The sequence below is a fragment of the Homarus americanus genome, unplaced genomic scaffold, assembly GCF_018991925.1.
Source record: "Homarus americanus isolate GMGI-L3 unplaced genomic scaffold, GMGI_Hamer_2.0 scaffold19518, whole genome shotgun sequence".
NCBI lineage: Eukaryota > Metazoa > Arthropoda > Malacostraca > Decapoda > Nephropidae > Homarus > Homarus americanus.
In genome coordinates, this window is record NW_024723340.1 from 283209 (window position 1) to 427387 (window position 144179).

The following is a 144179-nucleotide window of genomic DNA, read 5'->3' on the forward strand; positions in this document are numbered from 1 at the left end:
AGTATTGTACTGTAATACGTGTAAATTCGTGGTGGTGAAGAAGAGAAGTAAGGAAAATAATAAAGGAAGAGTGGAAGGTTTAAGATGCCCCTTTGCGGGGAAAATTTTATAAAAAAATGTTGCTTAACATACGCTGATCGGAACACTGGTCTTCTTGCCCCTTCCTTCCACTCTTATTAAATCAAAAGATACGTTGCTCAGCCAGCTCCACAAGAACCTGGCTAGAGATCGTCACCCCTTCCTTGGAATAATGGCTACTGCAAAAATAAACATATTTTTAACTAAATGAAAAAGGCTTGAGAACTAGAACCTAATCACGCAAGATGTAAGTTAAAATACAATTATTATAACCTCAGCATATCTGGTTGAGCCCGGATACTGTCAATCTCTTACTTTCCTTCAATTTTCCTCCCTCTTTTTCCTTGATCCGAAACCAATCCCTCCTCCCCCAAATTGCCACCAAAGTACTGTGGGGTATGGGATGTTTGTGTTCACACTCAGGATGGGATGGAGAAAGGAAACTCACAATGTGCTCTCTGTATACATGTTGTATTGGATGTGCAATGCAGCTTGGTGCTGGGAAGGCAGCATGGTTACAAGCGTTGAGTAGAGAGAGCTGGTTGGTGAGGGTGCTCAGAGGAGGACAGCTTGTGGGTCGCCATGCTCGCCGGCGGGAGCGAGGGCCGCCAGGCAGCGGCGGAGGTGGTGGTGTAGCTTGAGGCTGTAGCTAGAAGAGCGAGGTAGTTGGTGAGGATGCTCAGAGGAGGACCAGCTTGTGGGTCGCCATGCTCTCCGGCGGGAGCGAGGACCACCAGGCAGGCGGAGGAGGAGGAGGTGTTGCTGGCTGGTTGGTGAAGGTAGAAAGACAGAGATCACCACGAGGTCAGGTCTTAAATAGCGGGGGTTGGCGTGGCTTAGTAGTTGACCCCCGCTCCGTGATGCATGGCGGCGCTGGTTGACCTAGACCACTGTGGAATTCGCGGGGTCGGCTATGCAGCGACAAACAGCGTTTGTAGGGCAGAAATCCACTACAGTACTTCCAATCCTAATCCCTGTCCTCCCACTCAGCATTACAAGCAATAGCCCTCTACCTTATCTACATACGTCAAGTCAAATCAAGTTAAGTCTGTAGTATAAGCTAGGCAAGTTCAGGCGCTCTAATCTCTCGGGGTAGTTGAGGTGCCGTAGTGCAGGTACCAGTCTGGTGGCCCTCCTTTGAACATTTTCAATCAACTGACAGTCCCTAGTATATCTCGGGGACCAGACGGGGTGACAGTACTCCTGAAGGGGAAGCACTTCACCCTTGAAGATAGTTACGAGGGTCTTAGTGGCGTCGGACCGTCTAGATATCTGAACGACCTTCTTATAAGACCTAATAATTTATTTGCCTGATTTACCTCCTTTTCGCAATGGCCCGAGAACTTCAGCTCATTGTCAATATACATTTAATGCAGTATCTTCTTCCCGTTGGGACATATGATATTCTTGATAGGCCTCCTTACTGTTGGTACGCCCCAGGTGCATCCTCTTACACTTCGTGACATTGAATAGAGATCCTTCTGCAGCTCTTCATAATCCGCTTGGTTCTTGATTTACCGAAATAACTTGGCGTCATCGGCAAACATTTGTATGGAGGAGCGTACAAACAAACAACAGCGGACCCAATACACCGCCCTGTGGTGCCCCGCTTGTGACAGGTACAGATGATGATTTCGTGCCATTAACCACCACACAATGCTCATAACAAATTGCTTCTCTTAGTAACAGATGTAACAGTATGTCGCAGTAATGCCTTTGCCAACTGTGTATCTGGTGAGGTGACTGTTACCGTGAATATAATAGCCACTTGTGAAACTGTCGTATATGCAGCAACCTTCCTGTGTTGTCACCACTTGTAACAGCCACTTGAGAAGCACGCTACCTTGTATTTTAGGCATACTAAAATATAGATCTAAGTTTATTGGATCTTCTGTAGTGAAATCCAATATGTTCCCTTGTTTGTATTTATTATAAAAGGTTTCTATGTACTTTTAAAAAGGATTATCGCCGTAATTTAACCACTGTAGCTATGAGTGTTAAATGAGGACGGATGCTATCTTATATAGCTCTGCTAAGCACGTCCTGTCGATGATGAGATAGTCGAGTGAGAATGAGTAGGAACCGGTTGATGGAAGAACGGAATATCCAACGTCCTCCCTCGAGGGAATACGGAACCATCCACGATGACTCTCAATAACGTCTTCCTCTATTGATTGATATCAAATTACTGGTGGCCGGAGAGCCGGTTACTTAATGCTTAACTCAGCACTAAATGACGCGACTTCCCGTGGGCACACCTTAACACGTGCTCTGAACATGCTACCTCATAGCTAGTGGAAAGTTACAGGGGATGATAGGGTATATAAGTCTAATGTAATTAACCCATTTATATAAATAATTTTGCCTATAAGACAGGGGCTAATACATGCTTGTTCATATAAATAGCACCGTAGCTTCGATGCGCTAGAAAGGCAACTGCATGCTTATGGAAACAGTGGTGTCCGTTTTTCAGGGCAATTTAACGCAAATGCATACTGCAAACGTATACCACAAACGCATACTGCAAACGTATACCACAAACGCATACTGCAAACGCATACTGCAAACGTATACCACAAACGTATAACGCAAATGCATACTGCAAACGTATACCACAAATGCATACTGCAAACGTATACCACAAACGCATACTGCAAACGTATGCCGCAAACGCATATATGGAATCCTAGCATAAGACTGACACGTCCCTACGCCTAAGAGAATAAGTACACCTATAGGATTTAACCTAAGTGAGCTGGCAGTGATGAGACTCGAGAATGCGCTGGAGAAGAGACCACCACAGGTTGACATACTTTTATCCTCTTCGCCACTGATCGGCTTGTTAGCCGCTTGGGCGATCGGTCACGTCTCTTTTCATTTATCTTCTTCACCAAAAGACGCGGCTCGCTAGCCGCCCGGGCGATCGGTCAGGTCTCTGTCACGCACTGTTGGCAAATACTGGGCATGCACCGACCAGTGTTGGTCAAGTCTTCTCTTGAAAGAGCTCACACTCAGTGCCGCCACAACACTCTCTGGTAGATTGTTCCAAGAGTTTACAACCCTCACTCCGAAAAAGTTTGCCCTCACGGTTTTCTGGACTTGCGGCTTCTTCAATCTTGAGCTGTTGTAACGACCACGGTCTTACACGTCAGTTAGCGCCAAAATCAAATGATTCATATTACGCTCAATAGCCCACAAAACATGTAACTCGGCTTTCGTTTGAGTCCTCCATCTGAGGAGTCCGTTTTCTCATCACTTCAAGACACCTCAGTCCTCCGTTATCCCATTTTCTCTGACTTACTGAAACCAACCTCTCTATAAAACGAATTTGAGTGTGAGAGAGAACACCCTTGTTTTGAGTCAACTTAGATATGTCTGTTTACAGTGGGAACAGTCAAGATCCATTGTGAGTGGGGTAGAACGCTTCAACTGTCCTTATTGTTCGTAAAACGTGTCAAGTAAGTGAGTGTCGAGTTTGCCAGCTAGAGTGGCGTATTTTATGTCGTCCGTGGGGATATCCATGAGTTTCTGATCGCGCCTGAAGTTATATCATTTTGTCGCCCCGACATCAGAGAATCTGATGTTTATAGTTTAGTTAGTGTCAGTTGTCTATTTAAGAAAGTCATTAATCTCCTGAACTATTCTGTCAACTGGTATAATCTCCAAGATCTAGCGCCTCCCCGTGAATAGCTCCTTGTTCGCCTCAGGCCTTAGCTTGCAGAATTAATGTTATCGACGTGTATATTCCACCTTTTCCTGGCAAACTCAACCTCTGATTAGATTATATGAATAGACATAGGAAATTACCCTGGTCAAGAACACCGGAGTTCATAACTAAGTATACAGTGATCCAAAATGGTAGAGAAGTTACGTTGTTTTGTTGGTAAGATCGACCCTTCTGGTATGAATAAGGAGGCCCAAGCTGCCCCGCGGGTGCACGTATATACCTCTACACGAGGGAGAATCATGCATTCGTGACTCTTCCTCAACATCTCTCCAGGTATGTTAACGTGTGTTCCCCGCTGCCTATTAATTCAGTTTAACTTAGTCAATTTTGGTGAATATCAGTGTTCATGTGTTAACATAGTGAATTCTGTGCCAATTAAGTCGAGTAACGTAGAGATTTAGATGTCGTCTGAACCGTTGCCAGACGTATGTTTTGTATAGTTGAAGTTAGACATTTACGCATTTGTGACTCTTCCTCAACGTCTCTCCAGTGTGTTGAGCTGAATACTCATCGGCTAACGTGGGTCGGTAACCGGGTTGGGCGATGCCGTTCATTCGACAGGATTAAACTGGGAAGTCCGTTTCCTGCAAATCAAGCGCCAGCTCCCTGGGCGTGTGTCGGTCTACAACCGACCCCTAACAGCGATCTTCATTTGTTGTAGAGACCAGCGTTACCCAGGGGCACTCCTCACAGTTACTTTTACTTTTATCCTCTTCGCCACTGATCGGCTTGTTAGCCGCTTGGGCGATCGGTCACGTCTCTTCATTTATATTCTTCACCAAAAGATCGGCTCGCTAGCCGCCCGGGCGATCGGCCACGTCTCTGTCACGCACTGTTGGCAAATACTGGGCATGCACCGGCTCCTGAATGTACCTGAACCCGCTCCAGTGTTGGTCAAGTCTTCTTGAAAGAGCTCACACTCGGTGCCGTCACAACACTCTCTGGTAGATTGTTCCAAGAGTTTACAACCCTCACTCCGAAAAAGTTTGCCCTCACGGTTTTCTGGACTTGCGGCTTCTTCAATCTTGAGCTGTGACCCCTCAGGGGCGAGCGTCCGCCAGCTCCAAGTAAGGACACTCAACTGAGTAGTGCCCCCTGAGATGCTTATACACCTCAACTAGGTCCCCCTTGCCCGTCTGTAGTATAAGCCAGGCAAGTTCAGGCGCTCCAATCTCTCAGGGTAGCTGAGGTGCCGAAGTGCAGGCACCAGTCTGGTGGCCCTCCTTTGAACATTTTCAACCAACTGACAGTCCCTAGCATATCTCCGGGACCAGATGGGGTGACAGTACTCCAGATGGGGAAGCACTTCACTCCTGAAGATCGTTACGAGGGACGGACCGTCTAGATATCTGAACGACCTTCTTATAAGACCTAATAATTTATTTGCCTGATTTACCTTCTTCTCACAATGGCCCGAGAACTTCAGCTCATTGTCAACATACACACCTAGGTCCTTCTCACACACAGTCTCAACTAGTGCAGTTTCTTCATCCCGTTAGGACATATGATACGCCTCCTTACCGTTGGTACGCCCTAGGTGCATCCTCTTACACTTCGTGACATTGAATCTCAGCAGCCATTTCTTCGACCAATCCTGGAGCCCACAGAGGTCCTTCTGCAGCTCTTCACAGTCCGCTTCGTTCTTAATTTCCCGAAATAACTTGGCGTCATCGGCAAACATTTGTATGGAGGAGTGTACAACGTCAGGCATGTCATTTATGAAACAAACAAACAACAGCGGGCCCAATACACTGCCCTGTGGTACCCCACTTGTTACAGGTACAGATGACGATTTCGTGCCATTAATCACCACACACTGCTTGCGGTCATGTAGAAAGTCTTCTATCCACGCTAGGACATTTCCCCGAATTCCGTACCCTTCCAGTTGATTTTCAGCCTTTCGTGGGGTACACTGTCGAAAGCCTTGGCAAAATCTAGGTAAATATTGTCGATATTACCACCCCGTTCTAGAATATGGGTCCAAATATCCAATACCTTGAGCAATTGTGTTAAGCAAGAGCGCCCCGGCATAAAGCCGTGTTGGCAATCTTTTACAAGGTTGTTTCGTAGTAGATGTTCCATCGCGGCATCTCTGATAATACTCTCAAGTACTTTACATATTATGCTGGTCAGGATGTTCAAGAGAGTCGAGCTAACTGAAAATTTGTAGAAGTCTGAGCTCCTGAGTTGTGCAACGGTTTCGTATTGGGCGGAGCTTGTGGAGGCGGGACTTACGATTCTAAAATGTGATTGGTTGCTAACTTCCTGCCGTTGAAGCAGGAGCACAGGGAAGGAGGCGGTGGGAGATGCTGATTGATGACTGCCGTCGCTCTGTTGCGCCGTGACTTTTCGATATTTCTACCAAGCGGCTAAAGAGCCGATCTTTTGGTGAAGAGGATAAAAGAAAAGGAAAAGTAATCAGAGATGTGACCGATCGCCCAAGCGGCTAACGAGCCGATCAGTGAAGAGGATAAAAGTTATACTGGCAGACTGCGAGCAAGTGGATGCGTTACGGTAGGCTTAGTATTTAAGTGCACCCCACCCCCCCTCCCCTTAGCTTATAGCAGATTAATTACTTTAAGGTAACTGCATAATGAGCTTGATAAATCAAGTTTATGTGAATTAATTAAAACTTGGTTACTTTACTTTTACTTTTTATTTTTATCCTCTTCACCAATTAGCCGCTTGAGCGGTTGGTCACATCTCTGTTATGCACTGTTGGCAAGTACTGGGACATGTACTGGCGCCTGAAAATATCTGAACCTTCTCCAGTGCTAGTCAAGTCTGGTCTTGAAACAGCTCACACTCGGTGCCATCACAGCACTGGCGGGTTGTTCCAAGAATTCACAATTCTTACTCCGATAAAGTTTGCCCTTATAGTTTTCTGGACTTGCAGCTTCTTCAACCTTGAGCTGTGACCCCTAGTGGGGCTGGCGTTCGCCAGCTCGTGTACAGATCTCAATAATACGTGTTACTTAACACCCGTCACATGATTCATATCACGCTCCATAGTCACTAAAACGTGTAGCTATGATCTTTCTTAAGTTACCCATTCGAAATGATACGTTTTCTCGGGTAAGGAAACTGTCTATTTTCTATAATACTACCTGATGGGCAACTATGATAATTTATGTACTGAAGTGTTTGTAAATTTGAATTTACGATGCAACGTGATGTGTAGCCACAAGATGTACATACGTGTTTTGAAATGAAGCATTCAAGACCCACTGTGAGTGATGCTGAAAGCTTCAATTGTATTTACTTTAGTAAAATTGTTAAGTAATTCCTTGTTAGAGATTGCAATAGAGGCAAAATTCCTATTCCCTCAAGGTAAGACAGACAAAGTATCTGATTGCCACTGAAATCAGGTTGTTTTAATTCACTATCATCAGAGAATTTGGTGACTATATTGAATTATTGTCAGTTTTATATTTTAGAAAGCCATTATTCATTGAAGGATACCTATCAGCCTCTCACTGGCCTGAAGTTTTAACTTTTTACTTTTATTTTTATCCTCTTCACCAGTGATCGGCTCGTTAGCCGCTTGGGCGATCGGTCACGTCTGTTACGCACTGTTGACAAGTACTGGACATGCACTGGCACCTGCATGTATCTGAACCTGCTCCAGTACTTGTCAATTCTGATCTTGAAGGAGCTCATACTCGGTGCCGTCACAACACTCTCTGGCAGGTTGTTGCAAGAGTTCACAACTCTCACTCCGAAAAAGTTACCTGTCAGAGTTCAATGAACTTGCGGTTTCTTCAACCTTGAGCTGTGATGTAATGACCACGGTCGTACACGTCAGTTAACGCAAAATCAGACGATTCGTATTACGCTCAATAGCCCACAAAACATGTAGCTATGCTTTCTTTATTTGAGTCCCCCCATCTGAGTAGTACGTTTTCTCATCGCTTCAGGACGCCTGAGTCTTCCGTTTTCTCTTAATCTTAGAGTGCACCCGAGACGTCGTTATTCCTCAGTATAATGACACAGAATTTGAAATTGCAACTGTGGTTGCAATGTTGAGGCAACTTAGATATGTCTGATTACAGTTGGAATATTCAAAATCCATTGTGAGTGATGTTGAAAGCTTCAACTGTCCTTATTGTTAGTAAAACGTGTCAAGTAAGTGAGTGTAGCGTCCGTTAGTATGAGTGGCATATCCTTATATTGTCCTTGGGGATAGCCACGAGTTTCCAAGTGCTACTGAAGTTAGATTATTTTGACGCCCAGACATCAGAGGAGCTGATGTTTGTAGTTTAGTTAGTGTCAGTTGTCTATTCAAGAAAGTAATTAATCTCCTGAAAAGATTCTGTCAAACTCAAAATCTCCAAAACCTAACGGCTCTCTCCCTTCTACCCATTGGTTCTCAGAAAATAACTATTGTAACTCACGTGCCTAGAAGCTCACTAGCACGCTACCTAACAGTTCACTAAGATATGTTATATTCTAATAAAAGTCTGTGTGGTGGAGGCTACCGTTGTAAGTATACTAAGTGTAATACTAAGATTGACATGGTTTCTCAGACTAATCCATGGTTTAGAATATAACTACAACACGATATAATTGAGAGAAAGTAAGGACATAAAATTCAGAAAAATACAATAATATATATGAAACAAGAAATGAAGTAAAGAAAAGAATATTGAAGAATAAAGAGAATAATTATATGAGTAAATTGAATAAATCTGAAATAAGGAAACGGACCCTTAATGACACCTTTGGGGCGAGCGTCCGCCAGCTCCAGGTAAGGGCACTCGACTGAGTAGTGCCCTTTAAGATGCTTATACACCTCAATTAGGTCCCCCCTTGCCAATCTGTAGTATAAGCACAGGCGATTTCAGGCGCTCTAATCTCTCAGGGTAGATGAGGTGCCGTAGTGCAAGTACCAGTCTGGTGGCCCTCCTTTGGACGGTCGTACTCTACTGACCACGGTCGTACATGTTTGTTAACGTAAGATCAGACGATTCATATTACGCTCAATAGCCCATAAAACATGTAGCTATAACTTTTTTATTAAGTTCCCCATACCTCCATACAATTGTTTGCGGATGACGCTGTATGTATATTACGTATGTTGTATGTATATTATGTATGTCGTATGTATATTATGTATGTACTCCATTTATATACATTACTTATTTAGCCAGCAGCGTGTGGTAATGCCTTTTATCATGTCACCACACGCTTAGATAATGTGCCTGGCGACATCTGGAAGCTGCTAATGTATCACTTGGTATATGTCGCCTGAGAGGTCAGTTGACCCATAGAGAGTGTAGGGAGACGTCGTCTTTGCTCGCACCTCTGTACATCCAGCAAATAGAACCTACAAAAACTCTATAGGTGTTTGTGTTGTGTTCACTCCTGTAGTTAGAACTGAGTACCCAGAACATGTACAAACGCAAAGTTATTTCGGGAAATTAAGAACCAAGCGGACTGTAAAGAGCTGCAGATGGATATCTGTGAGCTTCAAGAATGGTCGAAAAAATGGCTGCTAAGATTCAATGTCACGAAGTGTAAGAGGATACACCTGGAACGCACCAACGGTAAGGAGGCGTATCATCTGCCCCAACGGGACGAAGAAACTGCATTAACTGAGACAATGTGAAAAGGAACTAGGTGTGTATGTTGACAATGAGATGAAGTTCTCGGGCCATTGCGAGAAGAAGGTGAATCAGACAACTAAATTATTAGGTCTTACAAGAAGGTCGTTCAGATGTCTAGACCTTGTAACGATTTTCAAGAGCGAAGTGCTTCCCCGTCTGGAGTACTGTACTGTCACCCCGTCTGGTCGCCGAGATATGCTAGGGACTGTCAGTTGGTTGAAAATGTCCAAAGGAGGGACACCAGACTGGTGCCTGCACTACGGCACCTCAGCTACCCTGAGAGATTAGAGAGCCTAAAATTGCCTAGCTTATACTACAGACGGGCAAGGGGTAACCTAATTGAGGTGTATAAACATCTCAAAAGGCACTACTCGGTCGAGTGCCCTTACTTAGAGCTGGCAGACGCTCGCTCCACAAGGGGAGCAAGCCCAGAAAAATGTGAGGAGTAACTTTTTCGGAGTGAGAGTTGTGAACTCTTGGAACAACCTGCCAGAGTGTTGTGACGGCACCGAGTGAAAGCTGTTTCAAGACCAAACTTGACCAACACTGGAGGAGGTTTAGATACATTCAGGAAACAGTGCTTACCCGGTACTTGCCAACAGTGTGTAACAGAGACATGACCGACCGCCCAAGCGGCTAATGAGTCGATGAGTGGCGAAGAGGATAAAAGTAATAAATTTTATGCTTCTTGGAATGAAAACTGCAATCGTCTCGGATCTTGTTCGAACTGATCAATTACTTTTGAAGTTCTTATTTATTCTCACAAACCTTTGTTCTATGAACGCCCATCATACAAAGTCCAGATAAACTTTCTCCTACCATAATTGATCTTGAAGGTTTTTACCCTTGTGTTGAATGATCTTCCCACTGTGTATGTTGTCACGGGTAATGTCAGAGCAACAATGATTAATTAACAGAAGGAAACAGATCAGTGTGTGTTCGAGCCGATCCTCAAGTCCATCCTATTGGTTCTTCTTTAGAGACCAAATTTCAAGTCAGTTGGCTGCTTCATCTCTTAAGTTTTCAATTTGATCATCTCTCCAATCAGAATACGGGCCAAAATTTTACTAAGTTTCAGCAGCAAATTGACCTTCCAATGAAAATAATGATGGAACCAAATATGGTACTGTGTATAGACTGATCTACGAAAATATTCTTCTATAGTTGAGCCATTGACATTTGAACAGTGTTTCTGCTAACCACACTGTTTGGGAAGGGTCAGCTGTCCAGCTCTGCTGCTAATTGTAACGATCTATTATCACAGTACCATGACACTGACAACATTGTATATCTAAAATCACAGTAAAGTAAAAATGACAACCGAGACAAAATCATGGTACCGAGGCATTAGTGCACTGTCATGGTATAAAATCTGAGAGTTGCGGAACAGAAAGTTTTATATAAAATCATGGTATCATGGCATTATATTTTAAAGAAATGCCCAACTTTTCTTACCTTATAACCTCCTGTGTTCCAAATTTCCAATGGGGTAAATAACTTAATCCAAAACAGAAGTGTTGAATGTTACGACGGCTTCTTGTATAAAAATGAAGTAGCTGGGCGAATGGTGTCCACTACATGAATCTGATCTAATATTACAGGTGTTGTTAAACCTCAGAACATAGGGTCTGGAGAACCTTAACTTCAGTTACCAAACCGAACCTACCCAGACTACAGAGATTACAGATTGCCCCGGAGGGGGCTAGTTTATTGGGCACCCCCTTACATCCTGTGCAAGGTGAAGCGCAGAAGCGTTTACAGTGCCCAACTGGGAAGCATGCGGAGTTCATGCTTGCCTTTATGACTCATGCATTAAGGGCGTGGAAGCCTGAAGGGTCATGGGTTTTGTCAGCAAGTTACATAAAGTGACAGAATGATGAGTGTGTGGGGGGAGGGGAAATTCCCGGTACATTTCATCTGTTTATAGCAAAGCGTGGCAGGTCCCTAATAATGTCAAGTGCCAGGCCAGTGACTAGGAGGAGGGATATCTGGTCAGGGAGGGAAGAGGTGTTGGTAACGGCTGGGGACCTGTAGGAGGAGGTCATAGGGCAAGTGAGGATGTAGTGACGGAGGGTGTGAGAGTCGGGTTGGCCACAAAGTTTACAAACAGTGCGGCCAGGCTCAGGGTTGCCAATGTACTCCCATAGGTACCTGTACCCTAGGCGCAGTCTCATGTATATAATCTGTTGAGATCGAGTCAGAGATTGATACTCTTTGTAGTGGCGGTTGGAGTCACCGGTTACAGCATCATAGTGGTATAGTGTGACGCTGCCCCGTTGATTCAGGGAGAGGCCGAGGGTGGCTTCAATATCTTCTTCTTGTGTCGCTTCTTTGGCAAGTCGATCAACAGTGTCACAGGCAGTTATTCCTATATGTGACGGGATCCAAATAAACTTGACACGGATGTCATCAGTTTGTTCTAGCCTGGCAACGGCGGCTAGGGTGTGTTGGACGGCAGGGGAGGAGGGGGAGGGTAATTTGAGCCTCGCTAGCACAGAAGTGCTGTCACTGATTATCAGGAGGTTCCGGCGTTCAGTGTGAGCATAGGTCGCCCCCTCATGAATGCCCGCGAGGATGGCTATGCTTTTAGTGTCAGTGGAGGAGGCCCAGTCATGGACCCTGATTTTCTTGCGGGCCTGGCGCTCAGGAATCCATACAGCTGCCCCAGCGCAGCCCAGCGTGGTGACAGACCCATCACAGTAGACGAGGATAGGAGGGAGGGAGGGAGGTCGTAAGAGAAGAGGCGACATCATCAATCTGCTCAAGGCAGTTAAGTTTGAGCATATACCGCAGTTTACCGCCCCTGCTTATCTGACCTCAGAAAAATGACCGCGTTAATCGCCTGACCCAACCAAACACTGTTTTCCCTTGACGTAACCTTAATTGATCTTGGGGAGTGTTCTCCCCGCCTCCCAAAGTACATCCATTGTATCTCACGAAATGCTTAAAATTACAACAATTTTGGACGACCCGCCATCTATGTTATTGTTTTGGTCCTAGCAATGGTGATACACGTACAGTGAGTAAAAAAGTTAGTTTTTTGACCAAGAATGGAGAAATGAGAACCAAGAGCGGCGGAAATTTTGCCCAATGAGATACTCGTTACGAACCCCTTTCGCCGCTTATCAGCGTCCACCGCTGGTTACCAACGGCCAGGTCGTATATAGAGAAGCAGTAGATATATCACAAGTGTCGTCGAATTACCACTAACTGTCCAGCCAGTCTCCCGCAATTTCCAGACGATCGGTATCAGTGTATCGGCAAACAACAGGCAGGTAGATTTCCACCAGGTCACAGAAACACATTTGTGAACTGTCGTCTCCTTTAATAATCATTAATTCTTCACAACACTGTTCACAGGGTATGTCTTCACAACTGGGCTTCGCACTTCCAAATAGATATAGTCAACACACTAACAGGGTACAATTCCTTAGTCTTTTCACTTTATATCGCTCACAACAATTCCATTATACTTGAACACCAATTATCTTCAGCTGTCACTAGGCTTGTACTTCATACTCTGAGCAGAAACGGGCGACTATTCCCCAGCATACATACATAAATCCCAAGTGACATTGTGTAGAAGGTTTATTTCGATGTGTTTCGAATGAATTTCACATTCATTTCCATGGGCGGGTCCAGGGGGGTGGAGGGGTGGGGGTTCTTGGGTATCCGGCCCCCAACTTTCCATCGTAAAATTCCAATACTTTTTCTTTAATGCAATAGTCTACTCAGACGTTTTTGTATAGTAAAAAATAATGACAATTGACATCAGAATATCTCCTAATATCAAGTGCACATGGTTTCAAAATGGCCTCAATATGATATTGGCTAGATTCCAAAAAATAATCGGGGGTGGGGAGGGGAGGGCAACCCCCCAGCTGGGAGGGCTCGCCGTGCTTGCCATGTCCCCCCCACCCAAAATTTATTGGACCCCCTTTTGATATTCGTGGATCTGCCCCTGATTTCTTGGGCAAATTCATGAAAACTTTACCAACCCAACCCAAATTGTATGGTAAAAACACAAAAAAGACGAACCAGAGCAAACCTAACCCAATCTAACTTTACCTTTGTCTTGGCAAATTTTGTGTAGTTTCGCGAGAAAAAAATATATAAATAAGATTCGGTGAAGTACAACCACTGGAAATTTTGTAGCCTAAACAAGGGACCCTATATTTATGCTGAACTATATACCTGTATTTAGTACCTGCACAGTTTATATACATGACAATTTTACCGAATAAATAGGTAATTACTCAGGACTAACCCACGGCCGAAATTGATCGAAAACGATTATAAAAAAGCCGGATTTTCACTATTTTTTTTATAGTGGACACGTCATGCTTAAAATGAAACTGCCGCGAGCCCGGGGAAAAGCACAGCAGCAGAGCTCGGCCTCATTACCAAGACAAATTAATGCGCACCTAGGCGCCTAATTATCTATGAAACGAAGAATTTGCACAAGAAATGATTATCATATCAGAATTCACTGATGAAAATAATGTAAGAAAATAAACAGTAATAAAAATAACTCGTCCGCAGGTTAGTCGTATATATTAACCAATAAATATTTTTATTATTACTATTATTCCAACTTGGAATAATGTAACCTGATCTTCAAACTTTTTTCACTGTAGGAGCCTTATCTTAAAACTTACAGTATTAAACTTCCAGCAATACATTGGTAGTTGTGTAGTTTTGAAGCTGTACTGTACTTTAAAAAAAATGGTACTGTAATCAATAAGCTTGCGAGCACAATATAAACTGTGAAAAAAGTTGTCTATCCATTCTGTTATTAAAATGTAAATAAATACCGTCATGTTCTTTATCACTACTGAAATGGAAGTCTTAATAAATACTGTACATTATAGTGGAGTGGTTAACTGTCTGCGATATTTTTTTTTCATATTAAATGGTGTAAAGTTGCAGCTACCACCATCGCTCTTACTGAAGAACCAAAGGGAGCATATTCCCTTAAATGGGCAAATAATTATCTTTTACTGCAAGATAATAAATGTCTTGCGTTGAGAAATTATCCTTAGACATCTAAAGTTGGGTTTTAATAACCTACTGACTATATATGAATTGTTTTTATTGAATAATCTGGTGTTATCGCATAATATCATGCAAGACGCAACGGGCTTACGTTAATTTTTTACTTTCCGGCCGCTTGGCGAAGGCCACAGTCGCAGGAGAATAAAAACATTAACATTGAGTAAGCTATCCTCATATAGTCTCAGAATCCTTGATGTAGATCATCAAAATACATACCGGGTATAAATTAATACGTTCACACAAAATCTAACTTAACCTAACTTATTTTAGGTATAATTTTAAAATCTTATGATGGTAACCGAATCTTAAATGAAACAGGAACAAATTTTACTATAAACATATTCATTTTCATTATGTTGAAACAATAAAAGAAAAAGTATTCCCTATTTGGCAAAAATGTCAGTTGCTTTTTAAGGCTTAATCGGAGATTATCCCTATTTAGCGTCACACACACACACACACACACACACACACACACACACACACACACACACACACACACACACACACACACACACACGAGTAAATGCAAACTTAATTATGAACTGTAGTAAACTGGTACTGACACTGGTGATGCTGGACATTCTAACTCCTACCAAGGAGAGAGCATCTGCGCGTCTACCGCTCTTGTCTTAATTGTAACTGGAGTTGGCGAACTATTACCACACTGTTCACTTACCGTCCCATCATTATTATATTGTTTTGGTGCTCTTTAGCTGTTACTTCATATTTCAGACTCAAGGATTCACCTGCTTAAACTATAAGAATAAAACACTATACTTGATCCGTGTAAAACTCCCTCCAGAGACCACCCTAAGATAACCGCCGACTGATCGATGGTAACCATGATAATCAATACAAGTTTTGGTATCAACATCTTATAACATGTTCTATTACAGCCAATTGTTATTTCACAATCAAATACTCTCTTGCATATAAATTGTTTGTTATCCCTTCACCCTCAATTTCCCATCTCTTACCGTATTCTATACAAATCCTTCATTCTCTCTAAACATTGTTTCACATAATTAAAATATAAAAATTACTTCTCTTGAGTATAACTGTCTCATATATTCACTTGACACCCTCGTGTGACCTATGTCTTATACATGTACCTGGTCCCTCAGTTCACGGATCCTGCACAACTTATATACTAGTCTAGATGTGCACCTTGTTGAGGGGATCTCCTGACTGATGCTGGGGTCACCAACCATTTTGTCTAAGTCACAAAGGAACACGGATGATATTCTATATTATTAAACAAGTGTTGCAATAATGGTAGCTTTACTACCCCATGGATGGAGGGGTAATATGTTTGTAGCTATTGGGTGTCAGAATCATGTCTCACCGCTGACTCCGACTTTTAAAAAGTAGCTTCCACTTTTGAGGATCTTTTTTATTGACAAACGCACAAATTACAAAAAGTAGTTCTCGTAAACTCGATTTTCGTTATTTGAAGTTTAGTGCTAATGTTTAGCAACCAACGTCTGGTTATGAATTTTACTAGAAGGTAGCGGGTCAGCTGAGGATGTCGTACAGTAGTACGGGTGTAACGGCCGCCATTCTCAGCCTCGTCTCTTCCCACCCTATCATCAACGACTAACAAATTAATACAGGTTGTCATTGGGTGGCCGGGACGTGGCTGGCCGCACGAGGAGCGTCCGGGCACTGGCAAAGGCTATTTCAGGTGGTAGAGGAAGTGACGTGGTGTGGGCAGCGGTCCCAAAATAGGTGTTGTGGTGTGGAGGGCCCGAAGAAGACGGGTGAGCAGTGGGCGCTAGGAGCGGGGCCGCGAGGTGTGTTGTCAGTCCACAGTGTCGCCTGCACCAGCAACATGATGCGAGGACCAAGTTACGACGATTCCTACATCACTCGAAAGATGTCGCATATGAGTGGACCCACCTTCAGCATGCCTGGGCCCGCTTCCTATGGACGCCCACCCATGGGTGGCTACATGCAGGTAGGTCCATAAACGCGCTATTCTGCTTGTACTCTGCTGACCCACTTTGGATAGTAAAATATCTTCAGCTCTAGTGTATAGCGGTTCCCTTCTTTACAATATGAAAATCCGTTTGGTGAACTAACGAGGGCGGCAAACTAGGTGGTGCCCGCCGGCGATACATTATGACCAGTATTACAAATGTGGCCGCCACGCCTCGGCCGCTAGAAGCTGGGAAGTTGTCAGTTTAAGGCCAAAGTCTCCATCTTGTGTTTCCTTACTCCAAAACCCGCATCAGTGACTCACCACCAACAAACCCAAGCTCTCTTACCCATGCAACCGAAAATTTTCTCCCATAAAACCAGCTCCTTGCATCTTTTCAATCTTCATTCCTATTCTCCTTACACCCCGGCCTCCACGCCCACGACAAACTATCCCAACACCCACTCCCCACCTTGGCCTGCTCAGGCTCTCCCCTACCCACAGCATGAACGCCACTCCAAATATGGAAATATTGAACAACTTTCTCATCGCTGTTACAATACCGTCCACTGAGTCAATATAGTAAGGGACGGCCTGGCTATATAATCGTATTATAATATTCTAGCAACACAGATCACAGTCGTCATCCATAAATGGGAAGAAGGAATGTGTGTGTGGTGAAGTACTGTACTGTACATACTAATAGATAAAAAAAAGTGCAACGAAAACCGAAGAGTGCTTGGAGGAGTTGTGTATACATAAAATGAACGAACACAGCAAAACAGAAGTCACAAAATTTTGAAGAGGAAAAAAATGGTAGTGAGATTGGTAACCATTACAGGAGCCACTCCACAGAAAATGGAGATTCATAGAAGACGGACATCAGGAGCAATACAATACAGTGAAGCAGAGAACGAGAAAGTTTAATCTACCTGTTACTGAAGCGCTATCACAAATGTAATACACTACAGAGATAAGACTAATGTATAAACAAGTAAAAAATATTCTTAAAGGATACGAAATCACACACACACACACATATATATATATATATATATATATATATATATATATATATATATATATATATATATATATATATATATATATATATATATATATAGTGGCATTCTCAGGAACTGGTACCCAGTTGGCTAATATAAGCTACAATACTATTTCTCAAAGGCGTCAAGGCTGGCAAAAGTTGTGGCGCGCCTGTACCTAACAGACATTCAACTTACTTGTGACTCCTTTGATAGTTGTGCTATGAAAACAGCTTTTCTCAAAGCCACCCAAGATTACTGGAATTAAAATGTAATTTTCATGTTTACTTAAATTTTAATACACATACAGGTACTATCAAATTTTAAAGCTTATTTTCACCAATGGCGTCTGTTTCGGAGCAAGGTCGTGTTAAAGGCTTTATATATGTTTGGAGCCGATTCCCTTGTAGATGAATGCCTAAGTAGCCAGCCTGGCTGATACCCTGAAGCCTACATTATCAACATTATCCTTTGCTTTGGGCCACATACAGTACCTGTATACTGTGTCTGTATTCTCCCCTTGGCATGTTTGAATACGCATGATGGCTTCGCTCACTCGCTATCTTAACACCACGTAACATATACTAGGGTTAAAGTATTAACTGGTATACAGATGCATTCTCAAAATAGCCATTATCGTATGCCGGGCGCGAACAACTCATCCACGTATACGTAACAACAAAAACAGCGGTCTCCCTGTCTCTTAAAAGTGTATGCTATCAACCATTTCTCTTGGTAACATTCGTGTTTAAAGGGAATGTAACTTACTGCCTACTAAAATTTAACCTTTAGTTATAGCCATGTTTATTTAGGTGATACCGAGGGTTATATTAACCGAAACACATAAAAGTCAGCTTCAATCAGCAATATAAACAATTAATTAACACAATAATTATGATCACATACGATATATTTTTTTAACAGAAGTAAGATTTGTACTGTAAATATAACAGGCATTAATTGTCTCCTCTTGAACTTAAAATATATATGTAAATTTTCATCGTACACAAGTTATTATCAATATTTCCGAAACGTGAACTAAATCATAATGCAAATATTCGTCTGGTTCTCAATACAGACGACAATTAAGTTTCTCAGGTCAAAGCGACAATAAATAAAATAAGCTTTACTCAAGGAAAAAACACAACTGCAAATATCTAAAGACGTAAAAAAAAAGGCCACTAAACTTTTGAATAATTTTTTACATGTTTACAAAAAAACGTTAATTTCTATTTTACGTACATTTTCTCAACCGTCACACTGTTCTCCCGATGTTCGTATTTGTCAACTCGCTCTGCTTCATCCCACATGTTTTGTCCTAACCTGTATTATAGTAACAGACTAACAGACACCATTTTATTCTCTTGCACTGATATCCGGTTATCAATGGCTGCACTGTTTATGGTTAAAGTTGTCTCGTATTTATGCCACACACACACACACACGGCTACAGGCTGGCAACATGTTTTACAGCACCTACAGTCGACGCTTCCCATAATAAACCGTCTCGGTACATATTAAATTATTGATCCAAGGGCAAGTGGCGCCCTGAACCATGAGGAAGCTTTGAAGATTAAAAGCTCGAGTCCAATAGATGAATCCATACAGACAACGGTAATCTATTACACTGAGCTGACATACACTGAACCTTATATCATGACACAACCTAAAGTTATCGTCCGTCCCCATAGGTTATAATTCAGTCCTGTAATACCTCCTTTACACACTACAGCTGTTAACACAGTACAGTGCAATAATAGTGTATCTCTACACACACACACACACCACACACACGAGTTATCAGATACTGCTTAAGTATTAAACACAAATAGAGTTTTAAATCCTATTCACTTGGACTACTAGGTTAAGGTGCAGTCGGGGTCAAAAGTTCGCTCCCTCCCAAAATGAAGCAGCATCGACCCCAAATTAGATGCAAGTCATGGTAAGTCAGTTCGGAGACTCGTTCCCGTGACTCAGTTTCACCACGGGGAGCAAATTTTTTGTCTGCGACTGTACACACACAACCACAACAATATTAATGTACACGTTTATGGCAAACTTACCGTACTTACTGCTTGCTACGAATATCGTAGACATGGGGAGTAACAATTAATGTGAACATGGACTGGATATTACGATACACACCACCAGGGTATAGTGATTGATTATATAAACTTCACACCTTAAGTTAACCTTCCACCAGTACTCGTGAGTTACACTTGTCACTAAGTTTATTCAGTACCAACATTTTTTTTACGGGGATTAGCCCACACGGGCACAAGTCACGGACCCACATCAGGGCCTGGGGGCGAAAATGTAATAATTATTAATAGTAAATAAATTTTATAATAAAAAGTAAAATAAAATAATAATGATAATAATAATAATAATAATAATAATAATAATAATAATAATAATAATAATAATAATAATAATAATAATAATAATAATAATAATAATAATAATAATAAAGAACTATAAAGAACTAAAAAAAAGTGAGAAACAATATATGTATGTTGTGTTGTCAAGTAAGAGAAATAATTGAGACCCTGCAATCGTGTGTAATTGAGGCAGAAAGACAGATCAGCAACCTGGGACTTGGTCACAATTTTCGTGATGCCATATGGCAGCAGGGTCTACCATTAGACAACACATTATGCTTCCAATATCTTCCCAGGCGGTAGTACCTCCCTGTTTGGTAGCTGCCTACTACCTAGTACTCTACACGCTACCTAATATTACCGTACAATCCTAGATCCAAAAACCATTGCATTTACCTTAAGGAGTTTCTGTTTCTACTAATTTCAATCCTGAACCATAGATAAATCCTTCACAGCACATCTCATGAAAGCCTGATTTACTGAATGTTTTGAAACAAGGGTTATAGCGTCATATTTCCAGTCATGTTGAACGACTCTTTATAAAGCTGGTAATTATGTATCTTGAAGGTATAATTTAAGATGAAGTAACACGTTCAACGCAACTGGGCGAGTAATGCTTTCTTCCAAATAATCAAGTTATTTCGAACTTTCACACAGACACAGGAAACTACACCTGAAGCATAAATCAAAGTAAACACCAGCTATTAAATAGAACTTTACTATTTATTCTTCCCATACTACATATGACTGATGTCCACAGAAAAGGAAGTTGTTTACCATTTCGTCCTAACATGTTGAACAGTCTATTCATCCCACACACACACTATAATAGTATCAGGTCACAATCCAGAAACAAAAGGCTCATGAAGTTCAGCTGTCGTGGAGAAACTTGAATATGATCTCTTGTCGTTTGCCGTCGACAATACTTCCACCATTGTCACCTGTCGCCCACCCTCCTACCTCTTGCAACAACACCTGTCGACAATCCTTCAAGACCTCTATTATACGTCCTCCAATATCTTCAGTCGTTCGCCCTCCCTCTGCTCCTCTTCCCCCCACGAACACGTGTGGCTGAGCCGACCGACACAGCTCGGCCTTACTGAACCCTCCAAATATATCCTCCCCCAGCAGCCTCACCACTCAGAATACCCACAGTGTTTGGGTGAGGGATTTCACTTCGTTCTATCAATTCAGAAATAAGAGTACCTATGCATGTACAGGGTAGAGCTGCAGACACAAGCACCAGTACAAGTAAAGGTACAGTACAGATACATGCATAAGAAGATGTACACTTATTACTTGAGGTACAAGAACCGATACAAGGACAGGTACACAATACAGTACAAGTCTAGTTTTTAGTACAGGAACAGATACATGAAAGGGTACTGATACAATTGAAAATACATATACACATATTGTATGGGTACAGTTAGAGGTACAGTTTCAAGTTCATGTGTAGGTCCAAATACAAATACGTACACAGATAACAATACAAGCTAACAACATCCAGACAAAGATACAAGTACAGGTACACACACAGATAAAGATACACGTACAGGTACACACACAGATAAAGATACACGTACAGGTACACACACACAAAGATACACGTACAGGTACACACACACAAAGATACACGTACAGGTACACACACACAAGGTACACACACACACAGGTGCACACACAAGATACACGTACAGGTACACACACAAAGATACACGTACAGGTGCACACACACAAAGATACACGTACAGGTACACACACACAAGATACGTACAGGTGCACACGTACAGGTACACACACACAATATACACATATACAGGTACACACACACAAGATACACGTACAGGTACACACACACAAAGATACACGTACAGGTGCACACACACAAAGATACACGTACAGGTACACACACACAAGATACACGTACAGGTGCACACACAAAAGATACACGTACAGGTACACACACACAAGATACAGACACACACACACACAAAGATACACGTACAGGTGCACACACACAGATACACGTACAGGTACACACACACAAGATACACGTACAGGTGCACACACACAAAGATACACGTACAGGTACACACACACAAGATACACGTACAGGTGCACACACACACAGATACACAGGTACACACACACAAGATACACGTACAGGTACACACACACAAAGATACACGTACAGGTACACACACAGAAAAGATACAAGTACAGGCACACACACACAGAGATACAGGTACACACACACACACACACACACACACACACACACACACACACACACACACACACACACACACCTCACTACACCAGCCATCAGTACCACTACCCTCGGTCTTTCTATAACCAATAACGTTCCTTGGAACCCCCCCCCATCATGCCAGGCGACCTGTCACCTCACTCTCTCTCTTCTACCACTATTTCCATGGGTATTACGCCACTGAAATTCATGCCATCACACCACTTCCCTTTTCAATTCGTATCAACATATTTCATGCTTCATTCGTCACCGGTACTTGATGGAAATATATGTTCAGGTACAGACTAGTACTGTACAGGCATACACAATTATAGGTGAACAAAGATGCAGGTAAGGCTAAGAGTACAGGTGTGTGTGTGTGTATATATATATATATATATATATATATATATATATATATATATATATATGAAAATTTTAACACTAACAAACACAACTCACGACCAATGTACTATGGTGAACAAAACTCCCTTCCCTTAGCCCTCCCTCTCTTTCCCCCTTTGGTCAGGTGCGGACAATTATAAGACTATACAAAACACTACTTTGGACCAAAGTACAATTTTGTCACATAATTACGGATACAGGTACAGTAACAAGAAGTTTCAAAATAACAGCAGTGCACAAAAACCGTGCTAACACGCCTACACTGTCCCTCGGCTGACAGCAATGTGAGAGTTCACCTTTAAACCAATTCCTCTTCCATTTTCACTGTTAAAACATCACTTCGGGTCCATGATTAAAACAAGTACATATGTTAGGCTCAAAAATCGATTTCGCTCACTAAGCGAAAAATAAGCAGAAAGCGAAATTTTGTGAAGAGGGTTTGTTCCCAAGCCACAACGTGTTTTGGGCGGTTTCAAGATTCCTCTAACCTAAGCTAACCTAATCAAATCAAATCTAACTAAACCTTATCTAATTTCACTTAGCCTAATCTAACCCAACTCAAGCTAACCAATACAAAACTAACCTAAACTAAGCTACTCTAACCAAATCTAATCTAACCCAAACTAACTTAAACACACCTATTTTTATCTAACCTATAACGAAATTTCGCTTTATGGTTATTGTAAAACATCCACGACGCGTTGTGATCGTTTTTTTCTTCGCTCAATAAGGGAATTCATTCTCTGAGCCTAACAAATACACTGTTCCTTACTTTATTCTAACCTTCTGCACATGTGACTTTAACCTGAAGAAAAATAAATTATTAACAGCTTAAGTTTGATACCTTTCCATTTGTTAGTATTCACCTATAATGTTACGCCTATATAACATTAATAATATATAATACACGTGTCTATACACCTTTTTATAGTACAGGATCTTATTAGCCACTGCACAATCTTACTCCTGTACAGTCAAACACATACACCATTATTATTCTAACATTCTTCCTACATAATATTGCTCAGATTTAATATTCTTATCTAATGTCATTCCTATATAACTTAACTCATTTATAATATTAAGACTATATTCTGTTACCCTTATAACATGTTACTCCTGTATATAATGTTACCCCTTATACTATATTTTACACCTATGTAATGCTACTCCTATATAATCACTGGTATAATATTCCTCTTGCATTATATCTTTATTTTCTGGTAAAACAATTTGATAACCCCCTATGTTCTCTCACGCCTTTATAACGTAACTCCCATTAACGTTAACCTGTATTAATGGAGAGCCAAGCCTCACCCTTCCCCCCAGACAAACTCAAATGACTTTTCATCTTGTGTTAGAACGTAAATAAAACTAAGATGTCTCCCCTGCAGGAACCTTACGGCTACGACTACATACCAAGGGTTAGTTCTCTCTCATACGTGTAACTCTTCAGTCCCAGAACACAACTTGGTCTTGTTGAAGCTCGCTGGTGGTGTGTGTGTGTGTGTTGAGCCTTAGTGGAATGACTCTTGGCCACAGTGTATGACTTTGTGGCCATGTTGGTGATATGTGGTCCGAGTGGAATGGTCATCTTTTTTTTTTTTTAAGGGGCCATGGTGATCGTATGTGGCCTTAGTGGAATGCTTTTTTGCTAGCCACAGTGTACGACTTTGTGGCGGAGATGATGTTATGTGGCCCAATGGAATGACTTCTGGTCACCTTACAGTGTACGAATATATAGCCTTAGTGGTTCCTTGCCTCGTGTGGCCCTGATATACCCTGATCTGCGTGGCCCTGGTGGTATGACCTGTCCTGTGTGGCCCTGGTGGTATGTCCTGTCCCGTGGTATGCTACGCCTAACACTTGGTTCTACAGGTGTCCGTAAAGTCTCTACTCAGAAGGAATTACAACAACCGATGTATACTTCTAAATGTACTGTTAGAAATAAGATATCCACAACACACAAAGCACAGGTAACTTAATGGTTCATGTTTCTAACGACAGATTTAGATGTATATTCTAGTTTTAAATACCTTCGGAGCAGAGACTTGCCGGACACGTGCAGTGTTCAGTGTGTGGTAGTGAACCCGGCGTCAAGTGTGTGTGGGTGTAGTGAACGTTTAGCTTCTAGTGTATTCTTGAGTCTTTTAAACGTCCCATAGTGCCTTCTAGTCTCTCTTAGATTCTAGAACCTTATCTGAATTGTCTCGTATAGTCAGTAACACAGTCCGGATATATTAGACTTTTATCCTTAGCGAAATACTTAGACGTGTCGCGGCGCAACATATCACCGGTATGTATACAAGAACAAATTTATTTACTGTTATCAGCATCCCTCAGTGAGTTGGCGTAGAGGCACAGTATTAGTCGTGCCTTAAGTGACGTGTAATGTATATAGTGTCTGGTCGGCTGTAAATGGAGTGGTTTGGTGTATTAGAAATATTTTTACTAGATTTGTATTGCTTTTGAGTGATCTACTGTAGATAGTTAGTGATATTAAACTTCTTCGTCTCAACAGCGTGATAAAAGATGACATCAAGTGTATACAAATATTAAACGTTATGTAACATTGCATCTAAAAAAAACCCTACTGTATAACAATAAAATTACTGGGGCTTTAAAACTTAACACTACGCTTAACAAACGCAGTTAAATGTCCACATCCGTAGGAGGATTTACGCACACATGTCAACCTATTTGCAGCCTGTACTAAGGATTCATATGCACAAGCACACAATTATCATCATCCTTAAACTGGTATATCAAAAGCTACAAAGTTCATAGTATAATCACCAATAATGTATATAACCTGAGTTCATCACTTCGGGCCTTGGCTGGTGGTCCCGCGCTCTTAACGAAGGTTTGGTCTGGCTACAACAGTACTTGTGAAAAACCAGAACTCACCAACATGTGAGCAATCATCTTGCGGGGATAAAATACAAGATTAGTTCATTGCTGAAACTTCTGAAATTCAAGTTGTTCGAACACAATACTGTGAGACTGAACGGTCATCACATACTAACACCTTGACAATAACAACTTCAGCCACCTCAGGACACACACACACACACACACTGGTGGAATGAGGAAGGTTCGGTCTGTGTCTCCCAAGTCCTCACACACTGTACACAGTTATTAATGTTATTCAAGTTCACTCTGGACGAGGACCACAGCTCTGGGACACGCCATGGCTCTCCCTGTTGCCGCGGGCCTTTATGGAGCTTTGACACTTGGTGTTTCATCCACTACAAGTCATTTTATAGCAGTAACTGTCAAGGTGTACTGTAGTTCCCCACACAACCTTACCCAACTATATTTGTGTATTTTCGTCCGTCATAATCATTCTCGCATTGGTATACATAGTGTGAATATCTTTACATTAAGTTCTTGGACAAAATATTTTAGAGAATGTCTGCAAGGTATCATGCTAACCTAGTATATGTAGTTGATGACCGGAATGAAGGGCTCGATTCATTTTTTTCTTCCTAATTTATGTTTATGACTCCTCAGAGAGTGTACACGAAAATATTCATGCATGATAGTAGTGAACAAATCTAATAAAACTCGCCAAGATGCTGCTGCCGACACTCACAACTGTACTGTACGTTATGACCACTTGAGGCATCTTCACACCCCGGCCACCTGTGGAAGACTCTCTTGTACAATCCGATGAGACAAATGACATAAGACTTAAAAAATATAAATACAAACTTTTCATCGGTGTTGGCGAAAGAAAATTTCACCGTTGTAAAATCTTCCAAGCATCTGTCATGATAAGGATATAATGCATACAAGGTGACTTCAACATTATGAGGCGAGGTGACGGTCACTGTGTATTTTCTCATCTCTCAACCAGGGACCATTATGTGCCTCACAAGTGTCAGTATCGGAAGAGACAAGGCCAATGTCTCCAGCACTGTGTCATAAATGCGCAGTGTTAACGGCCTTGTAATACGTTCCAATCAATAAGTATATACAGCATTCCCGTCAAGTCTCATTCACGGAGCATAATGCCTCCGTATGTTTCATATATGGAACATGTAGTGTATGCCCTTGCATGTATCAGTCATGAGGCGTGTATGTCTCAACCACACGCCCTGCCAAGTTTCATCCCACACACAAGCTCGACAGCCTCACTGATAGTAGCAGCCTCCCTCTCGCTCATCTATTAATAAGGCACGAAAACTGCCAAGTCATTTTTACTAATTATGTTAAGAATAAATCTTTTCATAAAAAAACAGTATACAGTTTAGTCCTGATAAAATGTCAAGATAGTTCATAATTGTGTTCGAGAGCTACAGTACAATATAAGGGTTAAAGTACCGCATTGTAAAAAGTTTGATAAAACGCAATTTTGGAAATATGTCTTGATACAAGTTATTTATTTTCATACTACCTCTAACGGTTAATAGTTTCAAGTATCAAAAAAAATTATATATATATATATATATATATATATATATATATATATATATATATATATATATATATATATATATATATATATATGTATATATATCAACTCGTCCCCTTCGCGGTGAGTGGAGCCACCAGTGTGCGTTGCCTCCATTGCTGCCGAGCTCATTATTTGTGACGATAAACAAAAAGTTAGATAAATTAAACTTCACTCAACTAGGCATATAATTAGTTTATTTTCGGTTATGCAAATTACTATTGTCGACGAATTAATAACAGCTATCCTGAGGTAATGTGGGATTACTGTGGGTGTAATTTTTTGACTTGTTCCTGTTAACGTGCTCATTTATTTACAAAGTAAAATAAAATTAAAAGTTGCTTCGAATTTCTAAAGTCAAGAATTTAAATACTGAATACAATAATCACTGTACACACACCCACACCTACTCGCCATTAAACAATTTTTCAGCTCACCATCAGAACAAAATACTTAAATTTCTACAACGCCTTACTTTTAACAGCTGCTTTACGTGCAGGTCACCTTCACAATCCACATTTCCTCACCGCTATTGTTTACAACCACCTAACAGACATTTAATAAACCTTGGGAATAAAAAATTCTGTTGGTGTACTGTTTACTGGTACTGTAGCTTGTGTCACCATCCCCGTGTGATGTACAGTACAACAGGAGTCCAACCAAAGGCAACAATTCTCTCATCCTTCTTGATTAACCATTTAACGGTCGAGCATCAGAGTGGGCGGCTGTTGCTGTTTCTATTATAAAAATATATCAACAAATTATGCATTTTCACGTGAAAGAAGGGCGCATTAACCACCAGAGTTTCTTTACTGCTTTATATTTACAGTATCATGTCTCGTGTTTACGGTTTTCATGAGATAATCCTCATTTTTTTCATCTTGTTATTTTTTCGATTTTTTTTTACTCGTATGCACAAAACCACATCTCATTTTTTATCATATAACTTCCTCGTATGTTTTTAGCCTATGCTTTTTTACTATTCATCACTGTCTAAATTTATATCTCTGAGGTTCTCGGTGAGGTCGTTTACTTAAGATATTTCAAGTCAGTTCAGTCACCCATAAATCCACGAGGTTACTGACGCAACTGCATCTCACTCAAACCTATTATTGTCTCCGTGTTATGAGGGTGCTTCATGCCGTCAACAGCATCTACCTCACACATGCCATCATTCTGCACGTCTCATACCAAGGCTTTACCTGTTATACACCGATTATCATATAATTTTGTTTTTCTTTGAGAGAAATGTGTACTCAGTTTGACCATCTATAACATCTACATTAAAGGGATATTTATCGTGTAAAATAAAGCTTTTAATTACACACCGTAGTCTTTCTGTGGCTATAATACCCTGTATATGAGATGTAGACGGTTGTTAGTATAGCGCTTACCAAGTTTCTGCACGTACTGTACAGTATAGCAGTGAGATGTTTACTGGCAGGCAAAACCTCAGCGTTATGCTCACCACGGCAAACCATTAAGAAACAAAAGAAGAAATAGAATTTTGAAGAAAAATTATGAAACACTTCCGAAGGAGACCTTAATACTGTATCTGTATTTTTACGAAATAGTAAATTATCATTTTAGCTGCCTGAGCAACAGCGCGGCACTATATACGCTGAAATATCACGGTAGAATGCTAGCGAGCACAACAGAAGCCATGTTGACCACGACCCATGGGTCTTTTGGGGTTTCCTGACTTATTCCCATGGCCGTTTTTCTATCCTACGTATAGTAAGTCAACAAGGTCTCTCTTATTTTAGACTCCCAGAGAGAGAAGGTCTGACAGATTCAGCAGACAACTGTGGATTATAAGCCTAAACCGTGTTGTGTTCACGTGTTGAATATCTACTGTATGTGATAAACCACATGTTTGACAGAAACTTTCTTCATACTCTCGCCACCAACCTCACTTAACCAAAGTTCACATTTTAACCATGGCCAAAAGTCCATGATCTTAACTACCTTTCCGTGACAAATGACGTCATTAAGTCTACAAGCACACTGAAGACTGCTGACTTAGGCATCCGTTTCCTGGAGGAAGTAGGGCGTGTGACAAGTAGCCTAAACTAACGAGGATGAAGTAGCGTGTGGAAAGTAAACAAAAACACCATTTATGTAAGTACCGCTAAACTTCTCAAGATATAACTTAATAATACAACACACACACACACACACACACACACACACACACACACACACATATATATATATATGCAAGTAAATCACTGTAGGTGCGCGTGATCTAGGTATATGCTGATAACCACAAGGAAAGAAGAAAACACGAAGTTCCCAAGCGCTTTCGTGTGAATTACACGAAAGCACTTGGGAACTTCGTGTTTTCTTCTTTCCTTGTATCATATATATATATATATATATATATATATATATATATATATATATATATATATATATATATATATATATATATATATATATATATATATATATATATATATATATATATATATATATATATATCAGTTTTTTCTGTCAGGGGGAAACAGTTTGTGGCATCCCTTACAAAGTTTAAATATCCCTAATTTGTCACTAGAGGGGTGCGGCGGCCGGGTGGAGACATCGCTCAACACCTATCCTAAAGGTCGCTGGTTTGATTGTAAACAATAGGGTTAAAATTTTTGCTTTGTTCCTCGTTGCCACACCCTAACAAGTTTGCTTTAGTGTAAATTTATGCTGTATGTATATTTTGCTTGTTCTCATCTCGGCTAGATGTTTGCCCCGAGGTACGAGGAGACAAAAAAGGGTGTTACTATAGTGTGCGGTCTACATAGATATCTTTAGTCAATCAACCTTGTTCACCCGGCAGTCGCCCGTTGAAGATGATTATTAGCTTGACAGTTATGTATTCAGTTGCACATCTACTATTTTCTGACCCAGTCACTTCATCTGGGGGATTCTTTATGTTGGTTATATTATGATAATGGCTTAGCTGACAGATTTATTGTGGGCGGACTACCGTTTGTGTCTCCAGTAGCAATTTAATGAGGGAGTTTTGCGTATGGCCGGCCTTATTGTTACACGATCCAGGGACACTCCCAATCCACCCAGCTATAAATGGGTGCCTAACTTTACAAGTTAGGGAAGTGAAGACGGACGAGTGCAGTGGCGGCCAGGCTGCCTTGTGTACCGATGGTTTAGTATTGACAATCTTGTCTTTAATAAGTAGTCATGTCTGCGGGGCCCATTTTCACGTTATGGCCAACTGATTATTTACGCAATGAATAATAATAATATTAAGAATAATTAAAAAAAATCGTATAAAGGGATGTTGAAGCTGTGTGTACCAGTACAATACTGTATTATGTTAATCATACCGTCATGAAGAGAGTAGCTGTTCATTAAAACTGTGTAAACACTAATTCAAGGAGTAAGGAGACACAAACGGCTGCAAAAAGTATTACTGTTAATGTATTTAAAGACTGGAATCACATGATATACTGGATAAAAATATATTAATTAATCTAAATATCTGTAACGACAATAATAAAAATTCACTACTGAACAGAGGCAATAACTAATAGTAAATATAATTATATTTGGAAAACGGATTTTTTTCTGCAATAAAATCTTGATGGACTAATAAATAATTAATAAGCCATCTCTTATATACCAGCAGTACGACCACAGTTCTGTTGTAACCTTGATCTTGGTGCAGCTGTAACGGGAACAGATTAGTTTTATCTCAGGCGCCAAAAATTTAATAATCAAAGTTGCTCTTAAATTTGTCCTTTACAGGTTGTCAGTATTATGAAGCGATATGTATATATTTACATACATCAAGACCGAACCAAACTATCGCAAGAGCTGAGAGGAGTTGGTAGGCCGCTGGGGGCGGCAGCTGTTGGTAGTAGCTCCGACAGCTGGCGTTTATTCATTCACTCTTACTGTTTCGTATGTCCCTACCTCAACACACACGCGCATATAATAATACTTATATCAAATGGTGTGTGGCGGAAAAGAGAGAGAGAGAATGTGTGTGCTCTATCTTGTCCTTAAGCATCCAGGTGTGAATGGATACCTACATTTACACATGAGAAAGTGATGGTGGTCGAGTATAGTGCCTCCTTGTGTACCGAAAAAACAGCATAGTTTACTGATTGGGCAGTTAAATACACTCTTTCTAATTACAGTGGTGAGATTAGGTCACAATATCGAATTTAGTCTGAAAAAAGTAATATTTCGACTTTAGAAGAACAGTATTAAAACCTTCATTACGGTGTCAACCCCTAAGTAGAACCCTTTACCCCTTTAGTACGACGGCTACACCCCTTTAGTACGACGGCTACACCCCTTTAGTACGACGGCTACACCCCTTTAGTATGACGGCTACACCCCTTTAGTACGACGGCTACACCCCTTTCAGTACAATGATTTAATTCTTTAGTATACGATATCTGAAGCCTGTGAGTGAATATGATGAACTTGTCTTTCCATTATACTCAGTGTGTGAAGTCGTCGGACTCAATGCGTAGTCACATTGCACTGTACTCATCGAATATAGTCCTTGTACTCAAAGCTCTAAGTCTACCACAAGAAAATAAGTCGAGTAGGTGGTGTTCTGTGAACTATGTCTACTGCGGTTAAAGTATAACAATTTAGGTCGAACAACTGCTACGTTTTGTATAGCAAAAGCTAAGTATAGCATGGGAAGTACAGCTAAAGCTAAGACTAGTATGTCATATACTTACAACAACTCTGTATATTCAGCAAACAAAACCAAAATAAATCCGGTGTACAAAAACTGATAAAGTAAAGTCGGTCCATTGTGACGAAGATGGAAAAAGTGAGACGATCTGTCAACGCTTGGAAGTCGACTCAGAAATATCATTACCAGGAAAGTTTCGGCAATAATTTTCAGGTGGTGACCGTTTTAAAAAGGTGGTGCCTTAATCCAGGTATGAAGAGAAATGTAACTAAGAAGTATTAAGCTGTGAGTGAACAACAATGGGTCATAGGGTAAAGATTAATTCGAACCATCTCTCCTTCATTCCAGGTTACGCTACAGGGTTCCAATAATACATTATCTCATAAAGTACATACCACAGGATACAGAAAACTCTCCTATTTGTTTTTTAATATTTTTTTAAACGAGTAATATTGTTCTGGTAATACTGAGATACAGCTGATATACATTAACTCGAATAACCACTGAAACATGGAGTGATGTGGTGGTGCTGTCCCCTGCAAATGATACAGTATAAGGGCCACGGCCAGTGTGAGGGCTCAGGGCAGACCTCATCACTGATAGCCAACTCGTGGGGGAAGTTAGGAACCTGTAATAAGGAGAGTCTCTTGCTCCCAGAGCTACATTCCAGTATCGGTTTAATCTAATGATCTGTGAACTATTCTTCAAAACTATAATTTCTACGTACTTCAATTTAGACACTGGTAGATTAATTAATCTTTTTTTACTTGACACAAATCAGAAGTGACTGATAAAATCACAAACTGTATATTTTTCATACCAACAGTGTAGTACAGTAGGCCTAACTTACAAAGTGAAAAGTATCGAGGAAAAACTTCATGTTAATTAGAGTCATCATGTTAGGTCAGTACCTGGGTGGACATGTTCAAGAGTAGAAATAATGACGGGGAGGGAGGTAAGAGAGAGGGGTGCGGAGAGGGCGAGGCTGGCCAAGGTAACCTGACACTAGGTTGGACAGAAATATCGGGAGTGTCTCTCGCTGGTCCCCAACATCCCCGCCAACCCAGCCAGCGCGCGCACCCCGTCTTACCACTCGTCCCCACACACCAACACACGAGCTCATACACACCATTCCACACAGTAAAATAAACATAGTATTAGTTAAACAGAGAAAGTAACTAAATGCAGGTAAATGAGGCACAGAGCTTCAGGCTCATCACACTACGTTGCGTGGGGAAGGTGGCCACACTGGCCCCTGGTGGTGGTGCTCTAACACAAGATTTTCACCACACTGAGAAGAGCTCAGCCACTATAGTGTGATACAGGGTACTTGGGATGTGTTGATGATGAATAAGTAAATGAACAAATGAAACCAAGACCAAAACAGCGGTAGAGAGGTGGAGGCAGTACAAGAAAGAAGCTGGAGGAGGAGCGGAGGGGAAATTACTGGATTAAATGAATTTCATCGTTTAAGCTTAATAAATTCAAAACTGGATTCAGATCATTTGGAATAACAACACTGCGACCGTTCGTCACCCGCCGTGAGCAGGAGCAACAACTTTGTAAACAAACTTTTCGCTTTCTAAAGTTTTGAGGGAAAATCTTGGTCGCTTTCTTTAATTTACTGTACCATCGGGGGTTCAAGGGACAGACTTAATTTTGTGGTCGTCTTTATTATTTATTTCATCGCTAATGCAAATGAATGACTAAAACTATACTGTATTTTGTAACTTAGAAAATAAAAATAAATAAAAACAATGGGATGACGCTTAGTCTCCATATATCTGGCATCACTCATCATAACAACTGACAGATTTCAAAGTGAATTTACTCTTGTTTTTCATCACTATTCTGACTCATCGTTCAAAACTATTCAGCAGTGCAACATTATGTTGAGAACTGATCATCTATCAATAACAGCTTTGCTCTTCTTTGCTATTCACCGCAGTTCTTGGTAGAATAATTAAGTTTTTAAGAACTCAGTTCCTCATAGGTGTCTCGAGTCAGTAGCTCATTATTATGGAGCAGTGAACTTATGAGGCAATTTACCAGTGAATATTTATGACAGCTTCAAGTGTGAACTCGTAAGTTCTGACCAGACCAGCACTGGTGCATGTTGCTGTACATTAGAGAACTTGTACAGCGCCAATACCTGCCAACAGCGAAAACCCGAGAAGTGATCAACCGTCCAACTGGCCTGTAGGTGGCAGGTGACGACGAGTTACAAATTATGTCACATGATGTAATGCGAAAAAGAAAAAGTAAATATATATTTTGTGGAGGTGCGCGTCGACCGACTTAAACACATATAATAATTGCCACATAATTACTAAACACCAATGCCTAGCCCGCCCCTATGTTCCACCTCCCTTTGATGTGAGTTATGACCCTGACCTAATCTGTGCGTCCTGACAGCCACCCCCCTCCCCCCCCCACACACACAACCAGTTCAATACACCGACAAGAGTGCGGGGGGGGGGGGGGCTGATGCTCTTGGGTAGTCTGAAATACATATACCCAAATCTCCTAATACTGGAGCATGCTGTACTCACAATCGGTCTCCATTTACACGATAATTCGAGGAATATATGAACGAGAAGTAAAAAATAACTAAAAATAGGTTGTATTTTCCTATGAACAAAACCAATCGAAAAGAAAATAGCCATTTCACGAAAAAATCAACAGTGACTCACCTAAAGATTAGACACCCGGCTTAGTGCACCATAAGAATTACAACCTTACTTAACCTAACCCCTCAGGTAGCGTTAGGGTGGTTAGTTTTCAGAGGAAATAAGCTTGGGTGTCTAATCTTCAGGTGATTCCCTAAAGCTGACACACAAAACGCTCGAAAATGTTGCCCTCTATACCACGATGAGACGGTACAATGTTGTAGATATAAAAGGAAAAAAAAATCTATCACAAAATTACGAAACAAATGCAAGAACTGAGAGGACAAATCAGTTTTGGCAGCCAGTCTGGGTGGATGAAGGGAGGGGTGGAGGATGGGGTGAAGGGAGGGTTGGTGGGGAGGGTGAGGGAAGGGGTGGGGTAGGAGTGGAGGGCGGGGTGGTGGGAGAGGTGAAGAAAGTGAGGTGTGGAGGATGGAGGGGTGGAGGCCGGATGGAGGGAAAGGGAGTTAGTGGATAACAAAGGTCAAGGCGAGTGTGAGTGAGGTACAACATGAGTCAATTGCGCTAAACAGTTCTAGGACGACATTATGTTTTTCCTGAACCAGAAAGTTTGCAGTGATTTTTTTTAGTGTCATTACAAAACTGAGGTCAGGTCTGATTGTTGTTGATGTTGGTTAGTTACTTTAGCCACAAAGGTTATTTTTACCGTTCAATTTATCTAGTAGGTCCGTTTGGGTTTCTAGTTAGTTAGATAGGTTGGTTAGTTGGATACGTTAGGGTTAGGTCACTATAATGAATGTGTGTGTGTGTGTGTGTGTGTGTGTGTGTGTGTGTGTGTGTGTGTGTGTGAGTGTGTGTGAGTGTGTGTGTAAATAAAGATACACCTATGACTGATGGTGGTAGTACAGGAGAGACAAATATAAAGAACAAGTACTCATACTGTATGGTCTCACGTACACCAGTGACTGACGCTAGCACAGGTCTCGCTACCTTAGCTGGGAAGAGCATTATAACTTCTAATCTTTATATCGAGACACTGAACCATTATGCCTCAACTGAAGTACAGTATAACCATTATGACCTCTTAAACTAGTCTCCGCATCTTACATTATGAGAAACAAAAATATAAGTTAGGGATTGAAGAACGTGTCCACATTACTTTTCCTAGATATTGTTGGTAATCGTATATAGACCCGTAAATATTAAACTGAAATTCAAAAAATAATAATTAAGTGGAATAATCCGCTGGCTAAATGATTATCACAATAGTATGTGAGATCAATTCCCCACATACTGTACTGCATATAAAGACTCGCTGTATGCACTCTGACAGCCTCCATATACTGTACCCTCATATCAATGCGGCACTGAACTTCCTTAGTTTGTCGGCAACGTTAGCAGTCATTCCAGACAAATGTCAGAGAAACATGAAGCTATCAATTAAATTATCGTGAACAGATGAACTGTGGATTGTATAATAACGCGTAATGGTTGCCAATAATGTTGTTATGAAGACGGCGTTGTCAAAGAGGGTGTGATGTGTTCAAGTAACTCTTCTGTGAAGAATGATAAATATTGCTAACTAAAATGTTTACTGCGAGAGGAGACGAGAGTAGCTCATGGTTAATATCCCCCCCCTCCCCGGCTCAAGTGTCCCCCGGGTTAAATAATCTTGGTCGTGGCAACACATGTTTACGTTGCAGGTCCGGGAGAGCACGACGAAAAACCACCAGAAGCAAGTCTCGTTAGGGGATCACACGATACAATTTAGGTGTAATGTAGGGGACGGGAGACGGACGAGCTGATGGTCTGGGACGGTAAGTCCAGGTAAATAACAAACAATTCGGTAAGCCGACTTTTACTGTAGCAGTTTCTTGTTTGTGTAAGAGAGGAAGACACTCGTCTCTATGTCCTGCCGGAAGTTGTGTCTGTATAAAGATTAATGGTCAAAGTTGGATTATAGCGGTTGGTGCGGCCGGTGATCCTCGTCACCATACTATACATTCAGGTAACTGTCTTGCCAAGACTCGACAACAGTACACCCGGACTAGCATTCCTATGTCGGTGCCAGATTACTGAATATAACATATCACCACACTACTACATCTTGGTCTGCTGGCATTGTTGGTCCTTCACCTTATGGTTTCGTTTACTTACTTCAATGTGCTCTTGGCTTGCCACCACTGCCATGATGTCAGTGAATCAAGTTTTGTATAATTCATTTGCCATGTTAGTAGATACATTTACGAAAAGTGATTAGTGGAACACACGTCGTCTGTGATCAGGACCTGTGAGCACCTGTACCTGATACTCTATACGGGAGGCTGGTCCAGTGAGTGCCGTATAATGTATCACACACAAGTGAGGAGATCTTATTGTAAATTTCTTATTTTGCCATCTCTTATTTCTTACAAATCCCCAGTCACACACTGCCGGACACTGGGGGGGGGGGGGGTAACATGAAGTGAAATCGGATCCCACACCTTGGAGAGATTTGGTTTCGTGTTAGAGCGATGACCTTAGTTTCCAAGGCCGTGAGATCCGGCTAATAAAATGTTTTAATGGACAAGAAACTTTAGTATGAGCGACCTGTCCGACTCAGACGTGTGTAGATACAATACTGAGTCGATGGAATAGGAAAATCAGCCCTTACTATATCACGTCGCAATAGTTCCGTAATCAGGGAACGTGGACGAACAAAGTTTTCATAATGGATATTAACGCCTTACAGTACAGTACCTTCAACACTAAGAATTAGAGTGTAAGACATCTATGTTACTTTCAAGGGAACTTGTGCTCTCAAACCTGGGATTCTTTATAAAGTCGTTGGGAAATTCATTCAGCCTGTTAACATATACAGTACCTGTAGCACCTTAAGGACAAGATACCCCCCCATAACAGAGAAGTAGCGAGTCACACCAAGGACGGCAATTAGGGAGTTTGTTCTGTGTTGTAGACCACCCAGCCGTGTACTACAGAACGATCTGTTGATTATTTTTCCGTGTATTTCCCTCAGAGGCAGGAAATATATCCGACGTGCTAGCGTAGAAGAATTAGTTAAAGATACCGGTGTCTAGGTCTACAGCCTGGATTAGCATGATCACTCCCTCATATGTCTGTATGTTGAGTGATTCTTTGTACTGTAAGGAGAGACAGGCAAGTGGAAGGGGACAGTGGGAGGCCTGTGCTGGTGCCAAGTAGTGCCAAGTAGTGCCAAGCTAATCGTTACACTTCACCTCGCTTGATACCCAGATACTTTCTACAATTTATCTTATATGTCAAGATTACTTCTACATTTTTATGAAGCTTTATAATGTGTTGTAGGGGGAGGTGTGTGTGAGTGGTGGAGGTAAGAGTGTGGTAGAGGATGGTGGTGAAGCTTAAAGAGTGGTTTGGGGACGGTGGTAGAATTAAGAGAGAGGTGGTGGTAGCCATGGTGCTGCGGCCACAGGAAACATGAGACCCAGTCAGTGCCAAAAGTTGGACAGATCAACATTCCCGGGAGAGAGAGAGAGAGACAGAGAGCGGGGCCGCTACCTCTGATGGTTTACAAGAGATCAGCTGATCCGTGGGCCAGGCACTCACCGCACCTCACTGTAACATGACGTACACAGTCACGCCCCTCACACACACACACACACACGTTACCACTCCGCTATAAATAAACTTGTAAATCCATAAAACCTGACGGTCACTTCCCGAGCCGGAGTCATGAAGAGCACCTGAGGTTATATATACAGTAAGTTCCTTTCGGTGATCTGGCGTCATTTTGTGCGAGGATTGTTAGTAACCGTGAAACACTGTAGGCGGCGTCTTAACACACTCAGACACCTGAGTCACGGAAAACCTTCATCAAAAACCCTTCACGAGGTCAATGGTCAAGGAACGAGTACGAGCGAACGAATGAGCAGGGAAAGCCCTCGCCATAAACAAATGAAACAATTATACAGTCACGGGATAATCGCCAATTACGTATTAAAAAACAATTGACGTTTTTACCAAATAGGGAAACTTTTCCAATTTATTTTCCATCTACTCTTACAACTTAACGGAAATTAATCCGAATAAGGTTAAATTTTCCATTTCGTTAACGGCGCTTTCACTGTCATAATGTAACCAAATTATACTGTAACTACGAGTAAAGTAGATCAAGACATACGGCAGCACAGGAGACACGGACTCACACAGGTAACTTTACTTCAAACGTTTCGTCACGAAGGACTTTATCAAAGGATTAAGTCCTTCGTGACGAAACGTTAGGAGTAAAGTTGGGTCTTTGATTCTCTTTCCTTTGCTGCCAATGACCATTTGTCCAAGGGAATCATATTCATAAAGTAGGTTAGGTTAAGTTATGTTAGGTTAGGTTAAGTTATGTTAGGTTAGGTTAAGTCATGTTAAGTTAGGTGAAGTTAGTTTATTGTGAACTATGCATTTATGTATATTATGATGATCTATTTGATCACTTTTGGCCAGTAAAAAATTTTCAAAACAATGCAATGCAAGGAAATTATCGCTAAAAGGCAATTTTCATATCTAGCGTAATATATATAATATATATATATATATATATATATATATATATATATATATATATATATATATATATATATATATATATATATATATATATATATATATATATATATATATATATATATATATAACTTCGAAAAGCCAGGAAAGCATAACAGGAGGGAAACCAGCCAGGAGGTCCTTTTGGATTTGAATTCCGGCATCAGCAAAAAACCCAAAAAACTACCAGCATTTTTTGGACGGACTTGAGCTTTTTTTATACGTAAATGCGCAAACTGTTACGGTACCTTATCCAAATTAATGTGAGAGGCCATATCACAAAGCGATGGCTTTTCTTTGTAATGGTGTAATGTCCTCCCTAATCAAGATGATGGAAAAGGATTATTTCCGAAACGTAAGCAATTAAAAGAAGCCCTACTTCAAGATGTTTGTGTTTACCCTGGTTCTCCTCTTCATTATAAAACTACGCTTTCCACGTAACAAGTCCATTGCTGAAGTTATATATATATATATATATATATATATATATATATATATATATATATATATATATATATATATATATATATATATATATATACAGTATATATATATACTACATGACTGTTTTCAGGATTCCGTTTAATTAGTTAAAGTGGAAAGAAAAATTTACTGTATTAATAATACGTGTGACGTCATTAGAGCACAACCAGCTATACTCTACTGTATAGTAACATCCTCGTGGAGGCCGCCACGGTACCCAACTTCCACATAATGTATGTAGCATTTGTCTACACCGCATCACAGCTATACTATAAGAGGAGTGTCACAGGTGTAATGTTATTATTATTATTATTATTATGGATGAGGGCCAAGTACGGCGGAGGTCCACAGTCCACACCCAGCAACCTGCCTTTTCGGAGACGTCATTTATGACCTCAGTAGGAGGCAGATGGTCTGCGGCGATGTATATGGAGCAGGAGCCACGGGACATGGGGTAGGGAAACGGAGCAAGAAGCCTTGGGCACAGGACACTGGATAGACGGTACAGGACAAGGGCAGAGGTCACACCGTAACACGCATTTCCTCTAACAAGCGATGTGTCAGGCCTGCTCATTAACAGCAACACCTCCCCATTCGCTCTCAGTACATCACCGTAAATGAACTAAACAACGTCAATTACAGTTTCGTGAATAAGCAATTTACCAACGTCATCAGCCTAGTGAGTAGTGTAAGTTTGGGGCGAGGAAGTTAAGATTGTTGTCAACCTAGAGAGCATCACAGAGGCTAGGTGTTGAACTTGACGCGCCCCTCTAGTTGGCTGCACACACGGTCCTGTTCACGCCAGTTTTGTTGATACTCATCCTTCACAGTTAATGATGAGGGTGCGGGAGACGCTGTGTCTGTGTGTGACAATATACCGACTGTATCTCAGAAACGGAATGATCGGTTTGCTGGATCGAGTGTTGGAAAAAATACTCCGTTGATTTTGGAAAACTTGGCCAGAGTTCCATGGAGGTTGAGGATTGTGCCTTGAGATCAAGTCACTTCGTGCAGCAAAAATCTGTTTTCCTTCTTCACAAATTTCTCCTGGAATAATGGATTCAATACGGCAAACTCCGTCTTGAGTGAGGCAGAGCATCTGGTCCCAGTCTAAAACATTTCGATATCTTTTGTCACCACAATAACCTCTTGGTTGTTGGTGACGCCATCAGCGGGTAAATATATAAAATCATTGGTAATAAATTTAAAGACACAGCTAAAGTATATCCATAACGAAATATTTTCCAACAGTATTTTGTAACAAAACACTTACAGTAAACCTGGCCGGTGGAGTAAGACAAGAGAGATGTGTTCCCGCCATGGTGGAGCCGATCGTTACCCAAGTGTGGAGGTGAGAGATACAAGACTAGATTACTGACTGCTGTATACTCCCTTCACATGTTTTTTTTGTAACCAGGGCCCCGACCTAGGGCAGACTTTATCAATGCATGGGATTGGCTGGTGGAATGAGGTGCGTTGGGTTAATTTAAGGTTCTTCAATATGTATTTCTCTTTATATTTTGCAATTGCAAGTAATATTAACAATTAAGTGTTGATCTAGAATGTTTGAAGCCAGGGAAGAAAAAATTAGCACGAGAAAAAATAGATAACGTATGTAGGTCTTAAAGTGAAAAAGAAAACGTTAAAAAACCATCAGCGGTGTTTGCCGGTATTGCGACACCCCCGCCGGCGTTACTCGACCAACCAAATTTTTTAGCTTGGAGTGAACAGTTAAAAAATCTCCCGACAGGTTAACGGTTATCCTAGTTATTAATTTATTTTGTAGTAGCTTCCTCGTTCATGTACGCCGTAACCTAAAGTGAAGGGTGGACAATAAAATGAATACAATTTTACAGTATATTAGTGTGTGATCCGTCGATCGGTTTTAATATTCAAAGGTTAAATAAAAGGTTCCGCACACCTGTTGTCAACACATGATATCAGAAAAACAAAGTTATCATGGCGGTCTATGATACAACTTTGATAAATCTACAACTACAACTCTCGACATGGCCACCTCTAATGGGTGGCCATTAGGTAAAATACTTTTATTTACCTCCAACATTTTGGCTCTCAACGAAAACAAGACGATGACAGAAGTAAAGTACTACTTAAACATGTCAAGAATCCTCGTGAATGATTAAAACAATATTCATGATATACAAAATAGTGCCGTCACTCCATCACAAAAGGTGGGGGAGGCGGTTCTCCCGTCCCTCCCCCCACGATCAACGCCCTTGGCTCCCACCAACTCCCGAAGACACGATCAAAGGTTAACCTTTCCCTGCTCTTCTTAGCAGACGTCTAGACACTGCATAACACAGTATAAAAAAGTGTGCAAAATTCAGTACCAAGAGACTTCTAAGGAGCAGAAAACAAGTCTATGGTTGTCAAGGGTGACATTGGGCTCTGCTGGGCCTAATAATAAACACTGCATAGTTCAGCTGTCACATTAACACTTCGCAAGTAAAATTATGTTGGGAAAACTAAACGGGATTCCTGCAGCTGCTCTGAATTCTGGGAGGCGATCACATTACGACTGTGGACCGCTGTACGGGTGCGGTAACACGCGAGTCTTCAGGGTACTGTACGGCCATACCGTCTACTATGTTAAGACGAGAAACACTTGACCAGTCTACGGCTGAGTCAGTCATCGTCTTGTACATCAGTGTCCTGTTTATCTTCTCTTAAATCCGTGGATGATCCAGAAAATCTTTTATGGTGACGATTGCAATTTAAAGACAGAAAATTGCTGTCAAGAAAAAATTTCACTGAAAATTTATTTCTATGAAGAGGCCGCTAATTCTCTTAGGCAATTTTTTTTATGAACAAAATGTTGAGGGTATTTATCATACCCTACATGCATGACTACTTATATATGTACGTACCTAAGAACAGGTGGTGTGGATCAGTGTATATTATCATGCATTATCCAGTAGTTCACATGAGACACCCAGCTGAGTACTGAAGTCACCCCGCTGTCCTCTGAAGATTACACTCCTTACGTTCCTACCAGATGGAATTTCATGAATTCAAAGGATTACTTTAGCGACCCAGTTCAAACCTGCAGCTACTATAAAACTGTCCCCCTAATCCTCCACTGATCTTTCGAGTACCCAAGTTACTGGTGGACAAGTTTGCAATAAATTTGGACCTATCACTTAAAACAATTATCACTGTCGCAGTGTCCATTTGTAACGGGAAATCAACATAATTATTAATGCCCACACAATGTTGGCATCACCCTGCCTACTGTAAACCCGAGGCACCTGAGAGATGTGTGTGTGTGTGTGTGTGTGTGTGTGTGTGTGTGTAAACTCACTGGTCACCAGTCCTGTATGTTAAAAAAAATAACTTCCCAATTGTAAAAAGATTAAATTTTGTACATTATCGTGGAAGTAAAATAAGTCATTCACGCACTATGTTACAACACCAGGATATAAATAATTCGTGGTTAAATACACATGTAAACTGTCTTATGTGCCCAAGCATGTCTGTGTGTAAACATACTGTACAGTGCTTCTTACTTTGTATTATAATAGTACACGCACAGCTTGTATATCTTTTATTTAATAGTTTGACCAGTGTTTAGAAAACTAGTACTGAGTTTCAAGGTCCCAAGACTGAACACCGGCCAGTTGACCCAGTGGTGAAAATGTGCCGGGAAGGTTCGCCGCCAGCTTGTACCACACTGGGTCACCCACTATCTGGGCCAGAGGGAGTCTATCACAATGGCCTTAGTAAATGTAGACGCTACGAGCTGTTAATCAAGAGTTTTGACTTTTACCTTAAGTTCTTCAACTATGCGATACCAGAACTCTGGTTCTGTCAAGAACTGTTTTAGTCTTCGGGTCATCCAATATTCAATAAGTAAAAGCAATAATTTTGTTGACATAGTTGAAATAATTATAAAGTTAGTTTCTTGCGACTTAAAAACAAACGATAACCAGCAGCTGAATCACAAGGTCGAAGGGTAATGACGAACACGGGGAGCACATCACAGAGATCCTCGACTGGATCCACCAAGATAATACAACACAGAATAAGTCCACCACAGCATCAGAAGTATGGATGATATTAACAATATTGGCGTCGTTCAGTGGGGACTACTACTGTACTGTATATGTGAGAAAATAATAAAGAAAACCAGGTGGGTGGAGTGAGGAGTCTTGCTGGTGTGTGACAAAGTTTAATCGATGACAGTTTTTCACTTCTCTCACACATGATGTTCGTGAAGTACAAGTCGTCAATACATCACGGGAAGATCACCACTTTTGAAGGCAGGAATTTTCTCCAGTTCGTATTACTTATACACAAGAAACTTCTGGTGAACATTATAGGAATTAGTGTAGTTTATACGTTGTGACCCGCACTCACTGGGGTCGTGCTGTATAAAACTGGTTCAAGACAGATTTCCCAGGGCTGCTATACTCACAATTAATATTTCCGCTATTAAATGGCTTATTTTCTCAACACTGATCGATTAAATTCCCTTTAGTTATATTTGCACAATTTCCCAGATACTGGGAATCACTTTGTGTTCAATCTACTATACAGTACTGCAGAAAATAGCTACCAGGAAAAAAGGATTACTGTACTTGACTACATGACGCTGAGTTTAAAATTGATGATAATCCGCATGAGTTTTCAATAAAAATATTTATATGGAAATTTTTTAACAAACCATTGTTTTAAAAGGACAAGGTGAGGAGATCTAGTCATGTTACAGTGTGTTTCTTGTCTATTACTCGTAGTTGTGACTTGAGGAAAATTATCTTACCGCCGAGACCTTTGCTGCCATATACTTTGGCCAGTGACTGATGACTAAAAATAATGTCTGCATCTCTGTTCTCATTGTTACTGGAGAGCCTCGCGTGGACCTACTACACCACCTCACCCAAGACTGACAGGGAAACAAGACCAAACACACTTGACGTTTATACTTCTACACGCTGCACATATAATATGCAGAATATGTCTGCAATTTACTTGATTTAACAGTGATTGAATGAGTTCATCCTTGTGAAGTATTATTGTCAGACGTAGAGATTAAAACCTAGACTTGAGGATTATACTGAAGTCCGTTTACTACACGGACGTGCACAGTGAACGTGGATGAAATAACCTAAGACTTTTCAAGATCTATTTAAGGAGCAAAACTGTAAACACACACACACACTGGTGAGAGGGAAAGTTACTGTGGAGGGGATACACTTTGTCAGCGCAACTATTCAGTTTCTTGCCTTGTTCCCGAGGCCTCCAGGTGTTTGCCAAAAGGGTTGGACGGCCGTGAAATAGACTTGGTATTGTGTCTTTTTCCTTATTCCCCGGATACTGACACTTTCATCCTGGAATTTGTCACAGTGCGTGTTTTCCAGTTTCATTTTATATTTATTTAAAATAGCTCCTTGGAGATTTGCATCTAGTAATGAAGACTGAATTATTTTTGATTATAAGTTAATGTCACAAATATTCAAGAAAACGTAAATAAGGTTATATGTTTTTTCGTCTTAATCTACAGCACCACCAGACTTAACCATGCGGTTTGTATTCTATGTTGATCACATAATACCATAGTGAGTGGGTCGTGGACAGAAGGTTGTGGCACCACTGAGGCTGAAGTTGCTGTCATACCCAGAGTTCTCTTCTCTGGTTATGTGCCAAACCTCTACCCTTACGCTTCTTTAATTTAAACAATATTTGTTTATTGCTTCATTTACTCTTTATTCAGAAGTGATACACCCATGATTCTTCTTCCTCTTCCTTGTCTTAAGTGACATTAATCGAACAGACAAGTTCTGGTCGTCTGCGATGTGTATTAAAGAATATAAAGGTCGCGATGTGAACTTGGCTGCTTTGAGCTCGGTATGTTCGCTGGGTGGCTCTTGGCCAAGCAGACGCCTCGGGCTGTTTTCTGTTTTCATTCCTCTCAAGGACATTCATTTCCTAATAATAAAGTCAGAAACTAAGTAAATACGTTATTAATGTATAGTCTATTACTAACTAACCCAAATTAAAGAAAAGGCGAGGTCGCAGGTACACCCGACGTAACAGAGGCCAAGGTCGAGTGGCGGCAGCACTAACGGTATGTAGCGAATACCTGCCGGACAGAAGATGGTGGTTCTCTGTACTGGCTGCACCACACCCTGTACCCTGTCTCGTTCTATCACTGAGCGCCACCTCCTCATACAGTGAAAGTTGGCGACGTGTCGTGCCCGTACTGTGATATACCACAATTCATGATATTTTCACTTTGTGAGAACAATATAAATAATAAAAAAATACGTGTATATAGTCAATAAGGAGTTAAAGGTAAAGCACACGAGGAATAATGACAACATACAGACAAGGTACAGAGGAGAGGGGAGTAGTGCCCCCACACCCCAGACCGGTGCTCGGTCATACACCTAAAAGTATTAATAGTACAAACCAACTAACTCAGGAATACACTAGACTGGTGAAGACAAACTTTAGCACAATGTAAGCCACTACAAAAAAAGGCAAAACCAATATAAAATGTATTTCAACGATGTCAATTCCCGAACAGAAGAAAATTCTTTCTTCAGCATCTACTGGTACGATAAGTGTGAGTGATGAGGGACGTGAGACCCGGGAAGCAAGTAAGGAAGTCTGCCAGCCTGACACCTGGACTAAGGCTTCTCTCTCTCTCACTGTTACTGGAGAACACTGAGGCCAGAGAGTGGCCATGACCTGATTAACGTAGGACGGTGAGGTGATGCAGTTTTTCTGTGATCCTCCTACACATTACAGTACAGTATACCTTCAGTACACGACAGTATATCCCAAATGGCCACGCTGGATGCGACTCACTCAAGGGTAATGAAAAACAGTTTGTAGCTGAACTGCGGGAAAAATAATAAAGATAATATATGAAGTTGTTCGATCTGAACTTTATATAAATCTGTGAGCCAGTTCAGAGCAGTCTTTATAAATAGACATTGTGTGTCTGCCTCTCCTGCTGCGATCTGTCACCTTTATCTACCTGGTAATATTTTGTCGACAATATACGAGTAAGTCGTACACACTTAAAGCATCAATTACTGTACATTTCACAAGGTAAAAGAAACATTACTCACTAAACACAGTATCAGGGCACGGGTAACCCTCGTCGAAATTCTCGAAATACGTTGGAGTCGCAGCTTTTATTATGGACTCGTTCCCCCAAGTACTGTACCAGCATTAACTGGCCGAGGTTCCACCAGTGCGGCTCTCAGTGAGGTTCATGGTCTCTGTTCAGCAGCCTTCAGAACACCTACACGTCTTGGGTAATGAGATCCTCGTCCTCTGCTATAACAGATGAAGGTGCAAGTGACAGGAAATTAAATTACAAAAGTGATGTTCACAGACTATGATAAAGCCAAGAGATCTTAAATGATCCGCAGATGTGTTTATGACAAGACTAACAGAGTTGCTATGCCGGAGACAGACGAACACGGATACATCTCCCGCTCCGCCTCCACATAAAACAATGGTAAACAGCCACAGCTGAGACACATGGCAACATGTTCATCCTGGCTTACTGTATCCTCCACCAGTGATGTTCACCAACCTTATACGAGTTAGGATGCAAAAAGCTGTAATATTGTTCCGCCGCGCCGCTGCCAGCTCCCTCTGTTGCTGGTTTGAGGCGGAAAACAAGTGTATCACGTACTCTGCTGTTGTCTGTCTTATAGTAAGATTTATTCATTAATGTAATTCCTGTAATTCGTTCATTCACGAGGCCGAGCGATCTGTTGGCATTTTAAGGGTTCCACTTTCTCTTTCCCTGGGTACACTGTATAGGCTATAGAGCGAGCATGGGACGACCACCATCAACCAGGCGCGTGTCGATGGTAACGAATGGGGCTTTGTCATAATGGTGGTTGGTAGTGGTGGCGGCATTATGCTGGAGACAGTCAAACAAGAACAGCCACACCGTCACCTCACGTGCGTGGACACTCGCCCCAGGTATTATTCATGCACCCAAATTATCCAAACACAGCACACACACCTCTCTATAAGGCACCTCACCAGAGATGGAGTCCAAAATACCCGAGGCTTTACATCAGTCAGCTGACATAGGTGGGTCAGTTGGGGGGTGAGACTGTTGTGTCTAAGGTAGGCTGCGGGGGTGACTTGGGGCATACTAAGGCAGGATGCAGATTTAAGTCGGAGCATGTTAGGGCATTATGCGAATGTAAGCTGGGGCATCCTGGAAGCGGGGATAGGGTGGGGATGTGATGGAACCGGGGTGGTTCTCTGGGGTAGTGGTGGTTGTCAGTGTTGTGAGGGGCGGCTGGCTGTGGTGGGTGGGAGGCGCTGAGACTGAGAGGCTAAAGTTAGGTGTGGGTGTGGCACGGGTGTGAGGCACGGGCGGGGCATGGACGTTTGACATGGACGTGGAGTTCGAGGGAAGCATGGTTATCTAGACACGGGCGTCAGGCTTAGTAATTGTGGGCGTGAAGGTGGGGGTGGGGGTGGGGGGTACAACACATGAGCTGGTTTGGTTCTCTCACCTCACTTCCTACTTCTGACTCACTCACCCGCTATATTATCATAATTGAAGTCAACCTCATGATAGCCCCAAGGCTCTTGAGCGCTGGTCCAAACAACGGTGTATAATGAGTCATGGGACTGGTAAATCAAAATTAATCCAAACCACAGCTGCACACATGAAGACGTTTGGACCAGACAACCTGTACAAAGTTGAGACACAAGTGTTTCCTGCCGCCCTGGCGGACAGTTCCCTTCGACATCACAACACTCACATACCCGCCCAAACGACTGACCACACATAATCCTTATCTCCAACACTGCTAAAGTGAGAGCTCTTGAACTCATGCATAACCAACAGATTGTAAATAACATCACACAGACCATCTACAATGATGGCTCTCTCAACATTGTCTGTGGGAGGGCTGGAAGTGCTGCCATTGTGATTCAGCCTGACAGTAATAAGATAGAGAAAGGAATTAGAATCAATAACTACGCTTCTTCTCTATAAACTGGACTATTTGCCATACACACAGTCCTAAAACTAGCTGTAGTCACTACCACTGACAATTTCCTCATCCCTGACTCCATATCTTCACTACCTGATCTTGAAACTCTCAACTCCGATTGTCACGCTCTTGTCTCAAAAGCCAGACAAAAATGTGTGTGCCTTGTTGACGAGGGTATCAGGATAAACTTGTTGTGGCTCCCTCTCACATAGGCTTCAGTGAACATGATAGAGGTGATGCCCTTGCTAAACTCGTGTGTAACAAAGACACTGTTGAATGAAACCTAAGTCTATCGAATATAACTAAAAACTGTAAAGAGGAAAAAAATGTTGATGAATTTGAAACCAGTAGACAAATGCAATCTGGCACTAGTCACTCCATTGTTTACCATGATGAGATGTATCAGGTGAAACATGTATAATTATGGAAGAAATAACAAGATGTTGTAACCGCTAGACTAAGGTTCGGATATATGTACCTCTGGCAGTATGCCCCTCGAGCATGAAGAAAACTAATGTAAAGTGTGTGGCCAGACACATGGTCACACACTCCAACACTACGCCCTAGACTGAGAAAATAGATCAGAATGGAACAGAACTTTGTCTCTGATGGCAAGATAACTGATATATTAAGACTGCACAGCATCCACATTCTACACGTAATAGCTAAGTCAACTCCTATGTACAGAACTAAGCAATTCATCTTTTGGAAATACTGTGACACTCAATGCTATAACATTTTAACCATTGAAGTCTGATAAACACACGTTGTGACCTTTTGCACTACCGCTCACGGCATGAATATTGGATGCACAATAAAAAAGTTGCTATCTGCTATAAAATCCCAACTTAATTATTATACGTTAACGAAAACGTGGATTACCAAAAGATTAGCCACCCCAGATTATTTCACCTAAAGATTAACCGCATTAATTTTAACCTAACCTAATCTAACCTAACTTAACCTAACCAACCTAACCTGACCACCCTAAAGCTGACTTACCTTCTCCCAAAATAACTATACCTGCCCTACCCTCCCCAAATATCGTTAAGGTAGCTAATCTTCAGGTAATTCGTTAACGCTTTTAATTAATTATTTTTCTGGTTCATATGAGGAGGAAAAAATTTGCGTTACACATTTCATATTTGTATCCCTGGGCGGCACTATGAGGTCTTGGAAAAAAAACACGTCAATTGTCTCTTCACATTCATTTCATCTTCGACTCATGAAGAAGCAGCGTTGAGGAGACTATTCCAAGTGAACAACAGATCTAATCCTCCTCTATATATTGGCGCACGTCATGGCAACGTGGTCAAAGAATAGGTGTTTACGTTAGAACACCGAGAGGGTTAAAACTAAAATACTTAATGGGTTTACAGCATAGCGGGAAGAGGAAGGGAAGGAGACAGAGGGCAGCGAGTGTGGTGTGTGTGTGTGTGTGTAAGAGAGAGAGAGAGAGAGAGAGAGAGAGAGAGAGAGAGAGAGAGAGAGAGAGAGAGAGTGTTAAAACAATAACGTTGTTGGGTCCAAAGACAAAGGAGAGTAACATTTATTGTACAGTACCTCAGTAAACAGACAAATAAGTACATGTACACCTTTAAACATGAGGGGAGACAGTAGTGCCAACAACCCCCCCCACCCGCCTCAAACACCCTGGTCCCCTCCTGCCGCCGCCACCACCTGGGCCACAAGTCACCACACTGTACACCCATAACTGGTACGCAAAATCTTCAAGCAGAAAGAGCCCTCTGTGCTGTCAATACGTGTTACATCATGCACCCCTGTACGACCATCATTACCCATTATTATATCGAGGTCATCCACTGCTACATAATTGCACTACTTACGAACATTAACTGAGCGAGTACTCTGTCACTCACACACACGACAGGTCTGTCTTTGCCAATCAGGATAAAAGCTCGGATGAGATTGTTTTCTTGGTCAACAAGGTACAGGAGTTGGCTATTACTCTGATTATTGGTCTGGCACAAGACGATTACGGGAGGGAATTTAGTCTCGCTTACAGATTAATATCATCATCATAACAAGAGATCCCAGGAGACTACACAAGGCTTGGGAAACATTACCCCCGTAGCTAAGTATAGATAAATAATTACCATGTGTGTGTATTTAACCACTTGGGCAGATTTATGTCATTCAAAACCTCTAAATCTGGAAATATATGAAGGAAATATGATACCTGTACAAGTATTAGCTTCACAGGGCCGCCTACCTGTGTCCCTCATAATCCACTATAGGATCTGTTGGCTAGGTGCTGGTATACTTGTTTCTCCCCGGGGGTAAGTGAGCTACAACCCTCCTCAACTCACGTCCCGCTTATCACAATGTCTATCCCACCTTTTATGCCAGTCTGAAGCATGGCCCAGATATAAGCAAGTCCGTCTTCTGGTCTGCAGGAAGACTTACTACAGCGCGCCCCTAACGTCCATTACTGCCAGGGACTCCATGATACACCACTCACTCATGTCTGACGAGACAGACTGCTTCTACTTACCGCATATTGGATATTTTTTCATTAGTGACGATCACTTTCACGTTTCGAGATGTCTATTTGTGATCATATGGATAATTGATGGCACTTGAAGTTGCACGACACTAATCTCTATATGCACTGGTTATATTACATTAGGGAAGCGACCAGTAATAATAGGTGGGTTATTTTTAATCTAGTGGATTACTGAGGCTATGTGGAGTAGCATTATGTTATTTCCTTATCTCTCGTGTCTTACGGCCCTCTTGATGGTTATCTTCTTACTATAACGAACCTGTAGAAGGAAGTGAAGTAACTTGATGTAATGGGTAACTACACCAACTGTCCAGAGTTCCTAAAGTGATAATAAGAAGTATCCCAAAACGACATGAATTCCCTCGTCTCCAATTGTTGCTGTAGCTGTTTAATATAATGTCTTAAAGTTAATAAACTACATGACCTTGTGGAATATACCAAGACACATCTACCTACTAAGCTCCAACAAAAACAACAACGGTGCTGAAGATATTGCTGTAAACAAACGTGACGCGTCAGCCTTAACCAGGAAGCGACAGAGACAAACACTGAAGAGACTATATATGTCAGAATTGGTTAACGCGGGAGAAATAACAGGGAAGTGATGACGTCTTCTCAGCAGGAAGTTATATCCCAGACCAGTGCGTCATTATCTCACTACAGGAAGACTTTATGATCCATCTTCCACGACAGGATGACTGGCTGGTGGTACAATAGTTCCTGAAGGGTGTTTGATTCACTGTTCAGAATCTACCTCCATCGTCCTTATCTCATAGTCCCTCCGTGTCCTACTCTTATAGCGTCTTCCTCGCTCGTTTATCTCCACCTGCTACTAGGTCCTCACTGCTCTTTTTTTGTACTTTATAATTTCCCTCGTTGGTAAAAACCTCTCACCGCTACAAGACCTTCCTCGCTGATATATTCCTCACTTCCGCAGTGATACATTTATCACTGTCACAAGACCTTCCTTCCCTGATTTTTTTAATTGCATCACAAGGTCGCTGGAGCATGTCTTACTGCCTCAGGCAGAGGCGAGGAGTACTGAACCTGGCGTCGGTTCAGCCACAGATGCTGCCTGGGTAAACAACGAGAACAAACTTCAATTAATGTTCCTTTTTTTGGCTCGTGAAAGATGAGTATGATAAGAAACATAAGCTATCTAAAAGATGCAAATAATTACATACGGATGTGAAAGAAAACGGAAGGTGCAAAAGACGAAAAAATCTATAATTGGCAACAGGGAGAAACGGGTCAGAAAAGACATCAAAGAGTGATGAAGGCAGTTGGTTTTTCCAACAGGAAAATGAACATACGTTTAGGCAAATATCCCCATTTGGAACCGTGCCGACGGGTTTTAAATATTCCAAGGCCTTTCTAACTATGATGGCGGTTTTCTCTGGTCATCAAATCTTTTTCTCCATCGTTCCCAGCTCAATATTTCTTTCCAAAAGTGTCTTTAAACTTACGTTAACACCAGCCCACATGGCCAGCTGCATCACCCATTGTCTGCCCAGCCACACATCCTCTGGTCTGCCCGACTATCATCCAAGCATCTACACACATTATTGCCTGCTCCACTACCCATCCTCCTAGCCCGACCAACTACCACTACATAACTCTCCCACACACACCTTGGCCTACCCCACTCCCCACAACCAGTCCTCTTACACTTACTGTCACTAACCTCAGAACATAATTTCTACGGTGTGGCTATGCAATTACTTGCTGCCCGATATTATTTATTTCAACGTTAAATTAATCTAATGCCAATTACCATCCTCCAGCGTCCATGTACAGCTACGGGCAACATTCTTTAGACTTTTGGCAATAGCTGAGGGTCACATAAGAACATAAGAATGGAGGAAACTGCAGCGGGCCTATTGGCCCATACTGGGCAGTCCCGTTTACACCCAACCCCTATTGCTCATATAAGCATCCAATTACTGAAGCTCTTTGTATTATTGTGTTTATATTGTTATTCTTAAATAATTCTTTTTGGGGACCATCGTTCACCACCTGTAAAGCAAATAATGTACACTCAACAAAAGCTTCTAGAACACCTGGGCACGATGGTTGTGAGAATGAGCAGAATAGGGCCCGTCATCTCGGAATGGTTTCAGATTCTTCGTTCATTTTTCAGATTGCATAGTGTCTATAGCGTTCGAAAAGTTTTTGGTGAGAGTACATGATCCACAAGAGGGTGCTACATATTGCCAAGTTTCGTGAGAATTTTGGCGAAACCTACACTTAGTCACCGTGCAAATATGTCAGTCTTAATGTATTTACCTGAACATCGAAAATTACATCCACAATCTGATGAAAGGTTTTATACGGTAGGAAAGTATCTGACCGGAGGCAAAAATCCACAAGTGGAAGATTATTCAATTTTCAATTTCAATTGTTTATTCCTTGATAGAGGAAGTGGGATCCTAGTGCTGTCACTAGGTACCCCTGTACAATAACACCAGAAGCATCTGGCAAGTGTGACAAGTATATACAGTATAAGTATTATAAAGGGGCTTACTAAAGCCTAAGGAAGGAAGGACGTTCCTTTAACACATTATCAATGTTATTTACATAATATCTGGCCAGTATGGGGAGGATCATCGTGTCTCCGTCAGGGGGTCGTGGAGTGGTGGTCCAGCAGGCGTCACGGAAGTGTTGTGTGTGGGGACATCTTAGGAGGTAGTGGATAAGGGTGGAAGATTATTATGTGCCAACTTGTACATAACGGCTCTTAGCGTGAGTTACCTTGTCGATGTGGGAACGATGGCGCCAAACACGGGGTGATGATGGCTGGTTGGCTGGCTACTCGATAAGCGATCACCCGTAAGAGAATTGGACTTATCAATAAATATTACCAACTCCAACACTAATTATAAAAGTAATAATAAAACAAAATGCGATAATATAAGTTTCTAGAGTCGTGTTTCCCCCCACCAGTGAAATAAGACAATAAATCGACTTGGAAAATTTAATCAGGTATTCTTGGGATACTTACTCACGATACTTTCTGCTTGGTCCTGTAAAGAACCTTGGATGGGAGGACAGGTGCAAGTTTATAGGGTCACTACATACACACTTGGGGCATAATAAACAAAATAAAGTAGTAGAAATTAATTGATAAAAATACGTAACAATAAGACTAATAATAATAAAATTTAACTTATCACCATATAAAAGCAAACTGCTTCTCGCTATACCCAAGTGCAGAAGGCTATTACACCGTGACCCTGGCTGGAGGTGGTGTGAGTCGGGGAAATAGCTAAGAAAATCCCCGCCATCACCCGCTAATGGAGGCTGGAGAGGCGGGGAGATTCATTTTGGCGGGGCATTCCAGGGTAACGGAGGATACAGGGGTAATTTCGACACTGGGGAAATTCTGAAACACTCTGGAGAAAATTTGACGTAGGAGAAAGTCAGACTGATTGAAAACACTGGGGAAATTCTGTCATATGAGGAGAAATTCCGACCACTGGGAAAATTCTGACAGACGGGGAAATCAAACATTTAATTCCTTCATTTCCACGTACGAAAAAATCAACATCTAATTATTTACTAGCATTTACAATACCCTTAATATTCACGTACCTTACCTAAGCATCTTTTTTACATGTTACTAAAATAATAGTATAATGATAGTAAATATTAACAATAATGCTATCAATAAGTACAATGATATAATTACATAAATTATAATATATCTGCAAATACTACTACTGTATTATCTACTACTACTACTATTAATAATAATAATAATAATAATAATAATAATAATAATAATAATAATAATAATAATAATGATTACTACAAAAATAATAAATATACAGTATTCGCACAAAATATTCATAATCGTAGATAAAAACAATTTACAGAACACAACAAATACACAAATAATTTAATTAATTTAAATAAAAATGATATAACCACTGCAATAACTAGTAAACAGTTCTCAAGTCGACATTTCTATTGACAAACCCATGAGAGGGCGGCAAGGCCAGGGTGCGTCCAGTGCTGCTCCGCCAAGGTCCAGCTCACCTGACCATGACGAACCCAAACAAATGACTCCCCCGGGGTTTGGATTTATAAATATTCTCCGCGTTAATTTTATCTCCTAACTGGTACTAAGAGAACGTGCTATATATCCTGGTGGTAAGTCTCAGTGTAATTTTGAAATAATTAAGAGCGTTATACTTTATGCATTAGTTTACTCTATTTTGAAATAATTATGAGCGTTATACTTTATGCATTAGTTTACTCTATGTTAAAATGTTTGGTGAGTTTGGGGGGAATATTTAACGCAGGGATCGTTTAGAAACATTTTACAAAAAGTCACAATTAGTGTACAAAATAGGAAGAATGTGACAGCTGGTGGTGGGCTCGCTTACCTTCTGAGCTGTGTGGGTTCGACTCCTACAGGGACAGTAGTGTTACGTGAGTGCTTACTTTTTATCGACATATTTTTTTTCAACTTTGCTACATTAAACTCCACTTTTAATCTAGTACTGTAATACTCACTTTGGTGTTGACTTTACGCCGGGCTAGGAAAAATAAACACTTACTCGGGAGAAATTTAATACAATGTGAACTGGATCTCGTGGGGTTTTTCACAATACGCCGTAAAATATTTTAACTGTTGCTTTTTTCCAATTTACCGACATTTTCTGGATATAAATGACCAGTGATAACCCCTTTTAAACTTTATATTATACCGTGTCTTTCCTACTAAAGATTAACCGCATATTAACTTTTGTTTTCCAGAATTCCAATGACGCAATGTAAGCTAAAGTTAAACTTGTCAGGATATTTATACGTCGGTAAATCTCACCTTTTTTCTTTCATTAAAATTCCACATCAGCAATCAGTGTAAATATCGTCACTGTGAACAATGGTGGAGGAGTATGCTTTATGTTACCTGATGTTTGTATTGCTTTAATGCTTTATTGTACATGATCTTCCATCAACATGCATCAAAGCCCCGTTTATATTACAGTTGTCTGGATGTCTTGTATTACTTCTGCGATTACTACTTGTAAACAACAACGCAATCATCTCCAAATAATTAATACACCAATGAGCATAACAAACCAACACGGGAACAACTCATCACACATGTGGGTTGAGAAGTCTAGACGCTGTGTTGCCTTAGGGAGGGGTTTCCTGGTTGAGTAATGTTAGGACACCATCATGCCCGCCCTCACGCCCGCCCGCCCGCCCCATGCCAGAATCCAAGTCAGAAATAGCCTTCGGATGTGTTAGAAGTGTGGGCTCTGCGCTTACTTATGATGTCACGCTCTCTGGACCTCTGTAAGCACCTACATCAGGGAGTAGTACAAAAGACATGAGAATCAAGGCGTAGATGACTGATATCGGGTGTTACAGGGGTGACGGGTCTGAGGGGCTGCTAGACGCTCAAGAACCCGTAGTGTGCTAAAGGCGACCTTATGTTCAACACAAGATAGACACACCTCTATAATGCCTATACTTTCATGTAGGGGTTTTATACAATGATGATGATGATGATGATGGTGGTGGTGGTGATAGAGTACAATGGATAAGTTTAAAGTTATGTGGTGCTGTACTGTAGGGCAGAGAAGCCTCGAGTAACCTCCAGGCCTCGTCAGATCAACTCGGAGGCCGCGTCTGTAGGTTACCCTTGACCGTCTTTACACGAGAAGGAAACCCTGAATAGCTCACAGCTCCGAGATGTTTGGCAACACACACTTGGCTCCACGACCATTACCTCTATGGCATGATTTTCATTTTTCTCTTGATCACTCTGGTAAGACTATATCTATAATTATATTGGCGTCTCCGGTAGTGTGTGTGTGTGTGTGTGTGTGTGTGTGTGTGTGTGTGTGTGTGTGTGTGTGTGTGTGTGTGGAGAGAGAGCATAAGGAGTTTCTTTGCACAGATTCTCAGCATCTGCCATCACTGTTTTCACAGTTGAAGTCTGCGGTACAGTGTGATGAACAGACCAAAACTGGTAAGCGCTCCTGGAGTCTAAAATCTTTATAAATAGAAATAAGCCGTAATAAAACACTTGTAACATTTACTCACCTATAATCATTTACCTTCTACTAATTCTGTTTCTTATCCTTAAGGAAACACAAACAACTAACGGCCAAACAAATAACAGTACCAACTCCTTGAGTCGCTGTGTTTGCATATCTCCCCATGATCCGTACTATAAAAACAGCGCCAACACGAGCATTCATTCAACAGCGACTGGCGTTCCTTAGTGATGCTCATGGAAGGTTCGCTTGTCTCGCGGCAGCAGAGGCGCTCTTTTAGTACGAGTTGTGCCTTGAGAATGTTACTGTTTGTACACAACTGCCCAGGTGCCGGTGGTCAGCTCACCACCTACGCTCTCAGACAGCGTACGGTCTTTTCATCTGTTAATTGCTAACTTTAACCAGAAGGGACGTGGATGGGCGGCAACAGACGGCACCTGAGGAGACAGGAAAGTTGGTGGAACAAGAGGTCAAATGTTGAGGTTTCATCCCAGTTTACGAGTACAGCACAGTGCCGTAATTATCTGGATGATAACGAACATATTAGGACAAAGTTTGAGTATTGAGAGATAGTTGTAAGGATGCCAGACTAGATTTCAGGTTACTGAGATGCCTCTTGGTATATTGTGATGATTACTATATACACTTTAAAGTAATCGGAAAATACAATAACACGGCCACACCTTCCCAGCACAACACAGCTGACTCATGTTAACAAGAGATACAGGATTATATATTCATTTTATGATATAAAGGGCACACTAAATAGTCAAGAATGTGTTGAATGGCAAACACACAACTACACCATGTAGTCTAATAACACACTAAACTTCCCCCCAAAATCCATTGAAGCTTCATTCGAAGGTTGTTTGATAAACAGACTTTACTAATTGCAATATAAAAAATTAGTATATAAAATACGAGCGGTACAGTTAGTTGTACAGAGGAGTGAGGTGGAGGGCGGGAATTAGGGGCAGGTTGTACAGAATAAACACCACTGGAGACAGGTCAAAATGTCAGACTTATTGTTTACTGTTACTCTGAAATTTCCACATTTCTACATTTGGCAGGTGGAGTAAATCTTCTACCATGATATTCAGACTTGAGTGACCTCAGCCTTTGATCTTCGGGTTCAAAATGGGTGAATTACATGAATAGTCTATAACTTATATTAATTGTTCATGTATTGTGGTATATGTTGTCTACCCTCATGTTGCAGATGGTTAGAACAGACTCTAATCAGTCCTGTATGTAACTTACGACAAACGGGCTTGGGAAAACTCTGCACAATTTCTAAACCTCTACAAGTCTTGGTATCAGCATAGGTAGAGAGGTATCATTATCTTAACCACTCACCGGTCTTGATCGAAAACAATGACCAACCACTAACAACCATCGGTACCAGAACTGTGATGAGCAGTCGGTTGTTGCATCGCTTATAAACAAACCATCTTTTGCTTTTAACCAACCTGATGGATTTTCACCTAGTAAGGCACGCGCGTACGTACACACACACACACACACACACACAGACACCATGTAGGGGCCCGTTGCTATGATACAAGAGGGTAGAGCACAGCCAAGTTACCACCAGCAGGAATTTTGTGTTCTCGTCTTAACTCAAACAGGTGACCGACTTGTTTTAAATGTTTCCTACAAGCCAAACCCTCAAGAGTTCCTTTAAGATATAGAGTAACAATGTCAAACAATATTAGTTAAGAGTGTGTAAAGTTTCAGGAAAAGTCTAATAGTAAAGTGATTCTCGACAGGTTTTCACTTACGACATACAATAGTGGTAATGAATGAAGACGTCAGGTAATGGGGGCTCTGGCCTCCTCTCTCCCCCCTCGAAAACAGTTCTCACCACCCTGAGGCTAATAGTTCGCTTAAGTTTGACCCATAATAGGAAGTTAAATTTATGAAAAGCTTGGACAAAAGGTCAAGGTCAAGATATCGAGGGTCTGCATAGTAACACTCTTATTTATTTTGTTTACCAGAGTACACATCAATCGCTGGTAGATGGTAAATGTATCTGGAAATTATTATAATTAGAGGAGAGGTGTAATGTTTCCCCAACTGTTGGTACAACGTGCTTTTAAGGTTCTACAGTTATCTTATCTTTCTCTTTTTTTTGTATATATTAATATATATTTAATTCCTTATACAGAATAGGGACGCTTCTTGTAACAAACCCGATATTAGCCTACAGCAGCCTGAGGTTAAAATGAATTTATTGTGTTTCTCTCTGTTATTTATTCCCATTCTCACGTGTCTGCTAACACATCCGCATCTCTACTAACGCTGACACTAGAAAGTACTTTATATTGCTATCCCCTGAACCTTCCCGTAACACACAACCAGCAGTCACACTCCAAGACTTGCTGTTCATTTATACTTTTAATATAACAGTAGTGGTTAATTTTAGCTCTTCGTGTACAGCTAAGGGTACTTTAGCCTAGTTATAGTCGCCCTCTGCTTATTATAAGCATAATGAAACCTGTTTACCTTGCTTTACCCATATACCCGCAGCCGCTCCAGGTTCTGTTGTGCAGCAACACCACAGCTGTCTCTTCATATTTTGATATTTTTGTTAGTGTTTGGTAATGACTGTAAGCTGACATACACGGTTCTTCTGGTGCAGCGAAAGAACAGAGAGACAATCAAGACGGAGCGTCGTAGCCTCAGCCCAACCCTTCCCTACCTCTGGCCAGAGCTCGATAACAATTTGATGGAGCGCAAGTCCACCAAGGGCTGGTACCGCGTCGACTTCGGGCCACAGACCTCCAGTGAAGTGTGGTACCTGCCCACCGTCAGGGACAGGCTCAACTTCCTGCAGCACCACGCTGAGGGTAACCCCCACTCACCCTACCAGCCAAGGGCCTCCTCTGTCCCTCCGCGTCGCAGGGCTGTCAAGAAACCTGAGGGACCCAGATCCTCTTCCTACTGGGACAATCGTAGACCACTTCCGTTTACGACAGCTGTGGTTCCCTACAGCAAGCCAAGATCAACCTCGTACACTTATTCGTACTACCCAACACTAGGGCCATTCTCACGCAGGCTGTGGACGTCACCCAGGTACCTCAACCCTATCGCAGGACGAGCCAGGTCACTCAGCCCGCCTATCCGTGTCTACACCAGCTGGAGCGTAAGTCTGTAAGAGCTCCATCAGCGCCCAACCCACGCCCGAGTCTTGCACGTATTGCTTGCCGGCACCACCACACTCCTCTTTACTTACTCACAAGCTTACTCACGCCAAAAACTGCAGCCACGTTGCTTGTGTGCCAGCTACGACCACCCACACCTCACGCTCCACACTACCACCTCTACACTCACCACTAAAACTACCGTAAACATCTCTATTCGTAATCACAATATAAACATGACTTGGGGTATTTTCTCGCTTGTCTCAGGAGAAAATAATACACCAAAGTAAATACTTTGTAAAAGCTTATTGTACTTCAGACTTACCTAGTTTGTTAGTTTGTGTTATGTTATTTTGAAATTTTATTTTTGTATGCAAGACGAATGTTGAGTTGTATGAATTTTTGTGCACTTTTTTGTTCTCTGTATTACTGATAAAATCCTCTGAACAATGTAAATGACTGATCGACGTCTTATCCTGTGGCTCCTCGGTGTGTGAAGGTGACAAAGTTCAATATCATCTCAGCATGTCAACCTTCACCTCCCATCTTCACTCTCCTACAACCACGTTTTTCGTGTCATTATGTCCGGAAGTAATGAGACGGAAGCCACGTGTATGTGGACAGGAAATGCTCTGCCTGGCCTGTGCTCACCATGACGTCCACTGGTGTTCCTTCCAGCACTCCAGTCCCAGACCTGACACACAACACAACCCAGCAAAACCGACGGCCGGAAGGGACACCAGTGGACGGACGCCTTGGTCAGCAACACTCAACCAACGCACGGGATGCCCGCATGTGCGTGGATTTCTCTTTTAATTCGTAGACGAGAGGTGCTGACAGTCTCTGGAGGTCACACTCATACCTTGTCGCCGCCGGCCATCTGTATTCATCAATTTCTTCATGCTTACTAAACCACGATTACTGAAGATATGTCTGTTTACATGCATCTGTCATCTGTTCATAACTCATTAACTCTTCGAAGCCTCACAACCTTGGAAGAACATCTGATGCAGCATAACACAGTGCGGGGAACAGAATGAAGCACTGCACGAATATTCGATAGATTTGTTGACATTTAATTCCGTACTTGCTATCTTCGGTGCAGTGACGCGCATAAATTCCCGCTAAGTTTACCGCTAACCCCGGCAGCAGCACTTATTATTAGCCTACACTCGTGTCTCTCTCTCTCTCCTTCTCTCTGCTACATGTTGCATTATTTATGCTTTGACATAATCTTCTAGAACGCTTAAGTTCATGCAATAGATTTACTTTATTTAACTAAATAACATAAGAAACCAATATATGCCATAAAGCCTGGAGTAGCGGCCTGTAACACTGACTATACAAGGCCACCAGTCATCTTACTCCTTCCTCTGGCATTAAGAATTAGGATGTTATTTTACTTTAAAGGAGGACAGCAAGTTATGGTAGATGCAAGCTTGCTCCTACACTGTATTAGTTTACAATGTAGGACTTAGAGCTATTTCACACATCAGTGAAATATGAGAGCAGCAATTAGTTGTTATATATATATATATATATATATATATATATATATATATATATATATATATATATATATATATATATATATATATATATATATATATATATATATATATATATATATATATATATATATATCCTATTGTGTTATTTACTGTAGATGTTTGTGTTTGCAGCACATGCATGTATAATTTGCCCCGTGTGTAAGCCACACACCAGCCCCCCCTATCAGCACCACACTGACGTCTGCCCCTCGCCCGTGTTTACATATAGGACTCGTATACCTCGCCCTACTCCTCGTACTCGGCCACCTCCACCTACTCCCCCGAGTGCACGGAGGTGAGGGAGGAGCGACGCAGTGTGTCCCCCGCGCCTAGCTCCTACAGACCATCGGCAGCCACGCAGATGATCCTGAACCGCGTGGCGCTCAGCCCAACTTCCAGGCCCTCACCTCTCGTCAGGGTAAGACGGTGGACCTGACACACCGCGCCTCGCCTCGCCTTCAACCATTACTGCTGCTCTTCTCAATACTTTGTTTCCTTGTGATACTTTTACGCTGTTATCTTTTATTTCATAATCTACTTACGCTGCCTAAAATGCAACAGAAAATCGGGCATTTCAACTACGCTTATTTTTATTTACACTAATTTAACTTCTGATCGAATTCTACTGACTTCATAATTACTTCGACAACTTCTTATTTCGTTTTCTTTTATTTCTTAATAATTCGTTTGCTTATTTACCTAATCTCAATTTTACTTCAGCAAGGAACGTAAGTACAATATCTATTTACGCTTCTGTATTACATCAAAACGTATTATAATTTCTAATTTCCATTTGGTATCACTAACTGAAGGTGTTATAACCCGGAAATACTGTAGTCATATCAATATATAATAAGGTTCAGCATGCAGCAACTGGCGACAGAACATTCTCGGTACCAGCTGAGCGATGACCCTCACAGTAGTTACCACGCTGTATCATCCAAGGTCAGCGAGTCTCCGGGTTCAGAAGAGATAGGCTCTGGAGGCCATTACAGAAGCACCATATCCTCGAACCCCTTACCGAGTCATATTTAAAAGATATCCAGTTTTTTGGTTTTAAATACATTTATGCAATTCATATGCGTAAAATATATTTCTATTTACATATAACATAACTGTACTTCTACGTAAATATTATATATTAAATAACATCTTTTCTGGAAATTACTGTTTCACTTGTTATAAATATGACTCTGTGATAGCCATGGGAGGTTCGGTAGTGGGGTTCAGTCCCGATCTCTTATGAAACCTAACGATCACTGACATAATTTATTCGGTTTTGTTCTTGCTTCACAGCCATTATTAGTAATTACTTCCCCTATTAACTCCAATGTTCCCTCATGATTCATTAACGGGCGTCATTAACACTAATTACTCCCTCCCGCGTGTAATAATAACAACCAGGGTACCTAAGGTAAACGTTCACTCATAATATAACAACCACTTAATGTTGTCATGGGATTTGGTGGAATATTTTAGTTGTCTGCTAAAAGTTCCTCACGTCTGAAAACACTCGTCACATCTCTCTCTTCCTTAACACAATAACTAACTTGGTTTATTCATTGGGTATGCCACCTGATCCATCAAGCCCCCGTCTTCATTAACCTATTGACTCAAGTAACTCGTCAGTCACCCACAACAAGGGGCTCATAAAGGGCCTCCTACCCTACCCTCCCTCACAAGCCACATCAAAGACCCGACACATCTCTTAAAGCATAAACATCCAGGAACCAGATTCTCAAAGTTACTTACGATAAATATTCCTCGTAACTTGAGATATGTCAAAAATGAACCTAATTGAGTGACTTAAACTAGAACAGATAGTTTAAAATAAAATGGCATTAGAATTACAGTGAGACTATCTTCACCAGGTAACAGGTAAATATCAGATAATCACGAGGGAAAATCTCTGAATTAATTTTGTATCATAACTGTATCTGGTTAAAGGAAGAGTCTCAGTGTAATTTTGATGCTACTTCAAGACACTGTTTCCCTTGTTTTACTTTAAGTAAACAACCTTAGGAGCATTTCTTACGTGTACACTTTACGAGAATTATTGTTCGACCTTCTGAGAGATTGGACCTGACCTGACCTAACATAACCTAACCAAATCTAACCTAAGTCGGAGATTCTCAAAGCTTCTCAACTTATATGTATTCATCACTAAATATAACATGAGAACGTATCTGGTTTATAATTCGACTCTCAAGAGCACTTTCAACCTCCTCCTGTCTACCGTCTGTGTAATGTTATCAACCACAGGAGTCAGTTAGATACGTTCTCACAACAACTTGACTAATTACTCTGTGAGCTACCCATGTCGCTCAAGAACAGGTGTATTTAGTACCAAGGATGATAACATGACCCACTGTCTAGGTGTTGTAGAGGTGAAAGACACAGTTGTCATGGATAAATGAGAGACCACATGTTAAGGAGAAGTGAGAGACACAGGTATCATGGGGAGGTGAGACACAGGTATCATGGAGAGGTGAGAGACACAGTGAGGCATCATGGAGAGGTGAGACAGACAAGTAACACGGAGAAGTAAGAGACATACATGAGTCAGGTGATATGAAAGGTGAAGAAAAAGACTTAAGTGAGATAACACAAGAACATGACATGACTCCAGCACCAACATGTAGAATGAAAGACTCAGTATCAACACAACATGAAAGTGTACGATCACCAATAACCTAACTGAAGTCTTAACATAAGTAGATAATGATAAAATAAACTACATCCTGGCTGCCTTCTTAAGTAATGGCTACAAACTGAAAAAAATACACACATAATATAATTTGCTTTGAGCTATACTAATATATAAACTCACTAGTGACGTCACGCATATGGAGAAACATTGCACGAGAAATAATTGATAAATATTTGGTAATCGTTGTTTTTTTTTGTTTTTTTTTTATGCATAATACGTAATTTACGGTTTTTTATCGTAATTAATAGTTCACTAAACTAACAGTTCTTCTCACTAACTGGCATCTTCAGGTATGATAAGTTTGGTCCAAGTATTGATGGAACCATAACATACCATTAATTTATTTTTATCCTTTACAGTGTGTTTCCTTAGTAGATAATTAATTATGACAAGCCTTATTTTTTTTTTCAGTTGATTTCTGATATAACTTATTAACATTAAAATCAGTTACGTTTGTTCAGTTTGAGACAAATTTAAGTGCTGATACAAATTTTTCCTCTGAATTCATTTGTTATGAAATAAAGTTGCTTTTTTATTTTACTATGACAACATAATGCCATAAAATAAGCAAAGAAAGGCCTCACAATTAACTTTCTTTAATGGATCAAATATTCACTCACAGCTTTATGACTATTAAGTACTAAGGAGGTCCTGATATAAATTAAAACTGATAAAGTCAATATTATTCCTAATTATGGAAGAGTAGTATTCACCAATAGCCTCCCAGAGCGTGTGGCAGCCAAGGCAGCTGCAGAAAAAAGCTTCTTAATCTGTACTGTACTGTTGGTGTGGTAGCTAACGTGAGGTCCTCCTTGCAGGGTTACCTCCCGATGGGCCCTCCGCCACGCATGATGCCCCGTCTGCCGCCTTCATACTACGACTACGACTACGGCTACGGCGGCTACTACGGCTATGTCCCCCCACCACCCAGGGTGAGGTTAGTGCCAGGTCATGGTAGTCTTGCAGTTTGACCTTAATAACGTTTCTCAGCCTTCCACAACTTACTGAAGCACGTTGGGTTAAATACGGTGATGATTTATTGATAATGTTAAAGGGGACTGATCTGTTACTTCATTGTATGCATGTGGGAGAGAAGAGGTACTACTGGTGGTGGGCAGGGCAGCCAGTGACCCCAGAACCTTGGTGATGGTGGTAGGGCAGGCAGGAAGTGACCAAGATAGTGGTGATGGTTGGTGATGGTTAGGTGAAGAGTGTGGTAGTAGTGGTGAAGGTAGGTGAAGAGTGTGGTAGTAGTGGTGGTGATGGCAGATGGGGAGTGTGGTAGTAGTGGTGATGGTAGGTGAGTAGGTGGGTGAAGAGTGTAGTAGTAGTAGAGGTCGTGATGATGGTGGTAGGTGGGTGAAGAGTGTGGTAGTAGTAGAGGTCGTGGTGATGGTGGTAGGTGGGTGAAGAGTGTAGTAGTAGTAGAGGTCGTGGTGATGGTGGTAGGTGGGTGAAGAGTGTAGTAGTAGTAGAGGTCGTGATGATGGTGGTAGGTGGGTGAAGAGTGTGGTAGTAGTAGAGGTCGTGGTGATCGTGAGAGTCGTGGTGATGGTGGTAGGTGGGTGAAGGTGTGGTAGTAGTAGAGGTCGTGGTGATGGTGGTAGGTGGGTGAAGAGTGTAGTAGTAGTAGAGGTCGTGGTGATGGTGGTAGGTGGGTGAAGAGTGTGGTAGTAGTAAGTCGTGGTGATGGTGGTAGGTGGGTGAAGAGTGTAGTAGTAGTAGAGGTCGTGGTGATGGTGGTAGGTGGGTGAAGAGTGTAGTAGTAGTAGAGGTCGTGGTGATGGTGGTAGGTGGGTGAAGAGTGTGGTAGTAGTAGAGGTCGTGGTGATGGTGGTAGGTGGGTGAAGAGTGTGGTAGTAGTGGTAATGGTAAGTGGTGTGTGTGTAGTGAGGGCAGCACAGGATCTCATAGACCCGGTAAGAGGAGAGAGGTGACGTACTAACTGACCCGTGTCTCCTGCAGCCGATACGACACTTACCTGGAGGATGACCTGCCCGAGACCACCTACGTCCCACGCTACCGATCACGAGTCCCAGACACCCTCGACGATGCTGACTACCGTGAGAAGGTATGTCCTCCCCGCCCACAACTCTACCCTCACACCCGCGCTCATAATTCCACCACCACGCCCATGCCCACATCCATCCCACATGTCAAATAACAAATCTCTGCAGTTGCCCCCACACCAACATACAAACACACAGAGGGAAACAACAGGGGCTTCACAAGTTTGTTCATAAGGCTGATCTATCTAAACACTGGTGACGTCACGCATCAGGTGATAGTATAGATAAGAAGACTTAGCATGTTATGTCCCCCCCACCTTCACAGCAGATGTTGCACGATGATGCATTTTATAGAGATCATTTGTCTGTTATCAATTGCCACCTTGTTGTCCTTGTCCAATATGTAAAATGTTTCTGATATATTCAGTATTATATTGAATAAATAATGGTATCTACGTGCATCCTATAGATAGATTTTAGTTCACCACTGGTTAATGTTATATAGCAGCTGTAGTGTCGAAATATGGTGGGAATAAACATGGTATTTTCCTCTCGTCTTGGGTCGAGTTCAAGTCACCAGTCAGTGTCTAGAGGGATAAATAATAAACACTTAGTAACCAATCCTAAGGCTAACAAGTAATGTAACAATATGAAGAATGTCTGGTCACTTACCCGCCATGTTATCTAGTATCAGGTGTCTTGACCTCTTCCCCAGACCCCACCTGCTTATATTTAAATTGTCTTATGTCTTAGTGGAGGTAATATCCGCGCGGGTGTGTGTGTGTGTGTGTGTGTGTGTGTGTGTGTGTTGAAAGTAAGTTAAAAGAACATTTGTTACATGTTTTCTTTCCGTGTGTTTATAATGCTGTGCAAAGGAAGAGTCTATATGGCCGTGTTATTTGCTGGTATAAACATAGTCAAGTACGTTGTAGAGACAGAGGCATGTATGTGTATGTGTCCTTATTCTATGTTGGTAAAGGTTCATGTGTGCGTGTGACTTTATATTGTAGCCCAAGATAAAAATCCATGTCTATGTACAGTATACTCTATGTTGTATCTAGGTGTTCAACCTTACAATAAGTGTTGGTGGCAGTAAGGTCCAACCGTCCATGTGACCTTACGCCGCTACTGGTGAAGGTGAACAGTCCTCATGTGTCATCAGTGTTTGTTGAAGACGTGTCCTCCACTGTCCACAGAGCCACCCTCACATCACCACCACCACCCCCAGGACCACCGTCCACACGAGAAGCTACTCCCCGGGTGTAAGTCTCCACCCTCATACTCTGCCTCACAGTCCTGTTGGCACACTGGTAACTGGCAACGCTGTCATACTTACCAAGTGATGTACCTAAGACAAAGACTTGGCAGGAGTAAGACTAAGGCTAAGATTTACCAAGACTTTATTAAAAACAAAACTTGCGGCTAAACTCACCACAATATAATTAAGTAATCCAGCTCAACCTTTTGTTAAAACCTATACTATTTTCGTTGTTGTTCTGGCATAGTTTCAAGGCGATTATAATTTCAGAGCAGTTGTCACAGTATATGAAGGATACATTGTATATCAACCATTCAATTATGTATCTTAAAAAAATCAGCCGGCGGAGGATGAGTTGGCACGGCAGTCTGACGGACGGTGTCAAATGACATCCCTGAATATAGAGTCACGTCAGGAGCTAGGCAACAGTTCGGGATGACTATCATTTGCAGTATAAAAGTGCCACCCCCGGCAGACGACGAGCGAATGATCATCTGGCGTAGTTCTATGAGTGCGTCACTGCAACAGGAAGGATACGCCAGAGTTTGGTAATTGTTCAAGTCGGCGCCGTCTTAAAGGATGGACCTCTACTTGAGGCACACACAGCTGCTACACCTCCCCTCAGGGTGTTGTACCGACAGGAGGGTTGCAGATGATGCTTTACATAACTTAACTAAATGTTGATTTTTATAATATGATATAACTAAACATAACGCGGAATTAAAAAAGGGACCTAGATTCACTCCTCGATTGTCGGACGAAACAGACAAAAAATAAGACAGGTAGAAAGAGGTAAATATGTGAGGACGATCTGTGTCAACAATGAGACAGGTCTTAATGGTAGTAGAAGGTGTATGAGTCAGCGTCTAAGGTTACCAGTGTGTCAAGCTCGTCTTGAAGACATTACATTCAGAACAGGACTTGATTTTCTAGCATTCGTGAGTACAGTAATGATTACCTTCTGATACAATGACATTTGTTTGTATATAATTAAATACTACTACTTTTTTAAGATCCTTGGACAAAAGTTATACAGATCTCTCAATAATGTAATAATAACTATACAGGATTTCCAAGATGACTTGTTTACGAGAGTTAGTGTGTGTCCAACCCATGTCATTTGTGGTAAGCAAGGACATGGATAATCTATTCCCACGTAGCTTTCATTAACACACATAAAGCTTATAACATCTAGTCGGGCAGCTGCGTCACACTCACACACGATAGACAAACATTTAAGCTTGGAAGGCTGCACATGTTAAGTTTTAATATGCATTACAAAACTTGCATGGTGATGTAATCTAAGCGCCAAGTTATTATTCTATTGGCTGCTTCTGTACTGTAATACACAACAAATTCCCAAGATTATTTGCAACATCAATTTCTATTCCCACACTCATTAATTAACAGCCAATAAGTGTGATCTAATCTTGGCTTCATCAACTTGAGTCAATGTTGGCACTGGTGATCATATTCAGTCATGATAAATAAAGAAATAAATCAAGTACTGTAGCCCCTAATACCAGACATACCCACTAATGGATTCTCAATATCTTTTCCTCACATCACACCTCTTATACCCCGCATCCGTGTTATCCGCTCTATGTCATATATTAAACCTACACAACAAACTGTATCCATAAACATTATACATAAACTTGTCAATGTTTTATATGTCACACTGGCGCGTCTCTCCTCCACTGTTCTCCTCCTCCAGTATGTTCTTAGTCGAGCAGTACCCATGTGACTATCGCTTCCAATATATCACGATCCTAAGTAGATAACGACAACCCATATCGCTTTATGTCCAATATGTCCCGTATAGAGAACATCCTTTAATGGCATGTGTGAGGAATTTGTTCTTCGTTGACAACAGCCTATGTTGTCTTTATGTCCAATATATCCTTAGTAGACAACAGACAAAATGGCTCCCAAGACCAGTATGTCCCTCCCTGAAGGAAAAAAATAGACCCAAAGGGCGCGGGTCTTGCCCAACATGGGGTTAGTATGGGCTACTACATGTCCAACAAGGAACTTATAGGGTCCACTCCTTGTCCAATTTGCTCAATGAGGAGCCAAAAAGTTTCACTACATGTCAAAATTTAGTCGATGGGGAAAAAAGATACGGTCCACTGCATCTCCAATTTGGTTACTAAGCATTAAATACGGTCCAATTTATGTCCAATTCGTTGAATAGAGAAGCAGTAAAGTGCACTCCATATCCAATTGTTCAACGGGGGACTAATGTGGCCTATATACCTCGTTTAATTAACAAAGAACCACCAAGTGAGGAAGAATATGACCCTGCACTATGTCCAATACGTTCAACAGGACAGCAATATGACCCTCTCTCTGTTATCACCCTCATAACGCGTCTTATCAACAGCTTTACGGTTATTAATTCTCAGTACCCTTCCTGTTATCTTCTCCATCCTCAACGGTATCTCAGGACAAAATTAACTTCATCTAAGCTATAATATATAAATTAGTAACGAAGATGGTGTTCAAATAAGACTTAAAACTCATTATAATTAAATATTTTTACTTTATCTCGTTGGTAGAAAAAATTAACTGAAGCCCCTTTCCAGAATCCAGATTTAGGGTAACAGATAAGCGTGAAGCCTACACCCAACACAGATAAGGTACAGGTGGGCGATAACACAGTGATTGCATGCTTACGTTAGGGACACTGATACCACATACTCCCCCCGAACACAACAAAGAATATTTTAGAACGCAGCATAATACGAACACAAACATACGAACACTTTTTATGGCTGATTTGTCATTAAAATTTATTATCTACATAAATGAGTTTTGTGAACTTTCCCTGATTTCTAGTGTTTCTAAGCATAGTGTGATACATTCTGAATACTACACTACGCTACACTATACCGGGGTTCCAATACACACCGCCTCCCGTAACACATTTAAATAATTCTCAACACCAAACTGATGACCTTACTTAATGACCTTTGTTTTACTTTTCATAACTAATTCTTTTTGTTCATCTTTTAATAAAATGTTCGTTCCTGCTTCAATCATCCAATATCTTTACTTTTATTTACTGCTTATGTTTGTGTACAGTATTTATCTATTTTATGTTCTTAATTCTTGCTGATTTATTATTAAGTTGTTTTCATCCCTTTTTATGCTTATTTTCTTAAGTTTATTATGCCTTTGTTGCTTCGTTTATATTTATCATTAATATTTTGTTGGCTCTATTCTTGTTTTCTTTAACAACTCTCAGACTTCAGGCACAGCAGGATTGTGCTTTTTAACCTAACGTGTTTTTATCTGCCTCAAATATCTTAATTATCAAAGAATTAACATTCTATATAACCTATAATTCTGATTCTTTTGTTCTTCAGTGTTAAATTTTCTAAAAGTCATATTTCTTTCTTTGGTTTGCTTTATTATCTTATTTTCGTTGTTTTTTCTTATCCATGAATTTATTTAAGTTTTTTATAATAATTTCCTCCCAAGATAATTTAAATTTCTATACAGAATAACATAGTCTTACAATGATAGTGTAGCCTGTCCGTCCTGGTGATAATATCCACACTCCGGCATGTTTATAAGTGAAATTAACGTAACTAGTAAGTAGGTAAGTCTCGTGTGTGCTGGAGGTCAACAACAACGCTCAAGTCTCTTTCTTTCCTTCACACTGGAGTTGAAAATGTGGCTTATTATTCTCTTTAATCTCATATAAATTCCCCAAACATATGCAGAACATTTGTCTTTATATTTCTGAAACTGGGAATTTCATTTACTTCTACTACCTCTACCTACACCGACCTATATTAAAGTTTGCGGACGCCACCACATCTATACACTGTAAGTATTTAGACGATACCTACAATACATACATCGTGTGAAGTTTGTGAACCATAGACTAATACAAACTGGAAATTCTACTCGTCTTTATTGATGGTAGACAGAATGTTCACCATCATTGTCGGTACATTTTTGCCATCTGGTTTTACACCCACAATGAACTTTAACGTATCTGAAGTGATGTGAGTTAAAACTTCATTAACTTAATGTTGTGAAGATGATGGAGATGACGAATTATACACAGAGTGCGCAGGACATTTCATATACCTGGTATATATAAAAGTCTAGTGGTGAAAGTGCACTGAACTTAATGAAGACTAAATTTGTTATTGGTCCTTGTGGTCTCACTTAAATAGCTCACCCTGTATAGTACGTAGGCACACGACGCACCACAGTATACCCACACATACTGTACTGTACACACAAAAATTCGGTAAATACGTCTTCCTGTCCACCATATCCGACTCATCCACACTCTGGCTGTAATGTAAAGTATTGTACCTTCTGTATTCCTTTCAACCGTCTGTAATCATGTTGTATATGTGTGTTGTATGGTAGATGTTGATGTTTTCTGATTAATCCACACATTTTATTTTGTACCCGACAGAGCTTTTCATTTGACACATCTAGGTTTGTTTACAATAACTTAAGAGCTTCCTGGCTATATATATATATTATATATATATATATATATATATATATATATATATATATATATATATATACTATTTATGACTTTTTAAAGCAGTAGAGGATAAATTTTTGCCTTGATTTCAATGTGTTTATTTTTCTCCTAGTTAAGGTCTGGTCCTGCTTCACTGGAGTTGAGACGAATAAGTGAATTTTCTTACTGATAATCCGTTTGTAACTTATATTGAATGCTAATCATATAAAATACAACTAAGTACAGTATGAATTTCATTAGAGATGTGTCAGCACTGTAGTAGTGAGGGGTAAGAAGGCCTCGGCCCCATGGTAGAGCATGAATCAGCTTGTCTCAAAATCCCAACTGGTTCATATATTTCCAAACATTTCGGGAAACGTACTGTACCTTATCTCTACCCCAAGTCTGGGCTTTGCCACGTGACAGACTCCGTAGTTTGACTTATAGATGTTCACTGTTGTACCCCGGGTTATAGGCCCCACCCCTTCCCCTTTAGTCCCTTATGGAAAAACAAAAGGAAGGTAAAAGGACCAGACCTGTGCACGGCTGCCTCGCTCGAGCCTCAATAGTTTTGGGTAGTGCCCGCGTGAATCATAGCTGCTGCAGCTAACCAACTAACACCCCCAGGCAGCAGCACCACCACCAGCAGCGGTACGTCCTGCGCCCGTGGGTGAAGGTGAGGACCGCAAGTCCCTGGTACCTGCGCGTGGGCGCCCAGCAGCCAGGTTGAGGCCACACCTGCAGTCACTTCCCCGGCAAGAGATGATGCCGGGGGAGACTGAGGTGAACGGCACCTGGCCCGCCTGGCACACCGCTACCCCAGCCTCTCTGAACCACAGATGCTCCAGGACCACGTCGACAAGATGCGCATCCGCCTTAAGTCTCTCGCTTACTCCCTCGACCCCTCCGGCCCCGTCCCTGAGATTGTCCTGCCTGACCGACCCAAGAAGTGAGTACCTCGCACGTCAAACCTGTGTATACACGTCCAACTCCTGCTCACAACACACGAAGACTGTTACCACCACATGATACCGTACATCTCCAACAACTACACTAAATACCTGCTTCCCACACCTGTACATACAGCTACAATACACTTCCTAACACCTGTTCACCATACCTGTACTTCATTACTCTAGCCACCACTGTAACGTCTCAAAACAAGCTGTCAATGCTCTACAACTGTGCACACTTTTGCAGCACACCTCACAACACCTGCACTCAACAATCTATATCTATAAACACCTGTAATTTCAGTTTTACGAGTAGACTCATAAATCAAATAATTCACCAAACGTCACATGAAGCCCAACACCATGACGGCCGTACAGAGAGGGAGAGACTGTTTCCTTACATCATGTATTTCCTCATGTTGATGAGGAGATTTTCCCAGTTAGAATATTGTATCGCAGTTAACCAGAAGTTCCATTTTCTCATACGTGTGACTCAAACGGTTGGCTAGATTTTATCACGCCATTGTTGTTGTCTCAGTATAAATCAGTCAATGGTTCTATCATAGGGTCACAATAGATAAACGCTTAGATTGTATCCCCTAACTGTTGTTCTTACTGTATATGGACATAAAGTCATATAGTAATTCACACCAAACATACTGTACAATCACTTAAAAACTATCTATACAAAATTGTGTTAAAAATATAACACAACGGATGAAGCATTATGGTATCCCTACCTAGACAACAGGAGTCACAGTGTTCATACTGAAATTCATCGATTCCTCCACCCCCACCCAAGTAGAGACAGTTTTTGAGACTGTACAAGAAAATATTGCAGCTTTTATAGATTTGCTTAAAGTATGTATGCATGTACAGTATGTATGTATGTATGTATGTATGTATGTATGTATGTATGTATGTATGTATGTATGTATGTAATCATTAAATAAAATTATAATGTGCGATAATCTCTGCCATGAATAAAACAAAAGAAAACACAAACCAGTAAGGGAGTTGGTGTGTCTAGTGAGAGAGAAGACTGAGGTAGAGGTGTTGTGGTCTGGGTGTGAGAGATGAGGTAGAGGTGTTAGGTCTGTGTGAGAGATGAGGTAGAGGTGTTGTGGTCTGGGTGGAGAGATGAGGTAGAGGTGTTGTGGTCTGGGTGTGAGAGATGAGGTAGAGGTGTTGTGGTCTGGGTGTGAGAGATGAGGTAGAGGTGTTGTGGTCTGGGTGTGAGAGAGATGAGGTAGAGGTGTTGTGGTCTGGGTGTGAGAGATGAGGAGAGGGTGTTGTAGTCTGGGTGGAGAATGAGGTAGGAGGTGTTGGTCTGGTGAGAGATGAGGTAGAGGTGTTGTGGTCTGGGTGTGAGAGATGGAGGGAGGTGTTGGGGGTTGGGTAGATGAGGTAGAGGTTGTGGTCTGGTGTGAGAGATGAGGTAGAGGTGTGTGGTCTGGTGTGAGAGATGAGGTAGGAGGTGTTGTGGTCTGGGTGTGAGAGATGAGGGGTAGAGGTGTTAGGTCTGGGTGTGAGAGATGAGGTAGAGGTGTTGTGGTCTGGGTGTGAGAGATGAGGTAGAGGGGTGTTGTAGTCTGGGTGTGAGAGATGAGGTAGAGGTGTTGTAGTCTGGGTGTGAGATGAGGTAGTGGTGTTGTAGTCTGGGTGAGATGAGGGAGGTGTTGTGGTCTGGGTGTGAGAGATGAGGTAGAGGTGTTGTGGTCTGGGTGTGAGAGATGAGGTAGAGGTGTTGTAGTCTGGGTGTGAGAGATGGTAGAGGTTGTGGTCTGGGTGTGAGAGATGAGGTAGAGGTGTTGTGGTCTGGGTGTGAGAGATGAGGTAGGAGGTGTTGTAGTCTGGGTGTGAGAGATGAGGTAGAGGTGTTGTCTGGGTGTGAGAGATGAGGTAGAGGTGTTGTAGTCTGGGTGTGAGAGATGAGGTGGAGGTGTTGTAGTCTGGGTGTGAGAGATGAGGAGGTGTTAGTCTGGGTGTGAGATGAGGGGTAGAGGTTTGTAGTCTGGGTGTGAGGGAGGAGAGGTTGTAGTCTGGGTGTGAGAGATGAGGTAGAGGTGTTGTAGTCTGGGTGTGAGAGATGAGGTAGAGGTGTTGTAGTCTGGGTGTGAGAGATGAGGTAGAGGTGTTGTAGTCTGGGTGAGAGAGAGAGTAGAGGTGTTGTAGTCTGGGTGTGAGAGATGAGGTAGGAGGTGTTGAAGTTGGGTGGAGAGATGAGGTAGAGGTGGTAGTCTGGGTGTGAGAGATGAGGTAGAGGTGTTGTAGTCTGGGTGTGAGATGAGGTAGAGGTGTTGTAGTCTGGGTGAGAGATGAGGTAGAAGTGTTAGTCTGGGTGTGAGAGAGATGAGGTAGAGGTGTTGTAGTCTGGGTGTGAGAGATGAGGTAGAGGTGTTGTAGTCTGGGTGTGAGAGATGAGGTAGAGGTGTTGTAGTCTGGGTGTGAGAGATGAGGTAGAGGTGTTGTAGTCTGGGTGTGAGAGATGAGGTAGAGGTGTTGTGGTCTGGGTGTGAGAGATGAGGTAGAGGTGTTGTGGTCTGGGTGTGAGAGATGAGGTAGAGGGTGTTGTGGTCTGGGTGTGAGAGATGAGGGGAGAGGTGTTGTAGTCTGGGTGTGAGAGATGAGGTGTTGTGAGTCTGGGTGAGAGATGAGGTGTTGTAGTCTGGGTGTGAGAGATGTTGTAGTCTGGGTGTGAGAGATGAGGTAGAGGTGTTGTAGTCTGGGTGTGAGAGATGAGGTAGAGGTGTTGTAGTCTGGGTGTGAGAGGATGGTGTTGTAGTCTGGGTGTGAGAGATGAGGTAGAGGTAGTCTGGGTGTGAGATGAGGTAGAGGTGTTGTAGTCTGGGTGAGAGATGAGGTAGAGGTGTTGTAGTCTGGGTGTGAGAGATGAGGTAGAGGTGTTGTAGTCTGGGTGTGAGAGATGAGGTAGAGGTGTTGTAGTCTGGGTGTGAGAGATGAGGTAGAGGTGTTGTAGTCTGGGTGTGAGAGAGAGGTAGAGGGTAGTCTGGGTGTGAGAGATGAGGTGTTGTAGTCTGGGTGAGAGATGAGGTGTTGTAGTCTGGGTGTGAGAGATGAGAGAGGTGTTGTAGTCTGGGTGTGAGAGATGAGGTAGAGGTGTTGTGTCTGGGTGTGAGAGATGAGGTAGAGGTGTTGTAGTCTGGGTGTGAGATGAGGTAGAGGTGTTGTGGTCTGGGTGTGAGATGAGGTAGGAGGTGTTGTAGTCTGGGTGTGAGAGATGAGGAGGTGTTGTAGTCTGGGTGTGAGATGAGGTAGAGGTTTTGTGGTCTGGGTGAGATGAGGTAGAGGTGTTGTAGTCTGGGTGTGAGAGATGAGGTAGAGGTGTTGTGGTCTGGGTGTGAGAGATGAGGTAGAGGTGTTGTAGTTGGTGTGAGAGATGAGGTAGAGGTGTTGTAGTCTGGGTGTGAGAGATGAGGTGTTGTAGTCTGGGTGTGAGAGATGAGGTAGAGGTGTTGTAGTCTGGGTGTGAGAGATGAGGTGTTGTAGTCTGGGTGTGAGGAGGATGGAGGTGTTGTAGTCTGGGTGTGAGAGATGAGGTAGAGGTGTTGTAGTCTGGGTGTGAGAGATGAGGTAGAGGTGTTGTAGTCTGGGTGTGAGAGATGAGGTAGAGGTGTTGTAGTCTGGGTGTGAGAGATGAGGTGTTGTAGTCTGGGTGTGAGAGATGAGGTAGAGGTGTTGTAGCCTGGGTGTGAGAGATGAGGTGTTGTAGTCTGGGTGTGAGAGATGAGGTAGAGGTGTTGTAGTCTGGGTGTGGCGGGTAGGGGTCAGAGGCTTTAGGGTGCACCATGGACGGGTGAATGAATATCCCATGATAGGGTTGTAGGGTGGTGAAGGTGACCTGTGAGAGTATGGGTGTACAGTACATGCACTAATAACTTACTCTCCCCAACAGATCGTCCGCCCTAGACGACAAGAAGTACTCCTCTGGTGAGATGCACAACAAACTATTCTCTTTTCTTATATTTGTCACGTTTTGTGTTCCATTAAAGTGACCCTCGCTTGTTTCCAATGAATATGTCATGATAACATAAGTACTGACTGCTGAATAATGAATAGCTGTTACGAGTATATAAGAATAATAACCTGTACTCTACACTCATCCTTGAGACTTTTTAAATATTTTTGATTTTATATGATATTTTTATATCTTTTGTATAACCTATTTTTCACAATTTCAGCATCTTAATTCCATATTCTCTTTATTAAATGCAATAATTCATTATGATAAACATGAGCATCTTTTTTAAGGCTTCAGTCCAACTTTGACCATTTAAAGAATATTTTAAATAAATTTTAATTTTAAACATCAACTATATTTATTTATGCATATATAGTGTAAATAATAATGTGTTAATGCCCTTCCCATGTATAATTTTTATGCCATTCCCCTAATATGTCTCCCCATGACCCTGTGACTGAGTGTGTGAGTGTGTGTGAGTGCCTCGCTGGGTGTGTTCTGGTATATTTAGTGTATAACGCCTGAGGCTGGGTATACAGGGCCCAAGCACCTGGCGTGTGTAGAGTTTGCCGGAGGGCAGCCACAGTGGAAGCGGAGGGCCCGGGCCCGCTATCCTGCCGAGGACCCCGACCATGTGGTCGAACTGTGCAAGGCCGAATACGTGGACCCTAAGGACCCCCCCGGTAGGTCCTACTTCTCTCTCTCTCACTCTCTACCACATCTACACCTACACAGTCCCCACCTGACCCAGAGGCACACGATCAACCCACTGGTATCCTACTGTTAACTTTAGGGAGCGACTTTCACAACAGAGAGTAATAAACCTTCAATCACTGTAGTCTATTTATGAGGTATTTTTAAGCTGATTAAACTTGCAATAACTGCATCATAAATAATGTCTTCTGGTGCAGATGGGTGACTAGTTTCACAACTATCGACAAAGTCCACACTCCTTGTACGTGACCAGGGAAGCTGGGCCTAGTTGAAGCTCACCAAACTGACACGACACAAAATATCTCTCCTGCTGATAATACTGTACTGCTTCCGCTGCCACTGAGTCTGCTGCTTCTGGCACTACCACTGATAACGACCCCAGAGGTGTTCTCTCCGATACAGAACCTGGGAGCAAATATAACCTGACATATTTTCCGTCGCACACTGACTACAGCCAATGACAAATGTATGTTACACCGTGTGAGAGAGAGTGTGTGTGTGTGTGTGTGTGTGTGTGTGTGTGTGTGTGTGTGTGTGTGTGTGTGTGTGTGTGAGGCTGTGTCCAGTCCGATCAAAATGTCTTGTGCTTTCAGCGTCTCTTTTGTTTATGAAACTATAAACAGATAACACGTACATAATGAACGCAAAGCGTGGCTATGCGTGCATATGTGCGAATAACTACGAAAACATTTATATTCAATGTATGCATGGTGTGTGTGTGTGTGTGTGTGTGTGTGTGTGTGTGTGTGTGTGTGACTAAACGAACAGACCTACGGATACGATACTAGGAACTTGTGCACGGATGTTACATTAATACTCTTGTTTCAGAAAATAAATGCATGCAAACACGTATACAAGCACATGGTGTTGATAAATAAATAGCTTCAACATCGAGTAACAATGTTGCAGGAACACACCTAACACTGTAACTCAGCTACTGTACTAAATACCGTCTCCAGCACCACGAGACGCAGCCATGATAATCAGGGTATTGTCGTGCACCTCACCACCAGTCTATCTCATATTTCATTCAATAATAAAATGTTGACTGTACTTAACATCTCAAGAGATTCTTTCACGAAGCATCAGGATAAACTGCACATAAATTATATAATGTTGACAACTTGGCGTCAGGTGTGCGCCGACATAAACCTTCAATAACCCTGATTATAATGCCTTTATAATGTTAGGCGAACATAAATAACAAGCTGCTCTCCATAACTCACTACTTCCTGGTACTGGTAACTCTTTACATACTTTTAACTGTTTTAATATTCCTTAAATAATATCAACTGTATCAATACTTCGGTATAATGAACAAACTGCGGGAACTTAATGAACTCCAAGTGACTCGATAAAGAAGTAAACTTGAAGACAATTATCCAAGACAGGATTCTCGGCGTCAGACCACAACACTAATAAACGATAACTCAACTGCCGTGCCAGACACAGTACTTTAATAATCGTTGTTATATTGTTCTAAAGAATAATTATACTGACTTCTACTATAAATATAATCAGCCTCCTTCCTGCAAGATAGCCCTTTTAAATCATCATAGACAATAAACTTGCCAGCGTGTGGTGATATGTAACGGCTATTTAAGTCCTTCCTCCCGGCCTGGCTGTCTCGGCCGGCACACTAGCTGTCATCTTTACAACATATCGCTGTAGAGTCGTCGTGTCTCGCACAACTTACCCTAGAAACACCGCCACACATCACACACACAGAGCGTACTAAAGACGAGGAGGAAGAGAGTTACTGTAGGGCGCTACAGGGTGCTGAGTCGTGGTGTGTTGGGTGACGGTGAACAGTCTTCCCCCTGACCCCCTTCAATACTCCTTTCCACTGTGTGCCCTCCCCCACCACACACTTGTGTTGTACACGTAACTTGTTCTGTCCTGGCTTGTCCTCGTGAGTGAATGTCTGCTCAATCTTGCTGCCTTGGACCCTCACACACTTATAACGTAGTACTATATGTGCAGCAGAGTAAACAGCGGGCGCGGCCACCACTGGGTAAGAGAGTGAGAGAAGAATAAGAGGACAAAACTAAACGTATGACTTGGGGTTTGACCGTCGACTTGGGGTCATGACTATTGAAGGAGACATATTAAGGATAAAACCTTAAGAAAAATTAAATGAAAATGGGGACCTTTGACAGGTCTGGAGTTCAACGAACTGCCCAAGTTGGCCTCCCGCAGGCAGCGCTACTACCCTGAGGATGATCACATGAAGGACAACCTGAGGATCAAGTGCCTCAGCCACTACAAGACCACGCGCACCGCCGCCGGTAAGTCTCCCTCAAGTACTACACAAAGCGGTATGCTGGGATGTGTATAACTTCAGTTACATTGATTCAAGTACACAATAGTTCTTTGTAACTGAGCGTTTTAGAGAAGCTCTCCGTAAGAAAAATAATGCATATATTTCTGAACCAAAAGATAACATGACGTAGTGATGCAGGTGTTACAGCCAACGAGCAGATACTTGACTTGCGGTCTTGGCAGCGTTACACTGACAACGTAACCCGTATTCCCGAAATCAAGAAAATCGTATATAAAACCGTTTTACATCACACTAGTTGATAACATACAAACGACGAGTAAATTTTCTGTTCTCGCTACAAGATTTTGAAAACAACCTGAAAACATGTTAAAAGGAAAATCAAGCAACCCTCCCGTGAGGCCGGACACTCCTTCTCGCAGCGATCGTCTCCATTATTTATCTTTGTTTTGTTCTTCATCCTCTCTACTAATGGACGCCGCAAAACTTACTGAAGGAGTGGCATGATCCGCTACTGAGCCTGATTTGCTGCAACTGAGGCGATGCTCACTAACCTACTGTCTGCCATTAACCGTTTCCACTGTATAATAACAAACAATAGACAAGTATATAATGACTAGATAACATACTGTATATTTCTGACTGAATATTATAGATGTACGTCAAAACCTGCATATAATCTTTGTTGCATTAAGTAAGAAACCTTGCAATGTGTATCAATTTTAAGTCAAACTGTTCAATTACTCATTTTGAAGAAAAAAGCACTTTTGGAATTGAAAATTTTCTGTCACTAAAGTTAGATACTTGGCTACAATCAGCGAGTGTATCACATGGCCAAGTGATCGTTCACCTGCATGTACAATCATCACCATCATCATTACCAATCACCAACATCATCACAAACAACATACCGGTCACTATTCAACATATTTTATCAACACTACCTCTCTCAGTATTTTGATTAATTTAATAAATGCTACTCGACATTCATACAACCTACAACAGTGGTCAGCACTCGGGAGCATCGAGGGTCTGAGCACTTTAAGTACAGTACTACACATCCTGTAATCAGCCTCTAAGTGGACTCGCGCCTCACAGATTATCCTCCACTACACCTGGTCCACATACGACACCAAAGCTCACTGATGTGTGTGGCAACAAGTATCCATATACAGTATCTCGTATCCTCACACATACACAGAATTTTATGTTGTCTGTTACCAAGCAGCATCACTGCTACCCCACCCATCAACCAGTCATTCCCTCGTTCAACACGCACCATCAGCCATGCGGAAGTTTCATCTCATCTTACACACAAACCAGAATGCTTACCCATTCCCGGGACCCTTAAACCATCAGAGAAAGAAAAGGAGAAACTGATTCTGAAGGATCGTCTCTCCAACCGGATCCACGAGTTTTTCAACAGTACCATGACCCCAGATCAGTTCGACAAATACCTCAAGACGTACCGTCAGCCGGGCCCGAAACTTCCGAGTAAGTACGGGCGTTTCTGGTTCCTGGCTCTGGCAGATGACACTGACGATAATATTGTAGTAGTAGTTTGTGTTTTGTAATTTTCAACCGCAGCCAATGTGAGAGGATGTGTTGGGTGAGTAAGTAGTTTTGGGTGGTCATTTATCACAGTCATAATATTAACTTACTTCCTCTGGTTAAATACTGCCTCAGATACCTCCCCATACATCACCTTAAGCGTGTAATGGAAATATGTGAAGACCCGACATACACTCACACAACTCTGAAAGTTGTTATTGTCTAGTCTTACAATATATATCGCATTACATTTGTTCTCGAATGTGATGGTTGGTATCAGGGGAAGTATGTGTGAGTGGTAATAATATGACTGTTAATAGCTGTGTGTCTAGCTTGACGTCTGCTCGCGCTACTGTATGTTATAGCATTAACCAATAGGCACTAATATAACCAACTGCACCTGCTCTACTTCAATGCTTCACTATTGGTTGTCGCTGTCTGCGAAAAAGTATGAGAGAGCTTCTTAAAACATTTACGCTGAGTAACAATAAGTCGCTGACATTAAGATTTTTAAATATAACTTTTCACAAGTGAAAGTAAACAAGTCAGCTTTTTCTTAACTGACGCTTGATGATAACAGAAAACATCCAAGAGGCGATGGGAATCAATGCTTCTCTTAAATTTATAAGTAACATATTAAAACCATATGTAAAATTGGTCACCAACTCAATGTCGACCTTTACTCATCGATACGGGGAATAAGTCTGAACATAATGGTAATCCTGTTAAGGGTAAAATTACAACAGGCACAACGTTCTCGGTCGTAATAATAACGACTCCAGGAAGTAAGTTGGGTAGTTAAGTGTGGTACAGTAGTTATTAGTTGATAGCCTTTTCCTTAATGACAATTTTTATTTCCATGCATCCCTTTAAAGGCTACAGTGCCATAAATATGATGTGAAAAATTATATATATTCCATCCACTAAATAAAGTCTTATAAAATATATATTTTTTCTATAGCTGTAGAGGAGTGCTGCTAGAGGCTGACCTTTTGCTGGTAATTAGTGGAGTGTCCCTGAGTTAGTGGTGTAGGTGTAGCAGCCCGTCAGTAACACGACGCTTGTATTGTTACCAGATCACAGCACTGTAGGCACCCTCCCTGATTGAACCTTTTTTCTGCTAAGACTCAGACTCTGGTAAACTTTTCTTACAGATGCGCAAGTGAGAGGAGGTAAGTATCAGAGTTGAGGGGTAAATGCATGCCTGCCTCTGGGGTCCTTGGGATAGTCCTAGGAAACCACGTGTGGGATGGTCAAGTCTCAACCAAGAGTCGAAGCCGCAAGTCTACTGTTAAAGCACCGTGTGTGTGTGTATCACTGGTAATAAGCTTATGTAAGCTTCCGCGGTTTCCTCCCGCGTATCCGTGAGTAGATGCATGTTGGCCTCCACAGCTACACGCTGTCTGGTTCACTTAATAACATGCGTGTATTAAAGTTGTCCCTGTCCCTATGGTCGCAATGTATATAAAACCCAACCAATTTCCGTTCGAATTGCCTTTATTTTGTTTTTAGTCCTTTCAGAAAATACAGAACATACAGAACAGAAAATTTTTGAGCTGATTTATTATCTAACAACAACTTGTGTAAAAACAGATCCACATTCCGTCCGAAATCTCACTATTATACAGGCACCCAAAAACTGAAATGTAGGATACAAAACAGACCATTTTTGTTGTCGTATAAAATGTATGTAAAATACCAACTTTTTACTTACTCGAGAATATTGAAATTAAAATAATTAAAGGCGTCCGGTGTATCAACAGTACACATGACAGAAAACAATGAAGAATACGATAACAAACACTTCTCCCCGACCCCGACTGCTTATATTGAATACGCTTTCTGCCAACACTCTCCCAAGTTGAGGTTGATTTAATCAAAAACTGACAATTTCCCCCTGTACTTTACTGACCTTTTAATCTACGCTACTGATTTTGTTTAAATGTTGTTTATATATATATGTGTGTGCTGCAGCTATTCTAAGTAGGTCTCTATATAAGACAACAACTATCAAAAGTTAAGAAAGGTGATTCTTCCTATTATAGCTGATGACGTCACATTGACTGTTAAGGTCAAATTCCTCACTACAATTATCAACCACCGTAGTGACAACAGGTCAGCAGTACGTCAGGGGGCGAATCAAATGATTGATTTTCCACACTAGTGCTAAAGTTTGGTAGAGTTTATTCAACCACGCTCCTGCCTTTCCTGACTTAAGTAATGCATGTTTGTTTGTTTGTTTTATCGAGCGATTTGTATATTTTTTTTAGAAGAGTAACGGCGTCAATGACCAATTCTTCCTTATCCCTGTTAGACACTGTTTTATAGGCTCCAGGAACTAAGACTTGATACTGGTGCATAATACTCTGAACAGCAGAAGCTCCTAAAATTAAAACATCGAATTATCTCGAGGTAAAATATCCCATCTTACTTAACAAGGTAGAATTGAATATGTTTAGCGATCGCTGCAACAGACAAAGTTTCAATCCTGAAGTTCGCACGTAACTATTTTCCCTAACTTGAGATGTGAGAACGCATCTAACTGGTTCTTCTAATGTACGTCTTGATACTGGTGGTACATAGACGCCTACCTAAATGGCTGCGATACCGTAATGGAACTGAAGCTAAACTAGAGTGGTAGTGTTATCACCAGTCAGGGGGAAACATTAACATAGGAATCTTGGAGGATGTTGGCCCAGAAGTTTCACCTCAACACTGCTAATGAACCTTGAGCTGGAGCACCACTCATTACTGAGTCTGTTTTGGAATGAGTTTCTTAATCGTTTATAAATTATATAGGAAAAAGCATACAAGACTTTACATAACAAATGTACAAGTTTCCGTTTATAATATGAACGATATACGAAAATTAGTATTTGAATTATTCATAAGGTTAAATTTACATGTAAATTTGCTAAAACAAAACTTAGGTAATTCCAAGTAAAATTAACAATCTTACGCCGTACGATAATTAATTTATTAAGTAAATTTATCTAAAGTTAATAATTTCGCAATAATGGTAATTGAATTCGCGTTGGTGTTCGCCCGCGACACTTAAGAGGATGTAAATACAGGCTAAAGGACCGTGACGGACACCAACAACTTAATCCCCTCACTTGGCTTGTAAATGTTCCACAGCCGCTGGTCATCAGTGTTGTGTGTTCTTGTGACTGTGTTGTGTGTGTGAAAACTATTCCTTGTATAAAATCGACATCTCTCAGAACAATGTTTACTGAGAACACCAGGTTAATTGATAGCTGCGTTCCAACAGCTAAATAAGGTCTTTGGGCATGTAACAAGGTTAGTAAATCACTAAACCACCAACAATAAAATATCACGAGACAATTGTTAATTAAGATTTGTGGTATCAAGCAGTAGTAATTGTTATATTAATTCCGTTCATGTTTTAACGATAATTTAAAGAAATTTATAATGTACATTAAATACAATTTTCATGACCGAATGTAAACTTATGAATACGTGTAAAATGTGTAAAAACATTAATTTTAAGGGTTTTACTTGACCCACAACTTGTCTTAATATTGTATGTAAACTGGTCATTCGTTATGTATTCATTATAATGTATTAAATATCGAGAGCCCCTTTTATATCTGATAACCAACTACAGCACCGGCGGGAAGCGGCACGAAACATACTGTACATAATCAAACGTGGTGGAGCGTTCCCGTAGGCTTTGAGGTCTCGCGGCTCAACCTGACAACAACTATTTCACTGTCTACTTTGTAATCTCAGGTTTTTTTTATCACAGTTAATCCTAAATAGCAAAAACTAATGCAGAAATACCTCCAGCGAAAGAAATAATAAGATATATGTAAACTAGATTCGGTTTTATCATTTGTAATAATTTATACAATAATCCGATAATATAACAATTGGTTCTACATTATTTTCTAAACAATGAGGAACAAGGGATCACAAAAAATAAAATACCCACAAGTCAACTGGATAGCTATCATGTATACTGAATCAAAATATAACGATAATTCACCGGATTCAAGTCATTGCAATTATTTGATCTCGCCACAGCTGGGGTGATAAACAAGGTATCGGATTCCATTTTAATGATTTCTAAAAGGCCATTTGTCAGAGACCATCATCCGAACTGGCCCTCTTCAAACACTACAGACAACCTTCCGATATCGTATCACCTGCCTTCGTTACAATATCTAATTGGCAGTGAAACGAGGAAATAGAATCAAAACAAAAAATATCCAACATCGGTACAGGATACAGCTGAATACAGAATGTCTATATTTCACGTTCAGTCACAGTATACTTCAGTGAAGCCTGTTGACATATGAGAACGAAGCCAGAGAAGAAGTGTGTGGACACAAGGTGGCGGGGTGCTAGGGATGGCGCGACGTGATGGTGACTCAGTGTTTGGTGGCGCCGGACAACGAACAGGACGCACCCGCCACCACCTCCTACACCCAGCTTGCTCCAGTCCTCCCTCTACGCCTTCCTCAGGCTTCCGCGCTCAAATTTACTGTGTCGCTTGCTATTGTGACACAAGTATTCCTCTGTGATTTTCCAAAAGTCATTACAAGCGAACTGACTCGGTCCCACTCGTGGGTTCATAACCTAACCCGTAATACATATTGCAAAAGCTAGAGGTGTACATCATACAAACTTGAAAAAGTTACAATAAGTTGCAGTGACTGTCAACAGGTGCTACTGGCTGGGCCGGAACGCGTCAACCTCAAATGCCAGTCTTGAAAATTTTAAGTGCTTACGTCATGAGCCTGAATGTTGCTTCTCCGTCATAGTCCAAGGTTAAGAATAAGAGTTATGCAGTAAGAAAAGCTCTCGAGAACGATATATTCTGTTGTACTTCGCTATAAATCCATAGAATTAAAACTTTTCTCTGTTCAGATATCAGATAGAGAAACAACATTTGACTTGATTGTGAACACTGATCATTATTTTATGAAAGGGACAGAAAATTGCGCTGAACATTCATAATAATAAATTGAACAAAAAGAAAAACAAGTTTCCCGCTTCCCTGCGACCGTCCACTGTAGCTGCTGAAGTGAAGCGAAAATTAAACTAAATCTTTAAAGAAAAGTAACTGCGGTGCGGTCACTCAACACACCTTCCTGGAACACAAATTACCTAAAAAGGATGGGAAATGTTATCGTGGACAACACAAACTTTGGATCTACTCGGGGAGCATAATTCAGTGAAGCTACGAGTAGATATAACACCGTTCAAAAATGTCTAAGAAAAGTAAGTATATTGAGGTGTATGGTTGTACACAATTTAAACTGCACTTCAAATTTCTTCTTTTGTTTTTGTCGCTGTACTGACGGATTTGCATTAGGTTTGTGCTCAAATCACACGCAAAGGAAAATACACACACAAAAACAATGTAAAGAAGAGTGCACGCCCGAGCACCTACGCCCACACATTCAAACAAGTACTGTACGTCAATCACATTACTCAAACACCACTCACTGTAATACTCAGAAACTGCACCTTCCTCAATAGACACCGGTATAAGAACAGAGAGAAGTTTGATAAATCATCGTCTGGAGTTGGTCTATTTGCCTCACGAAGGTGCATGTGACCTGCTGCCAGTTCCACGTATCTGCTCGTTGCTGTAGGAATTTGGTGATGTATATTATATATATATATATATATATATATATATATATATATATATATATATATATATATATATATATATATATATATATATATATATATATGTATGTATGTATATATATATATATATATATATATATATATATATATATATATATATATATATATATATATATATATATATATAATGTTTATATTTATCTGTCCTTAACGTTCTTGTGCATTTTAACAATATGTAAATTCCTTCCAAAAACTATCTGATTTCTCCCTTCACAATTGTCGTTTATTTTATGCTAATTTAAACTTATTTCTTTATTCAGTTTATTGTTTGATTTTCCCTCCAACTTTGTTATTTTATGCTTATCTAATTTACCTTTATTATTTTTTAATATTAAATACCCATACTTATGTTATTAAATGCTAAGGCTGCAATTACCACCATAAACAAACGCCACTTTACAATCCTGTTTATTTTATATTTTTGTTTTTATTATTTTCCAGGCTATGTTAAACCTCGCTTGTACGATTCGTCCGCTGAGGGTTAGTTAGAGACTATTACATGCCTGTGATTGATATCCCTTTATTATTTATGTAACTGATATCCCCGTTGTTGATTTTGTGACGTATCTTGCTTTATGTTTTGTCTTTACTGCATCTGCAGTTATCTGTATATTTCTTTATTACTCTTTGTTGCAGTGGTACTGAACCCTTCTACCATTCCCTTGTTCTAGTTTATTTTCTGTATTTTTCTCTTTTGGGTTGATAGCTGCAGGAGGCGCCACTAGAGGGGTTAGTCAGCCCCGCACACAATACAACCTGTCAGTTTTCACAAAATATCAGAACAATTTGAAAATAACACGAATAGTTTCTTAGACCGCAGACTATAAAAAGTTATGAATGATACATGTAACTATTTGTCATTAAACAAAACGACACCTCTAGTGGTGACCTATCTGCTATATTGCATTTTTTCGTGTACTTCAAGTATGACTTGGAGAAAATGTAGGTATTTTGGTGAAAATACAGTGGGGTTTTTTTTTAATAAGGAGTTATCAAAAATAAAATTTTCCCCATTACTAATTAATTCTTGTATTACCTTTCTCCATCTACTGCTCTTAATATTTATCTGATAGTAGGATCACACACCCACACATACATAGTTAAATCAACTTGTGTTACTTTTCAGAGAATCCAGGTTATCTATGGAACTTGTAATGTACAGAACCAACGAAACATTTAATTTAGCTGAAAACTAATTCTTCCACTGAGCAGTTGATTGCCCATCGCGTGCCTCTTCCTCTCCATCGTAAATGACGTTCATTACGGACTTGATGGCAAAAGTTAACGTGATGGAGGAGTTCCCTACAAGTTAACCGTTTTTCGTTTTTTTTATTATTATTATTATTTCTACTTTCAACATACAAAATGGTAAGAGGAAGTGAAGCAATGTTGAGAAACCTTATGAATCTAAAAACATTGAGATTTTCCTTCACTACAGTACTTCATATTCCCAAACCACAATAATGTCCAAGTTTGTTTGTTAATGAAAATTATCATTTGTCAGCATGCGAGGACCTCGAAATATTTCCTCTACAGTACTTGAGACACGTTATCACCCTCAAGCCAACGATGAAATATTGTCAGATACGAGAATAAGGCCGAGACACTTAAGTATTCCCAGTCTTATGTGATACCGTGATTTTAACTTTTAACGTGTTGCTTTTTAACACCCCGCAACCTTTAAGTGTGTTAGGAGGAAGTATGAGTCTCATTATCGTGGTTCATATTTACAACACGGTACCGACTCAGAAACGGCAACGTACAGCAAAGCCCACAGACGCCGGCCCAGGCGATGACTCATTGGTAAATACAAATGAAACCATATTGAGCCTGAACACGAAACATTGCCAGAATGATCAACGAAACTTCCTTCTTCCCCGACATTAGTAGGGGGGAGCACGAAACACCGGGAACAAAATCAATGAATCCCCGTCATTGCCTTCTGCTGTTAAAATTCCCAGAGTGTAGGTCATTAAACATCCTGGTAAGGGACATTACTTTTCATACATACAAATTTACGTTAATATTAAGTACACCTTATTTTTAATGGATATAAAATCAGGTTTTTTCTTGCCATTTACAAGACAAGAAAACTTATGAGTCGACTTAATGTGGAAAGTGGAAAGAAAACGAAATTGGAGGGAATCCTTGTGTGGCGAGGACAAACGAGCTCCCGTGTAACCTTCCCCACATAAACCACAACCCCTCAACCCTCAACATGACAACGAAAGACACACACTTATATAGAAACTATCAAAAATAATAAGAGTATCAAAGATTCTTGCTTATTTTTACTGCATTTTCAACAGCATACCTTATTTTCTGTTTTTGTTTTGTCTTGTAAATATGGTGTATAATTTTGTTTTGACTTTTGTTCATTTTTAATTCAATTTTAAGTCGCCATTCCTCCACAGTCACAGGCACCTGCTTGCTCTACTAAACTAGTCTTCTTAGAGGTTTAATTTCATAATTTTTCCTCTAATTTCTGTCTTTAAGCTTCCACCCCACCAGTGACAACCAACCAAAACTTTATTTACTTCTCTAATTTTTTCTTTTAATTTTTCCTTCAATCGTTAACCCAATATTGTGTTATAAGGCAGTCAGTCATCACCCTGTCACTGATTTCTCTATGCTTGGTGTTACAGATTACTGGAAGCCTAAACAGTACATTCCTACAGAGCCATTCAAGGGTCTGTTGACAAGTGTCGTCTAGAGAGAATGGCAATGTTTATATACCCACCGAGTCCTACCAGAGTTGACTAAGTGTTATCAAGGATTCACAACATTAATTATAGCTCACAAAACTCCCCTTCATTCATGTGTCCTACACCCAATGTGTCGTTCTATAATTGTTTGTTAATATCATTGATAGCATTATGTATCCCCTTGACTTTGGAACGATCCCCTGTGTTTGTGTTGAAGTAGTAGTTTGGATTATCTTATTGGATTATACACTGTACAGTAGCCTACTCACTTCTTAACTGCATGTTATATGTCGTATATTTTTTGTCGTTTAATTTAATATATTTCCTGTGGTTATTCATTTAATATACAAAACATGTAGGGCAGTAAGCATACCACCATTGTGTGTTGGACAATAAGTCGACTATATGTTTCATTTCATAATTTTTCCCTATAGTAACCAAAGTGATATGCCTCTCAGTTGGCCTCCCACCAGACAACGTTCCTTCATGTACTTCTATAGAGCGAAATCATTCGTTAACTACTCTGATCTGAATAAATTATCAAGGCGTTAGCCAAATAAAATATTAAAAGGGCGTTCCCGCAGTGAAGGTTAATACTGTACTAACGAAGGCACCATCTCCTTTCACCACATTCCATTATTTAAGGGTTTCTTACATCAGACCTTTTCCATAATACAGTACCGTGATGACCATCTTTGACAACTAACTTCAGTACGACCTCTTTCAATAATAGTTATCAGAGACGATTATGAATCCCTCAACCCACATAAAACATCTAGTAATATGGCATGAATACAAAATAAACTAAAACAGCAATATAAAATTGTCTATCTTGATTCAGCTCCCTTTAACTCAGCGAGGTAAAAAGAGCCTTTACTCGCATCAAAAAGCGCCAATACTGCCAGATGATGAACCAGCGTTCGTCTAGCTCTAGCATAATCTTAAAATGCTTCTCTGGCAGAGGTGAATACTAACAGTTGTTAATTACTCATATTGACGCATTTTATGGTAAAGGTCTTTGTCTCTGAGGTGTGTTGGTGTATGAGGGCGCCTGACGGAGGGGAAACCCACAACAAGTTAATTAATCCCCTTCACACGGCTCTCACACCCTCCAACAAACACCATCTAACTGCTCCGCAAACCTCATAACTTCTGCTCTTTTATTACCGGGGACCCGCCCTCACCAGTGCCTCACTCGTAAATATATATAAAACCGCCCACATTCACACCACAGAATAAAACCTGCCAGTTCTCACCAGTTTAATTCTAAAGTAAACCCGCCAGCTCTCTTTGAAACCATCTCGTCATCACAGTGATATCATAAACCCAATCTTCACAATTTTCAACTTCGTAAACACTTTCCCATCAGATGCCACGTGAACTACAGTGCTAATTGCAATATTAGGATGTCATAAAATTAACTCCTTCTCTTTTAATACTTCAGTTGGCTAACACCCGGACCAGTGAAAACCGAAAATAATTGAAATTTTAGATTTACTCATACTCCCAGACTGTCATGGTAGTTCCATCCTCTCACCTCTCATTATTTGGCCGTGTCTTTGTGTGTGTGTGCGTGTGTCTTTTTCTGCCGTGTCCACTATGTCCACAATGTCAAGACAGGTAGGTGATGTATTTGATCTGTGTAAGTAGTTTGTAGTAATTATTAAAATAATATTTTCTTAATCAATGTTAAATTTACTGTATGGTAATTATTCAGAACTATATAACAGTTCGATATTACATATTGGGATTACTTCACTTCACCCTGTCAGAAACTTAAATGTTGTGCAGTATACATCACTAGTCATCCAGGTCAGTGTGAAACTCTTAGTCCATCATGTTGTGCTTCACTCACACTAAATACTGCATCGACCATCCTGAGACCACGAGACACGGGTTCGATCCTGCGACAGACCAATTAAAAGGGGCGATATTGCTTGTTTACTGTCGTGTCCAGGTTCAAGGTTAAGCTAACCATTCCCGAATAAGGGAGACCACCCTACTGTATATGTGGGAGACAGCGTAAAGCATAATGATACACTCGCCTTTACGAGTACACGGCATTATTTAGTCAGCCATGTTTATACTTTACATATATGTTCACGTGATCAATTTGTTAAATATTTATGAACATTTTATTCAGATGCTTAAAGTGTAAGCAGCAGAGCTTTCGATAAGGTTTAACTTTCGGACAACAAGGGAATCTTAGGGATTTTGTCTTTGCAATCAAAAGTTAGACAATTCCAAGACACTTTTCCTCTATGACGTTTTCCTCGAAAATTACCTAACCTAACCTAACCTAACCTAACCTAACCTAACCTAACCTCCTAAACGGAGGGCTCCGCTCCCCTGGACCCTGCAACATATATAAGTCGTTTGCGACAGAAACGTCATAGAAAACAGTGTCTTAGAATTCTCTAACTAGTGATTGCAAAGATAAAATCCCTAAGATTCCCGTGTTGTGCGAAAGTTAAAAAATACCGAGTTTTCTAACTTCACCAACCTGAAATAAAGTAAATCCGTAAAATATTGAGGCTACTGACACCACCCAGGTCATGATAGTATAGTCATAAGTCACCACCATCACCAGGTCATGATAGTATAGTCATAGGTCACCACCATCACCAGGTCATGATAGTATAGTCATAAGTCACCACCATCACCAGGTCATGATAGTATAGTCATAAGTCACCACCATCACCAGGTCATGATAGTATAGTCATAAGTCACCACCATCACCAGGTCATGATAGTATAGTCATAGGTCACCACCATCACCAGGTCATGATAGTATAGTCATAGGTCACCACCATCACCAGGTCATGATAGTATAGTCATAAGTCACCACCATCACCAGGTCATGATAGTATAGTCATAAGTCACCACCATCACCAGGTCCATCACCAGGTCATGATAGTATAGTCATAAGTCACCACCATCACCAGGTCATGAGAGTATAGTCATAAGTCACCACCATCACCAGGTCATGATATATAGTCATAAGTCACCACCATCACCAGGTCATGATAGTATAGTCATAAGTCACCACCATCACCAGGTCATGATAGTATAGTCATAAGTCACCACCATCACCAGTCATCATAGTCATGTCACCACCATCACCAGGTCATGATAATATAGTCATAAGTCACCACCATCACCAGGTCATGATAGTATAGTCATAAGTCACCACCATAACCAGGTCATGATAGTATAGTCATAAGTCACCACCAGTCCCAGGTCATGATAGTATAGTCATAAGTCACCACCATCACCAGGTCATGATAGTATAGTCATAAGTCACCACCATCACCAGGTCATGATAGTATAGTCATAAGTCACCACCATGATGAGTATAGTCATAAGTCACCACCATCACCAGGTCATGATAGTATAGTCATAAGTCACCACCATCACCAGGTCATGATAGTATAGTCATAAGTCACCACCATCACCAGGTCATGATAGTATAGTCATAAGTCACCACCATCACCAGGTCATGATAGTATAGTCATAAGTCACCACCATCACCAGGTCATGATAGTATAGTCATAAGTCACCACCATCACCAGGTCATGATAGTATAGTCATAAGTCACCACCATCAAGGTCACCACCCATCACCAGGTCATGATAGTATAGTCATAAGTCACCACCATCACCAGGTCATGAGAGTATAGTCATAAGTCACCACCATCACCAGGTCATGATAGTATAGTCATAAGTCACCACCATCACCAGGTCATGAGAGTATAGTCATAAGTCACCACCATCACCAGGTCATGATAGTATAGTCATAAGTCACCACCATCACCAGGTCATGATAGTATAGTCATAAGTCACCACCATCACCAGGTCATGATAGTATAGTCATAAGTCAGCACCATCATGTGTATTAATAAGTCACCACCACCTGGTGAAGCCACACTAACTCGCCCGTGTCTCCGCAGTGATGCCGGACACGTCTTCACGCTACTCCAAGCTGACCAGCAAGTGGGAAGAACCTGACACAGTGTTCGGCGCTCCTTCAAGTGGCAAGAAGCCCTTCTCCAAGGTAGAAACTGGCTCCTCCTTCTTCTCTACCTATGGTTACACCAACCGAAAGAAGGACTATGTGGCTGAGAAGGTGCGTTCTTATTACTACTTCGGGGACGACAGCGCCAAGGTGCGTCAGGCCGTCGGAAGCCGCCACTAAGCATGGACTGGCTGGTTTAGATCGTCACAATAACATCCTGGAGTCCGTCTCACGGCCGCTCCTCGTCAAGTCCTGTGCTCGTAGGATGTGACGTCAGGCTTTTAGAAATACCAGAATTAGAATAGCTCCGACGGCTTTTCTGTTTTAGAAGTGTGATGTCACGCCTTATTGTAGCATGACTGTATGAGCGCTGAACAGTGTTTGTTTCCCCTGGCCCCGTCCGCCCTCACACCCCCGCTGCTGTGATAACAAAGGTCCAGCCAAGGGTGTGTGATACAAACTATATTCTAGCACATGACTGCATAGGTAATCGTCGGTCAGTCGTGTCCTACAAGGTGGCAGACCATGTACAGTACTGTACACCATGGTAGGTGGCACATACACCTTGGCCTTTTACATGTGTAGGAACATGTGCACCCCAATAGGTGGTACACGCACCCTGGCCTGCATCATGGTCACAGGATGAGGGGCGAGGCGCGGACGGAAGTTGGGGGTGAACAAAGACGTTAAGACCGACGACAGACTGACGTGAAGTTAGTGAGCCGCCGCCCCTGCCGTCTTGCCTGACAGGTGGTGACCAAGTCCCGGGGCGGACGGGCGGGCGGCGGGGCTGGCGGCAACATGTGTGCTGGGAGCGCTAACGGGCACCCTCCTCCACTCCTTGACATGATCAAAGACACTCATTAACCGATAACTAGAGCTGATAACTGCTTTAACATCACGTGGCTCATTAACTCCGTAAAGCACTTCACTAACCAACCTTTAATTCCAACAATTCCTCAGGTAAATAATATCCAAACGAGACTTAAATCATAACTAAATCACTAAATTCTACCACTGCTAAATCTTGTAACGTTAATGAGCCCAGGTAGATAATTAATGCTCAGTTTGCGGGTTCCTCACTAAGTAACACGCACCAGCTAAACCAACCATGACGCAATCTGCCCAACTACAACAAACTTCACGCACCGCCTAATATGATGACTAAACGTTCAGTACACCCATAACACGACTGACTACAGGACACTGACAGTGAGTTTCTGTGGTTAAATGTGACGAGAATGAGAGTTTCCTTGGCAGTGTGTACAATCAAAGACAAAAGTCGTGTCGCGGTTTTGTCCGAAGATTAAATATAACTCGTGAAACATTATGAGGGCCCCCTACCACAAGGCAGAGCCCACCAAAAGTTAAGTCCTTCGGCACAATTATGTTTTCACCAAATTTCACGACACGACTTTTGTCTTTCATTGTACATGGTGATGTGTGTACAGTATGAGTGTAGTTCATTCATTATATGTCTTCATGGTCATTTTTTATAAATACTTTACAGATAGTATGTTCTTATCCATTCTCTCTCTCTTTACTACATTTCTCTTCCTTCCTCTCTTACATTTTCATACACACAATCCTAGTCTATAAAAATTTGCGGTCAACTCCATAGTACACACTTCCACTACCGTTGTAAATTTTTCACACAGACTCATTTTGAAGTCACACATTCCTAGTCATTCACACATCATACACGTCAAATTGCAAATGGAAATTCGTGTGTGTGTGTGTTGTGTTTGGATGCGTGTGAGACACTAAAAGCCAGCCCGTGGACATTCAAAGCGTGCCTGTTTATGTAAAAGCAAGCTTAAATACTTACTCACCAACACACGAACACGACCATGAACTTAGCCACGGCTTGAGAGTGAAGGGGGGTGGGGTGGTGGTCACACGGCCCCACCTCCCAGCACACTGCACCGAGTCCTGCAACCGAACCCCGAAGTTGTGCAATAGTCAAGGGTTGATCCTTCACAGCTGAGGCCGTCTCGGACCAACCACCCACCTCCTCTAGTCGCTAAATCAGTCCACTTTGCACTACGTGATCAGCCCATTATCTACCCCAAGCAGCAGATAACGTGGCTGTTTCAGGTAGATGGGTAACTGGCTAAGTGAGTGGTAAGGGTCGTAGACCAGCCGATGACCAGCCTAAGTGTGTGGCCCTCGTCTCACCCGAAGTCCTTCCTTCTCTAGTATGGCCAAATAAGACATACTTGTATATGTCTCATTTTCTAAAATTAAGCGTTCCCGTTATTTCTAGGGCGATAAGTTATCCGGAACAGTATTGTCTGCTACCAACAAACATTTACTGTAAGTACGTTTATCAGAGTCAGGTTCAGGCTTACCACACAGTCAGGTGAGCTATCAAACACCCAGGTATATCGTGCTGTGAGATTACCACTGTCAGGTTTATTGTCCTATGAGTACTACAAAGGTGGGTGGTGTGTTGTGAGCTTAACCAAGAGTAAGGTATGGCTTGAGGGATTAATACATTTATATGTGTTGTGTCGTGAGCTTACCGCAGTGAAGTATGTGTTGTGTTGTGAACTTACCCCAGTGAAGTGTGAGTTTATCCCAGTAAAGTATGTGTTGTGAGTTTATCACAAATATCACAGTGACGTATGTGTTGTATTATGAGCTTACCATAGTCAGGTATGCCTTGTATGATGTTGTGAGCTTTATAAACGGTTGTGAGTTGTGAGCTTATGACAAGTCAGGTATGCGTTGTATTATGGGCTACCCAACAGCTAAGTTTGCACTCTTGGTTCTTTCATGTGTGTTGTGAGTTTACTACATAACCAAGCACTGTATGTACATGGTGTTGCCTTGAGCTTACCCGACAGTCAAGTGTTGGTGATGTGAGTTTACTGCAGTCAGGTATGAAGTTTCTTATAATAACATTCAACATATTGTGCATTTTATCCCAAATTTTCCAGAAGATTTTCGTTGTGAATTTATGACATCCAAATAATAATAGAAACTGCCGGACCTGGCCAAAAGGGTTGACTAGATTTGATTTAGTGAAGCTCACCAAACTTGTGGTAAGAGGTTACATACTGCCTCTTCAGCTATGCTCTAGTCTCCATTTGTCTTGAAATCCGAAGACAAGTCACAGCTTTGAAATTAATTGTCGTAACGGACAATAACTGTGACATTCTCTCATCAGTCAAGTCAGCATCCCGGGAGAGTTTCACCACACTATAAGTTATTTACTGTACTGTACTCTATGTCTCTACCAAGTTCACAAAATAGATGTTCCTTAAAATATTCAATTATGTTCTTACTTGGCCATGACTAGAAACAATAAATCAGCCACTGTCGAAACTCTCTTAAAACGACCGATGCTCGACCTCTGTGTGGGACTCCCGGAGTGATCTATAGTAAGTTGTTGCTACTCGCCTTAGCAAGTCGCCAACTGTTTATACCGTAAAGGCCAAACGCTCCCATCTATACTTCTCTCCGCTGCTCTAAGTGAGAGTCATTTATCTGGCTGAACAAACGAACCTCGCCATCTTCTCCATGTACTCTGGTAAAGGTTGATGACCATCCCGATTGTTGCGCTTGCCATGACGTCACTCACTTTTAATATCATGACGTCACTTGTCTGTCTTGGAGTCACGCACGACTTCTTTAAATGTCCTAACTAGCAACACGGCGCCAGGTTGGTTGTTCAAGACACAAATAACTGGTAGATTTACTCTAGAGTATCGATGTGAAGTTTGGCTACACGTCCTAAGAATCTACCAAGTGTTCAACAATTGCGGTCACGGGTTCTTCAATGGATATCTTGGATAAGTATTGTTTATTATCTTATTTCACAAACTCGTACTGCCACATTTATTTACACCATTGGACACTAGTATATAATAACACTGATCGGGGGAGGATAATTTTGTTCTTATGTACTGAAGCTGTAAGGCAGGAAATAGCGGCTGTTGATGCCCCTCAAGATTCCTAGGTCCTACACTACGGTATAGTATAAGTTGTGCCACACTCACTCTTAGAGGCTTACAGGTTTTAAGTGATCTATCTCGCTAACACTAACACCAGCAGACACTTGTTTGAGCTTATATTAAAGAGTTACGCAATTTGCTCGGTAGATTGTAATTTTTTTTATAACATTGATTTTTTGGGTCGTATTCATAGAGAAAAGTTTCTTTTTTGTATAATTTCAGTGACTGACAGAATTGTGATTCAGGAATTAAATATACTACTAGAATAAGATAGCTATAATAGTACCCAGTACAGTACCTCAATAATAAATAGTAGCTAGCTACTTAGCACGTTCTCAGTGATTATAAAGGCAAATTTTTGAAAACCTGCATTACAGTAAAGACAATGAGAATATATAGCAAACAAAAATTAGCATAGATAAACACAACTACTGTATGTAGGTAGTTTACAGCGCCATGAAGAAGTCAACTGTCGTTAGTCATGATCTCTGGTTTATGAAGTTTGCCTACAAGCATAATTGTGAGGGTGAGTTAAGTCATTCTCATACTTCTACACGTAAAAGTCAAGAGTTGTAAAGGCAAGACTTGTTTCCCGTATGACCTTGTGCAGCACAGCACACTACTCCTGTCATGGACGTTTTAAACCTGAATGGCTGACTCGCACGATTGAACCATTTCAGGTTAAAGTAGCAACACTTCATCATTCACCAAACATTGCTCTCCACCTAGATACTCTTCAGTAAAACCGAACTAATGTATATCGTTAAACCATAGGTTGAGAATGAAGGGCGGGTGTGTTTGGGAGGGAAGGTACTCGATCGTAGACAACGGGTAACATAACAGTAAATACGGCATTACCAGTGTGTTCACAGAGCACTTCGGTAGGTAGCGATTCCAGCCCGATAAGGTCAAGATCTACAGTATATCCTAAAATGCCTCGAGGGGTGTGACGTACCCATTTAAAGTACGTGCACATGAGTGTGAGCGTGTTGCCCTATATAGAGGTCATGTGGAGAAGTAAGACGACTTTACATATTTTAAGTTTTAGCAACTTGACCTTTACGAGCAAAAATCTTGGGAATGACTTTCACCACTCTCGTAGTAACTTGCCAGGTGCATTACACTTTACAGTAGTATGGTTGACACGCTGACAAATGTTGGTTCTGTGCACAAGCTACTGTACTGTACTATCTAGCATGGTAATCACTAATAGAGACAGCGAGACTCGATGGAAAGTGACAGTTGATGGTCGCTAACAGTTTAATACATCTCAAAAATTATAACTGGCTTCATGACTGTTTACACGATGTCCAATATGTTACAACGTAAACAATGCCAGTGACGAGCCACGGTGATTTTCAGTACCTACTGTAGATGCTGAGTTTTGGACCCTTTAAAGGCTGTAAGCACGATGTATGTGGCGACAAACAAAAAAAAATCCAAAAGTGCTGCTGGCATATTCTCGAACCGTTTTTCCCGTTGTACAAAAACAAATATCATGGCGGGTGGCGAAAACTACAACAATTATTGAGTCAGGACACCACGTAAACTTTATCTTTTATGTCATATCTTACTATTTTATCCTTTATTTATATATTTTTCTTTATTTGCCATATTTAAAATAAATTTCAGTGGCTTAATTATTACAGCCCTTTACGAAGTCTGTAAATTGCTATGAAAATCGTAATAATATACACTAACTTACATTTTTTTCCATAATTATGGTGCAAGAAATAGCATACAGGTCATGAAACTAGAACTTAACCTGCGTGTACTGTTATAATGCTCCCAGTCTTGTACAGTACAGTCAAGCCTTGTCCTACTATTTCCCCTTTAAGTCATCTGTTAGTTCAATATTACATCAATAATAATTTAAGGTTTCGTAAATGTTAACTTTTGTAAAAATTTGCCTGCCGAGTTGTGGTGTTCAAACCCAAATGATATTGTTCACCTTATTCCTATAAAAGTGAAAACATCTCATTCTTGACCTAAGATTGGTGGACGTATTCACTCCGGTGAAAAACGTAAATTATATCAACACTCATTCTCAAGTCACACTGACACTGGTCTATGAGTCTCACTGTCTATGATTACTGTGTAGATGTATTGTAGGTTCAACACACAGTACAACGATTCCCGTTTTAGTATAATAGAGATGCCGCTCTTCAGCCATCAGGTACAACATCGTTTTCACTCTCAATGATTTCTTCGCTTGCTGTGATAATATTTTTTTATTTCAGCTCAAACTACCTAAGATGGGCGTTACTTAACACCGAAATGTAAACATTTTCAGCTCACTGACATCTCCTTAATATTATACTGAGGATTCCTGGCCTAGATATTCACTTCTGCTTGTATTTTATTTTGTACGTTATTTTATTAACAATATATAACACAAAACATTACTTATTTTATACATTTTTACGGTAGATTTTTTTTTGTCAATATAATATTGCAAATGTTTTAAAAAATAATCAACACAGACATTAAGTAACTTTAAACATTACATAATCTGTAATTCAGAACATTACATTGTTGACACGTAAACCCACAAGTTTGGCTCATCTTTCAATTTCTGATTCTGGTCATTAACCAATATCAACTTTGTTGACAATCAGTTCATTAAATAGAATCCCGCCAATCCTGCAAGTCTTTGAGAGCTCACCTCTGCACAGCCAGACCACTACCGTCCAGTATAAGATGAAAACACCCTCATAGGCAGTACTACAATTTATATTAGTCACACGGACGTGTTGCGGCCGAGCGTAGCCAGTACCACGCTCGCTTTCTGTACTTAGGGTTGTTATGAGTAGGTACCCAACTTTACAGTTCGGGAAATAATGCGTTCAAGTACAGTGTCGACCACACTGTTTTCATTGTGTACCGAAAAATGCTTAGTTTACAGTGTTGTAGTCGCACTGGCCTTGCGGAACACACTCATAACATCACACAGACGTTGGCTCCCAAGTTGTATGCATCTAATTAATACACGACTCACAGTATATAGATGTAATCTTGCTGAAGTTATAATTCCGATCACACGTCGAAGCAGTGATGTCCAAACTTTGTCTTGGGAAATACCCGATAAACACATTTACGCTGCACAATGATGCTGACATCATTCTCATCATCACTGCCACTGTCACCAAGGAATCATTACCACGACTCACCATAGAAGATGACGCGGGCCTTGGGTAGGCGACCCGGTTCTAGAGTTATCGAGACCCAAACCCCCTGTGGTCAAGGCTGACCAGAATCCTAGTTCCTCTTTGTACTAAACTGATCCAAACCGAAGTCTCCCCGAGATCTAGGCGGATCACAACCATAACTTCACTGTGAACTGGGATGATTGGAACCCAGAATCCACCCTAAGCCTTCATCACCTCTCATTGCAATGTGTTTAACATAAGCTGCTACCATGTGCACCATCTATAGGACCCATTGTGTAGATGTGTTAGGTCTTGTAAATCAAGAACCACAACCCAACTCCGCTAATGTGCCTAACTATTTGTTCCCGCCCAGGACACAGGCCACGTCCGCTTCGACAGCAGCTCCGTCAAGGTGAGACACCTTACCTGGGCACGTCAACCAGTACCTTGTGGCTTTTATACACACTATTACTATCCCCATAAGATAGCGATAAAGATATTTGAACAAAAAATACAAATATAAATCATGTTCACACTTTGAACATAATATTATTGCATTGATTCTTAGTGTGTGTGTTAGCACATTCCCGTGACCGTAGGTAAGTTCGTCAATAATGGACGTGACGTACTCTAGTTTGTACTGCGGCAAAGGACATTTTTCCCTCAGGGGAGATTTTTTTTTTATTTATTTTTTTTAGTCAGTAATACTGAAACATTACCAATTTTGCGTAGCAATATTATGCGATTTATGGTAGCAATGACATTTCCACCTGTGCACGATATGGCTTTTTTCACTTTTTTGTAGATAAAGTCATTTGGGTTGCGAACGGTGTGTGTAGTGGAGGTAGAACAGACTCTGGGTTGTGCCTGACTAAGTAAGTGATGATGCAGAGCAACGCGTCGTCAGGTAAGGTCCCATGTACAAAGATCATGTCTGACCTGATTCTTCCTACAGGCCATAACCGACGGCACCGCTGAAGAAACAAGCGAGGAGAGGAAGGAGCGCAGGAAGAAGAAGAAGTCAAAGGAGCGTGACACTGCTCCCGAGTCTTCTGGCTTGGAGGCGGCCCCGGCCAGCGCACTAGTAGCTGACCTCTCTACCTCAGAGGTGGAGCCTGTCTCCGCTGTCACTGAGAGTGAGGCGCCCGCTGCTAACGGTGATGCTGCAGGAGACGATGAGGTATTGGACGAGAAGGAACGCAAGAGGCTGGAGAAGAAGAAGAGGAAGGCTGAGCGTGAAGCTGCTGCCAAGGCCGCCATGGAGGCCGAGCTGGCCGCCCTTGCTGCTGCCGAGGCCGAGCTGGCCCGCCTTGAAGCCGAGAGCAGCTCCCTGAAACCAGAAGCCCCTGCCGAGGTCCCTGCTGCCCCCGCCGAGGTCCCTGCCCCCGCTGAGGTCCCTGCTGAGCCCGCCGCTGAGGTGAAAAGTGAGTCCGCTGCTGAAAAATGTGAGTCATCGACCAAGGTGGTGTGTGAGGGTGTGTGTGTGACGCCTGAGACCCTGGGTGAGCTAGCCCCCTCCGTGTCCCCCCTTCAAGTTCCCCCACAGGAAGAGCAGGTGTCCCAGGTGACTGAGGAGCCACAAGCTATCCAGGAGCCGGAGCAAGCTGAGGAACCTCCAGTGGAGGAGACCCAGCCGGAGCCCCCAGTGAAAGAGCCTCAAGTGGAGGAACCTCAGGTTGAGGCTCAAGTGGAGCCTTTAGCTGAGGAGCCTCCAGTGGAGATCAAGACTGAGGAGCTCCAGGTGGAGCCTCCAGCGGAGGAGCCCCAAGCTGAGATGGCCCAAGTGGAACCTCAGGTTGAAGAGCCCCAAGTAGAGCCTCCAGTGGAGGAACCCCTGGTTGTGGAGCCCCAAATGGAGCCTCCAGTGGAGGCTCAGATGGAGGTAGCGTCCGTGGAGGAGCCGGTGGCAGTAGTGGAGGAACCACCGGAGGTGGAGAGCACTGCTGAGGAAGCAAATTGGGTGCCTCGCCGTGCTGCTGGTGATGAGGATGCTGGGTGGCTTGATGCTTGGGCCGGGGAGGAGGCTGCTGGCGCCGCCGAGGAGACAGGTCCCCAGCTAGGTTAGTTGGCCCGGGGGCGAGAAGTCATCACGTCTCATTCACCACCGCTCTGCCGCCAAGCTCCACGACGTCGTCTTTATTTCTTTCTTTCTCTACCTTCTTCTCCCCTCCATTCCCTCCCGTCCACCCCGTCAGTGACGACATTCCAACAATTGTTTATGCGTTTGACTTGACTTGTTAAATTATGCTAAATCTTGTAATCTTTTATCCTTGCACTATCTAAGTCAATTGTTGGATCGTGTGTCACATGCTCAAGCTGGTGGCCTCGGTGAAAACTATTGATTTTAGACATGACATTCTCACCACATTATTTCACATCCTCTCATTCCAATAATGCGTAAACATAAACCTATCGTTCTGACTGGGAATGTTCTTGTCTAAAAATTACAATATTTTTCAATCAGAGGCAATGTTTGCATGATTTCCCAATATTTTGGGGGAGAAGCGTATCCTCAGCTTTGCTTGGGAACACCACCACAAACGCGTTGCCTTGAATTTATAAAAGCATTTATTTGTGGCACATTAATTTGCTTTCATTTAAAGCCAACATACAAAACACTATAACTTCATCTCCTGAACATACAGTATGTCTGTCAAAGGTGTAGGCCTATGAGAGGTAATCTCAGGTGTGGCAATTATACAGTTAATGATTAACTGCCACAGGATCTTCTGGTGGTTTACCAAGCAGAGAGGATCATCCCCCCAGTATAGCAACGGCATTTTAAAACAGCCATATTAATGCAATCTGTAGAGCACAGTTTGAGTTCTGTGCAGGTAACTACAAACTTGTCTCATGCTGTGAAAAAGTTCGCTTTTATATTTTCTTAAAATGCATGATGTTTGCATGATATAAACGTGAGGCGGCACACAGAGTCTATGATTATTACAGACAATAAGGCGAGACTCTGGCACTGGTCGGTGGTGCGGAGTGAATGTCACCAGGACAATATGGTTAAATGAATACCCGAACAACTGATATCCTTGACATATGCATATACTGTACCAAGCGAATTGCAATTACCCAAATGGGAAACATGACACGATTAAGCTTTCTCATTTACGACTTTAAACTACTGAGTTTAGTGCATAAAACATCCAGAAATTTGCACGTTTTTGTTATACGCGATTTTTGGCACAACAGCCAGACACCAACTGTGGCTGCTTTACTATTCTTGTATCTACAGTAATGATCTGTTGTACCTGCTTCAATACTGGTCAAACTCTAAGGTTTCTAAGGTGCCTTTTACTCATTTTGAATAATTTAGCGCTCTGCCTTCAATATGCATACCACCTGTTTTTTATAATAAGCAATAAACGCTATGTAGATCAAATTCCATCTATGTTCTCAAGCGATTCTGAGAACGTAAACACTTAGGGCTGTGGCTGCTTATTTTGATGTGTTCGCTTATATAACACTTGAGTCTGAATTACTTCCTTGAATCTAACCTACAGTACAGTCGGTCTAAAACTCCACACTGTTGTGCCTTTAGTCCCTCAGACATCCTGCTTAGTAAGTAATGCAGACTTAATTGAATAATGTTTTGTCTTATTGTTAATTTTCCCTTTTCTTTTGGTTTTATATTTTTTAGTTTGGTTTTCTTGATCCAACACTTAGTTTATAATAGTCGTTTAGCTACGTAATGAGATTTTTTTTATTTTATGACATGGCTATTATTATATCATAGCTGTGGCGATTCCTTGTTACAGTCAAATTAAATGAACTTTTTATCAAAAGTAAAAATTAGTTATTTTTCGCTCTCTGCATTGAAATTTCAAACTCGTACACAAATGTACCCATCAAAAGCCAGATCAGATAATTTCATTATATGCATTTCTCTTCCAACGCGCACACTGTCTCTAGCCAGCACCTGCCGCGCACGTCAGCTCAGCAACATATCAGAACTCATTTCAATACGTAAAACTACAGAAAACCTTAAAATGAAACATGATAAAATAAATTACTGAAGTAAAACCTGAAAATTGCCTGAAAATTTTCTACTTCTGACCTGTGCACGTGATGGAAGACAAGAATTTGTAAAAAAAAAAAAAAAGATACTGGTGACCGAGCTGCCGCGCCCTTGGTTCAGTGTCGGTAATCTGGAGGCATATAATCAAATTAAGGCTTGAGAAGTGCAAGAGAAATCCTCATGGCTGTCAGTCAAGTCATACTCATTACCTCAGTCAATCGCAGTCTTAACGACCGAGGCTTTCACTTCCCAGTTCCCAGATTGGTTCTGACTGAAACAAGGAAACTGCACATTACTCTTACAGTAATGTCTGTCACTGTCAGTAGTGTTGAGCTGCAATAGGGTTATATAACGCTGCTGCAGCCCGCCAGCACCAGCATTGCTCACAAGTAGAGCTCGAGAGTTTCAAGGGAAAAGTATGTCACGGTAAACAAGTTCCTCACAGTAATCAGCTCTCCTACAACAAGTCTAATTGTTCATAAAAGAACTTCATGACAGAATCTTTACTATCCTCTTTTCTTGCACTGTTTTAAATAAGATATAAAAAGCATCTTGAGGTGCCAATTACTCGCGTCTTTTTTTTTCTTGTAACCTCGAACACGGTGCTGGCTGAAGGGTTTATTGAAGCTTTATGTTATACTGTCATATAGTGCATATAACCAACGCCACGCTAGAGGGCAGATTCTAAGGGGAGCCTTCATTTCCGTTCACTCCCTGTAGCTGGCGAGCCTAGCATGGCCAAAAGGAAATTGCAATCTGCCACCACCAAGATTCTTGCTGTAGGGGCATTTTTTCGCTCACATAAAACACAGAGGAAGCCACCAGGTATGTTTTAATTAAAGTGAATGTGATGGTCAAAACGATACGCGTACCTTTTCAAAATGCTCGTCAGTTAATGCAATGTAATATACAAAAAAAAACATACGTATGTGCATTATGTATCACAACAATTAATTTCCAAATCTTTCGTGACTTAGTGTAATCAAAAGTTTGCAACCCATTCGTGAGTTAATGCTATCAAAACTTTATAAATGATTCGTGAGTTCAGATAATCAGAAGTTTCTAAATTATTTATGAGTTTCCAATAGTGACGCAGAAATTGTAAACGAATTTACCGAGAGGTGACAGTAGACGAGACATGTGACCCACTGCCGGGACCCTGAGACACAAACACAGGGAAGTCGAGAGAGAGAGAGCATGGAGAGTACTGCCCTCCAGGTGACCAACTACAAACTCTCAGTTGGACAAAATGACTCTGTATTTTTCTTTATAGTGGATTCTAGCACGTCTGTTTTCAATGGAGTTGCATGAAAAAATCGGTTCAAATTTTATATAATCAAGTCCTTATTTTAATACTCAGTAAAAAAGTGATGAACTTAATTCATTTGATGTCTGTTTTGTGTGCTGAAATACACACCATGAAAATAATTGCAAGGAACTACTGTACATTCCTTGGTATCTGAAAGCCGTTGTTGCTGTGCCTTCACGAATGTTAACATCTGTTATTTATTGTTTCTATGCAGTTAAGGCTCTTTTTAGTTTGATTTTCATTTACTTGACAGTAATTTACATGCTTTAACAATAGAGTACTAAGTAATAAATGAACTGCATGCTTTACCGTTATTTTGTTGCTTTGTTTTAGCCGAGTAGAAGCAGTAGCTAGTTCATCTTTCTACGGATCTCTTGTGGGTATGTATTCCTCGGTTTATTTATTACTTGTCACATTACAAAGTTACCTCCTTATTTGTTGATTATCTGTGTAAAGTGTTCTCGTTTGTGGGTGTCGGAGATCAGTTCTGTGTCGCCAGTTCCTCGTATTGTTCTAGTCTTCGGTTCCAAGTCTGTCCCATTATTTTTTGTTTTTTTTTGTTTCATGTTTGTCATCGATAATTCTTCATTGTCATGTCTGTCATAATTCTTTTGTGTCATGTGTGTTGTGTTGTATTCTTCAGCTCAAGGACTGTCATTGGTATTAACTCTTTAAGTCTTCAGTTCTTCGTCTTTCTCTAACTCTTGATTTTTGTCTGTTACTTTATTTTTCTGACTTGTTCTGACTAACGCCGAAATGGTGTCACTTATGACTCTCTAAGATCAGTTTATTCTTGAGCTATACGTCTGTCACTGCATCTGTTGACATAATCCAGACTAAACATTACTTCCTCCACTGCACATATTCTACGGACAATGGTGTTGTATTTTGCTTCGGCATGACCACTTACCCTAACACTGATTTCATGGACTGAATTTCAACATATATATTTTTAATTAAACAAATTGTAAACAACAAATCCCAAACCACCTTGTCGTTGTTTACCTTCTAAGTGCCCATAACAGTTGTTCATCACCTGTGACTCCTCACCCTCCCTAACATTCGTGAATCACTGATGTTTAATATCCACTTCCTATACTGTGCTGTACAGCTCCTGGACCACCAGTAGTGCCCCTCACATACTGTACATAATACGACAATGACTCCTTAAATATCTTTCTCTTTCACTTTATGTTCCTTTCACCGTGGACTTGGATGACTCGCGGGCCTCACAAAGCCCACCTTCTTTCACTGAACTGTTATAAATAGACAATTATAAACAACCATGAGGAATTTCTCATTGGGTGGAAAAGAATTACTTTCTGACGCTGGAGACGATGAGTCTTTCAACACAATATATCTTGGAATCTCACATTGAAACAATTTCTATTCAGTGTTGTTGTTGACGTCTCTCTACTTCATAGTAAGTCTAATTGACACGAGCTATAAATTCCTCGCTTTATCTATTTTTTTGAACAATAATAACCAGTTGTAAAGACGCACAACAGTATGATTCCAGGATGTACTGTACCATCACAAACACAACCTGCCAAAAAAGACCTTTACCGCTCACATAAATTAAATATTGAAATTCAATAATGTATTTCATAAACAGATCATTAAATAAACAATTGTATTAAAAATAAAACCCACCGCAGGGAGACGGGGTAAAGTAGAGGTTCCAATCCTACTAAGATCACATCAAATCTGTTTTGATGTTATTATAAATGGTATCAGAACCTTGTTTTAGATTTTCATGTGTAGGCTACTTGCTTCCTCATCAGTTATGGTTCCTATCTCAATGATTCATCATGCTATCATTTATAAGTGCAGGCTAACATAACATTCATCAAGTGGCCATCATTCACATTTCCATAAATCTAACACTTGTATCATGTAATAATGACCCTGTTAAAACTTTTACAGTGATCAGGTACAGAAGGTAGGTGAGTCCATTCACTACTCGAGTTTAACAGTCACTGATCAACACGAGTGAAGTCATTACACTCACCGTGAAGCTTTATGTGGGTTACCATCCTCTCCTCTATCACTTGACCAATCAATATTATCATCCATAAGGGATCAATGACTTACCAAGTTAAATCTTCACTATACTGAGTTTATAAAACGTCACATAAAAGAGATCTTGATATTAAATAAGGTATTGTTGAACTGTTTTCTTTGTTAGTTGGTATTCTGGTACAGTATTGCTAATATCCCATCTGAACACACCTGTAGTTATTTATTCCCCTGTTCAAAGGAAAATTAAAACAGTATCTCTGATTGTAGATTTTTAAATGTGGCCAAGAAAATGCCACATTATTCCAAGGCATTAATATTCACAGTACAAATAGAATTATTTTTCTACATTACGAAGGCTTAGTGTTCAGGGAAATGACCAATATGCAAAATTTTGCCATTGAAAATATGGACATACAAAACTTGTTAAAATTACAAACGTTTGGTGTTTTTAATACATTTTCTGACCATGATGGGTATCAAATATGTTGTCTTGCAGAATTTAAACTAACAAGGAAAACCAGACAACTTTTTTCGAACTAAGGTTAACTAGACGATCAGTAAATTACGAGATAAAATTTGCTAACTGTCGACAACTGCACACAACACGACAGTAACCAAACCTACAAAAAGAAGCATGTGTTGCTTTGCTTATACTGTACTGTATATGCACCAATGATCACAATCCCTCTCCCTATTTCTATATAGATCAAAATCCTCCTCCTATTTACAGAGTAATCAAATTTTCACCTCTGAGTTTTGTAATGATCAAAAGTCTTCCTCCTACTCATTGATGTTGTTGAGTGATCACATATATCTCCCTGCTTCAAGTGTTTAGTTCTTCCCCGCAGTTTTATTTTCAGTTTGTCCTTACAAAGCCTTCCCCTCCCTCTTCCCCGGCAAATATACGACTAGGTTGCGCGCTTTTCTAGGAACAGAAGTGAGCGATGACCTGGCCACCACCACCACCACAGCCGAGGCCGGGCTGGAGGGGCCACACGACTTCACCACCGCTGCCGCTGCCGCTGCTGACGCTGACGCCGCTGACACCGCCGCCGACGCCGACATCCTGGCCAGCAGCGGACCCACCACCACCAGGTTGGGCGAGGAGGAGCTTGTCGAGTAGATGTTGTCAGCACTGCTGCCTCGCCACACCCCCCCCCCTTCCCTCCACTATCTTACGGATTGGATATTACTAGCGGCATTCAATATAGTTTTTGTTATAATTTTCTCCATCTTGAGTTCATCCATCATGCATCTCTGGATAAACTTATCTGTACTTCAGTTCAGCACATCTTTCTGAAGGCCTTAGAAAAACTTACAGGATTCAGACCTATTATAACAATAATTCCTGAGAGAAATGTTGAGTTTTGTTCCTAAGTCGTTTAGCGTCAATGTTACTGTTCCATCCTAATGATCATAACTATACTTCTCAATGGCACTACAAATGGTTTAGTTTCTCCTCCGTAAGATTCGAGAGAATGTTCAGTTATTATTTTCTGCTGCGAGGGCTAACCATGGTACAGGGCCACGGCACTGTCACCCTCCTACCCTCACACTGTAGCACTTTATGTTCATTAGTTTTCTAATTATTTGGGCCTAAGTTAACACACACGAAAGAATAATATTGGTTGTTAAATTTTAGCTCATTTTATGATGCGCTTTTTGGTTTAACTCTGTGAGGCCAAAACATTTATAAAGAAAATTTGTAGCTTGTTTTTATGACAGTAAAATACATACAATTAGGTAATGGCATGCAAGGGGAATTGTGTTTGAATGTAGCTTTCTTCTGTTAATTTATCATACGGTTGTGTGCTGTCATACCTGGTCTCTTAGTTTCAACTTGAGTACCAGTTCCAGGAGAGTGACGCAATGCTCGCTGTAACACACGAGAAATTGCAGAGACTGTACTCAAGATGTGTACCAAGACACGGGGCTGTACATGTTTTGTTTTTATTGCTGTATTTTGTAAGTAATGAGTGATGTATTTATGCGCAGCTATTACACTATCTTGGTAAACGAAAGTTTGTAAATACGATGTAGGCGCCGCCATCGTGCGAGCTTCAGTGTACGCCTGGCACCCGGATTCTAACACACCACTCACCATCATCACGCTGGACTTCAGGGAGCCAGACTCACTCAACTGCCATGCCTGAATCCGGGTCCGGCGACTACACACACCGATAGTGCTCTTAACTGTGCAACTATGACTTATTTTTTAATGGGCTGGGAATATAATACGTAGTAGAATGATTCCAATTCGGTACTAATTCGCTCTTAAAGATGAACATGAAATCTAGTCTGCTAATATTTAGCTAATCTGACACTATTGTGATCAAATTCGAAGACGTTCTGTTGCAATGGTTTCAATATTTTGTCTGTTTAATCTTCTCCCCGACAATTATGTCCTGTTCACAATAAAGATGTTAAACACAAGAGCTTTTAGGTTTTTATTTATATTTCTGCCTTATGTGTGTGTTGTTTATTATGATTAGCAGCAGTGTTGTATGGTTCTGGGGAAACTTGTAAACACACAGACACCCACCTGCATCTTCAAAGCAGTATGCCTTAATTACTGCCACGAAAGTTTAATATTAATTTCATGTTGCTTTACAATTTAAGTTATATTGCACAACGCACTTACAGGGAATGTGAGCACTGTACTATAGTCATTACCTGTGTCAGCCGTGTAGCTTAACTGTTAAGATGGTACAGTAGGTGTCGCTTACTCTTTTATTTTATGTTATCCTCCGGTTTAGTACCTTTACACTAGAGCTTTTTCACATGCCTATTATTACGCTTCCTATAAGTGTTGCTCTCGATGCTTGCCATACTGTGTGTGTGTATATATATATATATATATATATATATATATATATATATATATATATATATATATATATATATATATATATATATATATATATTTATGTGTGTGTGTGATTCTGTCGTTGCTTATGAGTAAAGTAATTAAAACAGGAAGATACAACTTCCTTAATAATTTAATAGTTGTTGTCTAATGTATGTCCTGACTTTGTTTACTTGCTAAAATACTTCACATGTGGAAGGATAGGATTAGTGAGTATTACTTTTAATTACCGTATATCATCACTACATAAAACCTCTCATTTTGATCATAACATGTGATGATTTACCCCCAGGGAGTGTCACTAGTTCCCTCATACAATAGCTTCTTCTCTTAAGATGATTTTAACATTAGTTAGGATGACTGTGGTGTCACTGCCGACGCAAACTTAGACATGTTTACAAATGTGTTACTCTCAAACCATGACATTCCCGGACTCATGAGCCAGTGTCCGGATAATACAAAGTTTCGCATGATGAGTATTTCTCGTGATTAAAATGTAAAAAATATACCTACATAGTTAACTTAAGCTAAAACACACAAATAACTTCCCAAATAACATTAAAATTACACTTGAGATTCTGCCTTGGCTAGGCGTGTCCACTTAGCACCAGTTGGAAGACAATATTCAGGTACAGAATCTTGTGGAAAAAAATTCTACACCTTAACTGTGTGATGTTAGGTGAACGTGTCTAGTAGTCCCTCACTGTAATTCTAATAATAATTGTGGATGTACTTTTGTGTTTCAACTTATATCAACAAGTCAGGTGTCTTCTTAGATCTTCAGTTACAAGGATTATTAGTCACCTCATCACTATTTCGCTGTTTGCATCACCCAATAAACTGCTTCTCATATCCTCGGCAAGGGAGGAAGTTAGCGAAAATCAGAGATAGATTGTAAAGTAATGAATTATTTTCCTACTACAAAATGAAAAGGATAACTAAATTTTTTTTAGTCTAAATGATTGTCACTGTCTCCTGTAGTTAACACATTTCAGCATATAACATTACCTATTATTTTCAGAGAGAGACATGTCGAATATATTGGAAAAACCACATACCCGGTAACTCAAATATAGGCTCACCTGCACACCCAAACACCTGTGCAATTTTTTTCCTTTTTTAAGGTACCACTATAAAAAAAAATCGACCCATATAGTTTTCTAATACAATAATAAACATACGATAGGCTAATTAAACTATTGTACTGTATACTCTCATTCACCCGATACATTTTACTATGTGACTAACACTCGTCTCCTTCCTTGCATGCAGACCCGGGAAATACAAACTGTTTAAGACTGAATCAAACGTCAGGTGAGTTGGCCCCAAAGTTTCTCAGCACCAAGTATTTATATGTCAGTGTTTTTTTCCCACTTACCAACACACATCTTATACGGTCTCCCAACACTGTGACGAAAAATTACGATATATTTCCTATAACATGTATATATATATATGTTTTATCAAAGTAACTTAATAATTCTCTATACGATGGGGAAACATTTTAATTTGGAAATATATCATAATTGTTCGAACTCTTACAGTGTCAAATTTATCTCATAACAGAGGTTAGAGATTAATGTATTGCTTACTTCGTTTACGGAACAGTACACAGTATCCAGACACCGTGTACTCTTTCACCTTTACTTGTGTGTACAGTACGTGGTCATCTAATTGTTATTCTTTCATTATTATTATTACTGCAATCATCATCATCACCATTATTATTATTAACTCTATCACTTTTATAATAATTAACTACTTTTGGAGGTCATGATATTAATTTTGGCTTCAGTTACTTTAATTACATTTCCACCTAATTAAGTTATCATTACACATCTGTGACAGCCGCACTCCATCACATGTTAAGAGAACAATAATTATATTAATATTATAGACACTTTATTTCTTTGATTGAATTAATAATATTATATGGACTTCAGATAAATGATAACTGTATAAACCAAATTACATCACATTAAGTTATATAAAACCTTCTGCACAATTGGTTACATTGCTCAGTGCTCAGTGGGACATAGTGTTCAGTATATCGAAGGTGTTCAGTGAGCCATGGTCAGTATATCGTGTTGTTCAGTGAGCCACGGTGTTCAGTATATCGCAGTGTTCAGTACATCGCGGTGTTCAGTGAGCCACAATGTTCAGCATGTTGCGGTCTTTAGTATGCATTGGTATTCAATTAGCCGTAGTATTCAGTGAGTCAGTAAACCACGGTGTTCAGTCAGTCACAGAATAATGTGATGTGATGTTCAGTAATGTGTACCGCCGTTAACCATTATGTACTTCTCTGTACTCCCACACCAATAACCATACTTACTCCCACACCAATAACCATACTTACTCCCACACCAATAACCATACTTACTCCCACACCAATAACCATACTTACTCCCACACCAATAACCATACTTACTCCCACACCAATAACCATACTTACTCACCAATAACCATACCAATAACCATACTTACTCCCACACCAATAACCATCCCACACCAATAACCATACTTACTCCCACACCAATAACCATACTTACTCCCACACCAATAACCATACTTACTCCCACACCAATAACCATACTTACTCCCACACCAATAACCATACTTACTCCCACACCAATAACCATACTTACTCCCACAGCCATCTATACTGAAACACATTCAGCTCCACACATACACCCAAATATCCACTAACATCCATACTATAATATCCACTTACGCATTCAGCTCCACACATACACCCAAATATCCACTAACATCCATACTATAATATCCACTTACGCATACAACTCCACACATACACACAAATATCCATTTACATCCATACTATAATATCCACTTACATGCAGCTCCACACATACACCCAAACACACAAATATCCACTTACATCCATACTATAATATCCACTTACTCATACAGCTCCACACATACACCCAAACACACAAATATCCACTTACACACATACTATAGTATCCACTTACTCATACAGCTCCACACATACACCCACACACAAATATCCACTTACATCCATATTATAATATCCACTTACTCATACAGCTCCACACATACACCCACACACAAATATCCACTTACACACATACTATAGTATCCACTTACATGCAGCTCCACACATACACCCAAACACCCAAATATCCACTTACATCCATACTATAATATCTAGTTACTCATATCCACACACACTTACAAAAGACATTGATATAACACACCCACATCCATGCACATCTGCCCAGACACAAATATCCATTCACTTTGCACATCCAACACACCTACTCCCAGCCATACATACTAACTTTTATCCACTCACACCCACACATCTACACCCACTCATACACCTACACCATCCACACACACTTAGACCCACCCACACACTTACACCCACCCACACACTTACACCCACCCACACATTCACACACACCCACACCATCCACACACTTACACCCACCCACACCACCCACAAACCTACACACACCCACCCACACACACCCATCCACACATTCACACCCACCCACACCACCCACACAGTCAGGTCTGAGCCAGCAAGAATACCGATTATATCATAACTCTCACGGTGACTGCCTCCGATGACGTCAGAGGTACCAGTGAATAGTGGTCATTGCGTAACCTATGTGTCCCTACGGGTGCTATGACGTCACTCCTTCACCACCTCACGGGGAAAAAAGTTTGAGGTTTGAGAACAAATCACTAAAAATGGTGTGATATGGTGTTTGAACATTCTTCTTTGAAAATTGTTGATGATGTAATAACGTGAATGGTAATACTGCATCAAAAAAAATTTGTTGACTGAAGAATATATTTTAAAAAGTATTTTCTGAATATTTCTAAGTGTAAATATATGTTTGAATGTTTTTTCTATTTATATAAACCTATCTGACGCATAAGTAGGCTACGTAAACAAAGGGTAAAGTAAGGTACGTATAAAGCAAAGTACGTGTTAAGTAAAGTACGTGTTAAGTAAAGTACGTGTTAAGTAAAGTACGTGTTAAGTAAAGTACGTGTTAAGTAAAGTACAGCACGTGTTAAGTGAAGTATAGATCAGCCAAATACTATGGGAAGGGCATCAGGATTACCATATCAGCAACAGGAACATCCAGTCACTATAAACAGTACACGGGAACATCCAGTCACTATAAACAGTACACGGGAACATCCAGTCACTATAAACAGGAACACCCAGTCACTATAAACAGTAACACCCAGTCACTATAAACAGTACACGGGAACATCCAGTCACTGTAAACAGTGAAGAGGAACATCCATTCATTAGACACAGTAACCACAGTCACAGTAAACAGTCACCATAAGCAGTAAACAGTCATCATAAACAGTAAACAGTCACAATAACAGTCACCATAAACAGTAAACAGTCACAATAACAGTCACCATAAACAGTAAACAGTCATAATAACAGTCACCATAAACAGTAAACAGTCATAATAACAGTCACCACAAACAGTAAACAGTCATAATAAGTCACCATACACAGTAAACAGTCACAATAACAGTCACCATAAACAGTAAACAGTCACAATAACAGTCACCATAAACAGTAAACAGTCACAATAACAGTCACCATAAACAGTAAACAGTCACAATAACAGTCATCATAAACAGTAAACAGTCACAATAACAGTCACCATAAACAGTAAACAGTCACAATAACAGTCCATAAACAGTAAACAGTCACAATAACAGTCACCATAAACAGTAAACAGTCACAATAAACAGTCATAATAAGTCACCATAAACAGTAAACAGTCACAATAACAGTCACCATAAACAGTAAACAGTCACAATAACAGTCACCATAAACAGTACAACAGTCACCATAAACAACAGTAAACATAAACAGTAAACAGTCATAATAACAGTCACCATAAACAGTAAACAGTCATAATAACAGTCAGTAAACAGTCAGTCACCAACACAGTAAACAGTCACAATAACAGTCACCATAAACAGTAAACAGTCACAATAACAGTCACCATAAACAGTAAACAGTCACAATAACAGTCACCATAAACAGTAAACAGTCACAATAACAGTCACATAAACAGTAAACAGTCACAATAACAGTCACCATAAACAGTAAACAGTCACAATAACAGTCACCATAAACAGTAAACAGTCACAATAACAGTCACCATAAACAGTAAACAGTCACAATAACAGTCACCATAAACAGTAAACAGTCACAATAACAGTCACCATAAACAAATACCATCGCTTAGGAAGAAAAAAAAAGACCAAATCTTGTGGAAAATTCAGTGAGCAGAGAGAGTCAAGTTCAGACCATAATTACAAAACTTGGATAAAACATTACTGAAGGGTGAAACAGGACGAGCATTTTTCTTCCTGTGAACGAGGCACCCGGTTCTGCTCTTCGTCTCTTTCTTTCGCTCGCTAGCTCTCTTTCGCTCCTTTGCCCTCTTTCTCTATCGCTCTGGGTGATAACAATTAACTCTCTCTCTCTCTCACTCTCTCCCAGGGTGATATCAATTAAAGTTAAATATTAATTAACTCTGACTGATAAGAATTAATATTACAGTTACATAAAATTTAATTAATTAGTTCTGGGTAATAAGAATTATAGTTAAATAAAAGTATAAATCAACTCTTCTTTTTTTTTTTTTTACGGGGAATAGCCCACTCGAGCACAGGTCATCAACCCACAACGGGGGCTAGGGGGCGATAAGAGAAGGAAAATAGATCTGCAAAAGCCCGTCGAGTAATAAGAAATAAGGTTGGATTATGGTTTTAACCTCTAGTGACGTCAGTGGTGTTATCTGTGCCTCGTTTAGCCAACAAAAAATATTGGATGCCGAGAAATCCTGCCTACTAACTACTGACACTTATTCTTATTTTATTTTTATTTATTTATTTATTTTTTTTTGGGGGGGGAAGGGGCATAATACGGTTTTTCTTTACGTAATCGTTAAGTTTCTGGAAAGTGTTTCGTCACACACACACACACACACACACACACACACACACACACACACACACACACACACACACATAACCCATCATGATAAATCCCCTAATAAAATGTGTAAGTTTCCAGTTCTATTTTAAACACTAAATAAAACAAAATAAAACACAAGAGGGAACAAAATATAACTGTTCCTCCTCCACCACCCTGCTTGGTATGGGTCAGCCGTTGAGAGACAAAACCAGGAGATAATAAGCACTGGACAGACTTACAAAAAGAATCCAAATGAACTGTAATGAGATCCAGGCGATGGAGTGAGAGTATGAGCCTCGCCTCCCTGGGTATAACAATATTACTAGGATACTCAAGTGACCCAACCACGACCAGACACGGCACAGCGCCCGGTGGAATTAACCCGTGGTATTATGTTATTTTTTCCCTTCTCACTTTCTACTCGTTTTTTTACCTTTCTCTTCCAACTCATATCTGCTTTCCTCTCTTTGTACTGTCTTTATTTCCTCTCATTTTCCGTTCCTTATGTATTTTCTCTCTTTGTTCATTAATATGTCTCTCCACTCTCTCTCCCTATCCTCTCTACTTACATGTGCTGTCGAATACTGGAGCGTGTGACAAGTACAACTAAGGGCCAAATTCCCCTGGATACTTTTAACACTATCTGGCATCAAGTTACGGATCGAGTCTCAAGGGGGAGATTGCGTTTTTGTATTCATCCCCAAACAAATGAATATCGACTTGCGTATCCTTATTATAAAGTTCATCCCAATATCAAAACCACTTTAAAAAAGCCTAATTATTTGCATCTGTTTTAGCGCCTGGGAACGACAGCTTGTGTTTATTATTATACTTGGTCTTATTAAAAAATGGTATTAACTTGGTTTTTCGCTATTTATAGGAATATAGAAAAACATTTTGGACCGTTTCGAGGTATGGTCATTTGGTCACACCCACCCTGTGTCCAGCCCACACTCGAGGAGGAACTGTTTACAACACTCGAGTACTGCCACAGACTACCACATACGAAATGCTACGTCGTACACCTATTCAATACTAATTACGAACCGAAAAATACTATCCAGCAGCTTAGCGAAGTATACTGTATTACTGTATGCCCTTGGAGGAGACTACGGCCTGAATCATTTTTGACAACTGACATGAATCAACCGAACGTTAGCTGGGGAAGGGGGGGGGGGTATGTCAAGTTAGGTTAGAGTAGATTTGGTTAGGTTAGTTTACGTTTGGTTAGGCGAGGTAAACTTTAATTAGATTGTGTTAGATTAGCTTGGGATTACAGTAGATTAGCTTTAGAATAGTTAATCTCAAGGTGAAATAAGCTGGAGTGTCTAATGTTCATGTGATCAAATATTTTACACACACAGGATATGGATATTAAAAACATAAGAGTTATACTGTACTCACTGCGGTGCTTTAATTATTTAGCTGGTAATTCCCTACACGATCCTCAAATTCGTCTGAGAACTCTGTAATATTTGCTAGTATGAAGTTGAATTCGGACATCTGGTGATATTGGCAACTATGGTAACAGCATCTAATATACTATAGGATTAGGCGTGTGTCTGTCTGTCTGTTTGTGTGTGTGTGTCTGTTCTGGGCAGCCGAAACGGCACAATCGTTTTTCATCAAACTTGGTGGAAAAATCGCAAAAAAATCGTAGAGTGGAACAAACCTGGTCCCATGTCGATGGTTTCTTTAGGAAGGCATTAATTAACATTTTATTTACGATGGAAAACGATGCAAGTCTACGGACTTGGCGCACCCTCATTCGCTGTACTCTGTCACGAGCGTTAAAACTTTCACAAGGGCGGGAAGGGCCCGAGATCACTTGTGTGAAGTTATGTGGTAAAATAGTTCCGACTTAAACGGCTATGAACTGCGACCTCTACTATTTGTATCTAATATGATAGGCTGCTTGTAAGCTCCATGCGTACTCTGACAGGGACAACATTACGACTCGAATATTGGCGAGAGGAACAAGATAAACAAAACCACTCACTTTTACCTCAAGAATGACGAGAATGTTTGGAAGTAGTTGTTACGGATCTGCTGGAGTGTAAAGTGAAGCCTAGCACCAATCAAAACAAGCATTGTAACGTCTATATAAAGTAACCCTTTCCTTGTCATTATGGGTTAAATTACACTACACTGACGGACTACTCGCAAAAACATTAATTAAAACCTATTAAATTATATATAAAAATAAGAATGGCCTGCCTCTGACCTCTGTGAAAAAACCAGGATTTATAAAACATTTGGCACATTTTGTTCACGTCATTACTTCCGTACCTTTAACGTTGTGCATAAGGTGAATAAAGAATCCTTAGGTTGAGAGACAATGGATGGCTTAGGACATGCAGTCTTCTTGTAGCCTGACGGACTTGATGAAGAAGACGGCTACACTTCCGTTGTTTATTCGAGAGATTTTGTATCTTCTCGGTGGCCAGATATCTACTGGTGTTGCCACATAGTATAACAGATGTTCCGGTCACGGCCGAAACCACGAAGCACCATTCTACCATTTTTATTTTCTTAACCCGTAGTCCTGTAGGCCAGTAGTAGCTGCACTCAACCCACAATAACTTTGTTACTGTTCCACTTAAATTTGCACTTACAGAGCCACTGCAGCCCGAAAGCATGGTACGCGGCAACTAAAATGAGTCAAAACTAATGTATATTGTAACCTGATTACTCTCACAAAAATATTTTGCTCGACACTGCAGTTATATTTTTTTGTAAGGTTCACGTAAAATAATAATAATAATAATAATAATAATAATAATAATAATAATAATAATAATAATAATAATAAGTCGCGTAAATAACCGAGTCACTATAAGATGAGAAGCAGAACAGCCTGACCAAACACAAGCTTAATGGAAACTGTGGCTCCACGGAGACTACCATGTTTGGCGACGACACGCCTGGAGGGACGCCTTGTTTTCAGAAGTTTGGTAGTTAGAGCAGCCAACAAGCACAGCCCACTCAACGAGCTTTGATCTGAAATATTGCATCAGGCGAAGAAGTGATATTTAATACTAAATTATTTGTTTCAAATTTCAAACATGGGGAAAACAGACCCACGCTTCCATACATCCGTTTAACAGCGTATAAACAGTAGCCACAATACACTCGGGTTCATTCGAGTTACGTGTACAAGTGAGAAATCGGCAAGAATAAAGTCTTGTAGAAATAATATTTTGTGTCTGCAGACGTTATATGACTTATTGTTTGGGGAAAGAAGCTTTTACAAAATAAATGAGAAAAAGGTGCATGAGCTTACGCGCTGCCCGTGGAAACATGTGTGTGTGTGTGTGTGTGTGTGTCAATGTACAGACATGTATAGTCTCATTACGGTACGTACTCTACAGGTGTACATTGTGTGTGTGTGTGTGTGTGTGTGGCAACAACCATGAGTCAGCCTACCACTCCCCAGACTCCCCGTCATCAGTAAACTGTTTACAGAACCGTGACGGTCAAACACTCACAAGAGACTCCCCATATCAACCCTTCCTCACTGTCGACGTAGACAATGTACACACAGACGACTGTTACCGAGTACAACCAGGGCCTCTTCCTCACTCTGGATCACACAATGAGGGATTATAACAAGTTATGTGAAGATAACATATCCCCCGCGGCTGTGGATCAATAGATAACACATAATGGTCCTTAAAGCTGCCAAAAACCATCACATCACATCACCCATAGTTTCCAAATATGGTAAAATTCGATTGAATACCGTTGGACGTGTTGCTTTTTACCAACACCTTCCACCTAACAGAGCAAATAAAAATATAAATACAAATGCCAGGTAATAAGTACAACAACACTTATCAATACCGTAAGTCATCACCTAATGGTCACACCGTCAAGTGAAGTCATGTAAAGTTGCACACAAAATTCCCTGGACACTTTTGGCAATATCTGGAATCTACTAAGGCAGTCATATAAGAAACAGATTTGAGGTTTTAAAATTTACCTATATATTTTTTTCTTTATATAATGGTCTGTTTTCATGATGTAAAAAAATTACGTGTCGAGGGAGTTTTGGTCGTAACTGTACACTTTACTATTACTTTGCTGTCACTAGGAATCGAGTACGACGATCATCCAGTTATGATACAATGATATGAGTTAGTAAGATTGTCACCTTCGTTGATGAGTTCTAAGATGACTAGGGAGGCCGATACGAGACCGGCAGGGTCCCGTGCAAATGCTGCACGTGTGGAGGGGTACATCAAGTGCAGGAAGAGCAGCGGCAGCGTCTTTCCAGCGTTGGCGCTTGTCTGCCTCGGTATGCAGTCGGGTTAACTCGAAAGTATTGCTCCTCCAAGCGTTAAGGTGTGGAGTAATCGTCTCCCAGGTGAGGGGGCGATTTGGCACTTTTTCAAGTTTGTCTTAAGACTATCCTTATACATTTACAGTTGCCCGCCAGCGTTACGTTGACTATTCGTTAGGTGATTGTAAAGTAGCTAGTTTGACAGCCTACTGTCGTCCATGCAGGTAACATGGCCAGTCCAACATAGATGTTCATGGATAATGGTAGCCTCGATGCTCCTACAGTTGGTGTCAGCGAAAATACTGGCATTTGTTCTCTTGTCTTCACAACGAACTCAGATGATGGATGATGGAATGTACACTAGGTTGGTGAAAGTTTTCAAGTGCCTTGAGGTGCCTCCTGTATGTGACCCATGTCTCGCTGCCATATAGCAGGGTGGGGAGGGCCAACTGCTCGATATGCGTGCAACTGTGAAGATAATTTCAGCTCCTTATAGCTGAAGACACGGGTACAGAGTCTGCCAAAGGCTTGAGATGCAAATCTAATCCCATGTTGAATCTTTTCATCGGTGGATAGGTGGGAGCCGAGATACTGAAAGTGGGTAACACTAGTGAGGGTAGTACAGTTAAGCTGGATGGAGGTGTGGCTGAATCATCAGGGGCAAGCTGAAAGAGAATTCGAGTTTTACGTACATTTACCTCAAGGCCGTAGTATGCATACGCATTTGCATTGATGTTCAGGATCTCATGTAGGTCGCATTCAGTGTGATTGACGAGGGTGAGGTCGTCTGCATACTGAAGTTAAGTAATGGAAGCTGCCGACACCTTTGTTCCTGCCTGGAGTCGTCTTATGTTGAAAAGACCCTTCATCCAGTACAGGATGTCTAAATTGGCACTAGCACGAATATGGAAGGCAACCAAAAAATGGAAAAGAGAGTTGGTCCAGTACTCATCCTTGTTTTACCACCGTTTGGTTGAGGAAGAACTCAAACTAGGTGCCATTGTGCAGGACACTGCCGTTCATGCCTTCATGGAGTTGCCTCACAATGGTGATGAATTTTGGTGGGTAGCCAAAACGGCTGAGGGTTCGCCAGAGGGCTTCCCTGTTGACTGAGTCGTGGGCCTTGGTTAGGTCGATGAAGGCCATATACAGGTCACGACGTTGTTCTCTGCACTTTTCCTGTATCTGGCGGGCAGCAATGATGTCAGTGTTGCCGTGTTACGGTCTAAAGCCACACTGAGATTCTGGGAGGAAGCTTTCCGCCTCAGAAAAAATAAAGTCTGTTCAGGAGGACTCGGGCGATAATCTTGCCAGCTACGGACCAGCTAGATCCCGCGGTAGTTGCCACAGTCTAACAGGTCTCCCTTGTTCTTATAAATATTGACGATGGAAGCGTCTGCAAGAGCTTGGGGGATTTCCACCTTTTCCCATATATTTTCCAGGAGAGTGTAGACGGCTGGTAAGCAGAGGTCCGCCTGCTTTATACACCTCGGCTAGGACTCCATCAGGCCCTGAGGCTTTGTTATTCTTCATCTGTTTGATGAAGTAGCTACCTCATCCAGGGATGGAGAATAGCTGAGATGGGTCAGCTGTTGGATGCTGAGGGACCTGCTGGGTAGTCAGGACATCCATATCAGTGTTTCGGTTGAGCAGCAAATAGTAGTGCTCTTTCCAGCGCTGAAGGATGCCTTCTTCATCTTTAATTAGGGAGTTTATCATCGGATGAGCGGAGGGGGGCTGCGCCATGAGTGATTGGCCCATAAAATATTTTAGTGAAATTGAAAAATCCGCTCTTTTTGTGTTGATCTACAAGTTTTTGCATTTCACATGCTTTATTTTTAAACCAGTCGTTCTTTAGATTGCGAATTTCCCGCTGGGCCTCCGCTTTCTTCTTGCGGAAGATATCAGCTTTGGTCCGAGACTGAGGTATGTTCTACCCGTCAGTTAAGGCAGCACGCTTATCATCGACGAGTACATTGATTTCCGGATAATTTTCATCAAACAGTCCTGGTGTATTCTATTTATCTGGCCGAGGGTCTCTCTGCAGGTTTTTGTCATGACAGTGTCGAGAATACACCACATACACACACACATACGTCTACACATATGCCTCATTAAACCTCGAGAAACTAAAACCAACTTATCCTTATTGAGACCAGTCAATATTAAACCAACACAAAGTAACCTAACCTATAATCTAACCTAAACAAGCTAATCCTACTAGCTTAGCCTAACTGAAACCTAACAACCTAACTAAAACCGAAGACCTAACCTAACCAAATTTAACCTAACCTAACCTAATCTAATCTAACCTAACCTAACCAAATTAGAATTGTCAACATTAACCTAAAACTTAAATACATAATAAATTATGAACTTTAATAATCTGTCACAATTATATACAATTTATATATATACACATTATTTCTATAGCACACTTCAGGGTGTGTACACATCTCAGTGAGCATGGGTGTACTGTACTACATGGAAAAAAATGTAGGCCTATATATCTCAAAGGGGGAAAGCTGTACTACATATTATTCGGGAGAACATGTGTACATATATCAGTAAGAGTGAACATGGAATCAATGTACAAATACCAGGGGGAACAAGTGTACATTTAGTATCTCAGTAAGGTCAAGTTGCACACACGCACACGTATAAAAACACCACACAGGACAGAACATTTTATATATTTCCATTCATAAAACTTTATCGACTTTGTCCCGGGATTCATGTAGCGTAACATGATCAACGAGAACTATTATATTTTTTTATCTGCAGAGGTTTACGTGACGTCAGGGAGAACAATGTATATAAAAACAATGGTTAATGTGTGTGTGTGTGTGTGTGTGTGTGTGTGCGCGTGTGCGCGTGTGTCTGTGTGTGTGTGTGTGTGTGTGTTTTTGTGTGTTGTGTGTGTGTGTGTGTGTGTGTGTGTGTGTGTGTGTGCGTGTGCGCGTGTGTGTGTGTATGTGTGTGTGTGTGTAATAATAATAATAATAATAATAATAATAATAATAATAATAATAATAATAATAATAATAATAATAATAATAATAAACGGTTTATTAATAGAGTTGCAGCCGGTGGCTGAAAATATACAGACATACATTTGATTTAGACATAATGATATAATATGCATTGAATACATTTACAGGGCTGTACAGTACATAAATCAGGAGTTGTTTATTATTTTAACAATAGATGGGATGGTGCTGTTCTTATATCTATCGGTGCGGGCTCTTATGGGCTGAATTTTGTTGTAGTGGTGGACTGCGCGAGTTGGGGGGGGGCTGCAGGTGGCAGGAGGTGGCGATGGCGAGGGTGGTGCAGTAGTCCACGGCCAAACCTTTCCAGTGCTTGGTGGTGGAGGTCACTGAGGGATGGCATTTCCAGGGTGGAGAGAGCGTTGGTGTAGCAGGAGTATTCTGCGCCGAGCATGATTCTGCAGGCCCTTTTCTGTACCTTCTCCAGCTGACGTTGTTGGGTGGAGTTGAGAGAAGACGACCAGGCTGGTGACGCATACAGTACGTTAGTTTGGGGAGAGTAAAGGCGTTGTAGATGGTCCTCGGCTCTGGCGTGGGTGTCCCAAGTGATCTAAGTCATCGTAGCATGTAGAGACGGTACGAGGCTGCCTTGACTGTGTTATTTACATGGGCCTTCCAGTCAAGTTTGTTGTCTATAGTTACACCCAGGAGTTTGGCAGACTGCACTAGCTGGAGAGGATGGTGCGTGTGTGCGTGTTTGTGTGTTTGTGCGTGCGTGCGTGTTTGTGTGTGTGTGTGTGCGTGTGTGTGTGCGTGTGCGTGTGTGTGCATGTGCGTGTGTGCGCGTGTTTGTGCGCGTGTGTGTTTGTGCGTGTGTGTGTTTGTGCGCGCGCGTGTGTGTGTGTGTGTGTGTGTGTGTAATAATAATAATAATAATAATTAACGGTTTATTGAAAGAGCTTGGCTGCCAGAAGGCTGAAAATATACAGTTACATATTTGGGGAATGGGTTTCGAATTACAAATAATATACAAGTAACATAAGTGACACAAATAAGACATATAATAACTAGATGGGGAAAAGCTCAAACTACAGTTCATTTCAACATAGTGACAGTGCAAGGAGTAGTGTTTACTGGGAGTGTACACTGGTTTATTACAAGTTATTGATAATTTTTACAATGGTTGGGACTGGGCTGTTCTTATAGCGATCAGTTCGTGCACGTATGGGCTGGATGCGGTTGTGGTGTCGAACAGCAATTCTCGGGCTAGGGATCTCAGGTGGTAGTAGGAGCCGGTGTCGAGGATGGTGTAGAAGCTTCTTACCAAATTTGCAGATGAGGTCGTGGTGATGGTCAGTGAGAGTCGAAAGGGTCAGTGTGTTGAGCGCTTCTTGATATGTGGAGTAGGAAGGGGAGAGAATAATCTTGCATGCCCTCTTTTGCACTTTGTCTAGGTGTTTACGTTGTGTGGCATTTAGGGAGGAAGACCAGGTGGGGGAGGCATAGGTGAGCTTGGGAAGTATGAATGTTGTGTAAACACTGAGGAGCTCGGGCGCAGGAACTCCGAGGGACTTGAGTCAGCGGAGGAGGTGGAGACGGAAACTGGAGGATTTGACAACTTCACTGACGTGTGGTTTCCAATTTAGTTTGTTGTCTATGGTGACGCCGAGGAGCTTAGTGGAATCTACAACCTGGAGTGTGTTCGTACCTAGAGTAATGGAAGGAGGTGGGACAATGTCGGAGGAGAGGTTGATGTGCATAACCATGGTCTTGGTATGGTTGATGGTGACATGGTTGTTGGTGGCCCAGTTTTGGAGACTGTTCAATAAATCCTGAAGGGCGATATAGTTGGGAGCAGAATTGTTGACGCTGATCCCAATGGTGGAGTCGTCGACATATTTCCAACGAGCAGGGGTTTCTCTTAGGGCATCATTGATAAGCATAAGGAAGCAGAGTGGTCCCATCTTGGTGCCTTGGGGGACGCCACAGGTGAGTGACTGAAAGGTGGAGACAGCCCCTCGGAAGCGTACAGCTTGGCGTCGGTCACTGAGGAAGTCTGTAAGCCATGGTATAAGACTTCTCCGAAGCCCGAGGTCAATAGCTTTATTCTGTGTCTGTGTGTGTGTACGCGTGTGTGTGTGTGTGTGTGTGTGTGCGAGTGTGTGTGCGTGTGTGTTTGTGTGTGTGTGTGCGTGTGCGCGTGTGTGTGTGTGTGTGTGCATGTGTGTTTGTGTGCGTGTGTGTGCGTGTGCGCGTGTGTGTTTGTGTGTGTGTGTTTGTGTGTGTTGTGTGTGTGTGTGTGTTTGTGTGTGTGTGTGTGTGTGTGTGTGCGTGCGTGTGCGTGTGCGCGTGTGCGTGTGTGTGTGTGTGTGTGCGTTGGATGGAAACAATGACACTGATGCGGTGGTGGATAGTTAGGGGGAAGGGGAAGGAAGGGTGAGAGGGGAGGGTAAAGGGGGAAGGGGATGGTGGAGGGAGAAGTTAGTAATTAATTATTTCATTTGGGTGACCAACTGGAAAGAGTTGGCTGTTACAGTGAGCCGTGTAGGGATAATAATAAGAACAATTTTGAATTATAGAAAGTGTCATGTCTAAAACCACGCACGCACGCACACGCACGCACGCACGCACACGCACGCGCACACACACACACACACACACACACACTGAGTTCACTTTAGGTGAGCAATGAATTTAAAAGTTTGCCGATACGTTGAGAAGAGAAGACACTGATACAACGATACCAAAGGAAACAAAAACATTACTCACATAGTTGAGGAGGGGGAGAAGGGGGAGGGAGAGAAATGGAGAGGAAGGGGGAGGGGAGGGGGGGGGAGGAGGGATTCGTGACAGCGGTTGTAAGTCTTCCCTAATGGGTTCACATCTGGCTTCAGTTATGTTGTTGTAATACCGAACAATCCCATAAAATTATCAAGTGAAGAACACAACTCTCATATTGGTACCGACTTGAGCCGTTTCATTTTAAGGATCACGTCAATCAATGCTGCCTGATGGCTGGCTCTTGTTATGTTCACATGAGGAGAAAATTGGCTTCATACTATAATTTCGCGTTTTTCTATGTATAAAACAGAACAGATGTGTAGTCTTTTACACGTGTTACCCCGTGTGTAGCTGTATGGTGGCTCGACTACCTGTTTATTCAGTTGCCTTGAAATATACAATAACTTCCTGGGAGATGACTTAACTCAGGTGGCACAATATATCTACATAAAATGACGCACAAACACACAAGCATCCGAAGCACAACACAAGCACAAAAACGCACCTATACGCATTTAATCGCAAACACTTACCCACAAACACACACACTTCCACGTACAACACAACTACCTCCACAAAAACACACCTACGCATTAAATCACAAACACTTACACACAAAAGTAAACAAACAGCGACACACAAATACACAATATACAAGACAGGAGGGGTATTAAGAATTAAGCAATGAGAAGGAGTAAGCTGCGAGGAGAAGGAGGAGTAAGTGAGAAGGAAGAGGAGAAAGTGGTAAGCGTGGAAGAGGAGTGAGAGGATGATGATAAGGGTGGTGGAGGCAGTGGGTGAGGTAAGTCAGGACAGAAATACTCAGTGTTGGCCACCCGCCAAACAGGCAGACCTCTCACTCACTCACCAAGATATTATATAACTACGTCATCCGCACTGATGCGTCAATCCCACCTCTTTGTGATGTCGTTGTTTATAAAGAAGTCAGGAAATAGAACATATATAGTTATCCTGACTGTATATATACAGTATATTACACTAAATAGAGATAAATGTTCATGAGCGATAACTTCTAAGTATTTTTTTTGGGGGGGGGGGGACTTATGTCTGGCCATAAACGATCATTTAAGTCATAAAACACACAGCAATGAAGAGTTTCATACAAAGCCTAGCCTAACCTTACCTTACCTAACCTAACCTAACCTAACCTAACCTAACCTAACCTAACCTAACCTAACCTAACCTAACCTAACCTAACCTTACCTTACCTTACCTTACCTTACCTTACCATACCTAACCTTACCTAACCTAACCTAACCTAACCTAACCTAACCTAACCTTACCTTACCTTACCTACCACCTACCTACCTTACCACCTACCTAACCTAACCTAACCTAACCTAACCTAACCTAACCTAACCTAACCTTAACCTAACCTACCTTACCTTACCTTACCTTACCTTACCCTTACCAACCTAACCTAACCTAACCTAACCTAACCTAACCTAACCTAACCTTACCTTACCTTACCCCTTACCTACCTAACCTAACCTAACTAACCTAACCTAACCTAACCTAACCTAACCTAACCTAACCTAACCTAACCTAACCTTACCTTACCTTACCTTACCTTACCTACCTAACCCTAACCCCTATAACTAACCTAACCTAACCTAACCTAACCCTAACTTAACCCATACCTTACCTTCACCTTACCTTACCTTACCTTCACCTAACCTAACCTAACCTAACCCTAACCCTAACCTACACCTTACAACCTACATACCTTACCTTGCCTTACCTTACCATACCTAACCTAACCTAACCCCCCTAACCTAACCTAACCTAACATACCTTACATACCTTCCCACCATACTAACCTAACCCTAACCTAACCTAACCTAACCCTAACCTTACCTTACCCTAACCTAACCTAACCCTAACTAACCTAACCTAACCTATACCTTACCCTACCCTAACCTACTAACCTAACAACTAACCTAACCTAACCCAACCTTACCTTACCTTACCTTACCTTACCTTACCTTACCACCCTAACCCCTAACCTAACCTAACCTAACCTAACCTAACCCTAACCTTACCTTACCTAACCTAACCTAACCTAACCTAACTAACCTAACCTAACCTAACCTAACCTAACCTAACCTAACCTAACCTAACCTAACCTAACCTTACCTTACCTTACCTTACCATACCTTACCATACCTAACCCTAACCCTAACCTATCCTAACCTAACCTAACCTTACCTTACCTAACCTAACCTAACCTAACCTAACCTAACCTAACCTAACCTAACCTAACCCTAACTTCTAACCTAACCTAACCTTACACCTTACCTTACCTTACCTTACCTTACCTTACCTTACATACCTTACCTACCCTAACCTTACCCTAACTCTCCTAACCTAACCCTAACCTAACCTAACCTAACTAACCTTACCTTACCTTACCTTACTAATCTAGTTTATCTTACCATATACAATTAATAACCATTATGTTATAGTAATAACGACAAAAAGTAATCACTATATGGCAATACCTTCAGTTGCTTTATAAGGTTTAATCTGCGATTATCTCTATTAGTGACACACACACACACACACACACACACACACACACACACACACACACACACACACACACACACACACACGTCACGCTAGGTAAGGATTACTGCTAAATAACAATATATTTTATGTATTTCTAATTTTGTTTGGAAGTTTCTGACTGGCCATAAGCTATCATGTAGCTAACTCGTAATACGTTTAAATGGACAACTTCGTAAATAACCTTCCCTGAATTGAATTGAAACAGTTTATTTAGCCAGAAAAACACAGATACAGAGTGGATAATAATAACAATATTAACATGGCTGAGCCAGTTGAGAACCTGAGCTCTGTTTTAGGCACCTGATATATACTATACATTTATCTCAAGGAAGTATTATGTAACATTTAGTATCATCTGGAATAGTACAATAGCATGGTGGTAATAACAACATCTCATAATGTTACTACGGTTATCACTTCAATATTTATTTATTTTATTTATTTATTATTTTTATTTATTTTTTTATTATAAGTATATACAAATTACAGTGGGTTATACAGTATTAAGGTTAAACAAGCGGACAGAGCTGTCAGGATTATGTCTAGTTGGCAATTATGTTTATTGCAATGGTAATTTCTTATCTATTTACATGATAATTTCCGATAAAACGGTTTTGATGGTACAATAAAAGCTAACCCTAACCTCAAGATGTAGAAGAGCGTTTGAAAGTTTAAAAAAAATACTGTAGTGCAAATTCTAACATATATGAATTATTTTTTAAGTTGCAGCGATATAAACAAAAAGTTATCCCTATTTGGGAATATAGGAATATATAAAGTATATTATTGCCTATTTAATAATATGATCTATAATTTACATGGAAGGAGATAAAATGAATGTAACATGGTTTTAATATACTATAACTTGATAAACAATTTTCATTATTAATATCAACACTGAGGCATAATTATATTTTCTGAGAGAGAGAACAACAATATGCGACCCTGTTTTGATGGTCCGTCTGTTTGTTATACGATACCTTGTTCTGCCAGTCCCACACTAGTTTGCATGACATCTTCAATAACCGGCACTTACAAGTTTACAATTAAAATCAAGAACTTCGTCGGCAACATGGCGCACACACACACTAAGCTCCTGGAAAGGTCACGTCAGAACAACTGTCAACACACCCAGTTATCATGTCCACATCTTCCGTCGTTTCAGAGTTCTCGCATCTCAGTTCTTTAATGTACTTGTATACACAACATTCATAATTCATAAGCTCATCTATTCTTCCTTTAATACGACACATCGTCTTACACCACATACCAAGAGGCGCTCCGTTTAGTGATCCTCTCAACTCTGATCGCCGCGACCTCGCCTATCATTTTGGGACTAAGTTACTACACCATCCCCGTCACCATCTCCCACCACCACCCGAGATCCTCCGTCCGCTGATCGCTGTTCGACACCAGAACCCATGTGACATCATACTGATCGCTATAAGAGCAGCCCCAATCTAACCATTGAAAAAATCACCAACAATACGTAGATAACTTGTGTGTCCACTCGTTGTCAATCTCACTTCCGTACTGATAAATGACCTTCTCTTCCTCGCCATTATATATTGTACAGTATTTGTACCACTTAAAACATTTGTTTATTTTTTTTGGCTCCTGTACTCGTTAATAAGTCGTTAATTATTAGTATTATAAGTATAAATACATTCACACACAAAAAAATTTAATAAAGTTGTATACGAAAATGAAGAAGAGGAAAAGAAGGAGGAAAGAGAAATGAAGAAAAGAACAGGAAGAAGCAGAAGTAAATGAAAAATGGGAAAAGGTAGAACAGAAAAACTGAAGAAACATAACAAAGAGGAGAACAAAGCCTAGGAAATGATGATGATAACGATGATGATGATGACGATGATGATGATGACGATGATGATGATGATGATGACGATGACGATGATGATGATGATGATGAGGATGATGATGATGATGATACCACAAAGGGTCCAGACAGAATTTCACGCTCAAGAGTGAACATGTCCACCATTCTTACGAGGTAAATAATATTTTCCCTTGACAGAACGTTAAGAAAACCTTCAGCGGTTGAATGTTGGCAAGTTACTGTTACTGGAGCCTCTGTGTGTGTGTGTGTGTGTGTGTGTGTGTGTGTGTACATGAGAGGCTTAGTGGTCATATAAAAGGGTCGGTGATGCTGTTTTTGGAACGTGTCAACTAACTCTTTCTTACCACCACCAATATTTCCCACTCCTCACCACCGCCAATATTTCCCTCCTTACACCGCCAATATTTCCTCCTCACCGCCAATATTTCCCCTCCTCACCACCGCCAATACTTCCCTCCCTCACCATCTCCAACATTTCCCTCCTCACCACCGCCAATATTTCCCTCCTCACCACCGCCAATATTTCCCCTCCCACCACCGCCAATATTTCCCTCCTCCACCGCCAATATTTCCCACTCCTCACCATCGCCAACATTTCCCACTCCTCACCAACGCCAACATTTCCTCCTCACCACCGCCAATATTTCCCTCCTCACCACCATAATTTCCCTCCTCACCACCGCCAATATTTCCCACTCCTCACCACCGATATTTCCCTCCTCACCACCGCCAATATTTCCCTCCTCACCACCGCCAATATTCCCTCCTCACCACCGCCAATATTTCCCACTCCTCACCACCGCCAATATTTCCCACTCCTCACCACCGACAATATTTCCCTCCTCACCACCGCCAATATTTCCCTCCTCACCACCGCCAATATTTCCCTCCTCACCACCGACAATATTTTCCACTCCTCCACCACCGCCATATTTCCCTCCTCCACCACCGCCAATATTTCCCCTCCTCACCACCGCCAATATTTCCCTCCTCACCACCGCCAATATTTCCCCTCCTCACCACCGCCAATATTTCCCTCACCACCGCCAATATTTCCCTCCTCACCCGCCAATTTTACCAGATTTTTCGCGTCAATCTCTTCTCTAAATGTTCCCTAACATATTTTCCCCTTCCTTTCATGTCTCCTTCATAAACTCTTTTCTTCTCCCTTTATCCTTCTTCTTTTTCTTCCTTCCCTCTCCTCTTAACAGAGATACTTCCCTCTCCTCTAACTACCTCATTTATCATATTTCTTCTTTCTTCCTATGTTCCTCTTTGTCCTACTTATATTGGTGTTATCTCTCTCTCTCTCTCTCTCTCTCTCTCTCTCTCTCTCTCTCTCTCTCTCTCTCTCTCTCTCTCTCTCTCTCTCTCTCTCTCTCTTCTCTCTCTCTCTCTCTTTTCTCTCCTTCTCCTCTCTCTCTCTCTCTCTCTCTCTCTCTCTCTCTCTCTCTCTCTTTTTTTCTGTCTGTGTGTGTGTGTCTGTCTCTCTCGTGATTAATATGTGACTTAATTTCCCTTGTTGGCAACTGTCTCCTTTATCATATTCTTTTCTGTCTCTCCGTGTTATTATTTTTTTTTCATTAATCCTCATTTCGTTTCTTCCACCGTTTAGTCATTTTTTTCATCAGCGTCTCGGTGTTTACTCATCCTTTCCCTCACAGTCTTCTTCACTAGTTTTCTTCCTACATTCATTCTCCTCACTCATTCATCATTCTTTTTTTTTACTATTTTCAAAGTTTATTAAGTTTTTCCTAGCATGTCTATCTTAACGCTTCCTCCTCCCTCCCGGTTACTACTTCCTTCCTTCCTTCCTCATCTTCATTCATTCTTGCTCCATCTACAGCTTTATCCATTTTTTACCAGCATCTTCCATACATCTTCATCACCTTTCTTTAGAGTCCAAGAATTCCCGATGGTTTTGCCTCTTCTCGCTCTTTATTCATTTTCTCCCTGTGCCTCCGTCTTCGTTCGTCTTAGTGACTTATCATGGCGATCTTAACCACTCTGGCAAACATCGATTTATCACGTCTCCTTAATTATTCTCTCTCTCTCTCTCTCTCTCTCTCTCTCTTCCCTCTTCTTTCTATGCTTGTTTGTGCCCCCCACCACTACCACCATTACTACCATTATCGTCACTACCACTATTACCACTATTCCCATCACCACTTCTACTACCACCACTACCACTACCGCCACTATTAGCATCAACACTATTACCAACATTACCACCACTATCACCACCACCACAGCCGCCAACCACACCACGACCCCTACCACCACCCCAACCACATCACGACCCCACACCACCCCAACCACATCACGACCCCACCACCACCCCAACCACACAACGACCCCCACCACCACCCCAACCACATCACGACCCCCCACCACCACCTCAACCCACATCACGAACCCCACCACCACCCCAACCACATCACGACCCCCACCACCACCCCAACCACATCACGACCCCCCACCACCACCCCAACCACATCACGACCCCCACCACCACCCCAACCACACCACGACCCCCCACCACCACCCCAACCACACCACGACCCCACCACCACCACCAACCACACCACGACCCCCACCACCACCCCAACCACATCACGACCCCACCACCACCCCAACCACAACCACGACCCCCACCACCACCCAACCACATCACGACCCCCACCACAACCCCCAACCACACCACGACCCCCACCACCACCCCAACCACACCACGACCCCCACCACCACCCCAACCACACCACGACCCCCACCACCACCCCAACCACATCACGACCCCCACCAACCCCCAACCACACCACGACCCCCACCACCACCCCAACCACACCACGACCCCACCACCACCCCCAACCACACCACGACCCCCACCACCACCACCAACCACACCACGACCCCCACCACCACCCCAACCACACCACGACCCCCACCACCACCCCAACCACACCACGACCCCACACCACCCCTAACCTCTTCTATCATCAAACGTTTCTTATACTCTCTGAACCTCACTCTCTATATTTTAATTATTTGTTCCACATTTATATCTTAGATGATCTATTTACTTGTCTTTGCTATTTACATTTTTTCTTCTGTTTATATTATATTTTTGTTTATTTACATATGAAAGGTGATGAAGGGTTATATAGCTGGAGGAGAGGGAGACATACAGAAGACATAGGAGGTTGAGGCGAAGGAGGAAGAGGATAAAGAAAGTTGGATGAGACGGAGAGGAAGAGGAAGTGAGGGTGGAGGAGGACGGGGTGGCTACTTCAGATTCCCTCAACTGGGATGCGATCTTCCGTAGCGGCACAACATAAGTTCATATTTTGTCGGGACATTATTTCCCGCCACCACTCACTGTAACCCCACTGTAAGTCAGTGTTGCCAACCTAGTGGAAAAGTTGCCAAATGTATCAAACCTCAGAGTACCATCGACGTCTATTAAGTGTTGATTCCTATGCATGTTTGCGAAGTTTGGGTTAATATTAATGGATTTTGATGGTGCAGTGGGTAAGTGGATACAGCCGTCACCTCCCTGGTTCAAGCTTAGAGTACCCCCAGTCCACCCTGCCTATGTACACAAAAAGGCTGTAGTCTGCAGTGTGCTGTGTCTGCACTGCCCTAAAGGGGTCGCCAAGCCTACGGGATCCACTTTAACTTTCACTAAATTTAAGAGACTTTTGAATTTGTTTTACCGAGTCTGGGTTGATTTTAGACAAGTTTAGCGAGTTTTAGCAGTTATCTTATCGACTTTGGGATTGTGAGAGTTGGAGACAGTGCCATGCTTGAGTGACCTGAAACAGAGTCAAGTATTGGCATTACGCTCTAGTAGGTGTTGTAGTGATGTCTGTCTCTCCGTCCATGGCACTCCGTCTGGGTGAGCCTTACTTGCGCCTGTCTCACTCCCCGGTGTGACAGGCGATCAGTGACGCACGACAGACTCATAAAAAGACAGATTACGTCACAGAGGCGGAGAGAAACGATTGGCTGGCGCTCCTAAGGACAGCAGTTGACACGCACTACCACTCCTGCCTTACTACCTTACCTAGTGTCCCTCCCTCCCACCTACCACCATCACTTTCTCCCTCCCTCCCACCTACCACCATCACTTTCTCCCTCCCTCCCACCACCCCATCACTTTCTCCCCTCCCTCTACCCACCATCACTTTCTCCTTCCCTCCCACCTACCACCATCACTTTCTCCCTCCCTCCCACCTACCACCATCATTTCTCCTCCCTCCCTCCCACCTACCACCATCACTTTCTCCTTCCTCCCACCTACCACCATCACTTTCTCCTTCCCCCCACCTACCACCATCACTTTCTCCCTCCTTCCTCCCACCCACCACCATCACTTTCTCCCTCCCTCCCACCCACCACCATCATTTCTCCTCCCTCCCTCCCACCTACCACCATCACTTTCTCCTTCCCCACCTACCACCATCATTTCTCCTTCCCCCACCTACCACCATCAATCTCCTCCTTCCCCCCCACCACCTACCACCATCAATTTCTCCTCCTCCCACCCACCTACCATCATTTCTCTCCTTTCCCTCCCACCTACCACCATCACTTTCTCCTCCCTCCCACCTACCACCATCACTTCTCCTTCCCTCCCACCTACCACCATCACTTTCTCCCTCCTCCCTCCCACCTACCACCATCACTTTCTCCTTCCCCCACCTACCACCATCATTTCCCTTTCTTTCTCCCTCCCTCCTCCCACCTACCACCATCACTTTCCTTTCTCCTCTCCCACTCCCACTAACCATCACTTTCTCCCTCCTTCCCTCCCACCTACCACCATCACTTTCTCCTTCCTCTCACCTACCACCATCATTTCTTCCTTCACCACCATCATTTCTCCTTCCTCCCACCTACCACCATCACTTTCTTCCTCCTTCTCCTCACCTACCACCATCACTTTCTCCTTCCCTCCCACCTACCACCATCATTCTTCCTCCTTCCCTCCCACCTACCACCATCATTCTCCTTCCTCCCATCCCACCATCATCTTTCTTCCTCCTCTCCCACCCACCGCCATCACCTTTCTCCCTCCTTCCCTCCCACCTACCACCATCACTTTCTCTCCTCCTTCCTCTCCCACCTACCACTATCATTTCTCCTCCTCCCTCCCACCTACCACCACCACTTCTCCCTCCTTCCTCTCACCCACACTATCACTTTCTTTCTCCCTCCCACCTACCACCATCACTTTCTCTTTCCTTCCCACCTACCACCAACACTTTCTCCCTCCCTCCCACCTACCACCATCACTTTCTCTTTCCCTCCCACCTACCACCATCACTTTCTCCTTCCCTCCCACCTACCACCATCTTTCTCTACCTCTCTTTAAAACCTCCCCTACCACCGCATATCCCTTACAAACACCCCCCCTTCCTCCTTTTACCACCCCTGCCATCCTCTCTCCCCTCCTTTTCTTTCTACCCCCTTCCCACCTTTCTCTTTTAACGTGACGGTATAGAATCAATGGTGTTTTCGAGTAGGGTTAAGGTAGGGGTGAAGTGAGGGTGAGGTATGGGTAAAGTAGGGGTGAAGTGGGGGTGAGATGGGGGTTGTGGAGTAGGGAGAAAGAGATGGTACACACACATAACACACTAAGTCAGTGGTGCAGTCAATGGCAAGGACGGGATTTCCAACGACCTGTGTACATCAGAGGGGACGACCTTTTTAACTTGGCGAGTAATGGACCTTATAAGAAACGGCCGGGAACGACGACGAAAAATAATGTGTTACGTGTATAAACATCTCAGAGGGCACTAAGGCGAGTGTACATACCTAGAGCTGGCGGACGCTCGCCCCACAAGGGGTCACAGCTCAAGGTTGAAGAAGCCGCAAGTCCAGAAAACTGTGAGGGGTAACTTTTTCGGAGTGAGAGTTGTGAACTCTTGGAATCTGCCAGAGAGTGTTGTGACGGCACCGAGTGTGAGCTGTTTCATGACCAGACTTGACCAACACTGGAGCAGGTTCAGGTACATTCAGGAGCCAGTGCATGCCCAATACTTGCCAACAGTGTGTAAGAGACACGATCGACCGCCCAAGCGGCTAAGGAGCCGATCAGTGGCGAAGAGGATAAAAGTAAAAAAAGTAAAGTTAGGCTAGGTTAAGTCAGGTTAAGACGATAGGGCGTGAGAAATGTCCTAGTGAAATGAAGTTCGTGACTATTTCCATAGTGTAGGTATCAATAATATATATATATATATATATATATATATATATATATATATATATATATATATATATATATATATATATATATATATATATCCAATCTTGCAAATGAGAACCAGGAAATACATATCAACATTCAAATATCCAGAAAGATAATCTATTCACTGCATTCTAACATTCAATTATGTATAAAATGATCCAGGCAATATCCTTCAACATTCATTTATACAAAAAAATAACCACGCAATGTATCACCACATTCAATTATGTATCACAAGTTCCAGGTAATATAATTTCAACATTCAATTATGCACCCCCCAAAAGCACTACCAAATTTATACTTTGTAGATAAAAAACCCTTCAATGTAACTTAAACATTCAATTATACAGCAAAAAATAAACAAACTACAGTATATATTAATTCTATACGTCGTAGGCAAAAATACCGGCAATATAATTTCAACATTCAGTTTTGCACGAAAGCACACAAAAACTTAAGTCTTAAAAAATATATATATATTTTCCACTCCACGCAAAAATTCTTAACGAACGATAAACACAGGCGAAAAAATATCACCAGAAAAAAGGAGTCTGATTAAAAGTATAAAAAATTTTCCTCCAAAGAATATTTTCCAGTTATCATTCGACATTTTTTTACGGTTTCTTCTACAACAGTGTACATAAAATACCTTTTTTAGTTTAATTTTTATTGACTTTTTTTTAATCGATGAAGGCGGCAGAGGAAACGATGGTCAGTCAGGTGATGGTGGTGGTTGAAGAGTCACTGTGGTGGTCAGGTTAATGAGACACTGTGGTGGATGTGGTGGTGGTAAAGTTAAAGCGACTGTGGTGGATGTGATGGTGAGCGAGAAACTGTGGTGGATGTAGTGGTGGTCAGGTTAACGAGTTGCTGTGGAAGGGACGCTTAACGAAGGGGCCTAGATATAAGGCACAAAGGAAACCCTGATGGAAAATTAACGACCTGGGAGACAATTTCATTTTAAATGATGGGTATATGGGACAGGTGTTAGAGAGGGCACGGGTGTGTGAGAGAGGGCACGGGTGTGTGAGAGAGGGCACGGGTGTGTGAGAGAGGGCACGGGTGTGTGAGAGAGGTGTGTGAGAGAGAGGCACGGGTGTGTTAGAGAGGGCACGGGTGTGTGAGAGGGCACGGGCACGGTGTGGGAGAGAGGGCACGGGTGTGTGAGAGAGGGCACGGGTGTGTGAGAGAGGGCACGGGTGTGTGAGAGAGAGGTGTGAGAGAGGGCACGGGTGTGTGGGAGAGAGGGCACGGGTGTGTGAGAGAGGGCACGGGTGTGTGTGTGCAGCACGGGTGTGGTGAGAGAGAGGCACGGTGTGTGAGAGAGGGCACGGGTGTGTGGAGAGGGGCACGGGTGTGGAGAGAGGGCACGTGTGAGAGGCACGAGGAGGGCACGGGTGTGGGTGTGAGAGAGGGCACGGGTGTGGGTGAGAGAGGGGCACGGGTGTGCAGAGAGGGCACGGGTGTGTGAGAGAGGGCAGAGGGCACGGGTGTGTGAGAGGGCAGAGGCACGGTGCACGGGTGTGTGGGGAGGAGAGGGCAGGTGTGTGAGAGAGGCACGGGTGTGTGTGAGAGAGGGCACGGTGTGTGAGAGAGGCACGGGTGTGTGTGTGAGAGAGCACGGGGTGTGGAGAGAGGGCACGGGTGGTGTGAGAGAGGGCACGGTGGGGTGAGGAGAGGGCACGGTGTGTGAGAGAGAGGCACGGGTGTGTGAGAGAGGCACGGGCACGGGTGGTGAGAGAGGGCACGGGTGTGTGAGAGAGGGCATGGGTGTGTGGGAGAGAGGCACGGGTGTGTGAGAGAGAGCACGGGTGTGTGAGAGACACGGGTGGGAGAGAGGGCACGGTGTGTGTGTGTGAGAGAGGGCACGGTGTGTGAGAGAGGGCACGGGGTGGAGAGGGAGAGGGGCACGGGTGTGAGAGAGCACGGGTGAGAGAGGGCACACGGGTGGTGAGAGAGAGGGTGAGCACGGTGTGTGAGAGAGAGGGGGCACGGGTGTGTGAGAGAGGGCACGGGTGTGTGAGAGAGGGCACGGGTGTGCGAGAGAGGGCACGGTGTGTGTGAGGGAGGGCACGGGTGTGTGAGGAGGCGGTGTGTGAGAGGAGGGCAACGGGTGTGTGAGAGAGGGCACGGGTGTGTGAGAGAGGCACAGGGTGCTAGAGAGGGGCAGGGTGTGTGAGAGAGGGCATGGGTGTGTGTAGAGAGGGCACGGGTGTGTGAGAGAGGGCACAGGAGTGGAGAGGGCACGGGTGTGAGAGAGGCACGGTGTGTGAGAGAGAGGCACGGGTGTGAGAGCACGGGGTGAGGGGGCACGGGTGTGTGGAGAGAGAGGGCACGGGTGTGAGAGGAGGTGGTTAGAGGTGGTGGAGAGAGGGCACTGGTGGAGAGAGGGCAGAGGTGTGTAGGAGGGCACGGGTGTGTGAGGAGAGGGCCAGGGTGTGTGAGAGAGGGCACGGGTGTGTGAGAGAGGGCACGGGTGTGTGAGAGAGGGCACGGGTGTGTGAGAGAGGGTACGGGTGTGTGAGAGAGTGCACGGGTGTGTGAGAGAGGGCACGGGTGTGTGAGAGAGGGCACGGGTGTGTGAGAGAGGGCTAGTGTGTGTGGAAGTGTTGCTCTACATATTTCACCTCTCACTAATATATACAGTAAGTGTGACGCGTGTGTGAGTCACTGAACATACTGGAACGATGCGTCAGCTGTGGCGGTGATGTTGCAGGCCTCGCACACAGTAAACACACAGGTAAAACAAACATGATGTAATCACCTGGGCTGGCACAAACAACTGTACAAACCCAAACACTCACGGACAAACATATTATGTATCTGTGTATGTATGGAGGTGGGGTCCCACAGGCCTGACTACCCATTAGGGACAGTCTGGACACAGCAAATTGCATACTAAATCTTCGGTAGGCAAAGAGACAGCGTAAAACTAGGTGCCCGTTTACAGCTGGGTGGACTACGAGTGTCCCGGGATCGATTCAATAGGCAACCTCTTGAATACAGAAACACGAAAAGGTCCAAGTGCTTTCATGATTATTCATATCTTTAGGGGATATTAAAGGGCATGTCTCTCGTCCATCGTTTCCCAAATAATACCGAGACTCCTAGAGATGTGGTGGTGTAGGGCAGAGGTGATGCAGGAGGGTAGGGGAGGTAGACGTGAACATGATGGACCATTATTATCAGTCTTTTCATTTACGTGAACTATTATCGGCTAATTAGTATTATTTCTCAAGAGTTGTCCTTTGAATGTGTCTTTTGAGAGTATTTTGGGTCAGTTGAAGTTGCTCACTTAAGGAATACTCGTACATGAATTTGAGTAAAATAATATATCACTGTTGAATTTCTTTCCCACTTCCCCTGGTTCAGTACTCTACCTTTTTTATATCTTCCCCTTCCTGTACTCTGCCTCTCTCTCCCTTCCTCCTTTCCATTTCCACGTCTTTTCATCTCTCCCTCTCTTTCTTCCCGTGTCTATGTTTCCACTTAAGTAATTCTCTATTTCACTGAATTTCCCACTTTAGCGGACGAAACCAAAGTCTTAACACAAACGGAGAAGTCTCTAGTAAACAAATTCATTAAAGCTTTTTTCACCATCATGAAAAAATATATGCTAACAAAATGGGACAGTTTTGCTACCATTAATATAGCGTTTAGTTAGTGCAGGGGTGAAGCAAGTCCTGGCCAGGGTGGATACAGAGTAAGTTACCAGCGGCTACATCAAGCAAACACATAGAAAACCCTCAGTCCCTCAGATGACAACTGACAGCCTTTGATGCTGGTGGTGTGGTGAAATTTCTACAGACTGGGGTGGCCGCACCTACTGGGGGTCAACGCCCGGGCATTTGCGGAATATGTGAAAGGGCATTACACTGACTATTAGTTTTTCTGTCCAGGTAGTAAGTGTTTTACTAGTGTCGCGTCGCCAAAACCAATTACTTTAGCTGCCACAGATAATATAATTAGTTGATGATTATCACTGTTGGTGCAGCTGAAACATTTTCTCGTGGTCGTGTTTGTGTTCCCAGAGGTGAACGGACATAAAGGAAGACGAGGCGCTGCTCGATACTGGACCAGCGCCGATTTTGGGATATATACATTTGTTATTACGGCCGACCTCAATATGACCGCTGGCAATGAAAGGCTGGCCTCAAAACGTGCCTCTGTTCCTTTGTTCCGCTTACCAGAGAGGCAAGTATTTTCTTTCATCTGGACTTTGGAGGACGTAGCAACAGAGAACTGCTGGACCCAAGCATCAGTTACACAATTTACCTCGGTGTACCTGGATACCCCAATACCGGACGTACAATAATGAGAATAAAGAACACGTGTGGTTGTCCGCTGAAAGGTTCGTAGAGAGACCAATTTCCCCAACACTCATCAAAGACATATAAGTGCAACCCACTCACTGACTAACGCAAGACGGGGAATCTAAAAGCATGATTCCCACTATCAGTATTTGAGACACACGAGGATGATCAATGATTAGATCCTCTCACTGCCTTCCTGGAAACGATTACCCGGAACTCCAACAAAATCTATTCACAGTGTTTGTTGATCTCAGGAAGTTCAACCCAATTAGAGTGATGGTGAGAGATAATGAGTCGCTGCTTTTAAGATGATTGGAGTATTAACAAGTGTTGTGAGGTGCCTCTGACTACTTAACTGGGTGAGAGAGAATAGTGTCTTTATGACAACGTGAACTTGGTACAGTGCCACGCGGGAGGATAGTGTCAGTGCCAAGTTTTTAATTGACAGTTTCATGGTGAGTGACAGACTTTGTTGATGGCATCTAAGATCTTTACAGAAATCCCTGGAGCTCTGTCTTGTTTCTGTCTCTTGTGGTGTAGACGGTGAAGGAGAAGCCATTATAGGGTCACAGGTCTCATGAATAAAGAACAGGATCCGAGCAGCTGGAGATTTACTGTTTGATGCTCCCCAATTTGTCCAGATATGAGACACAACAACGGTACACCGACGGCAGGTTTTTTTTTTTTTTAGATTTACGACCTAAGACTTCTGGCAGGATAATATGCAAACTACTTTCTTTCTTTTTTTAGTTTTTTACCTTATAAGTAATCTTCTATTTTGTACGCTAAGATTGATCACGAGGTCAACAGATGTCTGGACCTGATCTATGCCGTAATATATGTCTATTGATGGCAAAGATCATCTATGTCTGGTCTTGGGTTCTTAAGGAAATTATGCTATTTTTAGTTAACAGGCGAGGACATGAGCAGTGAACGTTCGTAAGAGTTAACTTCTTTTCAGCAAGATTCCTACATCAAAGTCATGAGTCTACTGGACAAACTGCGTCTAAGCCGAGGTTATTCTGTGAAGATTATAAGAAACTCGTTATTTATTTGATGCAGGATAAGGCTGGTGCATTATGACGACGTGGCGGGGCTTCTGGGCAAATAACATGAGTTATATCTCAGAGGAATAATTCTTGAACAAGGATCAAAAACACTTTCCAAGACTCCTGAGTGCAACGTATCAAGAAGTGGTGAGATATGCCAGCAAAGGAGAGCAGCTCTGCCTGGAGTATCGCCAGGCGCTCACACGGCGTCTTCTCCAGCTTGACTTCGCGTCTGCAGATATTAACAAGGAATCTCTTTGTACCAACCATCCAAATACATAATTATATATTCATAAAATAAATAATCACGAGAAGCCTCACAGGGGCAGTATTTCACCACACATTAATCTGGAAGAAGAGAATTTCACGTCTCCAATTACCGTTCTAAAAATAGCAGTGACCACCTCGTGTCTTGCCCTTCGTGTCTCCCTCACTTTTTTTTTTTTACCAACTTAAAGACGATTCCTCACGACATTTCCCAACGATCATTATAGAAGTCTCAGTTTTTTATTGGTTTATTGCGCTATTAAAAGAAATCATTATTATAATACCCCACTGAAATTTCATACTGAATTATATATCTGTATCAAGGACGACATTTCTGTGCGATAAAAACAACAATCTTTGGTTACGTGAATATACCGCTTACTCATCCTGAACTATGGCGTCATCGTGTCCATAAATATCTATTCACATAAACCTGTATTAATCTCTATCAGATACACTATTGTCGTGTTACATTGTGTGTCCGTGTCTGTGATGAGAGTTCGCGCCAAGAATAGAACAGAGCCTTTTGTGTGTACCGATAATATAATACAGGATTGTTTTAAATCATCAC

General features: G+C 41.7%; 1 protein-coding gene and 1 long non-coding RNA gene across 30 annotated transcripts; both read left to right on the plus strand.

The window, feature by feature from the left end:
- Positions 1-16215: 16215 nt before the first annotated feature.
- Positions 16216-110774, plus strand: LOC121863410. 29 transcript variants are annotated; one of them, XM_042362039.1, is made up of 19 exons: positions 16216-16426; positions 23862-23891; positions 59462-59965; positions 61743-61931; positions 65042-65160; positions 66189-66294; positions 67429-67494; positions 72831-72940; positions 76861-76895; positions 77466-77609; positions 81281-81415; positions 82627-82644; positions 87599-87637; positions 93811-94025; positions 101357-101395; positions 101939-102428; positions 105731-105835; positions 106653-106699; positions 109271-109399. In XM_042362039.1, exons 1-18 carry the CDS (start codon positions 16301-16303, stop codon positions 106658-106660), a joined length of 2478 nt encoding a protein of 825 aa, XP_042217973.1. In that variant the 5' UTR covers positions 16216-16300; the 3' UTR covers positions 106661-106699; positions 109271-109399. The 29 variants fall into 29 exon arrangements, with proteins under 29 accessions (XP_042217973.1, XP_042217977.1, XP_042217985.1 ...); XM_042362043.1 differs by having other exon boundaries at positions 93811-93986; XM_042362051.1 differs by having other exon boundaries at positions 93811-93914.
- LOC121863413 lies at positions 92666-93624 on the plus strand. Its single transcript, XR_006088386.1, has 3 exons — positions 92666-92756; positions 92882-92919; positions 93488-93624. It is a non-coding gene; the product is annotated as an uncharacterized LOC121863413 (long non-coding RNA).
- Positions 110775-144179: the final 33405 nt, after the last annotated feature.

Bases quoted from the DNA above. Each gene is read 5' to 3' on its own strand.
- LOC121863410 (XM_042362039.1), top strand. From the start codon at position 16,301: ATGATGCGAGGACCAAGTTACGACGATTCCTACATCACTCGAAAGATG. The intron at 76,896-77,465 runs GTGAGATGCACA...CTGGGTATACAG, and splicing joins CGACAAGAAGTACTCCTCTG to GGCCCAAGCACCTGGCGTGT. The intron at 94,026-101,356 runs GTGCGTCAGGCC...GTTCCCGCCCAG, and splicing joins TCGGGGACGACAGCGCCAAG to GACACAGGCCACGTCCGCTT.